This window comes from Watersipora subatra, chromosome 7 (assembly GCF_963576615.1).
Source record: "Watersipora subatra chromosome 7, tzWatSuba1.1, whole genome shotgun sequence".
Classification (NCBI taxonomy): domain Eukaryota; kingdom Metazoa; phylum Bryozoa; class Gymnolaemata; order Cheilostomatida; family Watersiporidae; genus Watersipora; species Watersipora subatra.
The window spans coordinates 23852615-23996793 of NC_088714.1; the positions used below are offsets into that span (position 1 = coordinate 23852615).

Genomic DNA, 144179 nt, shown 5'->3' on the forward strand with positions numbered 1-144179 from the left:
CAAACTATAATATAAATCAAAAGCACAAATGGCTTGTTTCAAATTAAATGCTTCTAATGTAAAGTTTAAAACATTTTTATCAAAAAGTATAGATACTTTTGTATCACTTGAGATTGGTTCGTTGTTTGAGGTGATGTTATTGCCAGGACGTTTTTTAGATTGACATTGGCAAAACTTGATCGTTGTTGAAATGCTCAAAGGAAAAGACATCTTTTTCTTTTGAGCGTTTTACCCACGATCAATTTTGCCAATTTTTCTTGAAGTTTATGCAAAGATCACCTCACTTTACCTGGGATTCGTTAAGAGCAACACTCCGAGGCAGTTCAATTTGAAGTTTTACGAGGTTTTACGGTACATTGTATATCACTCACGCTTTTTGAATGGATACTTATTGAATGTACACACGTATTCTGTGTTTAGGTCAAACGATGAATAATTTTTTTTAGCTAAGACAACGTATACGTTTAATTACAACAATTTTTAAGACGTTTTAAACATTCAACATTCCGACGTTGATTCAATCAACACGGAATCAACGTCAGAAAACTATTCATCGTTTGACCTAAACACAGAATACATCTACGTTCAATAAGTATTCATTCCAAAAGCGTGAGTGATAGAGTGATATACAATGTACCGTAAAACCTCGTAAAACTTCTAATTGAACTTTCTCGGAGTGTTGCTCTTAACGAAAACCCCTTTCCTTGCTTCCGAAGGGCGATCGTTAAGCGGATGTTTGGTATAAATCAAATTTCACCAAACCTTTAGAAAAGTCGTTGACAAAAATATTTTGCCAATGGTGGTAATAACGACGCTTATGAATTACGAAAAGTTGAGGTTTACCTCTATGGCTTGGAATAAAGTGATTTTCTAAAGCGATAACAACCGTTTCGGTAGCCGTTGGGCAAAAAACAGTTCGAGTTAACAGTGTTGAGTTCGAGTTATCTATAGCAATTTATCATTACGTGGGAACAGACCAAAGAAACCGTTCGAATTAATCATGTGTTCGAACTATCCGTGGGCGAGTTATCCATGTTTGACTGTATATATGTATACATACTGAATGAGAGTTCTCCTTGTATTCTCTGATTTATCTCCGAGTTAATCTTATGGAGGCATTTACAGTTTGTATTTTGGTACCATTAAAAGCATGCATTCAAGTTGACGCACTAGTTTTGGTTTGGCTTGTTTGCGTAGACTGCAAATAACTTAGACATTGCAGACAGGCTAACCTATCATCTATGGGCCTACTACTTTTTTCTATCAACAACTAACAAAAATCAGAACCGTCAGTTCAGCCTGCTCATAGTCGAATCACACCAGAGGGTTTGGCATGCAATAAGTGGAAATTGTAAAACTATAAATATATAATTTATAAATATATAATTTTACTCTTTAAATGTTTATTTTTATATTCTTCATTCAACTAAAAAAAGGCATTTCGCCAATGGCCATTTATTTGGACCTACTAATTAATTTAAGAATGAGAGAAGAAAAATAATTGTTAGCTATTCAGAATCGGGTGGAAACTTGTAAAGAGCACAATTGATGATACTTGCTAGTCATAGTCTAGCATTCTTGGAGTTTTTCCTCCAAAAATGGCTGATAAACAATAAAGGACATCACGGAGACGAGAAGAAAATTTTGTATGTTTTAGCTCAACAACAGCATTGGATCTACTTGTTAACTCCTGGTTGTATCATTGATAAAACATTCCAACACTTGTCTGTCAGTGAAGCACACTATTATCTCAATTCTCTGCACAGCCATAAATGTAGCCACATTAGAAAGTTTCTTATGACCTTGAAGAAGAAGCTGTTTCTCAAGCTGAATTGTTGGCTAGCTTAACCTTTTGAACCCTGACGCCGGTATTCTGACATTGCGTAGGGTGTGTCAGAAAACCCGACAGCTGGAGTACCAGCATTTACATGGATAGTAATAGCGTGAACCAATCAAATCAATTCTTGCAAAGGATATTTGACCAGAAATTTTACTTCCATCTTTAACCATTTTCAAATATTTTTATCTACTTCCTTCGTATGCTAAAGATTTTACTCGCACAATATTGCAATAAAATTAATACAACTCGTTTGTTGGTATGTCATAGATGATTGTGATGCAGGTAAAGAATCATATGACACTAATCTTAGTTTTGCATATTATTTTGAGTCATAAAACGATGATAAACGTGTGCTCGATAGATATGATGCTACTGTAAAGAGTTTTAGAAGCGTTCAAAATTGCTTGAACTTTTATGGTTTTATGAAACAAATTCTTTTATATTTGTTGACATTGGTTGTATGGTAAAACAATGGTAAACCTTTTCATCAGTGTTCTACCAAATATCATTGGATTATGAGCATATTTAGAGATATTTAATAAAAGTCTCAAAACTTCCTATCATTGTACAAATTGCCCAGAGATACTGACACACATTGACAAAGGGTGGCCAGGGTTCAAAGGGTATTATTGTATCCCTCGCATCACATGGCTATTCAAATAAAAGGGTTAAGTGAAGGCCACTTTTTCATTCCTTGTTATACACGGAATAGAAGGCCTTGCAGTCAAGTAACTTTAATTTTTGAACTAATTTCTCTCCCCAGAGTGTGGAGGTGTATATGAATCGTATAATTACATGCTGAGCTGCGAAAGGATGCATCTGTTAAGGTTCTTTAACCTTAGTTAATTAAAAGGTCAAAGCGATGAGGCAGCAATGTGGGTGTGCACTTTTCTAGGGCTCACGCTCCCACAGGTGTTTTCAGTCAGCATGATTGTTATCAAGGACAATTTAATTGTGTACTGGTAGAGTGCATCTCTGGCCAGGTTCAATAGCAGAAACCGGATTTACAAGGCTTTGATTTCTGAGGGTCTTGTTTAACTTCCTTCATATTATAAATTCACAATGAGGGTCTCTAGCTGATAAAGGGACAAGCTGGCGCCGGTTTGATATGACCTCAAAACATTCGGATGAAACCAAATGAGAGTACAGTACAGTAAACTGGGTACATCAAAAAGAAATTTTAAAACGGTGAAAACAACAGTTTTAGTTTTTAATTTCATTAATTTCTAATAATTATTACAAAGTCCCGAGTGAATCAAACTTACAAACTCAATGAAACCGGTAAAGATAAGGAAACCATGAGCACATTAACTATGGTTTCGGGTTCAGTTGGAGTAATCGGTTAGGTTTAGACTATGGTTACTGCAGATATGCATAAGCCCCAAAATAGGAACACCTTATAAAGTGCAGACCACGAACTAATTTTACTGGGCAGCTAGGACATAGAAGTAGTTTGATTGTGCATGCTTGGTAAACTGGTACTTTTGGGTCTAGGGCTTCATGGAAAAATGGCAAAATTTTATGGCAAAAGGCCACCTTTTGCCATAGGAATTTTTGGCTCAGACTTTTTAGAGCCAGACATTTTAGCACTACTATTTTTCCACCACATAAATTATTTTTGCTTATTATTATTTACAGTAAACAAACAACACGATGGTTTCAAGTTATTAACAAGAAATTCAAAAAAAGTATTTTGTTCTGGAAACTTCACACTTATCACATTACATTTTTCTTTATAATATATACAAATACATAAGCTAAAATTTTATTTCAGTTCAGCGTATTTCACTCATTCAATTTAATAATTTACTTGGCATTATATCGAACAATTAAACATGAACTTACACAAGTTCTTTTTAGATTTTATCAGAAAGTATCAGTATTTTTTCATTATTTGTTATAGTTTTTGATGTTTGAGGTGATCTGATTGCCAGGATACTCCTAAATTAACAGCAATAAAACTTGATTGCAAATGAAATGCTCAACAAAATACTTGCACGATGACGTCACTAGTTGTTATGGTTGCAATAGTTGATATGGCTATTGCGTTCAAGTCATATTGTTACGCGTCTCCATTCTGTCAGTATGTTTGTAACTATAGATATCATAATTGCACTTTCCATTGATCTGAGCATTTTAATAACGATCCAGTTTTATCAATTTTAATCTTGAAACACACCGGGAATCAGATCACCTCAAACATTAAAAACAATTGCAAATGATAGAAAACTACCGATACGTTTAATAAATTCTACAAAATTTTGTGTAAACTAACCCTTAACACGAGCATCTTCAATTGATGCAGCTGATGCCTGCGGCCATGCTGGTTTATTCCATTACCCACTTTGCCGTCTTTAGTGTAGATTCTTCTTTCACACAAATTTTTACATTCGCATCGCAAAAGTTTGATTGCAGGATCTCGTAGACTACATCGGTCAAATACGTCAAAGTAGATGTTATTATGTATGAATTTTACCTCTCGAATTTTGCTTAAAATTTGTGCCATAATTCGTAATGAAATATGGATACATTCTGAACTTGTAACCTGCCCCAAACATTAGAACGTCTGCGCCAAAACGTCCTATTTTGAGAATTTTACTATGTTTTTGCTATCTTTTTGGCCATTGAAAATTTTATTTACCAAGATTATGAACTAAAAACAGGCTTGTAGACTAACAATAATGCAGTACACTACATCAGCTTTTTCTTATATAAATATGTCTTAAGAGGAGCTAAATAGCAGATCATTCTAAAGGCAATTCTATAGAACATTTCAAGTGGTACAATTGTTGGATTTTATCAGTATGTCTCCTCCCTAAAGAATGGAATAACAGTAAAGTATCATTCATATAGGTCGGCGTTCAAGCGTAAAATATGTATGATACAGATGCAAATGTTTGGGTTGGTAGCACGTTTCTGTCAATATTACACGCCCTTTACAATTGAACAGTGACCAATGTGTACTGATCTCAATCGTTATCTGGTCATGGGAATAGGTAAATTTTAGCTTTTTCCTCAAATATCTTAATAAACAGTACAAATAAATTTTCTCTAGGATTACTGATGACAAGCAAAGGTGCCAAGACCTTCAACTTCTGTGTTTTTAGTGAATTGTACCATATGTTAGTATTAAGCCTACTGTCTTTACAGTGTTTTTATATTATGTAATCTAAAGAAAGAGGAAACAAACCTGACAGTTGTTAAGCTGGTTTAACCTGTTCTCATCTCACTGTTGTACAAGTCCGTATCAAGAGGGCGTCTTTGTTCTATTTTAAATTTATGAGTTTTATACATTGATTTTGCCATCTGTTTGTGAAAAGTAAGCTAATAATTATGAAGTTTAAAAAGAAAAAAATATACATATATACATGTATACATGTATATGTATTTGTATATATACAATGTGCATTAATACTAGCTATACTAAAATGCATGGACATTTTGAAGGATGGTCTTTTGGGGTATCAGGTTTTTAGGTTATGGCTGCTGGTAACAAAAAATTGCAGTGCTTTTGTGATAAGCCAATAATTATGTGGTTCAAATATCTATAAATTGTAGCCGGTGGACAAGGAGAACGAGAGGATTACTATAATAGATATAGCGGTACCCGATGACTACAACATAGCCAGCAAAGAAAAGGAGAAAGTGGAGAAATTCCTCCCACTCTGAGCATGCTAGCACTTAAAAGTGCTAGCATGTAAGAACTGTAATTTCAGTAGTCATTGGAACATTCAGTGCAATAACTCCTGCACACCAGATGTGGTTTCCTCAAATAGCAGCAACAGTCAACAAATGCAGTTGCAGAAAAGTGCCATATTGGAAACGGCTATAGGAGACTCAAGCTTGAGTAGACGCTACCGCCCACTAGAATTAAACGGATTGATGAAACTATTTTACACATGTTACACACCAATACATATATTTATGCCTATATGTGTAATAATTAATAGGAACTACATTGAAAAGCATCCCCTATTTTAAGAACGATTTTCGCATATGATCTTTACTATGTATCATGCACAAAAATCATTAAAAAATAAAATTAGGGCCTATTATAAATTTATAGCCAGCCACACGAAGATCTATTAAACCAACTTTTAACATAGCTTGACAACATTTCTATATTATTCAAGTTACCTGCCAGAATTGGCACCAAGAATAAACTTCCAACGTAGGTACACACCTATAAACAAGCTAAAAGAGATGGAACCATGCAATTCTCTAGACAAGCCCATCATGAAGAAATCTAATGACAGCATAACAAGGTATTTGACAGCTAATGCTTCATAGCTATTATTTGTGAACATTCGGAGTCACACGAATGTCATCTGGGAGCTGATAGATTTGAAGAGTAAAACGAGTGATCGCGACAAAGAGAGGTATTTAATAGCGAGTGATGCTCATTTAGCCTCATATACATCCATTACGGCAGCGTGCAAGCATGCGGTAAAGCCCCAGGGTACGAGTGCAATGTGTAATTGGTATAAAGCTTTCAATATTAGACATTCAGCAAATGGGAAGAAAGGCAATTTGCAGTTCCTTTGTGAAAGAAAGTTTCCTGACCTGATAGTGAGCCCCACGACGCTGGAGATTGAAAAATTGTAACTGACAGTAATATTGTCTAGATTGTGGCTATACAAACAATAATGGCTACGACCAATTCGTGTTAGCCCCATTCAGTCATGTTGTCATACAAATTGACATGTTATGACCACAAAACTATTTTTAGCGTTGAGATATGTTTAAAAGCGCCTCGACTCATTAAATAACATCCCATAATTGAAGGATGAGCAGTTATTATATTGACTATATGGAACGATATAGTGAACCCTCTACGCTCAACTTCCTCCTGACTTACAAATTCGATGCTCAGCCAAAATTCCGAGTAGGAATTGCATCTAACTTCGAACAGATTTTTGGTGCTTGAATTAGGTAAGTCAAGCCGGAGAACACCGAATTGGATCGAAAAGAACCAAGTGGAGTCAAACACACCACTCAGCCCGTTTTAATCATTTGGTAAGCATCCATTTGACTCAGATCATTAGCGATACAAGATGAACAGTTCATTCGACTATTTTGTGCCAGTTTTCTACTTTTTGTGTCATTTTAGTCATTAATACTGGGTTCAAAGACAGATACACGTTCTTTTAATTTTCATTAGTGTTTTCCTCAAAAGAGAAAATGAGTTAAAATACTTGCCATTGTTTCTTATGAAAAATGGGTTTTAGCTTTTGATCAAACTAATGCTTGACCACCAAATCCAAACGAATTATGACTGAGCACTGAGGTTACACTGTATATATAGTTTGAGCAATAAGTTAGATTGTTTCTCTAGCCATACACAACAACAGGGAAATGCATTCAATAGATTCAACAGAATCGCCAGAGCTTTACACACGCACCATGGGTAGATGGTTCAATAGTGTCCCAAGCCAGCATCCCCTTTTTTTAGTATTACTAACACTGCTAAAAAATCTTGTTACAAATACTGACAGCTTTAGTGAGACAATTTCAACAGTGGTGCTAAGTCTAGTTCTACTGACAAGTGTACATAATATAGAATTGTTTTTTATGGGTTACAAAATGTTTTTGTTTCCATTTTTCATAGTAAGCTGTTCCAGTTCATCACCTACTGTCAGGCAACAAGGGAGTGATGCAAACTCATGAACTTGAGATAAAATCGTATAGGCTTACAATAATATTACATTGTTTAAAAGTATTTGGTATTCATTTTCTATTACATTAGCTCGTGTTGCGGTATCATTCATTGACTGCTAATAAAAACCCCTGCTATGAAGACAGAATCATAGTTTGAGAGGATTGTATACTTTGTATTTAGTACTTACTAGCCTACATAGAGTGCCTACTTGTCTTATTTAGTGCCTATTTGTCTTATTTGCTTACGCAGGCCTCTGTTTCTGGTTTAAAGTGTTGATGCCAATAAAATGAAGTTCAAGACAAGCGTGGTATGATTTTAACCTGCAAGACTCCAAACTAGTGACGAAAACACCATGCTACCACATTTTGCTTCTAACTCATGTAAAAATCATGTTACTTTCAAACATAAAATGTCTGAATTAGTACAGTATAAACCATAAAATATGCTTGCTTTAAAATATCATGTATTTCACAAAGGTATAAGTGATTAATGCTATCTACACAAATCTGGAGCAACTTCACTTATTCTACTATTAAAATGTAGCTATTGCTTAATTTGCAGTTTGTAAGATCAGCTTTATTCAAGGAATTCACTCAATTCATGTAATAAATTTCCTTGTGAACTCAGCTGAGATTAAAAGGAGCGGTGATAAACCAGACAATATTTATATTTGAAAACCACCTTTGCTAGATAACTAAGCACATTACTTTCTTAATAGAAAAACTACAAGTGTTTCTATCCTACAGCATGGTTTACACTAGCCTAGCAGCAATGAAACTGATCGGCTCTAACAGCTACTGGTAGCTATTACCATCATCACAAGGAATGCTAGAAGTCCGCCAACAGGAAGATCTTTATCCGGACAACCGATCAGGAATATTTTACTTGAGGAGTGCCACTATTAAATTTTGAGCAAGCGGTAGGAATGACATAAAAGCTGTCGTTGCTGAGAATGTTAGACAAGTTTGAGTTGATACGCTTTAGCTAGTTTTTATCACAATATCATTGCATCACCGCATTAACTATCTTCTTTCTCCAAGAATTTGTCGTCTGAAGCGATGAGTGCCTGAGGGTTCCGTGTAACAATGAACAACCTTACTAAAAGAGACTGTAATATTATATTCACCCGAGTCAACTACAAATAGGGATTGTTGTCGTAGTTGCTATATGAGGACTGCTTTCTATATGGGTCAGTCTCAAAATAGTTCAATATTATACTTTTAAGTTTTTTATGTGAGAAATCCCTCGAAGACCAAGTATGTCTGCATGGCTTACTGCATACAGAGGCATCGGTATGTTTGTTTATCTTAAGAAGGATCTTAGCTGGACATGTCTGAGTCCAGTGGAAAGGGAACATGGATGACTGTATACATACTCAGTTGCAGGGAGCTACTTGAAGGTTGCATGTCATTCCTGTCACCAGCTGCGGCTTTTTGGGTATTGAACCCGACCTGTTGTTTGAGGAACAGGCGTTCTAGGGTCTCACTGCTCTCAATATAAAATAAAGGTCAATATTGGGCATTAGCAATGACACGCTGTTTAGGGAAGCCGACAGCATACAGCTGGTTATAGTCACAAGCCCTAGTTTCAATCTCATTTCAAGTCCAAAGGGCAATCAAAAGCCTTCTATTTATAGAATTGGTCTTGGCATTAGTTTTTTACTCCATTTGGGTCATCAATGATGGACCTGTACATGTATTATCACTGACAGATGATTTCTACAACCTTCCCATATATGTCCCGAGGAGATAATTCCAAAATACTGACAACATAAAGAGTGAATTCCTAGAAATAAATCTGCTAATCAGCAGATATGTAAGACGTCATGAGCTATGATATCAGGAATATCGTTGACAAAAATGTGACCAGGATAGTCTGGAGATGTGTACAAATGTCAGGATAAAAGACTTGAGATACAAGACAGGCACCCAAGTTTATTTATACACATTCTATCAGAGGGCAATCAGAAGTAGGATGCGGTATGCAAAAGATAGCTAAAAAGGCATTAAATCATTCAAAGAGCTCATTACACAGTGATAGAAGCGTGAATGTTAATTCTTTCGTATGTTTTATAGAATTTTACGGTAACTCTAGTTCGGCTGTCATCTGATCTATTAGACCGTTACAGATATGATCAAATCAAAGTCTAATAGAGTTGATCAGACAGTACGATATAGACAGTACGATATAGACAGTATGATATAGACAGTACGACATAGACAGTACAACATAGACAGTACGAGATAGACAGCACGATATAGACAGTACGAAATAGACAGTACGATATAGACAGTATGATATAGACAGCACGATATAGACAGCACGATATATACAGCACGATATAGACAGCACGATATAGACAGCACGATATAGACAGCACGACATAGATACTTTTAAGATACTATTTGTTGTTTTAGGTAATCTGACTGCCAGAATATTTCAAGATTAAAATCAACAAAACATGATAGCAGTAAAAACGCAAAGAACAAAAAGTCATGCCTAGACATCCCCAAAAATGGTTCTTTTCATTGTAAACTAGCAACTGAGAGACTGTCTGAATGCCTTGAGACTAGACACTTCACAAATACTTAGAGGTTGACTAGCAACAAAATTCACATTACAGTTATTTGGTATCAAAAGATTCACCATGTTTTACTCTGCTGTGTTGTAGGTGCAAAATATGTGGAAATGTGATTACAAGCTCTTAAAAGCTCAAAAACGAAAAGCGGCCGTAGATTGGAATCTCTTCATTTCGATGACGTAACCGCAAAATTTGGTTATCGTCTTGTCATGTTGTTCTCACATGAATTGAAAGGCCAATACAAAGCTCAATATAAAACTTATCGTAGTACTAGTTTATGACAAACACTTCGAGTTTTACCGAAGACCCCGTATCAAATATAGATGCTCGCTACTTTACAGTTTTGTTTCGGCCTGGTCTAATCGGCAAGTCGTAATCTGATCATGTGACCCAATACTTCGCAAATAATTTTTGCAGCGCTTTTCGATTATCACAGGTGACCAACAGGCTCGTCATGATTATCAGACAATGATATGTACTCCTTTGAGGTAAGGTTAAAAAGTTTAACGATTTTTTACGGTAAGTTATAAGATATCAGTGCTAAAAGTGACAGCATTACAATGACGATAAAACAGACGCGTAAGAAAAATAGACATGGTTTTATTGAATGCGTGAAGTATATTTGTGAAAATATTTCGACGAATAAGGTTGCATGAAAGTGTAAACAGAAACCATCTCTCACAAATGCGTCACATTTGAGCCGTTTTGGAAAGAGAATCCAAACTACGGCGGTCTCGGGCGGCTGCGATTAACTGTTCGTTTTTGAGCTTTTAAGAGCTTGTAAGCACATTCCCACATACATGTATTTGGCACCTACAACACAACAGAGTAAGACATGGCGATTCTTTTCATATCAAAAAACTGTAATGTGAATTTTGTTGCAAGTCAACCTTTAAGGAGTAACGAATCTTGTGATTCTGACAAACAACCTGATAGCTGGAGATGAAATTAACCATGAAGCAAAGGCAATTTAGGCTAATGAAATATATGACCTTTAAAAATTTAAGTTCAAGATTGTTTCAAATAATCTTTTTTTTTAAAATTTGCACAATATTTTTGAGCTGCTTGATAGTATTTTGGATAGTGCTGCTGATAGTTTCTGACCTTTACAGTAAAAGAGAGACCTGTCAACTGATAGAGAACTTCAGAAACTACCAATCCAATCCTGGTGTATTTGTAGGTATTTTGTAATCATTGAAGGCTATCAGAGGAGTAGAGGATGAACCTGATGCAAAAAAGTGCTGCCATATGAAATCCTAATCAATTAGCTATACTTTTTACCCTATGAATTAAAACGCCGCAATTTTGAAATTTTGAATAATCATAATAACTAGAAATTCCCGTCATACAGCCCACGACCAAAGTGATAATGGAAATAGAAAGGGTACTACTGGTTGAGAAATGCAATATTAGCAGTCAAATGGCACTGCAGTGCAATAGGAGAACTGCAAAGGTGGCTGCAATGTACTGGGTGTTATTAAGTACAACAAACAGCAATAATGAAAGGAACAGACAAAATGTTTATATATCTCCCATGCAATAGGAGAAATGCAATATTGGAAGTAAAATGGCAAGCTGCTGTGCAATATACACAGGCTGGGGGTCTGTATATCATTGGTCATAGCAACCAATATCAAGAAGTTGTGATATTTATCTAGATTTCTGTATTTATATCTAAAAAAATTTGCTGAATTTAAAAATCTAAACAGATTTTAGCTGACTGTCATAGAAATAGATGTATATCTATAAGAAAATGTAGGCCTATTACTTAATTTTCCAGATATTAAAAACGACTTGGCAGTACTTCGATATTGGGCACAGCCGCAGTATCATCAACAAAATCTTTAGAAAAATAATAACAGTAACATATTGCACACCATCGGTCACTATATACTTTGATCTTGTAAATTCGAATGATTATTCTTATAACTAAATCTCATAATCATCTTATAAAATCGAATAATTATTCCTACAACTAAATACTGTAATAATCTTATAAGAATCGTTAGAAAAATACCATCGTCATTTCCTTTACTTTTACTGCGTTGGACATCAGTTGGAATACCAAAGTACTCATAATAAGTGTCCAAAATGTCAGAGTCCGGTAAAATCACCAACAAAGAAACGATTACTTTTCAGTACTTCTACATTAATTACATAAAACCTTCGCCAATTGGACAATGTCATAGACTGGTGAAATGTGCACGCTTTTCTCGTAAGATGCGCACGACTTAATGGTTCTACTCTCTGTCGCACGGCCTTATCGGCGTTTCGCTGGCCGGTCTTAATTTTGATTAAAAAAGGCTTGTCAAGTTTTTATTGCGATTTTAGGCCAAATTAATCTGTCTATTTATGTATAATCCGATGAGATAGTTTTAGGATATTGCGCCAACTTTTCAAAGACTTGGTAACATATTTAAATGTTTATGTGTTTTGTATCATTATTATACTTAAACGACTCTACACAAAAATGGTTAAATTTTTTGATGGGATTTCGGTACAAGAGTTTGGTAACGGCCGTTGACGGATAATTTTTCGGGAGTTGTGCGCGCATATGCATTTATCATACAGCTCCCAAACAATCGCTTCGTTCGTGTTTGGTCGTGGGAATATATGTTTTAGAAACAAAGGTGTCCCTGTGTCATAAATTAAATGGGTTTCTCAACTTAAATCCAGTCAATTTAACTATTTAAGGACAGTTTTGTTTCTTATTCCTCAACATAACAACATTCTGGTGATTCAATGAAACCATTCCCGTCTCCCAATCGCACTGCTGAACCGATTAATTACTATACTATGTGAATTGTCAAGAATAACCTCCTTTAACTTTTAAACTAAAATTATAAATTCTTCAAGACTGGAGACTATTGAAGTAATTGTAAATCTTCCAAAAACCTAATAAGAATAGAAATTATGTAAGAAAGTCATAAAGTATAAGAATTTTATATAAAGAATATTAATTATGACTAGGTTTATAATAGAGTTGGTATTGAATACCAACTCTATTCTAAACTCTATTTTCAACTGAGTTCAATCAGTTAGATAAGTGTCTAAAAATTTTTATATTGCGTCTTTAATTACTCGCCCAAACCATTTCAATTTCATTTCAATTTTCAAACAACAAAACAATATATATATATATATATTTATATATGTATATAAATATATTTTCTATTTATATATTCTGAGTTATATATAGCCCTGCCAGAAATCATTCATTTAAATGCTATGGCGCTGTGTTTTTTCAACCCTTCTACTATCGTGGCATTTTATTAGACGTGACATTCAAATAAAGGGTGGCGCTGTATTTTTGTATTTTTTTGACTAGCTCATCAGAATATAGGGATAAATTTAAGCCTTTTACAAGCGAAGCTAATTTCGCTTATAATTTATATTCTCATTCTAATTATTTTTTTTACTTCTCATTATTATTATTTCAATAGTTTCGCTTTCAAGGTTTTAATATTATGAGCAATCTTCAGGAAAAAAACTGCAAAGCTCTGGAGTTAGAAAACAGACTTTGATACGCCATAATAATGGCTGCTATAACATTGTACTATGTTCCTGAAGAGTATTCTTATCATTTATCAAAACGGTTTAAAGTCTTCAGGTAAGATTGTAAGCCATATTATGGATGAATCTGAAAACAATGATTCTGATTTAGACCATAGTAGTGACTTAATCAGAGTTTAGTTCTGAGGATTGAGTCGAATGATATTCGCATGTACACTGTCACTAATGCCATGGCAACCAAAACAATAAAAAGAAATTAATTGTTATTGATATAACCGAGTCATTATTAGTACCATTTTGTGGACACTTTTCTAATGTCAGAGTGGTGGTCAAATTGAGGTGACGTTCAATTAAAGGGTACCGCTATATCTTTTAACCATTCTCTTATAGTGGCGTTCTATTAGAGATAGCATTCATGTAAAGGTGACATTTAAAGGTTATGTAGAGGTTTTACGATAAATTAACAGAAGAACATTATACAATTATGTTACATAATATATCCATATTATATTAATCATATTATATTATATATTACGTATCTGATCAATCGGCAAGACCATTTTAATTTCAGCAGATAACAAATAAAATATATGGAAACATACTCTGGAAATGTATCTAAATAGAGTAATACTGGTGATAAACGTTTATTTCTAAATTAAATCTACGTCAACTTTTGATCTAGATAATTATTTTTGATGTTTGATTTGTTTAACCTTGCTCGTACTAGTGAAAGTCAGCACCAGTAATGGGCGCTGACTTTCACCAACCAGTAATACACTGACAGCTCTCGCCACATGACTCGATTGCTTCAAAAATTCACTTTTTAATGACTACTCTCTGGTCTTATGAAAAACAGTACATTTTAGCGGCAAGTTCTGTAAAAAGCCTAGATGTAATCAGCTTCCTAAAGAGCTTGCCATACATTTGAATCGACCACTTGATGCAAATTCCGTTTGTTCGTTGATAAGTGAGCAAGCCATACAAACAAAATAAGGGTACTTCACTATCGAAATCATAGCTTGTTTGTTAAACTAACACGACCACAGGCAAATTATCATGACAGCGATGTAATACAACCACTTGGAAGCCCTGTTTTCAAGTCCTTCACTGACGCGTTACTACAAGAATAGAAGAACTCACATCAGAGCGAAGAACACCGATACAAAACCAATAGTAATGAATAAAAAAGGTCAATGCGAATAGGAAGCGGTTAGCCATGACGAGTATTGAGCGGTCATGTGATCTGATGCGTGGTCCTCTATCAAAACATCCCACTTCCATTTATTCGATACACACCGATTCACTAGAGGAAGCAAACATCCATATTCGTTGCGCGACCCATTGTGCCTTTTGAATACTTCTCCACTGAATTGTTCAAAATGAAAGAACATAGCTCAGTTTCTAGGCCGATTTATGTAGCTATGGTCCATTTGTCGAGTGACACTATTACAGTTATAAGGCCTTTTGGGATAGCTGTTTGTCATTCAAATTCGACATATCCTTTGTGATTCTAGACTTTGAACTGACAGAACAAGACATGCAATGGGAAGCATACTACAACTAAAACATAATCAAATATGAACATTGATTTTACTTTCACCTAGAATCTCATAAATGCTACACATATTCAGAACATTCTAAATACTTCAAAGAAGCATGATACTTGTGTTTATAATACAAAACTTGCTGGAACTCATACCATCATAGTTACCTATGGTAATTTCAGAGAAAAACAGGATAATTATTTCAAGAAGGTTTGACCAATTAGATAATGTTCATGAGAGTATGCAGCCATAAAGCGCTGTTGCACAGGAAATGCTTTGAACCTGGGAAGTTAAATAGTTATAGTCCATCGGGCTAGCTACTTAAAGCATTCATATGTACTTGTCAACTGATGGAGATGTTGGAGAAATGCAGAAACTACCAATTCAATAATAAAGTCTTTTGGATCCATTGAGCTGTAGGCTATTAAAGGTATAGAGGAAGTACCTGATGCCAAAAAGTGCTGCCGAGTGAAATACTAATCAATTACCTATACTCTTTACCCTATGAATTAAAGAGCAACACTTTTGAATACCCATAATTAATATCTTAATGCATGCTTACCATATCTTAATTGTATGCTTTAATACAGGCTTTATTAAAGCCTAATGTTTGAGATCTAATGGTTCGAGCCTTTGAACGGACATTAAGGAGAAATGACTAGTGACACTTTCTCTGCTATTCTGAAGTTGTGGGGTTTGAATGTCGTGTATTTGTGCCTAATGAGTAGACTTTGCAAGTCTATTCCTGGTCTAATATTGGCACGGAGTTCAATACAAACATGATGGACAAAATACATTAAAATGACACAAAAAATATTTAACTCAGAGTTTGTTAACACTGTATATAACAAAATACAAGCAGATTAGTTGTCACTAAGAAATTTTATAACACTTAGCAAATGTTATGCTAAGTGGTAGTTTCCTAGATGAGGACAGGAAACTGCTAATCCACATTTTTGGTCAGTGAACTGTCAGGAAATTCTTTCACCAACTCGCTGACCTGACAAGTCAAGCGGGGATGTTTACAGCAAAAAACGGAACTTCGCAATCATTCTGTTTGGTAAGGTGAGGCTTGTTGACAACTTCATCCTATCACAATACTCTATCGTGTGACTTTAACAGCCAATAAAACTAGAAGATGAGCTCCCTCAGTATTGTCTCTTACAAATTACAGTTAACAATGCGTGCTATTGCATCACTCCTCATAAACAGTAATTTACCTTCCATTTATGCTTAGTCATTCGTAATAAAGTTCTAATCTATACAGAGACAAACAACTCCTGTAGGTTCACCAATATGCTTGTCAAATATTACATTGCATTAGTACATACTTAAAATGAGTAAGTTTGCTTCATAATGAACACTGATATCGGAGGAGTTCACATAGGAAGTTAAAAACTGATAAGCCAATCATGTATCATTATGAGTTATTGAATCATCAACGACACGAAGCTAAGCAACAACTTGCCTACATGACAGACAAGTCAAGAATTATTTTAACCAAACAGGCTGTCGCTAAACCATTTCTCATAAAAACTTGTGCAACTCGCAATTTCACCAATAATCTCTTCACCTTATGACACTTGGAGACTGCAACTCACACCACATTTGATCAATAGTCATTTTATTTGAAAAAGGGGAAACAAATCCACACCATACGACTTTGAAAATAATTCACTGACTAGCTTTGATCGTCTAACCAAACAGCTGGCATTTCTGCTGTCCAATTAGTTATCGGCCAATTTTACCGAGTCGTTGGTCAGTTTTCGGCTCAGCGGTCACTTTTTGCACACTGACCAAAGCCTGATTTATCTTACTCTGAAGCTCTCGGAGGTTCCGTATGTGCAACAGTCTAAGTATCTTCACCGCTTCATCTGTTATATAGTCTACAAGTGAGCAACTGTGGCTAGAGAATTCTACTGACAGCTGTACATGTGAAGAGTACATGTAGGTTAGAGAATAATCTAATAACCACAGAAGTACTTGTGGTCAAGGCCTGTTTATCATACGATATTTAAGTCAAATCCTACATACACAGAACAGATCAATGCTCAAGCTAATAAAGCAATTTCAGAAGTTGTCAAGATCCAAAAACCGTAACAGAAGGAGCTTATAGTCCCATCTACAAATTGCATCGCATTATTATAGAAATTATGCACACATCGCATGAATGATCGACTGTCTACTTGGACATACTATGGAATAAATTGTGTACATACTTATTACACCAGCCAATCTTTTACGACTTAACACTTTAGATAGCTTTATGCGTGAAGCCACGCCAGAATAAAAAATATGTGCCTATACAAGAAAAAAATGCGTAAACTTACAAGGTCAACAAGACTATTACAATCAGTACAGAGCTATAGTAGGCACTGCTGCTAGTACAGTATGAATTACAAAAAAATAAACACAGTACATACAGTTCAACTTTAGCAAGAAGCTGCAGGTAAAATCTTCCGAAAATTCAATGTACAGGTGAAAATCAGCACTTTTGAATCGGCATGGCTAGCACCCATTTTTATGCGATAAACAGTGGACGCGTTTTAGGTGAACACGAGCAGCCGAGCCTAGCAACTTTTTTGCTGCGTGAGATTACCGTCGAGGTCTCAGAGCCAATATTGGAACCGTGCCTTAAGTATTAGACTAAATCACACTATATTACCAGGTTTTGCTGTCAACCACTGATCCACCATAAAACCTTAAAACTCAATAGGCCTAACATGAAATGGGTAACAAGCTGGTCTAGTCATGATTGCTGCTTGGATCTCGCAGCCAACAGGGGAACGACGCTTTAGCTGGATCTTCAACTACTACAGCCATCCATTAGGTAAAATGTAGCTGTGGATATTTGCTTGTGATACGAACAGCCTTCGAATGGTACCAAATGAGCATAAAATATCTAAAATGTGCCATGAACAGAGATTCTTCAGTGCATACAAGTTATATAATCGGCTATGAACTTAAAATATGTATTTTATGTAGATATTGAACTCTCGAGCGTAGAATAAAAGATGAACTGACAAGACTGAGTTATGCTCCCTTCCAGCAGTCTTCATTGCAACAAAATAACTGCTGAAATGCCTTATAAGGTGAATCACAACAAAATAACTGCTGAAATGCCTTATAAGGTGAATAACTACAAAATAAATGCTGAAATGCCTTATAAGGTAAATCACAACAGGTCATAAGTAACTGAAGTATCTTTCTAAGAAATAGACTGTAGAGTACAAAAAGGTTTTATGAATTGGTCAACAAGCCGCTTTAAAAAATACATCAAGATTGCATTTGGTTTGTTAATGAAGTTAACTTTCTTGCTGCTAGAAGCAGCAAGAAGATGCTGATGAACAGAAAAGCAGACCCAAATGTTCATTCTGTCTATGGATAGTCGCTGACTATCCACTAACAGTGAATGTTCACTGACTATCCCTTGTTCATAGCTCAGTCTAACTGTCCAAAAGACAATCAGTAGTTTTCTGTTTATAGAATTAGCCTTGTCATTAGTTTTTCACTCCTTTCAATACGTGTTCCTTTGTGTTATCAATGAGGAATGAATACATGCATTATTGCTGAAAGACGGTATTTACAGCTTTCACATATATGTTCAGAGCAGATAATTCCAAAATTACAAGAGATTGGCGATATAAATTTATACTGATAATATGCAAAAGTAAATCATACAACATTTCTAACTTCAGGTTTTATGCATGATGCTTTGGAATGGAATCAAAAGCCTGTAAAAATTGATAAAAATATTTCACAAATCATTTTAGAACTGATATATAAATCATTCTAACAAATTTCCGTTAAATACAAACAAATAATCATTTTATTTTATTTTAACGAAACGAGGTCACTATTAAATCAAAGGTACTAGCGTTCTTCTTAAAGCAACTCAAACACTTAAGGAAACTTTTGAGTATGTGCTTACTCTCACTGACAATAGGTTCTCAGGCTAGGTAATCATTTTCAACAGTCAATTATAAGCAGGAAAGAGCAACTTTGATTTTTATGCTGACTATTTCGATTTCCCTAAAATGATTTTCATAAAGGTAACATGCGGTTCAAATTTATATATTTTGTAAGAACAAATATCTGAGACTTATAAAGTCAATCCCTCCACATTCATAACAACTACCTTTTACTAAAAACCATTTGAATATGGCTACATATCTATTGTGCAGACAAACAAATTGTTTGTAATCACAAGGCATTTGTGTTCAAACTGTTTCTCGAGGATTCATTGTGAGTTTTAAACATAACATTTTAAGGTTGAGTTACAGCCAACTTTCTAAATTTTTAGTCATAGTAAAATACGTTTTTCAACTTGGCTCTTGGTGCTTTAATAGGCTTCGATAGAATTCACAAGTATTTTAAGATTCCCCAAGAAAGGGTATAAGCAACCAAAATGAGTAAATAGTGAGCAAACAACCCGTGAAAGCAAGATAGTTATACCATAAAAGTTCTTAGCATTGTATTCATTAGACCACAATTGCATATTTCACTACAAAACTTTTTATATTATCTCAACTAACACCACAGCCACAGGTTGTCTGCCAGTAACTGTCCTCAGGAAGTTTACATAGAAGGGAGCAAGTGTGTATGAAACGCTTGATCTAGTTATCCACCTAGCAATCAATATGGAGTAGTTAGTGTCTGCATAAACATTGATGGTGCTTTTAGATTGGGAACCCCAGGTCTTGGCACCAAATGAAATGCGATAACCCGCTACTGGTGGTATACATTATATAGATGTGCACGCTCCGAATAGGAATATTATTTTGGAGCTACTGGATTTTTCAAAATTACCTTAAAAAAGATATTGGTGATCCAATGTACAAGTATTCAAAACTAGGAAATGGTAGCTATTCAACTCTATATTGAAATTCTTTCATCTCATGAAAAGTATAATATTTTAAAGAAATTGTTTGCAGTGGTAATAAAATATGTGGCCAAATTTATGAATGCTTGCAAGTAAACTGAATTCGATGAATTAGACAATATAAACACATACCTGGCATAAAAAGATAAATTTAATAAAAATTCGTTCTTGTTTGCAACTAAAATGATAGAAGCTAAGACAGAGGTAATAAATCTGGTGTTTGATGTCAGCTGATATTATTTAAGCTATGACTTGCCAGAGCAGCTGTTTGCGTACTCTTTCTGAGGCTATTGAAATAGTTGTGAACAAGTAATTGATTTTTTTAATTCCATAACGATGTGATATCCGGTGGTATCGTCAACCATCTTTTTAAGATTTTTTCGCGGTATGCCTGGAATCCACAAGCCCTTAATTCTCACAGATAATTGCTTCAAATTTAAAACGACATACTATTTTGTACAAGTAAATATCTGTTTCATGATGCATTTTTACCAGCACATGCACTGATTTAAGTACAGACAGTTCCCAACCTACGAACGCGTTACGTTCCAAACGATTGTTCGTAAGGTGAAATTGTTCGTAAGTTGCTTCTGTTGTTTAGTGTAATTTTGTTTATATAATTACTCATACCCTGTCTACAAGTATGCTCTTTTGCCTCGTTTATTATCTACTGCCTGTACTGACTCTAGCTAATTACTTTACCAGTTATTATTGAGGCTAGATATTGCTATGTTATCATACCTATTTTTTTATGCGTGTTCAGTTCTAATAAAGTGGTTGCTGGGATAAGACAAGATTTCAACAGGTTATGGGCCCAGAGTCTTCAATACTTCGTAACTGATGGATATGGCAATGAGTGATAAATGGAGTGTAGAAAGGCTTGACAGTAGTAACTGGGTAACATGGAAGTTTCAAATGAAACACATGCTGTTATCGAAAGGAATGTGGGGCTATGCAGATGGCAGCAAGACTCTAAGTGGCAGTGCCGATCAAACAGCCAAGGATACGTTTAAAGAAGAGTCACAAAAGACATTTACTCTGATAGTTATGGCGATTAGCTCGTCTCATCTTTATCTCATAACGTCATGTGAGACACCAAACGAAGCTTGGAAAGCTCTATGTCAGCATTTCGAACGTGGAACATTGGCAAACAAACTGTTTTTAAAAAAGAAGTATTTCAGAATGCAGATGACGGAAGGAACCTCAGTATCCGACCATCTTAAAAGCATGAAAGAGATGGCTGACAAGTTGGCTGCCATAGGCTCTGCTGTAAGTGATGAGGACCAAATAGTAACTTTGCTTGGAAGCCTACCAGACAGCTATTCTACTATGGTGACTGCCTTAGAGGCACGAGTGGATGATTTAAACATGAGTTTTGTGCAACAGGCTTTGCTGAATGAAGAGTTGAAAAAGAAGGATGCCTGCAAAGAGGAAAGTAATGCTGCTTTGGTCACCACTCAAAAGTTTTACGAACAACGTAGTTTCAAACAGCGTAAATGCTTCAGTTGTGGCTCTCCGCATCATCTGCAACGTCAGTGTCCACAACGTCAGTGTCCACAACGGCGTATAGAGGACAGAAATAGTCATAGAGCTAACGTAGCTGATAAGAATGCAGAAATAAAGAGTACATCAGAGGAGACAGAGTACGTATTCACAGCCGATACAACACAATCTGGCAACAACAAGCAGTGGCTTATAGACTCGGGAGCCTCTTCACATATGACAAATCAAAGAGAACTTATGGTAAATTATACAGAGTTTAAAAAACCTGAATTGGTAAGGCTAGGTGATGGCCGAGCAGTGGAAGCTATGGGATATGGTGATGTTAGTCTGAAAATGCTGTTCAAAGTAAGTGCATCAAAGACCGCCACCTTAACGCACGTTCTTTTCGTACCAAATCTGTCATGCAACCTTTTTTCAGTTCGTGCTGCGGTCAAGAAATGTAGCACAGTCAAGTTTGCAAATGACAAATGCTGGATACGCAGTTATGATGGACAGTTGCGAGGTGTAGGATATGCAGCAAACCGACTTTTTGTGCTGAGTTGTCAACCACTTCTTGCAAACACCAATGAAAACTATACAGCTAGTGTGGCAAACATTGATCTTTGGCATCAACGATTAGGCCATGTAAATGAGCAACAACTCCAAACTATGCTGAAAGAACAATTAGTAGAAGGTGTCGAAACTGCTACAGGAAATGATAGACTGTCATTCTGTGAAAGCTGTGTAAAAGGAAAGATAACACGCAAACCATTTCCAAAGGCTAGTGGAAGCAACTCTACACGTAAGTTACAACTGATCCATAGTGATGTGTGTGGTCCTATGGAAACACAGTCAATAGGAGGAAGTAGGTATTTTGTAACTTTCATAGACGACTACTCACGGTGTTGCACAGTGTACTTTGTAAAACACAAATCTGAGGTAATGAACAAGTTTAAAGAGTTCGAAGCAGCAGCAGCTAACAGTTCCAATCAAAACATAGTAACCCTCAGAACGGACAACGGTGGTGAATATTTATCGAACGAGTTTTGTAATTATTTGAAGAGCAAAGGTATATCCCACGAATGCAGTGTTCCATACACTCCAGAGCAAAACGGTGTAGCTGAACGATTCAATAGAACATTAGTAGAATCTGCAAGAACAATGCTTAAACATTCAAACCTGCCTAACAAGTATTGGGCTGAAGCTATCTCTACTGCAGCATTTGTTCGCAACCGTGTACCTTCAGCTGCACTTAACAATAAAGTCACACCCCATGAGTTGTGGTATGGTACAAAGCCTAATGTAAAGAACTTTCGAGTGTTTGGTTGTGTTGCATATGCCCATGTAACTAGTAGCCTCAGACAAAAGTTAGATAGTAAGGCTATTAAAGCTAGGTTTTTAGGTTATAGCAAACAATCAAAAGGCTATAGACTGTTAGATGAAAATAGAAATAGATTTTTTACTAGCCGTGATGTTGTGTTCAATGAGTCTGATTTTCAATGCTCTGATGATGTGTTTTGTAGCCAACCTGTAAGCGCTTTTCAGAGACTAGATGTAGATTTGAATACAGTTGACACAAGCTCCAACACTCAAGAGTCTAACGTACAGCACCCTCGTCGTTCCTCAGCTCGTGAAAGACACCCTCCAGCTAGATACGGTATTGATGAGTTTGTCACCACAGTAGCTTCAGAAGATACCAGAACTAACTCAAACTGTGAGGCTAGTAACATTTCTGAACCAAGTAGCTTAGCAGAAGCCCTCAGTGGCGATCGATCAGCTGAATGGAAGGCAGCTACAGATAAGGAGTGTCAGTCATTAGTCGATAGCAACACATGGGACTTGGTAGACCTACCAAAAGGTAAAAAGGCAATTGGCTGCAAATGGGTGTTCAAAGTGAAACACAACAGTGATGGAACAGTTGAACGGTTTAAAGCAAGGCTGGTGGCCAAAGGTTATGCACAAAAATATGGCGTGGATTATGAGGAAACTTTCTCACCGGTAGTGCGGTACTCATCAATTCGAGCTATTCTTGCTCATGCTGTTGAAAATGACCTCCTAATACATCAAATGGACGTAGAAACCGCTTTTCTGAATGGAGAACTGAACGAAGAAGTGTATATGCTCCAACCACCAGGATTTGAACAGCCAGGCAAAGAAAACATGGTTTGCAAGCTGAAGAAATCTCTGTATGGCTTGAAACAGTCACCTCGCTGTTGGAATCATGCGTTCAACTCATTCATGGAGAAAATAGGATTCAAACAGAATGATGCAGATCCCTGTGTATACACAAATCCAGTCACAAAAACTGCAGTTGCTGTGTATGTGGATGACCTTATCTTAGTAAGTGAAAACAACGAAGATATGTCTTGGCTCAAGGAAAGTTTTAAATCTCAATTTAAAATGAAAGACATGGGTGAGATTCATTACTGCCTAGGCATATCAATCAGAAAAGGAAAGACAACTCTGGAAATGGACCAAAAGCAATACATTCAACAAATTATTAACAAGTATGGCTTGGGAGAAGCTCACACAGTTTCAACACCAGCAGACTCTAGTGTAACACTATGCAAAAATGATGGAGTCAGTCAACAAGTAGATGCCAAGCTATATCAGTCAATGACAGGAAGTCTTCTTTATGTGGCGCTGGGGACTAGACCAGACATCGCACAGGCCGTTAGTGCTGTCACCAAGTTTAATTGCAATCCAAACAGCTCACATCTGACAGCAGTAAAAAGAATACTGCGTTATCTGAAGGGTACAATGAATCATAAACTACAGTATAGTAAATTGCTTAGTGGTGAACTAGTAGGTTATGCCGACTCTGACTATGCAGGTGACATTGACAACAGACACTCTACATCTGGACAGGTATTTATGTTAGCTGGAGGGGCAATTAGTTGGATGAGTAAAAAACAGCCTGTGGTTGCTCTGTCTACCACGGAAGCAGAGTACATTGCTTTGTGTTCAGCTTCCCAGGAAGCAGTTTGGCTCAAAAGACTGCTTCAAGATATGCGACCTGACTGCAAGAAACCAGTAACAATTAATGAAGATAATCAAGGAACAATCGCTATTTCATCTAACCCTATTGCTCATGCTCGTACCAAACATATTGACGTTAAATATCACTATGTGAGAGAAGCTAAGGACAATGGTGACATTAGTATTCAGTACTGTCCAACAGAAGACATGGTAGCTGACATTATGACCAAAGTAATACCGAAATCTAAATACGAACGGCTGAGAGCGGCGATGGGTGTTGTGCCTTAGATGTATTGGATTGCTGAAATAGTTGTGTCAAAATTAAGTGGAAGTGTTGTTTAGTGTAATTTTGTTTATATAATTACTCATACCCTGTCTACAAGTATGCTCTTTTGCCTCGTTTATTATCTACTGCCTGTACTGACTCTAGCTAATTACTTTACCAGTTATTATTGAGGCTAGATATTGCTATGTTATCATACCTATTTTTTTATGCGTGTTCAGTTCTAATAAAGTGGTTGCTGGGATAAGACAAGATTTCAACAGCTTCAGTGCTATATTTTGTATTATAATTTATGTTTAAGGCCTATATAAGTATATTGAAGGTTTATATAAGTATGTTTAAGGCTTGTATAGTTAACCTGTATTGGTTTGTACTGAAAAAAATATTTAATAAAATGGAAATAATACTTTGGTGGACGCCGGGCCATGACACTGCATTTCTTATTTATTGTCCTTTCTATTATAATGTTGTTTTAATCGTTATGCTATCACTTATTGTTGTTGTCTTATTTTTTGTATGTGTTGTCCGTTTATTATATCGTTGTTTCACTCATTATGCTATTGTTATATCTGATATACCGTCATAACACCATCACTTATGGTCACTTAGATTGTTGTCATACCAACGCGCTAGCGGTCCTATTCATTCACCTTGTTAGCCGGTGTTCTTACCGTTTGCCGTTAGCCGGAACGGTTGATATTATTGTATATACAGTGCACCCTTGAGATACGATGTTAATTCGTTCCAGGGTTGGCATCGTATGGTGAAAAATTCGTATATCAGTGTATAGAGACCATTGTAATTAAACAATGCAAACACCCTCTGGTAAAAATCGTCAGCTTTTTTTTATAAAACTGTGTACATATTGACAATTAGCAACAAAATAGTATGGTAACTTTAGTAATTATAGTTACCTACAGTAACTGTATTGTATTTAGTGTAATTTAATGGTTATGATCTGCAATAAAACGCAAAATTATAATGTGTGTACCAAATGCAGTACGTACGGTAAGGAGTTCTTGCCTTCAAAAGGTACGCATAACATAAACTTTGAATTCACTTCAAGTAAGTTTAGCTTGCTAAACCTACACTTAAAACTAAGCTTTAGTATGTATCAACTTTTTATCACGAAATTTTATCATTCAGCAGTTCCTATCTTCACTTTCACTATAAACTTTAGCCTATCTGTTTGAAACCTTTTTCAACCTAAATCAATAAGGCCGAGCGATGCAGTTATAGAAAGCGGCCCCTCGCACACTTGACCATTTAATGGCTACCGAAAAGAAAAATAAAATTTTATTTTCTATATAGGACATACATACCTTTGGAGTAACGTGGCTTTAGCTGGTACATGTAGCAAGTAAAGCAGAGATGAGGCAAAAGCGTATTAATGCTAATTATGGTGCTGTACACTTGAAAATAAATTTAAAACGTAATGAATTGGAATTTTTTAGCAGGCTAAAAGAAGTTGTCCATTCCTGTCCAATTATTTTACCTTTTCTACGAAAAAATTGATGGTGCAATGCAGAAAATTGCTAGCTAGCGCTTGTAAAAGGATCCAGAGAATGTGGTACAGTAGTTTGTCTTGTATGAAATGTGCACAAGAATCAATGTAACCATACATACAAAGTTTGTGCGTATTTATACCCTATGGGGGGACAGGGCTTTAGCAAATTTCAGAAAGTAATGTGGATGCGTCAACTATCTTGAGTCGCTAGTTATATGAGTAACTTACATACATACATACGATGAATTGTATTCACGTAGAAGATAACAAGCCCATATGCAAAGACATGGTTAAACAAGAGAATAAAACATTAAATCAAAAGGAAACAAATAAAATGAATAAAATATGAAAAACATGCCACACAAGAGATAAATAATATATATTATACATGCATTGTTTTAATGTACCAGTCCACATCAGTAAATTAAACACTTGAAATATTTCTGCCAATGTGGGGTTTTTTGTATCTTCTACATCCTCGCCGTTACTAAATGGTTGCTCCTTTTGAATGCTGATCGCGTGCATGACCTAGCTCATTCAAATCTTCAGTCGGAAGCTCTTTCTTGTGCTTGCTTTAAGGGAGTTTTTGTTTTAATAATAATTGCAAATGCTGATTGGTTGCGATCATATTCCTTGACAATGTTGATAATACGGGTCCCTTCTTCTTATTTACGACATCCAACTTTGTTGACATAGAAATCAATTTTCCTTCGTTTTGTAACATTTGCATCGGTCTCAGATTCCATAGATAACGAATTAAATGTAGATACTTGTAGTTATATACGTATGCTGACTTAAAAGTTTATAGTAAAAGCTATAATAACGCTACAAATGAATATTTGCTCTCGCTTGTGCATTTTACACGAAATTTCCCACGCGGATATGAGAGAAGTCGATCATTGTGTCTCTTCTAAACATTCTAAGAGTGTTTTCGGCAAACTATATTTCGGTGTCTTTTTTATTTCGACGTGTGTAATGAGCACACCGACGGCCAAATTTTAACTCGGGCGAAACTTTTCTCAAATTCGTATGGTGAAATAAAATTCGTATAGCGAGGTGAAGATATCACAATGTTTGACTTCGTATGGTGAAAAAATCGTATATCAGGGTAATCGTATCTCGAGGGTGCACTGTAAATGAGTGCGCGCATTTAGTTGAGCAGAGCAAATAGCCGTATGCTCCTCGGCTGGTGAAATTTCCTTCGCTAATTAAAAGCTGAATGAAACTACATGCACTCTCTTATCTTTATTTATTAGTAGAGATCTTGCCAAGTAAAGGCCGGCAAATCTCTTTACAATACGTATGTAAAGTTCAAACAAAGTTCAAACAGATATTTCGAAAGTTAATCGAGTTACGAACAACGTACATGCGTTTGTATGTACCGTTGTTCGTAACTCGAATGTTCGTAAGTAGGGAACCGTCTGTAATACTTTATGCAAAACTAAAATTTGAAGTCGTCTTCCCTTTTAAATAATATAAAACAGGCCTGATAATATGGTTTGACATTTGTGTTTCTCTCATAAAGCAAGCATTGCTTACCCTAGTCAGCAGTGTGACACATAGTCTGTCAATGATGTATTTATCGAGTTATCAATTCGCACTGCCAAAATTATGCAATGTCCATTATGAAATTTAAGTATATGATAGTGCGTTTTCTGAATTTAACAATGCCCGGCAAGTTGATAACAGAGTGTAGATTTGTTGAGTATAATAACGATTCTTAACCCTTTCGCTGCCATAAACGCATTTATGCGTTTTCGTGGAACCACTGCCATAGACACATTATTGCAATTTTCCAAACAATTGAGTAGTTACCTAATTTTATTATTTGTTGACAACATAACCCACGGTCTTTAAGACTTTTATGAAATTGTTAATGTTGTCCGAAGATTTGTCTATAAAATTAGCCTAAAATAACGAAGCAATTTTAAACTTTTGTTTGAGAATTTCTAATCTAAAAACGAACATTTTTTTGTGTGAGTTCATTAATTACCGCGCGCGAGTCAGAAAACAGGTAATTAGTTATGTTGATGACATTATAGCCAATTCAGATTCAGATTTTCGTGATTATACGGATAATTAAAGCAGCAGAACTGTCTCTGATAGTGGTGAAAGTAATAGTTTTGTAAGAGTAAAGAACATTGTGGAAATCGTTTTAGCTTCGCATCGATCGTAGCTTCACATAGCTTTATCATCGCACAAAGTATAGATTCATTGAATTTTTGCATAGCAATGTTGGTTAAAATTTTGGCAAAATAAAATATCTAACAAAAATGTTATAGATTGGGATTGAAATTGAAAAAATGCTGTTTACATATCATGAAGCAATATCGGCAATTTTTGGTAAAATGGCTGGCACTTGGCAGATACCCGAATTTGTATGTGGATGGCGCTGAAAGGGCCAAAATGCTTCAAAAAAAGCAACTAAAACTCTGTTGTGTAGTTTGCTTGAAAGCAGAATATTACTAGCTTCTTAGCAAGTAGAAGGCTTTAGGAGTACTAATATGGCAGTAGATTCGATAATGATGCTATACACATATGCAAAGAATTTTTGTAGTAGCTGCCCACGTTAGTAGATGTCTAATCATCAACGGTAAACACTGATAAATGTGACAAGGAAGAATATGGATAGCGCAACGAGAAAGACTTTCTTACCTCCGGTGGCAAAGCCCATACTCAAAGTATCAAGGGATAACTTGTCTTGACTGGTAGAATTTTGCTGTTGGGAGGCTTGCAAAGCTTCTCGAGAGAGTTTCTCTTTGACAAGAGTGCAGATGGCCTGTTGAAAAAGTCAACAAACGATGATGAACTTGTGGAACACGCAAGACACTTGATAAAAAAGTTCCCTAGGTTAGATAAAATATTAATTCAAAACTTGAAAATAGATATTATTGAAATGACTGCCTTGGTCTTACCACACTTAATAGTAGAAATAGATTAATTCTTCCTCAAAGGGTAAATTTACTACTTGGTGTGCATGGAAATGGCTTTTAGAATAAAAACCTGCTACTACGACATTTTAGCGAAATATTTAACCAATAGGGAATTTAACAACTAATAATGCGAATGAAGTTTGAGATTTAGTTGCAAAACCACGACCTGCTACACATTGGATTTTCCATTTTTAAATTTTTGCTTCATTTGGCACAGAATTGCCAGTTCTAAGAGTATTTCGACAACAAGAATGATGTAGCATAAAGAGACCAGAAGTTAAAATCAACGATACTAATAAAAAGGAAAACTACATTTAAATAATATTTCTAACATGATGATGGGTGAGGACTGCGAATACATACCCTCTACACTACATTCTCAAACTAGGAAGGTTAGAGATCAAATACATACACTCTACCCTACACTCTCAAACTAGGAAGGTTAGAGATCAAATACATACCCTCTACACTACATTCTCAAACTAGGAAGGTTAGAGATCAAATACATACCCTCTATCCTACACTCTCAAACTAGGAAGGGTAGAGATCAAATGCATACCTTCTACACTACATTCTCAAACTAGGAAGGTTAGAGATCAAATGCATACCCTCTACACTACATTCTCAAACTAGGAAGGTTAGAGATCAAATACATACCCTCTACACTACACTCTCAAACTAGGAAGGTTTGAGATCAAATTCATACCCTCTACACTACACTCTCAAACTAGGAAGGTTAGAGATCAAATGCATACCCTCTACACTACATTCTCAAACTAGGAAGGTTAGAGATCAAATGCATACCCTCTACACTACATTCTCAAACTAGGAAGGTTAGAGATCAAATACATACCCTCTACACTACATTCTCAAACTAGGAAGGTTTGAGATCAAATACATACCCTCTACACTACACTCTCAAACTAGGAAGGTTAGAGATCAAATACATACCCTTTACACTACATTCTCAAACTAGGAAGGCTAGAAATCAAATACATACCCTCTACACTACATTCTCAAACTAGGAAGGTTAGAGATCAAATACATACCCTCTACCCTGCACTCTCAAACTAGGAAGGTTAGAGATCAAATACATACCCTCTACACTACACTCTCAAACTAGGAAGGTTTGAGATCAAATTCATACCCTCTACACTACACTCTCAAACTAGGAAGGTTGGAGATCAAATACATACTCTTTACACTACATTCTCAAACTAGGAAGGTTAGAGATCAAATACATACCCTCTACACTACACTCTCAAACTAGGAAGGTTAGAGATCAAATACATACCCTCTACACTACATTCTCAAACTAGGAAGGTTTGAGATCAAATACATACCCTCTACACTACATTCTCAAACTAGGAAGGTTTGAGATCAAATACATACCCTCTACACTACATTCTCAAACTAGGAAGGTTTGAGATCAAATTCATACCCTCTACACTACACTCTCAAACTAGGAAGGTTGGAGATCAAATACATACTCTTTACACTACATTCTCAAACTAGGAAGGTTAGAGATCAAATACATACCCTCTACACTACATTCTCAAACTAGGAAGGTTAGAGATCAAATACATACCCTCTACACTACATTCTCAAACTAGGAAGGTTAGAGATCAAATACATACCCTCTACACTACATTCTCAAACTAGGAAGGTTTGAGATCAAATTCATACCCTCTACACTACACTCTCAAACTAGGAAGGTTAGAGATCAAATACATACTCTATACACTACATTCTCAAACTAGGAAGGTTAGAAATCAAATACATACCCTCTACACTACATTCTCAAACTAGGAAGGTTAGAGATCAAATACATACCCTCTACACTACATTCTCAAACTAGGAAGGTTTGAGATCAAATACATACCCTCTACACTACATTCTCAAACTAGGAAGGTTTGAGATCAAATACATACCCTCTACACTACATTCTCAAACTAGGAAGGTTAGAGATCAAATACATACCCTCTACACTACATTCTCAAACTAGGAAGGTTTGAGATCAAATACATACCCTCTACACTACATTCTCAAACTAGGAAGGTTTGAGATCAAATACATACCCTCTACACTACATTCTCAAACTAGGAAGGTTTGAGATCAAATTCATACCCTCTACACTACACTCTCAAACTAGGAAGGTTAGAGATCAAATACATACTCTTTACACTACATTCTCAAACTAGGAAGGTTAGAAATCAAATACATACCCTCTACACTACATTCTCAAACTAGGAAGGTTAGAGATCAAATACATACCCTCTACACTACATTCTCAAACTAGGAAGGTTTGAGATCAAATACATACCCTCTACACTACATTCTCAAACTAGGAAGGTTAGAGATCAAATACATACCCTCTACACTACATTCTCAAACTAGGAAGGTTAGAGATCAAATACATACCCTCTACACTACATTCTCAAACTAGGAAGGTTAGAGATCAAATACATACCCTCTACACTACATTCTCAAACTAGGAAGGTTAGAGATCAAATACATACCCTCTACACTACATTCTCAAACTAGGAAGGTTTGAGATCAAATACATACCCTCTACACTACATTCTCAAACTAGGAAGGTTAGAGATCAAATACATACCCTCTACACTACATTCTCAAACTAAGAAGGTCAGAGATCAAATACATACCCTCTACCCTACATTCTCAAACTAGGAAGGTTAGAGATCAAATGCATACCCTCTAAACTACATTCTCAAACTAGGAAGGTTAGAGATCAAATACATACCCTCTACACTACATTCTCAAACTAGGAAGGTTAGAGATCAAATACATACCCTCTACACTACATTCTCAAACTAGGAAGGTTAGAGATCAAATACATACCCTCTACACTACATTCTCAAACTAGGAAGGTTAGAGATCAAATACATACCCTCTACACTACATTCTCAAACTAGGAAGGTTAGAGATCAAATGCATACCCTCTACACTACATTCTCAAACTAGGAAGGTTAGAGATCAAATACATACCCTCTAAACTACATTCTCAAACTAGGAAGGTTAGAGATCAAATACATACCCTCTACCCTACACTCTCAAACTAGGAAGGTTAGAGATCAAATACATACCCTCTACACTACATTCTCAAACTAGGAAGGTTAGAGATCAAATACATACCCTCTAAACTACATTCTCAAACTAGGAAGGTTAGAGATCAAATACATACCTTCTACACTACACTCTCAAACTAGGAAGGTTAGAGATCAAATACATACCCTCTACCCTACACTCTCAAACTAGGAAGGTTAGAGATCCCTTGGAAACCAATAGTTAAATCTTAAGTTATGATCACCTTTAAATACGTATTATTTGGAGATACAAAGTAAAATTCAAGTAAATGTTTATTTCAATATAAAAAGTAATTTCAAACATACAAAGCCCGAAACTTCTCAAAACATTACAAGCTTACCCCTAAAGGTAAAAAATATGGTAGAATTTAAAAACAAAACAAAAGTAATAAAAATATGTATACTAGGATAATTGAAACTATATGTATATCTAACGTATGTCAGTGTAAGTTACTTTATATGACTCACTCTGCCGTTGAGCCAAAGCATTGCCGAGCTTAAATTTCTGTTCATGTGTCTCTATGGTGAAGTAATAATAAAAAACACTTTCTAATGATTATTACTTTATTAAATTAATTTTAGTTTAAAATTTAGGCTGTTACATTTATTTTTATACAATACATTGGTTGTGATAGATTATGAAATTACATGAAATATTTATCATTGCTTATTGGGTACTGGAAGCAATTAAACAAAATACAACGTAATCTTATAAAAATCTCCGCTTCAACATGCAACAATTTTGACACATGAAACCAAACTCGGAATTGATTCACTTCATATGTCAATATTTGACTGTAAAGATGTTCAAACGGGCTGTGAATGACCTGTTTACCAAAAAATCAAAGTAATTGAAAATAGTGAATAAAAAATCTTACAAAGCTCATTTAACCATCCGAATTTGTTAGATTCCAGGCTTCGGCCTCATCTGAGTGAGGACTTCAGGGGGAATATATCTCATTTAAACTTTATATAGAGAATCACAGTGAGAAAACTACATTTTCTATATAGCCTGAGAATCCGAGTTGTTTGAAAATGGCTAAATGAATGTTGCCCGACCAATTCCAATGCGCGTCTCCATCATATATCTGATGCAAATCACAACTATCGACAAGTCTATGAAGCCACAATAGAAAATAGCTATTCCTAAAATAACCAAAAATAATTATGGTTTCTTTCTATTAAGTTGTTAGCCAAAATAATATATCATGTATTCATTTTATAATCTCAGCAACAGGAAGCTGGTGGGCCTCATGGGAAAAGTTCATAAGATAAAAAGCACTTGAATAGGAATAAAGCGAGTGGCGTTTACAGCGGTGCTATTATATATATTCCAATATAATTTGTTCTAATATAATTGTCTAGGGGCATAGATTAGAATATAGAGATAGATATAGATTAGAATTGGGGCATAAATTAGAATAGAGGAGGCAAAATAACAAGAAGAATAATGAGCAGCTACATAGGAATACTTAAAATAGTCTCAACAGGATAATTGCTACAAGATTCAATAGAGGCCTTAAAATATTTAATACAAGGTAAGCTATATTCCAAACTGTGCATAATCGCTGGACAACAACGCGCAATATGTCAGAATATAATTAAATATTAATTTATTTCTGTAGGAATAATTGATTTACTATCAGACGGTTATTAACAAATGTTCATGAATTGTTCTCTATTCATCCGTCTTGATGAGCAGAAAATACCGCTGTAATAGTTCTTAATGAGACTGGAAGATGCTAATCATAGTTTACTATTTGAAAGTGAAAGCTAATAAATTAAAACATTTAATCAAAAACACATTATTTTTGGCAATATGGAAACATCGATCTTTAGACTGCGCAATGTTTTAACAAATAAGGTTTGCCTCCCTTTAAGTAACCAACTCAGCATCGTTCTCAAAGGGGGACAACTTCATAACGATCAACAAAAAATGATTCAATATTGTATATGACACCCCGTTAAAGTGACACCGTGTTAAAGTTTTGCATGTAAAGCCTACAAGGTCTGATAGTGCAGACAGAGTCAAATGTATGACTCCGTCTTACATTTGACTCTGTAAGACACAAATGCATGCCTTGACTTAACGTAACTAGATGCATAACCAGATGACTACCTTGAAAACTTCAATGTGGTCATGATGAGGAGGAATACGCAAAAGGGCCGCGACAGAAGTTATTCCTGCCTTCACTGCAGGATCATCAAAGTTGAAGGAGTCGAGAGGGTTGTCAGATGGAGCAGCTCCATTTGTGGTTGGCTGATGTGTAGCTGTACATTTCCTGTAAAAAAATGGTTACGATAGAAAATGAAACCAGTTACTTATGTAAATGGTAGGAAAGCTGCTTAATATGACCAAAACATGCGCATTAAGTAACCTTTGTAACGACTAACTTCACAGAACCAAAAGGTGTTACTTTGCATTCCTGTGAGCTGAATGCCACATTTTGTCCACATCTATGTTATGAACTGAGGTGTTATAAAGCCTTCCTTTATGTTATGAACTGAGGTGTTATAAAGCCTTCCTTTATGTTATGAACTGAGGTGTTATAAAGCGCTCCTTTATGTTATGAACTGAGGTGTTATAAAGCCTTCCTTTATGTTATGAACTGAGGTGTTATAAAGCCTTCCTTTATGTTATGAACAATAGCGACAAAAAATGAGTAGAATCAAAATAGCTGCTTCTTATTTTGATGCCAGGTATCAAATATGCGTGATAAAATTGGTGAGGTCAAAATCAACTAACATTGAATGTTGACAAGACTAATTTCATAGTTATTCAAAATCAACCAAAATAAATTTTGATTAACAAAAAACATCTCCATGAATGGACAAAACATACACATGACGGACAGCATAAAATTTTTAGGCCTTCCAATAGATAATACCATAGATATAGTAAACCCTAGATTGGCGAATAGCTATCAATACAATGGAGCAAAAGTGAGGCCTATAATTGGCTGTTGTTTTCACGACGTTACGTCGTAGTGATGTGCATCACAGCATCAAAGCCTTCAATTGAGCAATAAGTTTAGTAGTGGAAGCACGCTTGGCATGCTAGTTTTTAAGTCATAAACATAACAATAAGACCAAATTCTTAGTGAAATGTCATCAGAAGAGACCACAACACCCCAGGTATATCCTGAATTGCCCATAACAAAACAGAACTTCAGCTCAAAACAAGAAGTTCTCAACAATATCATAAGCTATCTATGCCGATTAAAGACACCAAGCTGAAAGCTGCTAGTGGAAAATAATAGGAAAATCATCATCATTTCGTCATTGGTTTTGAGTCAGCAGCCAAATCTGTACATGACATTGCTCAATATCTTTTCAGCAACTACCCTTACATCAACTACTTCCTAACCTTTAAGATCAACCAGGATCACATTGAGATTCTGTTTTCCACAATACGATTTAAGGGTGGCTATAACAATAATCCGGATGTGCAGTGCTTTAGATCTGCACTTCGAGCACTGTTCATAAAAGCAGATATCACACCATGTCCCAATGTTAACTGTATTTATCTGGATGTGAGCAGGGCTGAAAAAACTGGCCAACTCCTGCTACATTTTCTGGCTAGAAAGAAAAAGAAAGAAGAGACAAAAGCTGAGGAAGGTGAAGATGAGGAGTTCGGTGATGAGGATTTTTTTCTAACTCAAATGTGATGAGCGTATCAAGTTCTTGACCGATGTCGAAGTAGTGGGAAGTAGAAATAGTGATGACATAACCCTAATCTCAGTTAAAAACAGAGGAGGATTGGTGACCAGATTGATAGGCCGAATATGAATTGCTGCAGAAAAGTGCCTACGTTCACACATGGAGAGCTGTGGTATCACACAGAGAGCTTTTAAACAAATAACATCACAGACAGTAACATATATGTCTTATTACATAACCTCCATCAAGGTTTTACATGTACAGTGCATGCCCACAGTCTACTCAAAACTAAAGTAAATCGCTATACTAAAATCAGAAAACACTATGCCGCTTCAAAGCAGGAATCTAGTTCAACCAACCTTAGACAAAAACTATCTCGTCTAGTTATTTTCAGTCATGTCTAATGGGTGTTTAATACAGTGGTCCAGCGTAACTGCTTCTAAACCTCATTTGATTCATTAGTTTGTTATTAGTTTAATTTCTATTTGGTCACTCTTTGTATTATTAATAATATAGAAGCTTTTAAATCATTGGTATTATTCATTACCATATGTGTAAGATTCTTGCCTTTCTCATCCAAAGTCATTACAGTCATACTTTGACTTACGAGCTTAATGCGTTCAGAGACTGAGCTCGTATGTCAATTTACTCGCATGTTGGTGCAATTTATTTATATATAGAACAATTAAATACATATTGATAGGTTTTCATGCTCTGAAAATGCATATAAAACACTCAAAACAGTGTATTGTAACAGAAAGAACATGTTGGTTATTGTCCTAACTTACCACATGCTTTCAAAAAACAACAAATAAAAATAATGCAAGGAAATGTGATTAATTAAAATGTAAAATTAAATACATAAAATAGCGGCTAACGCTAGCATTTGTCAGAGAGGGAGAGATAAGTTATCCTTCATTACAACAGTTGACTTTGATAAATTTAGATTTTATCCAATTCGTAAAAGACAAACTTAAAAGCAAACCTAAAAGCAAACTTTAATCTTTAACTTAACGTAATTAAAGTTTCTTCGGCGTTCATAGTTTTAAGTTTCTCGCTGGTTTGCTAATTTTTCTTTTGTTTTGCTCTCACGACCAGCCGGCCGTTTTAAGAGAAACCTATCTAAAGACGTTTGCCTTTGTCGCCCTTTCAACTTGTTGCGATCAGGACGAACACAGGTGTTGTCACCAAGGGTTAATGCATGACCGCTAGGCAACTTGTCCGAATGTCTATTTTTTATAGTCTTGATAGATAGCACCGGCCATTTTACGTAGCATCGTTTCAGTTACGCAGTCACCGGCCAATTGTTTGTCTTTTATCCAAAACCTTAGCAGTCTCTCCATCAGTGGTCGTGAAGATCGCTGCATCATTTAGAAACTATGGTTAGTCCTTTTGCTGACTAAATGCCTTGAATATAATCCTTGTGTTTGATAATTGTGGATGTATTTCTATCATATTGTTGAGCAAGCTCAATCACGCATACGTCTTTTGCATATTTTTCAATAATTTTCCATTTAATACCAATTGTTATCATTCGCTTTTTCTTTGCATTATCTATCCTTTTGCTGGCAAACTTTCGGTCTACGCACGGTACTTTTAATTCATATAATTCTGCACTGAAAATCGCGCACAAAAAACATGGTACAAAAGTATAATCTGAGCAGTTGAAAATACAGAGTGATGCTGTTCTCATAAAACACCTCCGACATACTTGGCAACTGTCTCATGTGCTCGTATTTCAAACATGGCTCGTATTTTAGTGCTAAAACTTGCTTAAAAGCTGGCTCGTACCTCAAGTTTCTCGTACGTTAGGGCACTTGTAAGTTGAAGTATTACTGCATATAAGTTTTACATATTTTCAATAAAATATGCAGTCTCAGATGCACAAACTATGGAAAAATTGAGCAGTTTTTAGTGCAAGTTGATAGGAGTTAATAGATCAGCTGATTGGCTTTGCACATCACCATGACGTTGCGTCATGCTAATTATAGGCCTCACTTGTTTTGATTATTCGCATATCTAGGGTTTACTATATCTATGGATAATACACTAAGCTGGTCCAGACACATCAAACTATTGAGAAAACAACTGCGACAAAGCTTGGGACTTATTTACCAGGCCTCATTGATCTTACCCGAAATGCCTCTTCTGCTTTTATATAATACTCTAATTAACAGTAAAATAGTTCATTGCTTGGAAGCATGGGGAAACGCTCCAATGAGCTACTTTTAAACAAAATTTTGGTCATCCAGAAGAGGATGCTTAGAATAACATATCATAAAAACTCTTATTTTCCATCAACTCCTTTGTTTAAAAGGTCTCGTGTTTTGCCTATACAACAACTTTACCAACTAAGAATATGTCTTGTAGCCTTCACACAATTTAAATCTCAAACTAACTTGTCAACACATTACAAGACTCGTCATTCCTTATTTTCATTACCTCTTCCACCCTCCTCTTCCACTGGTGGCCATAAACGGGTTTGCCTATCGTGTGTCATCAGCATGGAATTCCTTGCCAATTTGGCTAAGGAGAATTGATAGTTATGGTGGTTTTAGGGCTGCTTTGAAGCAGTACTTGCTGGACTCTCTGGAATAGATTTGTTCTGATTTCTTTTGCTTAAACTATTGATGTTTTTTTATTAACAATCTCATCTGTTAACCCGGGCTCTGCGCCTCGAATAGCCAGGCCACTGCGCATATAGGCCCTCATTGCGCCTTACTTTTTCTATCATCTTGTTATGATTTAATGTAAAATAAAACAAACAACAAATATACACAAACAGAAAACTACTCAGAGTCAGGATTCAAGTCATGCACATCTAAACCAGTTCGCAGCGCAATAAGTGCAAAAAGTAAAAAATATCACCAATAGATTAAAAGAAATACAACTTCACTAAAATTTTAGCAAAGCAAATGATATCTGATTCGTCGGCGGTTACATTGATTAAAACCATCACTGAATGAACCCCGAATAATAAATCCATTCTCAGTTTATTCCTTTATCAGTATTAAAGTATCAAGTTTTACCATATACCGAGTATGCTCAAATCTATCGACAGAAACAAAACATTGACTTGGAATGAGCATATATTAACCTTATATCAATACATAAAAACCAAAATTAAGTTGACAGTAGCTTTGCTTTATGTTTTTTAGTGCGAATACCGAGTTCCTTTACTAATGTTTTGAGTGTGGATAAATAATAATTAGCCAGACCAACTATAGGAAGCCATTTCTTTCAGAGAAAATTTAACAGAATGCTATGTTCATTCTAAAAATCAGCATAACATCCAATTTACATTTTAATATATCCGTTCAAAGTCAGCCGTGACAATATTTCGAGGTGTTTGGATTAAGTGTGTCAGAAATTTGGAGAGTATAATTTCACAAAGGGCTTATAATAAACATTTGTGCTATGTACATAGATACTTGTTGCTGGTTCATTAGGAAGTAAACCATATTGACACTAATAATGGCAATATGCAATGCTGTCATACAGTAAAATCATCATAGACATCTGCTCAGTGTGATCATAAGAATACACAAATGTAGATTGTAACACACTTCAATGGTGAACGAGAGAGTGAGGAGTTTCTGGCAAGTCCCAAATGGTCACTAGTATTACTACTGACAAGAATGTATGATAATGACTACACTGGGGAAGTAGACAAAGTACACAGATCATCAAAGGTATTCACGATATTTTCAAGCCAGCTCTGACATGTTACAAAGAGAATGATTATAAAATGGTCGTGCATTTATGTAAGCGACATTACTACTAGTTAATCTATTGTACTACTTTGTTAACCTATTAGCAAGCTGCTGCTAATACTCAGCTGCTCCCATATGATGTACACGTGTTTCGAGCCAGAGTGATTATCTCTGAGAGTTGTACAACTGTCTTGATTCAATATAGCGAACAAGAATTGCAGGCTTCTGAAAACTAATTGAAACGCATCCATCACATCAGTGCTTGATCACTCATTTAAAAGGTTGCCTACCCTTACTACAGAATGGTAAGATGACTCCAAGCACATAGATTAGCATACCTGTATTTGTTCGGGCTCTCACCATAGGTGAGTCTGACAGCAAGTCCAAGAAGCCAGTCGATCAACACTGCCCGATCCTCCTGAGCTGAATAAGGGCAGAGGAGATCCTTTAGATACTGTAGCACAAATAGCATATACAGATGATATGTTTTTGCAATACTTGTGATAATTTTAATAAGATTAAGGGTCATAGAACTGTGATCAACCGATGATGTTCCTGACATCATTCCAACTATTGCTGTGTGTATAAAAGAGCTTTTGCTGTACGCATGAAAGAAAACAATTGAAATATCTAGTTGTAAATAGGTTCCAAAAAAGCCACTCGGATGTCATCTAAATGCAAACCTAGCATGTGATATGTTATGACAGCCATGAAAAAGAAAAGTACTATAAGACATTCTATTTTACAATAACATTGTTATAGAAAAATGATTTATAACATTCAGTGTCATTTGCTACTATCCCAATTTAAAAAATGAAATGTTTGGCGCCGTGCAGCTTACGCTTTTCCTATTATTGTTCAACTAGCTGTGCTACTCAACGCTACCTGGGTATTAAAAATCAGCTTATATACAATAATAAGAGGTAATGAGAGTTGCCGGCCACTTGCTATTAACCTGGCACATTGCCAATAAATAATTTGGGTAAGCTTATTAATAAGAGCTACCGCTTCTTATGACGTTACGCCATAACTTTGCATCGTCACGGAAAGCGGTAGCGTATTTGCTCCCATATAGCGACATATATTGTCTAGCAAATCTATCAAGCGCATGTGGCTTAATTAGTCAGGTGCCAAACTGGTGAACGGGAGGCTTCGAGATAAAATCTTCTGTGATACGGATTCGTTATTCTAAGATTTTAGTAGCTATAACCGGAATGACACACATACCAACTTTGAGAAATATATATATAGATTAACTAATACACTTACTGCACCCTACACAAATACGCCTCGAGAACATAACTAACAGACCGGGATAAGTTAAAAAAATGCATCTCATCAACTCTTGAGAATAGCAAACCGCCATATATAAGTAATATAATGTCTTAATAAGCCTTAATATATGTTAAGGTAAAGAAAAATCTTTGGTCTAAACTGACGCAGTGATATAATAAGTCAATAGCAATGATGAGAGGTAACTGATACCTTCTGAAAAGTCTGACTCCATCGCGTAATATCATCAGTTTGCCGCAACTCTTTTCTCCCTTCTATTTTATAGTGCCGAATTTTCTTATCCTCTAACCATATGACCAAATTCTGGAACTGCTTGGTGTCTAACAGAATATCCAATAAAATCAGGTCACAGAGAGACCACCAAAGGCAGACTATAACAATACCAATAGACTAACGGTATCCAGTTTTGCAGGTTCTCGAAAATCAACCTCAAAGATTTTCATCGACAGTCTGATATCGACAAGCGAAAGATGGCAATATCTTATCTATAGACCGAATTTACACATAATAGCAATGAACGCTTTGAATATAAATATGCTAACATGTGGCATATGTTAACAGAAATTGAATGTTAGTGAATTGTGGTTAGATTTGGATAGACAACGCAATTCTTACCATTATGCAATTTCTACATCTTGTCAATATGTACCCAATGTGACAATGCCTGATGCTTGTCAGTTTATCCAGTATTAAAATACTATCCATCTAATTATTGACTGGCATTTCAATATTATACTATTCTATGCTGCATGTACTACATGTATATAATACTTTTTTCAGTGTGGTACAGTTTAGCTGATGCTAGGTTTCTGTCAGAACTCTTGCTGTTCTTGCAATATTTATAATGACAATAGTTTGACCCAAGGCTGAATTGTATTGCAGTATAAAATGCAGGCTGCTATTAATCTTCTGGCAAAGCCTTCAGCACAAATTATACTTACATAGTCACGGCCTTATTGCCTATGCTGTATTATAACCAGAATTCAGCCTGAGGAATACAAGTGAATGCATGCAAGTTAGGAGTTGAAAATGTAAAAAGTATTCAATAAAAATAGTTCGCATTTGTTAATTACATGCCCCAATTCATATGTATGGGCTTACTCATCTTAATGTAATACATTTTGACCTTTTAGTTTATAAAATTATATGTTAACTAGCTGAATGCCCGGCATTGCCCGGGTTATAACAAAGTCTTTAGACAGAAAATTGATTTGTATTCAACATATGACAAAATTTGCGATTCTAATTTTTAAACTACATATCATGAGAGAAATTGTTTGTGTAGTTGAAATTAACTAAGAGAAAAAATTAAAGCAACTGTAAAGGTTTTCAAACTTTGTCAAACAACTGTAACTTTCAAACTTCATATTATGAAGAAAAGGTTTTGCGCAGGACAACTAAATTAAAAATAAATAAAACAACTGTAAAAGTTTTCAAACTGTAATTTTAAAATTTCATAACTTGAAAGAAGTGTTTCGTTGAAATAAATTAGAAGGAAAAATAAAAATGTAAAGGTGTTTGAATGTAAATGTGAACTCATTAAAGAGTAATGGCTAAATATGTTTATTTCGCTACGATTACAATCAAAGGCTATTTGGTATACAAGTATATGATTTAAATTCGTTTCAGTGTTGGCATGCGAAAATTGGCATGCAAAAATTGGCATGCGAAAATATCATAGGCTATAAACGTACATAGAGTGGTATAGAAACCCATAGTCATTATTTAATGCAATCACGTCCTGGTGAGAATCCTCATCATTAAAAATAGTACCAAAATACTATGTCAACCTTGGTAACTGTAGGTACTTACGATGACTTTAGTGCACTTTGTGGTTATGATCTGCAAGATGTAACATTACAATACATGTACTACCTGGAGAGTTCTTACCTTCGAGACAGACGTGCAACCTAAACGCTGAATTTAACTTGAAATGAATTTAATTTACTAAACACATACTTGAGGAAAGTTTTAGTATGTATTTTAGTAAACTTCAAACTTTTAACAGAAATTTTATCATTTATGTTAGCGAATGGTGTTTATTATAACGAACACCAAATATACCAGATAACTCGTCATGATGAGTTCAGTGACATGTATCTTTTAGTAATGTATATAATCGGTACACTAATCGCCAAATTTCAGGTTTGAGATAAATTATTGTTGATTTTGTGGGCCGAACAAATTTGCCGTAACGAAAAAAACGAAGAAGCATCGTGTTGCATATACTTAGGTCCAAAAATATTTATATATTAATATTTATAGGTCACAAAAGTAGAATTTGCCTTGACCCCAGATATAGTAATTGAACCTTATGAAAAATATTTTTTACAGGGGCATCGTAACGCGTGGCCGCATTGGTAAAATAATCAGCGTGCGCTATAGCTGGATGCACCTTTACACCAACAATGAGAAATATATATATATATATATATATATATATATATATATAGATAGAATTAATTAATTGACCTCTCAAATCGCAGTTTTTATTAACTCAAGCCAAACTATTTAGCTGCTTGTACAAAGGCATTCTGCACTAATTCAAAACAAGGTAAACTACTTGAAACAAGCCTTTGAAATATTTTCAAAATACTTATAAGCAACATGAGTAATAACACTCATTTACTGTATTAATTTGATGAAAATTTTCGATCCATAAATAGTTTTAGATTATAGCATCAAAGTTTAGCCATTGCTAGGATGATTTATGTTTTTCGCCAATTATTTTTCGCCATTTATGTTTTTCGATTTAGGTTTTGCTTGCTAGCAAATGAACTCACAGTGCTTCGCCCCAATCCTATCCTACAATAACTGTCTATCAGCTAAATGGCAAAAAACTAACAATCACTTAGTTGTGAACAGTCAATTTAAAGGTGGTGCAAAAATCTCTCTCACGCAGATTCGACTGAACAACTGAGTTTACATCTGTACTACTTCAACTGATTTGAAACTTGACAAAGCCAATTTCACAAAATCAATATCGACCAATTGCCAAAAGGAGATAAAAATGGAGAAGAGGTGGGAGTGAGAAGTGGGAAAGGATAACATAAAAAACCTTCAACAGCAAAAACGTGATAAACCAATTACTAAATAATAGAACATTAGAAATTAGATAAATTAATCATGAAGCACATTAGAATAAAGAGAATATTATTAAACAAGAGGAAAACCAGGAAAAAAATGATCCAAATTAGCAGATACAATTGAAAAGATAAATAGCAAGCACAAATTCATCGTTATTTTGAGTTACTTCCACTAAACACAATTTTGATCTGAAGTACATTTGAAAATGAGCAAAAATAAAAACACGCAAGTGACTATACTCAGTTACTTTACCTTAACATTGACTGAGTATATAAACATCAAAGAGCAGAAGATCAGGTCAAAGCCATCACGAAAAAGCCTGCTAACAGGCACGTCATAGCAGCATGGCATTGTTTAAAAATGAGTAAAAGATAAACACCATTCAAAATATAATGCATTTGATTTCTTCTGCACAACTTTAAACGACCAATAAAGCTCGCATTGAACCAATAACATAAAACTTATTTTTTACTTCGTTGCTTTACAAACAAATTACTTAGGCAAAAACAAAGATAACTGAGGTGATTATTTACATAGGTAAAGTAAGCTTTGTTCGACTGACGACCACACGTGTAAACCAGTTCTATTTTGAAATACCTCAATCAGTATAAAACTTACCATTAATATTAATATTACCTGCATTAGGAAACCCTAATGCATTAAATTTCCGAACGAACGCAGCCATGCGGCGAACAAAAAGGTATCTGGTTTATACAGTTACTAGTACCTAGGTAATTTAGGCATGTGGACGGACTGGACTGCCGATTTGTCGAAGAAATGGACAAGTTTTTTAACATTACTCTTAGTATGTATATATTTTAGCGCATACCTGAACTACCCCGTACTTAAATTCAAGGCATGACGCGAGAACTTTGGATATGTCACGAACACATAGTTAGCGGTTCATCTTTAGGTCTTTATATTTTGGATACTGTACTATGAAATATACGAAGCTTCAAACGTCTTGAAAAGTATTATTTCATGATATCCTAAACTACTCATTGTCCGGTTGAAGCAAAGTTGCGTAGAGATCTAAGAAATTGCGCAATGCACTCGGGCCGTTATTATCGCTAGTAGTTATTACCTCTTTGTGAACGGAATTTAAAGTTTCGGAAATTTAATTTAGAAGGTTCAATGGTTGAAGCCTTTATATGTTTACTGTCAAATCAAGGTTCTCAATTCTAGAAGGTGAGTCAGAGCACAATCAATGGCTCTAACAGGTGGTTAGATGTGCAACATTCGCCTGGCATTACGCTGAACAAAATTGCCAGTGTTTTGTTGTATAAGAGGTATTCCATCCGTTTGGCTACTGAATTGAAACGTATTACGAATATTGAAGATTGCTTATTAATACACCGACTGCGAGAGTGTTTATAGCAAGTTGTGCTGTGCTATTCTCTACTCGATTTAAGCCTACAAGCCATTTTTGTTAAACATTTGGGGATAGCTTTGACATCATCCATTATAATTTGCAGTATTTTGTTTATGTCAAGACTTGGCAAATAATGTTTGTCAGTTTGACAGACTAATGGGTTCAAAATCACAAATTTAGGTAGTATTGAAAACAAGCCTGAAAAGGTTGCCCAGATCTTGTTTGGCCTTTTTCTCAATACAGGCTGATCGATGTAATTAACCGTGTTTAATTTGTCGATTTGTAAGAGTTAATTCAAATTTTTTATTGTATTAACTGTGGAACCATCAAAGTGCTAATCACGTTGTCCATCGCGTACACTCATTATATTCATTCATATTCAATATTATTATATTCGCTGTAAAGTTGATGACTGATCTAACCTTTAGCTATTTATTCTAGTAACCTGATCAAAGATGGCAATCTTATTGGGCAGTGTAATTTAAACAAGTTTCATGTATTAATATTTTTTGTTTGTAGTATTAGTGGTGTAGTTAATTGGGTAATGTGTGAAATAAGCATATTTTAGTCTAATGCCGACAATTGTTGATTTCATTATTTGCACGAATTGTCACCAGATGAGCTCGATATGCATTGCATTCAGACTTTTGCACGCGTAATTATTAAAATCCAGGGTTTAAGTCAAACCATCTAATACCAGAGAATGGCTTCAACGCTTCATCAGTAACCGATATTTTCAATACTGCAGTATATAAGCATTTCAAGACATTTTATGAGCTAACGACATATTTGTGGCCTATTTCTTCTAGCGTTAAGCCATAGCATCTAATTTTTTTACCTCTGCAGCTGTGGTCATTTTGACGTAATCGCATTGCTGCTGTTTATTTTTCAACATAGTCGTCTACCTTTATCTTACTGTTACAATTAAGTGGTGGGCCATTAAGCTCTATCACCTATGCATACTTTCGGTGGTTTTTGTATATTGCAATAATCTGGCTGACTGCACGAGTATGTTGCCAAGGCTGTTAGCTCCAAGATAAATGGTTTAAGGGGACAGGTCAGTTGACATGTTTATACATAATCGAATTCCTTCAGCAATGTTTGGCTGTAACTGCATGACCCACAGCTATAATGGCTTGCATGCGTTGCTAGATATTGGATAACACTAGCACACTCTCTTTAGTCCTTTAGATAAGCGAGTTATGCTAGCTTTACTGCTAAAAGGCAATGATTGCTACTTGGTATAACATACACTGTAAGATTGCTAAGTAATTCTATAAAACATACTTAAGCATTAAACGTCAATTTTAAGCTGACTTATGTTAGGGAAATAAAGCAAAGTTTTTTTATCAAAGCCTGGTTTTAAAATTGACTTGGATTGTTAAATATGTGTTTTAGTTGGCATGGCTAGTAAGTTCACTCATTTGCTTGGGAGTAGTTGTTTTATAAATTGATGCTAAGAGAAATGTGATGCAAGCAACATGACATTAGTTAGATTATCGGCTAGTGATAGAGCTCATTGGCAACTAGGTATAAAGTTTTAAAAACTACAGATTTTGTTGCAGGGACCGCAGGAGATACAGCAGCTGTGAGCCACTGATGCGACAACTTCTCTAAAGTTCTGTTTAAACTCTGTAGGTTCTTTTCATAAAATTTGTCATCATACAAATTTAATTATTGATTTAGCGATTCGGTTTATGGCGACTCAATAATTTATTTTGCAATGAGCAGCTGTTTTAGTGAAAAATATTTTTTATACATTTTGAATGCAAGCTTTACCTACGACTATTCTGTTGCTCATATGGATGAAATGACTGGACTTTAAAATGTAATCGCTGGGCTCTATCCCTTTATTAATGCCATGAAATTGTCAGGTTTCCTTTAAATCTCCTTTTTATTTGGAATTGAATAGCAGAATTGCTATTTGCCACATGATTTTCTGAAACTACGCATGTAGACACACAAATATAATTATTATCTCCAGTTTCGGCCGACAGTTTTATATATCAGAAACCTTTTAGATATTGAAATTCTTAATAAAGATCAGTTGAAAGACAACTGGCTTATGGAATCTTTGGGAGATGTAAATCTTCTCTATTATCTTTCATACTAATGATTTATGATTGATTGCCAACTTTTATTACCAGCCAGTTTTAGTGTTTGACCACCCTTATCTAAGTGTGTATATGTGTGTAGATCAGCGTGGACCGCAGGAGATATACTGTACTTTTTGATGAGCTAGGATGCTGCGGTCATTTGATATTTATCACTTTGTCTACAACTGCTGTCTTTGTTAACTCGTTCTACTATAACTGCTAAACTACATGTGTTTGTTTTAGCAAAGATCAAGTCAACTTATGGATTAATATTTGCTGCCTTATCATATGCCCATTGAAAGCCCAAGAGATTGGCAGTTCTTTAAGTCAATATGGAAGAAGAGGTCACGCCCCGTATACAACTGAAGCTCCTCAGTTCACCCCTAGTCGCTTGGGTAAGCCTTGCCTTTACATTGATAGGAATCTCATTTATTCTGCGGCCGATATTACGTATTTTATTGATTCGTATTAGCTTTTTGTGAAACTGAGCCGTGCCAGACTGCAAAGGAATGTGAAACGTATTTGCGGTGTTGTTTACAATTTCATTTTTTAGGATCGATCACTAATAGCTTTATCTTGCAAAGTAATGCTTTGCGTAATCGCTTGTCGGGTTTGCATAGCTGGCAACAATTCGAGACAGAGGAGAGGATGGTTTAGATTACTGAAAGTCTAGCATAAAACTCTGCTCAATTAGGCCTACTTATTGGTATTTTAGAATTTTAGTTTTTAATAAAATTTTGTTAACTGATATCTGAATTTTTCGCAAGCTTGCCATTGTTCTTCCATACAACTCCAAGGAAGATGCAGCATGAATGAATACGTATGATTATTTCTGCCAGCAGACACGGAGGTGGAATGCTAAATTCGTGATTAAGGTGGAGCATTTGATTTCATCTGGTTCCATTTTGTTCTAGTAGATTGTATGTCTATGCAAAGTATTCGCGTTGCACTCGTCTACTGTACTGCTTGTTTATCCTACAGGTGAGTCTGTTCAAGGATGATAGTGAAGATGCACCTACAAGCGAGGAGGATAGTGCATTAACCTACCGAGATCTCTACCAGGGCAACTTCCTGCGCAATGTGCTCAAACAAATGTAAGCATTGGACACCCACTGTCATTTTTGTCTAGACTGCCACTGCAGCATACACGCCAGGGATTCGAATATGGTGCTGCATTCTTTTGATTTCTAGCAGAATTTTTGGACTTTCTGTTGGAGTTCTACCGTTTATGTATGATCTGGATATTTCAAGACTTCTATAGCATTCTAATCAGAATTGGTACTGTCCCAGGCTGATGCTTGTCTTCAGTGTGTTTTTCAATGTACTCATGTGCTCTAGTACATGTTTTCATCTGGTTAACACCAGCTCCAGTATAACAGTACTTATCTAAAGGATTTCGCGTTGCTAGCTTCCTTTTGGCTAACTGTGTTATGGGAACCCTACCTTTTTACATTCTAGTAATTGGTCTGTTTATCACAAGAACTTTTTTGGGATATATAAAAGTAGAAACTGCTCATTGAAAATAGTCTTAAAAGTATTATTTTTAGGAGTAATGATTACATAAAACTTACATAGGCATTGTCGAGAACTATTGAGTACATGGAAAGCATCACGCAAAAAGGGTATGCACTCTCAGTTTAAAAATTTGCATGATGTAATCTGCCAAACATAGCGACTCCAAAACATTGATTCTTTGTAGCTGGGGTTTTGCTATTTGTATCATGTGCTTGACAGTTTAGGGATAACCATTATAAGCAACGTGTGGGCACCATCTCTCCTGAGCATCTGTTCCCCATCATTTTTTCTTTACATCCGTACTTATCCTAATGTATGCTCCTGACACAACTACTAACTGCTGACAGAACTAGCGGATATCAGCTTTGATTAAACTTCAAATGATACCCCCAGCATATATTGCTAATTCTCCTGTCTGTATTTCGTCTCCCTGTCCTTTATTCTCCATAATTAGTTTTCCAATGTCAGCCTTATTGAGCTCACTAGAATGAATTAGACGAGGTATGTATTGCTAACTGGATATTACATTAGAGCAAAAGAATGCGTCTGTTGTGATTCTCTATTCAATGAAGACAATCTATAGTAAACTTTGGCTGAGAAAAATGGACGGTTAGGTGTGTTAATAATTCTATTCTTAACCTAACGTATTCATTTACGTAACCGTGAACGGAGTAGTAGTAGTGAGCCTGTGTTCTTAACTATCCATGCGAAAGCACTGGCTGACCCGTTGCTCTAACTCGCTGTTGCTGGATTTGGCAGCGCCCTAGTGTTTCATGAAGCCACTTCCGTAGTATTTCTCAACTTTGCATTTGACCAAATTTGATCTTATAAATTCTTTCAAGTTTTGATCATGGACACTGGCTAATAGTCTGCTAAGACATTGTCAGCATAGGGTAGAGTGAGATCCAAAGGAGTCGGAGCTTAGCTTGTATGCCATGACCCCTTGTCCTATCGCTACGCTACTTGGGCTTTTCTGCTCCTTCCAAGTTGTAATGGCCGGTAATGATATCTTCCCTAGACATCGGTTTCAATTTCCTATGTTTATTATTTGCTTAGTAACTTCATGTGTACATATATAATGTACTACTGGTTGATTGATTCGCAAATGCTTATACGGTTTGTTAGTTTAACTGGCCTTGAATATGATTATGGGGAACTGCTAACTGTTGTCCTTTTAGTCCCTGAAGCGCTTGAAATCTCAACATTGTTCATCTCATCGCTACATTGTTGTACCGACAATACATGACAAGTGCTCGCATCCCTCCAAACTCACAGATGGTTAGCTTTCTACATCGTTGTATTGGCAATGCGTGACAAGTACTCCCATCCCTTCCAAACTCACCGATTGGTTGGCTCTCTACATTGTTGTACTGACAATACATGACAAGTACTCCCGATTCCTTCCAAACTGACATATCGGTTAGCTTTCTACATGGTTGTGCTGACAATACATGACAAGTACTCCCATCCCTTCCAAACTGACGTATTGGTTAGCTTTCTACATCGTTGTACTGACAATACATGACAAGTACTCCCATCCCTTCCAAACTGACGTATTGGTTAGCTTTCTACATTGTTGTACTGACAATACATGACAAGTACTCCCATCTCTATCGATCTTGTCATTTTTGTTATCTTCATTTTGCTTTAGTATGATTTTTGTTCTTCAGTTACTGCAGTACTTCTACCTCCCCCCCTCTTTCTCTGTCCATGCAGTTGACTTTATTTACCTTCTTATGCACCTATATGTACAATGTATATGTCTATTACTTGTAGGGTTTTTTCTCTCATGTACAGTGGCTAGCAACTCCCCTTTCACCTCTGCCATACGCTAATCAATCGTAGCCTTATTGAGACTTATTGAACCCAACAAGATATAACCAGAGCCACGCTTGGCTAATAACTGCCTCTGGCTAGACTCTGTAATGCAGATGCTCCAGACGTTATTCAGTAGATTTGTAACAGCTATTGTTCTCTTGGTCAATCAATTCTATTGGAGATTATCTCATCACAGTAAGATACTAGGGTATTAGCTCCTCGCTAGTTTTGACTAGCCCCTAAGGAGTGCACTATCAAGAGGAGTAAAACCGTTATGGCTATGAAAACGAATATTGAACCGACCAAGTTGTAATCTCCACAATTGCATTGTTTTCCCCTTTTCTTATATTCTATATAATATATTCATGTATCATTCAGATTCTGTATTCAGAAATTGTAATGCAGTATGTAATGCAGTATGTTTGCTGTCATTGTTTTATTCTCATTGAATAATGGAATGTGTTTTTGGCAGCGTATCATGCTGTGTGACATGCAGTGTTATGCCCTCTCCGGTACTTATATCCAGTGTTTCTATGTCTAGCATTGAACGGCATACCCTTCTGTCTTCACGGAAAATTCATTAGGGCAGGGCCTTGCTCTTTCATCTATGCTGCTAACTGGCCCAAGAGTCACTCCAAGCTGCCTATGACTCACCGCACTAGTTACTAGTTATATTTCCAATCATAAAGAGCTGCAAATCAGTTCAGCCTATGTCATGGCTCCTTTCAAGTATGCGGTGGTCACTTTTGCCTCAGCCGTATCAATTTGTGGTGACCAGGCTTTGTGGTCTTTCTACTCTCCCCTGTTTATGCTCTCAAAGCTTTTGATATTTATTAGCACTCTGTATTAGCTATACGATTGGTTCGTTACAAAACCTGAGTGAGTTACAGATAACGTGGAACTACAGCTACCGTGGCGCTGGTTCTATCCATTGCTTTCATGGTTTATGTGTTGAGTAGGTTTCAGTCTCACGTGTAACATCGAGTTGGCTTGACATGAAAGTAACTGAACCAATAGTAAATCAACTTAACTATTCTGTGTGCCTAATTGCTTTAGGGAATTTGATCGCGCTTCTGTCTAACTGAAAGTTTATTAAACAGATCGACTAGAGGCAATATTTGTGCTGTTATTTAACAGCCGGTTCTTTTATAGACCGAGCCGATCCTTTTGCAAATCAATCCTAGGCAAACTTTGAATAATCGCCGAGCATGAGCTCTCCTATTTTTGTCATTCAAAGAAGATTTATGCTGCATTACTTGGGACTTGCGGTTTCTATAATGGCTTACTATGGTAGCAGTAATCTCTCTATTGGCATGTTAGGTCTGTCGAACACACACCTCTCCGCAATCCTTCGCAGCCCTGGTTCATCTCTGCTACAAGACATGGTTTGTTGAAACACTCGAGACAGAAAATTGGAAATCGCAACGTTTTTTACTTCACTGCAACTTAGTAAAATGGTTTAAATTGTAAATAAGCATGGTAAGATGCTTCTTAAGGCATCATTTAATGATGACGTTGCTTGTTATACTTTCAAATGCCACCAAATTTATCAGCTCTGATAAATGCATTTGTATGAATTGGAGGTCAAAAAGTTTGTAGGAACATTTACAATCATTCATGGGATGGATAGCTCTCTCTACTTGACTAATATGATTGGTTGTGCTTAATCTGGGTGGCAACGTATTGCGTAATCTGTATTAACTTTACATGTCCTGTTTTAGGCTTTGTGTAGTCGATATACAACTAGACTAATCCGTGTGTACGCCTTACCTTATAAAGATACACATTTAGTTAATTCTTCCTTTACATCCTTGCCAATCCTCTTTTTGCACCCATAATTTGCATAGTTGAAAGCTCTGAAGGCGTTAACACACTAGTGAGTTTTTTTAGCATTTCTGAGGGTGATGTCATCCAGGTAAGCCTGAGTGAGTCTTGATACCCCAAGTCACTCTGCTCTCAGCAGGCGAGTCTACCTTGATAATTAGTTGGTTCAATTTATATCGAAGAAAAGCTTTTCTAAAGGGTGAGAAGCCAACCAGTGTTGCTCAATCTAACCGATTTTAACTGCAAAATTACTTTTGTAGTAAAGTTTAACAACTGGACATAGTTTGTTGAAATACGCAAATCAGAAAATTGAAAATCTCTACATTTCTCTGTGCTGCAATTTCGTAACTTGGTAGAATTAAGCAAAAATAATCATAATTTATTTTATTTGTTATTCCAGTTTGAAATATGTTATGGCTTAATTTTGCAAATGCTCATTTGCAATTTTTATATTTCATTTTTTCTTTCTTGAACCATCTCGCAAAGCAATGAGTAAAATTGCTGATGTATTTCTTCGCTTTGAGCAAAGGTAGATGAGGACTCAGTTATTCCTTATTTGAGTGATTTCTATGTACTGATGTGTCCTAGGCCATTTCCTATTCATATTTTGACACTCCGTAGTTTTTTTCATTAGTTTTGCTGCTCAAACAAGATAAGCTGAACATAATACAAAATATTGATAAAACCGCTTGATATTCTTTGTGGTTTAAGGTAAATTTAATTTGTTCAGCATTAGCTGTGTTCTCAGTTGATCCATTTATTTGTCTTACATCGGCTCTGAAGGGTTTTTGTATTTCCTATGTGTATGGATTATACGTATTGGTTACGTATAATCTATACACAAAGGAAATATGCATGTGTTTGGAAATACACTTGGGTGTTTGTGTTCCAATTCCGTACAGAACAAACTAGAAGAATTAGGCTGGTTTTCACCTGAGCTGGGCAGGGTTCAATGACAACTGTAGGCGAGAATATGCCTCTCGAGCCATCATTAAAAATTGTGGACTCAGACATTGATAAATAGTTAGCTGTGACAGCTAACTGCCTGCCGTATAACAGACTTAGTTGGTGAATGTTAGAAATGTAATTATTGCATCCAACCACCTACTATCGTAGCATTACTAGAGTATTTAGTGCGGTAAAAGCAGTGTGTGGGGGATAAGTCCGAGTTTATTCTGGGTATGCACTGGCTCCAGCTATTCTCACAGTATCCTTTGTCGGTAAAGTTATTTTTTCCTGCATGCCTCAGAGGGTTGTAGGGTCTACGTCTAGGGTCATAAGTTGAAGTCGCGTAAGTCGAAAGTTTCCTTAGTCAACTCTCGATCAGATTTCACCTTGCATTGAGCTATTTACATGTATATTTCTTAGATATGTCCGCCATATTGATGACAATATCATTACAAGAGGAGCGAAGCTCGAGGAGGCCATGGAACGGCTCACTAACTGGAACGTTATTATGAAGACAATAAAAGTGTTCTATAGGGTAGGTTATTATCAGCTGAATGGTTGAACAAGGGTATAAGCTCCACTGGCTATGGTGATTGCTCATTGGTGGGTTGGATAGTGTTATCTCCACATGGTTCTGCTAATTATCTAAGCAGATAAATTTACTTCAAATGAGAGAATTTTAAGAATGTAACCATTAATGTCGCTGTTAGCTAGTAATATTTATGGTATGCAAGTAGTAGTTTTGCATGAAGCAAACAGTGTAATGATTTACCTACCATACTTTTATTTGCCCATCTCACCTCTGATGAATAATTCTACCCTCTTGTTTCATGACACGTGCGCAGTCGTGACGCAGTCATGTTTATTAAGCAGACATGTCTTTTGATTCATGACTCTGTTGAACTTGTCTGACTGGTTCGTGGACTCGTCCGTAACGATTCATAAATCTCATTTACCAACTATCTTTTCTTTTGCTACAGGATGAGTTGCAACAGGTGGTTACAATGAAGTTACCAGATATTCTGAGAATTTCCCGAGATCCTGAAGATGGTAAGGATTAAGGATCAGGATTGGCTATTCCTAAGTCATACCTAAGATGCCCTGACAGTTATAAGGCTGTTTCTAAGTCATACTTGAAATGTCCTGACAGTTATAAGGCTATTCCCAAGTCATACCTACAATATCCTGACAGTGTTAAGGCTATTCCCAAGTCATACCTAAAATATCCTGACAGTTATAAGGCTATTCCTAAGTTATACCTAACATGCCCTGACAGTTATAAGGCTATTCCCAAGTCATACTTAAAATGCCCTGACAGTTATAAGGCTATTCCCAAGTCATACTTGAAATATCCTGACAGTTATAAGGCTATTCCCAAGTCATACCTAAAATATCCTGACAGTTATAAGGCTATTCCCAAGTCATACCTAAAATGTCCTGACAGTGTTAAGGCTATTCCCAAGTAATACTTAAATGTCCTGACAGTTATAAGGCTATTCCCAAGTCACACTTAAAATGTCCTGACAGTTATAAGGCTATTCCCAAGTCATACCTAAAATATCCTGACAGTTATAAGGCTATTCCCAAGTCATACCTAACATGCCCTGACAGTTATAAGGCTATTCCCAAGTCATACCTAAAATATCCTGACAGTTATAAGGCTATTTCTAAGTCATACCAACATGCCCTGACAATTAAAAGGTTACTCCCAAGTCATACTTGAAATACCCTGACAGTTATAAGTATCATCCCTTGTATAGTTGTGTTTCCAGTGGAAGGTATTATTTAAATCGAGTGGGTCAAGGCTCAACCGTATTTTCGTCTCATGTGTATTTGCTCAAGCTTTCTTTGTGTTTGAGTTTTGTCTTGAAGTTATCTCTCACTCTTTGTATCAGTTTTTAATCTGTAATATCTACAATATGGTGACTGATTATGACAGACTACAATACAGAATTTCCTCTGATGTACTCCTTACCATTCCAACACAACTCCTATTCAAACACGCTTCAACAAAGGAGAACCCTTATAAAAGTTTAAATGTTTGCTATTTTCTAATATATTGAGTTATTTGATATTCCTGAAAACGTTAGTCATGTTTGACGTGTTAGTTCCTTGATATAAAGCCTGTATGTATGCATATGATGAATAAAGGCTACTACGAGTTACCACATATCTATGCTATTGTATTCTGCTACTCCTTCAGAGTCATCATGCGCTGACGTTAGAACAACCATCCTTCTGCTGCTTGGCTGCGCCATACAGTGTGAGCGCAAGGAGTTTTTCATACAGCAAATACTGAGCAAGCTAAACAGCGAGCAACAGCATGCCATCAAAGACTGCATAACCGAGGTCAGCCCTCTCTCTTCTGTTTATTGGCCATCAAGTGTATTTTGACTTGTAAAGTTACCCTTGACACGTCACTAGCAACCCATTTAGTATTTAATATATTGCTTTTATTTAAGACCTTATTTCCTTCTTTTGTTTGAAAATTCTTTTTCATTATTATAATTTTGCCACGTGTGCTATTAAATTTAATAGATAATACTGATTTGGCCTATAACTCTTCAAGGGCTTATTTTAAGTTTTATTTGAATCCGTGAGTTATTCATCTTTTGGTCGACGCTGCTGTCGATGCTTCTAAATAATGGACTAAAGATTTGAAGTAAATTTTATAAATTGTCATGAAATTCGTGAGAGTGTTGTTGGTTAAAGGCATGTCTGGCTGTCTCTCTTAGCTCAAGGACAAAACTCTCGAGTTTACCGGTACAACGAATTCAGAAAATGTGAGTATGGATGGCTGTCACACATTGTCACAGTGTGTTTTTGGCCACATGATAGGTGTGTTTTGTTATAACACATGTTTAGAGGTGATAACATGGAGAGACCTGTTCCATACGGCTTTTGTTGGCTTCATTTGACCTAGCCACTCTTGTCCCCTTTCCTCAGGTTCCCTTCTCTAAACTTATGATCGAAACTTTCACCACTATTTTATAGGATTGTATGTAGTATTCTGTCACATTATGTCTTCTTCCCTGAGATTATTATTATTAGAGATCTTTGAGATCACTATAATTATTCTCCATAGAAGTTAAATAATGCTTAGCAAATACGTTCTGCTGGAGTGAATCAAAACCGTTCCGTTCCTACTGAACCACAACTGGCTTTACTCATCCTATAACAGTTTTGGTGATGCATTCAAGACTGCTGTGTGGTTTTCTAACTCCATTTACGATTAGATGAAACTCTGGAGGCCTGTGTTTGGTGGATTGCTTGTACCACTTGCACCTCAGTGCGGATGCCGACAGGTGGAATGCAGTCAAATGACTTTGAAATGGCCTCAAATTATCTTAACGAGCGCCAGCAGTTTATCTCCATGGTATTTCGTTGCTATTGGTTACCAGTATTATGCAGCGTGAATGATATGATAACCATCATATTGAGATCTGATCGATAGCGCTTTGCAATGCAGGCCTTTACCAGGGCACTTGCAAGCACTTGTCTAGCAGTTGCTACATCACACTGTGTGACGCTCCGCTCAAGGTTTGAACAAATACACTCCGTGTTTGACACTCCTTAACGGTCTAATTACATTTGGCTTGTGGATGTCAAGGTCATGGGGTAATCAGAGTTCATGAAACGGATATACGTTTTCAATGTGGCTGCCTGCTGAGCATTTTCAAATGAGGTATCAGGCTAGCCGTCTCTACAATTCTTTCTTGTAGCATTCTGTTACCTATTGTTCGTCTTATCAGTGCTGTAACTCGAGATGTTTTCAACTGTTTTTACTCAAAAGCCATCGGGTTGGGAGGTTATCGGAAATGTCCTACCCGAATACCTCAACACTCTGCTAGTCCTTTGCTAATTGTCTATACGCTAAATGATCTATATTTGCTTTATTTTTGTTTGGTAACAAGCCTTGCGCTTAATCAAACCGAATATAATTATTACATAGTATCGTATTCTCTTCCAAGTGTCAGCGCCGTTCTAAGAACTGAATATTCAGACTGTCTTCAAGGAAAACCTGTGCAATGTGAAAGGTTTGAGTCATCGAAAAAGTATTTATGAAAAGACTGACTCATAACTGACTCTTCCTCTGTAGATTACTGACGCAGAGCAGATGGAGCATGTTATATCCCTGGAGACACAGGTTGAGTCACTCGGCATCACTGGGAAGGCTCTTTACTATCACTTGAATCGGGTGCTTGAGGAAAGGGATGTATATATCGAGGTACACACTTTACTGCCTTTCAACTAGGGAAATTTTGTCTAGCTCTTACTTCAAGGCTATTTCTTCAGTACATTTCATGTTAAGGATTAACTTGCAGAAAATTTTAGTAGATTTTATTAGAAATTATCGGTGTTTTTCTATCATTTGCATTTATTTTTATGCTCGAAGTGATCTGACTGCCAGGATGTTTCAAGAATAAAATTGACAAAATTTCATTGCAGTTAAAATGCTCAGATCAAGCGAAAGGGCGATTATGACATCTATAGTTGCAAAAAGACCGAGAGAATAGAGACATGTAATGCTGCAACTGGAATGCAATAGCCGATGTCAACTATAGCAATGATAGCAACGATCAAGTTTTGTCAATTTTAATCTTGAAACATCCTGACAGTCAGATTCCCTCAAACATAAGAAACAGTCGCAAATGATAGAAAAATACCAATACTTTCTGATAAAATTTTATGCAATTAATCTTTAATCATCTGACAACTTGTGCATAGCTAGTAGGTCAGCCGACGGCTAGTAGGCCGGCCGACGAGTATGGGGGCTTGCAAGTAGCCCTACTACTATCTACTAGGTAATGAGCTAATGGTCCTCAGGTGATGTGCTACCCCATCACTCACAACCTCCACTGACAGTAATGACTTATGTTCATTGAAGTTCTATAAAAATTAATACCATATATGGCAATAGCCATTAACATTGTTTCACGGAACCATTGAAGGCGCACCAGCCTGGCATATGCTACTGGGTTGCTCTTAGTGCACTGGATCTAACTGGTAAGCCGTTAGTGCCATATTAGATATAAAACTGCCTGAATGACATTCTTTTCCGCTAAATTCTTTTCACAAGAATGCATTTAGAGTTCCCAATAAAATAACAAAAATAATAATAATATAAAATTACTAGAAAACAAGTTGAGACTCACATCTACTAACAGCCAAAAGCATTACAATTAAAGAGTGCTATGTAAGATGTATGTAACTGATGCCGTGGTCAGGGACCCACTAGCAAGCACATTTCTTAATGTTACATATATAACAAGCATACACATGAGTTTTATTAAATTAGATTAGTTACTCCTCGCTTGTCTTCTCATAGTTTTCCATGATTGCAGTTACCAATTTGTAGTCAGGGGCAAATGCTTGACATTTCAAACTAAGGTGTAGCCACGCTTACGAACTGGCTTACTTGGCAGCGGAGGGAGGGGGGGTGACGGCTTATCCATTTCTTAGGCTGCCTAATGCGCTTTTTTGGACTCGGAGTCGGCAACCTTTTGGCAACTTTTCAATTTTTTTAATCCAAGCTCAACTGTTATCAGCTCAGTTTGAGATGCCCATCATGGCAACCTTGGCCTTAATGGAGAAGGTGTACCAAACATGAAATCCTTTACAAAGAAGTAATTGCATGGTTAAAAGCATGATATGATACAAAATTTTAAATTACTGTGATTACTCTTGTTCACATTCTGCCGTGCTAGTTTTACTAGCTCATCTATGAAATGTAGTTGCAGAGGGAAAGTAAAACCATTGTGCACAAGCTTTCATCTTTACACATACTGGCTTTCAGTATCCGATAAGAGAAACTTTCTGCATTCATGTTTTTACTTCTGTAGTACGTCACCTACTTCATAATAAAACTACACAGAGATAAATCTTACAACAAGCTTTGTGAAGGTCTTAGGATAGATGTTTGGCTATCAGTTGTGCGCAGTTCTTCCTAGAGATATCTGTATATCAAATGTGTACAGTTCTTAGGAGAGACATCAAGCTATCAGCTAAATTCAGCTCTTTTAGGATAAATTAAAGGGAATTCTCAGATTTTGTGTGATTGTCTGTTAGATGCAGCTTTGCTTGGTATGATGTATTCATTAGTTTTGACTCAACAACTGATGGTTTCCAGAAAGGCAGAAGAGCAGTATCAAAGCTCAGCTCAAACAACTCATTTCAGGAAGAGCTGGGTTAAAGTGGTTAGCGCAGCTGATCGTTATGCCTTTTGTATTATTACCTGTCTAACTTTGTATCTTTGACTCTCTAGAATGGCTTCAGATAGCTCACAATTAGGTAGTTGACTGGTGAAACTGTTGGGGATTTTAATGGTGCCTGCAACTTGTGAGTGCAACTTCATTAGATTTCATTCTAGAAACTTCATTTCAGAACCATCTAATCGATTTAACCATTTAGGACTCACTAGAGCATTTTTTTTAGAGATCCAAGATGTCTTTTATTAGGTATTGCTGGAGAACGGAATCCAGGGTCACAAATACTTGCCTCTCTCAAAGTTCATCCGATTTCATCGTTTAAATTTTGTCACTTGCCTAAGTTCTCCGCAATAGAAACCAAAAATTTTATAACGTATTACTATAGAGTAGTTTGTAACACATACGCGCCAGAGTCAACAAAAGGTGAATGGTTTAACACGCTTTGCAAATAGTAAATGCTCACTTTCATATTATTCTTTCGGCAAGAATTTCATTTGATATAATTAACAATATTTTATTTTTATTCAAACGCTCACCATTGTTATTAAATATGACTTGTCGATTTTTGACCCCGTGTGGCAAACTTGACATATCTGCATATTTCTTTAATACACTGGTAGGATCTTGCTTATCTGGTTTGCTCATACACATGCTGACTCTGTTGATGTTATTAGCTTGATTTAGTAGGTCATAATGACTGCATGATGGTATAATTTCATTGCTGGCAAGATTAGTATCTGCAGAACTACGAATTTTTTGCATGGTTATTCGGTCAATATTTTCATCAATGCTCCCGGTTTTATTAGCAATTCAATCAGTCATTTATTTACTGTAGGCAGTTGTTTTCATTTTATTTTTTTTATAAAAAAATATAATATAAATAACATAGACAAAATAAATATAAATAATAAATTTTTCATTTTGTCATTTTTACAAAAATCCGTATATTGGCACTGCTACATGTATTTTGGATCTTTTCCAGTTTGCCTATTAACCAAGGTTGTTAGTAATAAACTTACCTTTCTGTATACACCTACACAATATGCTGCTACACTTGGTAAAAACATGTAAGTATGAGGGAATTTCCAAGAATTAATAAAAGAGACAATATTTATGCATGTGGAGCTTTTACCCTCTATAACTGAGAAATGTGACCCCGGCCGTCAGAATGTACATTCGTGCGGTAAATGCATTGTTGACAATAGCGCGCTACGCGTGCTATACGCTATTATATGACTCACCGTCACTATTTTAGTAAACAGTAAACAGTCTATAGCAATAGAACATTCAACCCTGCTCGTTCACATGGTCTTGTTTATTTTTGTGTCTGACCAATCATAAAGCCAGAATTGCCATTCAACTTTACCCATATCGGTGGTTGCTATGGAATTTTTCATAACCCAAGATCGTAAGTATAGGCTCTAATTGCGGATGCGCGCGTGTATGTGGCTATTTCCTGTTTTACTGCCTCAAGCTAAAACCAAATCGAACCACCGCAAAAATTACCGCTAGTTCATGCTAATAATTTAGATGATTATTTCTACTTAGAATCTGAGTCGGCTGCCTCAGATCATAGTGAAAGTGATGATGAAGATTGTTAGAATAGAGGAATCTTAGAAATACAGCTGCTTACACAATATGTGGCTGCTAACGATAATGAAAGTAATAACGATCATGCTAATGAATTAAATCAAATTACAGAGAATAACAATTAGCCTATCACTGCTGATAACATTCCCATTCTAGTTGTTGACATCAAACTAATAAGTGGATGCAAATGTAGGGAATTCTGCATGAGTATATCCCATCTGAACAAATAAGCCTCATGAGAACTGTGTATCAAGGATTACTGAAGGAAACATTAGATATGGTTGTGTTGGGACAAATTGCCACTAACATAAGAAGCGAACCCCTTTAATGTGCTACAATAAATCTCTGTAGTGTACTCTGTGCTACACTCTGTGAGTGTTAAAATACATAAAAATAGCTCTAGATTGGATGGTCACTTGATGAGTTGGGTTGATATTTCCGCATTCTGATGCCCTTATGCGGTCACCTTTCGTTGACCTTACCATGACCTTCTGTATAGGTAGACAATTCTGAATACACTTCCAACACTTTGATAAGTCGTTGGACTGTCATTATATGCAGTCATAGCAATATAGCTTGATGAAAAGTGCCCAGTTTGAAACATACCCTTTCAATGAAAATCTTCAAAATGGTGAGCTTTTAGCGACATATACTGTTAACCTTACCACGAACTTTGGGAGGTCAAATGTCAATCGGATTCGAATAAAAATCTGACCATCATTTTTTTCATGGCTTTAATGTGAAGAATGTCAGGTTTCATCAATATAGGTTGATATTAAGTGATCGGTTGCTAATGCATTTTGATTTGCAAACAAATACCATGATGTACGATTCATGAACCGTCAACTTTATCTTGCTTAAACTCAAAACAAAAATTTGAGTTCATTGCGAGACCTTCTCTACTAAATCTTGCATAACCTGGGCATAAATAATCCAATTTAAAAAATTTAAAATGCATTAAAATCCTCAGAATTTGCTGATTTTAAAGCTTTAAATAACTCAAAAATGTAGTTTTAGCACGATTGTACATTTTGACTGCCTGGGTCACAAATATTATCACTGTGTTATTGTCAGTTTAGCTTTAACTCGTCATATATGTTAGTTAGTCTCTCTTCTTTGCTTCCTACCCTTTCTCTTTCTTGTAGGAAGCAGCACGGGCGACAGTAGACAGCGAGATATACCTAGCGCAGTTGGAAGAGCTACGAGGCCAGTCAGTTGCATCCCCGACCTCTCCAGAAAAGCATCACATAGTTGTAGAATTAGCTGAAGAGAAAGCTAAAGTGAGACGACTCCGTATGGAGATGTAAGTGCTTTCTAAATGATCATTTAACAATGTCCATCTTTAGCTCCTAAGTGTTAACTATAGTTTAAAAATAGGGCTATGGTACTCACTCAGTTCTCAAACAGCAATTCATTTGAACCGATCGGGGTGTTGACTATTTAAAATATTACAAAAGGAAAGATTAGAAATATTTTTAAATTTCCAACCAATATTTTAGTCTGCTCTGTTGCGGAATACTTGACAGGTTGTAGGTGTGATTGGTGACGAGGTATCATTTGAGATTTTTTTGAATTTGTTATCCGGAACATTTGTTCTCACAAAATTTATCTTTTTTTAGTTACGGATTTCTTTTTAACAGATTTTTGTGTTTCTCTTTAATCATCTCTATCATTAATGATCATAAGTTTCTATCAGACCTGGTTCACATTGATCACCATTCAATTCAAAAACTGATCATGTTGACCTTGGTGCAAAAGACTTGTGGTGCAAACTGCAATCTTTGACCAATAGGAAAGGTGACGGCGTTTTTGTGAGTTGCAAGGTGTTCCGTGTCAACCAGGTTTTACAGATAAAATACAAACAATTTGCCTTCAAATCGATTTTCCCTAGTTGTATGTAGCTGATGCTTTCAGGTTGTTTGTACCTTTCTGCCATTGTATTAGTTTGTTTTCTGGAATTACTTTGTCATTTTTTGTACAAAACAGCTTGAATGTTCATTGCTCTCCTTCATCACTTTACGTTGTTAAATAAAATGCTCTCCCCTCTCTCTATACAAAAAGTGTATTCAGTTGGTCATAACCTGCTTGTTATGGGAAGCACTCATCAGTGTTAAGATTTCATCTTTATTATTTTATAAAATTTGGAATTTGTGATTTGGTATTCAGAATTGTTGGACCACAAACCAGTGTCCATTTTTTTAGCCTTCCCTTCCTGCTGTACCAGTGCTATGAGCTTAGCCCAGTCTATAGCTAACCGCATTAAGTCTTGTCTGCCTGTCACTGCATAGCTAGTCTCCGGTTGTAGCCTGTGTACTGTTTACTCGCTCAAATGTGTCTTCATCTTCCGTCTAGTTGGCATGGTTAGAGGCTGATGCATGATTCAATCTATGTGCGTGTGTAACCTGAGTTTCCCTTCTGGAACTTTTAGCGAAAAAGAAAGGTAATTGTATATATGTTCAACTGTACCTCTCTCTCTGTTAAACATCCTGCCAACCTGATTGCATTAAGGGGCAGGTTAGCAACCACCCTTACCGCAGCCTTGCTCGTTTGCCTAAGTTTGTTTTAGAAATCATTATGCTTTTGTTGATTGCTCTGTATAATTTCTGACTGCCAACTTGCTTTACCTTATGTTGTTTGATTTTGCGAGTATGAAAACCTGATCTCTGTCGTACCTTGTTACCTATAACACTGCATGCACGGTAATACACCAATTAATAACGTGATATGACTCTCAGAGGTCATGGCCAATCACTTTCTGCCTAGATGTATTTTGGGGACTATATTTAGGCAGTTAATGAGAAAGTGAAGAGGTGCACACAAAAGCTTTTTATTTGAAAGGTCGTGCCGTAGTGTTTTCCTCGTAACCATGCCTCTTGGCTATGAATCTCGTGGGAAGGTTGCATGTAAAGAAGGAATGTGTTAAGACTGACTACACGCTGTCAAATCACGGTCTAATGACCAATCGGCAGTGATTAAATATAGTACAGCTGCCGCTTGGTGATTCAAGGCACCAGTGATATCATAGCTGACTGCCCCTTTAATTACAGCCGACTTTAACAATGTTCTATAACAACTAATTAAAGCAATTATCGCCTATGAGTAAATTACTTTTCACAGTTAAACAAGTTGAAATCGATAGATAGGCTGGTGAGGCTGTCCTAAGTTTGTCTACGCTTGCGTTTGTGGACTCATTCCAGGTGTGTCTGAGCTTAGATATTAATTGGCTACAAGCATTCTTTTAAAATTTAATCTCAACGCTGCTGTAATGTATGATCTCATCGCTGCTGTAATGTATGAACAAACACTGACTTTGCTTTTCATGGACTGCTAAAAGCATCTATAGGTAAAATGCATGTAATGGTTGATCTAGCACCTGTCTCTCGCCCCCTGTCTTTTTCTTTCTCCATTTTTCATCACGCTCTGTTTGCACTTCCTCATAAGCTGTCCATCTCAAATTCTCAAATGTGCATGCCTGTATATATATTACTGGTTATTGTTCTTAATGCAAATATTGTAATTATAGGTTGTTTTTCTCATAGTTTGGTAGCCGCATCTCTCACCTGTCACTGCATTATAATGCTTGTATTACTTATTCGAATGAGTTTATGGTGAAAGCATGGTTACAATGGTGTCGCTCTCTTATTCATCTCTGTTTTTTCAGAGAAGAACGAACTGACCAAACTGAAGATCTGCGGGCAGAGAGCGCAGAACAGAAGAATATTATCGTTAAATTACGCGAGGAGGTAGGAAAATTACTGGTGTTGCTAATAATTTGTTTATAGGTGTTTGATATGGAGCCATACTGGAGTCATGTTATTTCACCGGTTGGTCTTTGATTTGTTGTAGTATAAAGATTATTGCCATTGTTACATGGACATGTTATTATGGTTACATGGACATGTTATTATGGGGTGATTCTGATTGGAGCGCTAAATGGGAAAAATATTTCTGGAACAATCTATAAGTGCGCTACCACCTCGATCGTCTCGAGGCTCAAGACGATCGAGGTGGTGGCGCAGAGATGTAGGGCTACTGCTTGGCACCCGAGCAGTAGCCCTACGACTGGGTTACCTCACGTGGGAAAATAAAAGCAGAGCCGCTGCTGTTCAGTTTACATGGCAACTTTTTTGAGATTTTCAGGCAGTTCAAGATTTCCAATAGACCAGAGCCGTATAGTTTCACAGAGTCCCGCGACCAACAGAAGCGTATACGGGAGCTCGCTTGATTCCAAACAAACAGGCCACGCCTACTATTTTTATATAAGTTATAATGGAGAGGCCGCAACATTAATCAACAAAAACTACTCCCATTAGCAGTCGCTTTAAAATTGATTGTTGTATCATGAACCATTTGAAAGAAAACAAAATTTCCTACAAAAAGCTGCTAATAACGTTTTTGTAAAAACGTAAAGTAAATGCAAAAAAGAGCGGTATTGAGAGCGAGGTATGAATATTCCATTAGAGATCAGTATGTCGATCAGGTTTGTTTGGAATCGGCGGTTTTTGTTTCCGGTTTTGGTCGCAAGACCTTTTAAAGCTATATGACTCTGCCAGTACAGAGCTGTATAGCTTCACCGAGTTTCGCTGCTAACGGATGCGCATATCGGAGCTCGTACGGCTCCCAACAAATAAGCCGCGCCCACTATTGTTTTATATAAGTTATAATGGAGAGGCCGCAACACTAACCAACAAAAATTACTCCCATTGGCAGTCGCTTTGAAAATGAATGTTGTATTATACACCATTTGAAAAAGAACAAAATTTCCTACAAGAAACTACAGATGATTTTTTGTAAAAAAATAAAGTAAATGCAAAAGAGTGAGATGTTGAGAGCGAGGTAAGAATATTCCATTAGAGATCAGTATGTTGATCGGGTTTGTTTGGAATCAAGCGTTTTTGTTTCCGGCTTTTGGTCACGGGACTCTGTGAAACTATACGACACTGCAATAGACTATTTCATTCGGCTGCTGTCGTTCCACATTATTGGCAATGGCTTACATTTAACTTTAGTAAAAACTTGCTAGGATCAGCTTTTGCATTATGATAATTTAATTTGTTATAATTCATTATAATGGTGGAATACAAAATTAATTAGCTCGAGGAAATCCCACCCATATAGCTTTAAAAACTTTATTCTCAGCAAACTTGGCCAGCAGATCACATAAATTTTACTGTAAAATTCAGACAAAACACTACAATTTTTGTCAGTTTGAAAACCAATTAAAGAAATATGCATGTAGCAATAAAACAATTAAATAACTCATTGAAGATTTTCTCATCCAACTATAAATGTGATCAAGTGTTTGTCTGCCGTCGTCTGCCCAGTTATTAGTGAGACATCAAGGTTTGTAATGATTATATACACAATTAATCTGAGGTGGGGCAAAGTGCCTGCATGGTTTAGTAGTAGTGAGCTTGGCTTCACATCCGTGCATCTGAATGTACTGATTCGGTTCGTGTGCGGTGCCATCTTTTTTCCTGATGCTCTTAGCTGGCTTTGGAAAGACACTTTTATTACGGTAAAGCTTAAAATATTAGCTTATATTACAAGCTTAAGTTACTCAAATTCATTGGTTAAATAAATTTAGCCAATGGCGGCCACTGTTACCTGCCATTGTTTATAAGCTATTTTAAATCTCAAGCGAATGTGTACCATATGAAGTAGGAAATGTTTTTTATCAATCTGTTTTAGCTGTACCTCAAGCTTTCAAATATTTAAATTATGCATTGGTTGGACACACAGGAATAAACAAATACCTTCATTTAAAAGTAGAATGATAAATGTTGTATATGTTGATTAAAAATAAATGTTCTATATTAAAATATATTTTGTCATCTGTGTAATGCCGAAAATTCAACTAGTCTAACAATATCTGAATTAATTTATAGCCAGGTATAAAAATCTACAAGTAGCACATAGGTCTACCAAACATTAGAATAAAAAATCATTAATTTGGAGCAAAACTACTCGTGTAATTGTAAAATTATATTTCTCTTTTTTCGATACTTAGAGAAACTTCAGGGTAAATTTCACCATTAAATTTTGGCACTAAAGATTAACAGTTTTAATAAATTTCAAAAAGCTCATGGCTGTGCAGTGAATAACAAATTGCAGAAAGTTCCAAGCTGCTGGAATACTTTTTCATATTCAGAAATCAGTCCAAACCATACTGACTTGCAACATTCAATGTATTTTGCGGTATATATAGTTTTATTACTAATTGAATGGACAACTCCCGTGATTTGTGTAGGCTACTCTATGTAAGATTGTACCAGATTTGTTGAGCATCTGACATCTGTTGTTTGGGGTTTCCTTGAGCAATCACTATAGGGTATTAATTATTCATAGGTAATTTGGTTATTAATCTACAGTTATGGCTTGAGTTACATAATGAAGCTGTTTTTGACTGAACTTCATGCTAGGGTAGCACTGACTTAGATTGTTGTTAAGCTGTCACTGCTTGACTCAGTTCATTTGCCTTTGTGATGTTTCTGCAAAGAAGTTCTATCATTGTCTTGTCCAGGCTCTGGCTAGGAGCTAGTTAAGTTGAAACTGAAGATGTAGCGGTAGGTTAGCCGTTTATGTTCGTTTCTTTCCTTGCCAGAACAAGCTGTTGATACAAGATGCACGCTCAGCGAGGTCATACAGGGACGAGCTTGACATTGTCAAGGAGAAGGCACTTAAGGTCGACAAGCTAGAGAGGCAACTCCAAACGTATAAAGACAGGATGCACGAGCTTGACTTTTACAAGGCCAGGGTCGATGTAGGTCTTCATTGTTTATCAACAACTTGGTCCTTAACGTTTGTGTCTACTCAATTTTTCTAGTCGGCCATTCCTGAGTATTGTGTGAAATACATATGAGCGGGGATACATTGCTACAGGCAGCAGGCTTGTAGGTGATTATCATCAACATATTACCGCTGTCTTTGCTCTGTGAAACGATGAGCAGTTGCATTCTTTTTTTGAATTTGTCTCCTCACTATTGTGCAGTATTTTGGCACTTTGCCAAAAGTCAATCGAAATTTTCAAAACTGCACCTAATTTTCACACTCCTTGCATAATTTAAACTGTTGTTTAATTCCTGTATTCCAGTAATTTTAACTGTCACACAAGTGATTTCACATACCTATCCTATTTGTTGGAACAGTGTCATATTTCCAATTACATGGAATATTTTAAACTAACAACATAATCATATTTGAATGGTCTAGGTATTTACCATCGAGATGAAAATTAAATTGCTAACTGTACTGGTTTTATCAAAGTTTTTTCTTATCTTTCTAAATTTGCTGTTTGGGCTTCTTTGCCCGCTCAACCGTCATGTACTCGATGACTGCAGCGCTCTTCGCTGCTTGGCTACCGAGTCAACAAAGAGGGCTGCCAACGTAAGAGATAGTACAGTCTGTTAAGGGATATGGCACTTGAGCGCTTATCAACTACTCGAGTTTAGTGTTTAATCTCATGAATAGACAGATAAAGCTGACTCGCATTCCTCCCTTTTTTCACCCTTTCCAGTCACTGACTACCACTTTCCTTCTATTCACTGTTTATTTGTATTATGTTGTTCTTCTCACCTCGGGATATTGTTTATTGTCACATTTGCTTAACCACAGTTAAAAGTATTTGTGCATATCTAGTGATATTGTGCGCAGCTGTTGTATTTTTCGAGCATCTCCAGTGAACTCTTGATTGTCTGATGTAAGCCTATACAATTTAGTTAATGACATCGCAACTTTTCCTTTTCTATTTCATACAGGAAATCGATTTCTGAATGTGGCCATTGTATGTAACAGATTTTTATTGTGTGACTCTGTGTCATTGAAACCTCATGAGATTGATTACACTGCATATCATTAGAATATTATAACTCTACCTACATATGAATGCAATATGCAATTACTTCATAAAAATCTAGTGCTTTTACTTTAATATTTGTAGTTATTGTTTTTGATTTATGTTTTAGTCTTACCTTTGTCTAATTTATTGTTGCGGATATATCTATGTAGTATTCCTGTTGCAGGAGCTAAGAGAAGACAACAAAATACTCATAGAAACAAAGGTTATGGTAGAGGACCAACTTGCCACTAGCCAACAGAGAGTTGACACAATCATAGAGTTAGGTTGGTGTTGATTTTGATATTATAAAGACTAGGTTAGAGGACAAAAACATATCAACCAGTTTCAGTTTACGTGCTTTGGTCTGACTGTATAAGTTTTCATGCTGAATCTCTTTGCTGAAAGACAGACAGACACGCGTAAGTGCCCTTTTTAACATCGTCAGCTGCCCAACTAACATTTCTGTGTCACGCAGTGATGAGTATGAATCTCTACGACTATAAGGTGGCAGTATTTTTTTTCTTCACTTTTTCCGTGACTGTGCAAGCTCTCATTTTAGTGTTTTGAATTTAAGGAATGTTATTTTAATCGAAATTATCTTGGAACAATAGTAAACTGAATATCTGAAACAAATTAAAAGTCGGTATGATGAGTCTCAGTATCAGTTAAAAGTCGGTATGGTGAGGCTCGGTATCAGTTGAAAGATGTGCTGTGATTCCTCTGCTGCACTGTGTTTACTTCCATATTTGTCTTGCATTTTTCACATACTGGCATGAGTCAGTCATGTGAGTATGTCACGCTTGCGTATTTTAGGTGCTATATTTCATCTTGTTTCAGTCCAAAGGTCCCTCCAGTTCTAACTACATACCACAATTATTTATATGCAATACAGTCGAGGCTAATAAATAAATAACACTCATGCAGGTCGATCAGTCACTAGGGAACTAGTGCATTCTAGTTGACTTCATCTGAAAGTTAACTGTAGGAATGCGATAGAGGAACGACTAACGAGTGCTTCTTGATTGCCAGCCCATGCTGCAGTTTGTGATTATCAGTTTGCCTTTTCCATGTACAGTTTAGTTGGGAATTTGTCATCCGTAATATACAGCTTGTTCATTATGTATCAGACCTGGGTAATCTATTGTGTTATGCACAATAGTTGTAGATACGATAACAGTCAAGTCATTTGTGTGTATTCCGTGGATATCACCCGCCAATCGTGGTCATACACTCATATCTCTTTGATTACCATTTACATATGATAGCAATGACCATATATGGTAAATGAACACGCATACTAGCTTTTGTTTGTCAATGATAGCTTATTTTATCACTGTTCATATACTGGTCTAATAATTATTTTTCCTCGCTTTGTCTTCTGGTATTGCTCAGTCAGCCTTTTCCATTAGCAGAAAAAAAGTATTACATTGGAATTCATCGACTCAATATATTCAATATTAGTTGATTATTACTAGTAGGATAAGTACTAGACATCACTAATAGCTGTCTTCTGATATTCAATCTCACAATATTTTAGTTTTAGCGGTTAGTCCGTGGTGACTTGTTTCACAGGTGTTAAGGTATTTATAGAATGTGCAACTAGTCTGATGACTCTAGGTAACTAACTGGTGATCATCTCCTGCTGTGTCAACCTACCCACTTACACCTTCCACTATGTTTAGAGTATATCAAGCTTACCCATTGCTTCTACTCCTAGCGAGAAATGTCAGTGACATGGCTTGGCTATCTTACCATTATCGTGACTTACATTTTCTCTAAAACCAGAAAACGAACTGATGAGACGAAAAAAGGAGGCTGAAGAATTCAACCACCAGAGGGAGTTGGATCTCAAGACCATCCAGGAAATGCATGAGTGCATAAGCAAGCTGCAATGTGAAAAAAACTCTACTCTCAATGAAAGTGCCAATCTCGAGGAGGAACTTGCCCTGGCCAGGGTAGGTCACCAATTTCACACACTTATATGTACATAGACATAGTGTTTTCTGTAAAGCAGTGGCGCATGACATTTGTATTTTTGGAGTTATGCGCTCTGTTTCTCTATCTTATTTTAATAGCAGTGATGAGTCATCACTGTACTGATGTGGAAATCTTTGAGAATGTTGAAGATGCATCCTTGCCATGTGAAGCAGAGATAGGTACATGTAGAAGTGGTTCACTCAGAGCAGTCTAAGTGATTGGCATGTCAAGTTGTTTAATATCATCATTTTGATATCTCATACATTCGAAAGAAAACAAAATGCGTATGCTGAGTTTCTAGATTTTGATGAGTTCTAAATGAGTATAAAATATACGTGAGTGTAGTTATTAAAAATATTATTTATTTAGCTACATGTATATTAGTTCAAGTATGATTCAATTCTCTTCCATGCTTGCTATTTGCAAGCTATTAGAGTTGGTGAGTGAATAATCTGCCCACTGCTCTCTTTTAGGCTCTCCGATGTTTCAGACCTGTGACCTATTTGGATTTTTCTTGATCATTTGTCTCATATTATCTATTGTGTTGTAACCTCGTTGTACATAACAAACTGTGTGTGGCAGGCCGTAAAAGGAACATTAGGTGTAAATGTAAGTACGCTAGCGCCTACCTTTCATTAACTCATTGCATCTCTACATTACTCAAGGCTTGGCGCGGGTCAGACATGCTGGGCTTGTTATAATCTGCTTGCTCTCTTATGGATTAGCCGTAAGATTGAATGTAACCTTCATTGTTCGTTCAGCTGTGAAATAAGGGGAGGCAACTTCAAGTTTATTTTCAGTCAAAAAGTCCTTTTAAAGTTTCAGTCCTTCTAAAGTTTAAAACTTTCCAATGAAATGAAGTAAAACTTAGTTTTTGTAAATTGCAACACAAAAATACAAGTTTATATTCTGTTAGTAGCACTACTAGACCTACTCGGCACTCTTTACTTAAACTGCAGACTATCACTTAGACTTGGTTTTTAATGGCCCAGAATTCTTTACTGGGGGCCATTAAATGCAATCGGGAATTAGATGTTACTTTTTTAATTTTTCCAATCTTAAGAAACTAAGCTTGTTACAATAACATGTAACCTAAACTAACCACATTTATGCTTATCAACGCACCTGCTAGGTACCTGTTCTGTCTCATGCCTGGGGTCTGGTTCTTAACACCTAATACCTATTGCGGGTGTAGTTTATGTACATACCGGATTACCTCAGGGCCTTATAAAGCCTCTGAGAAGCCTTACAGCTCACATTCAGTAAAATAAAATTGGTGAGCCTTGACTTACTCAAGCTGGCTGATTTTGGGCCCCTTTCTGTCACACCCTTTAAGGCTTGCACTCTCAGCATGTTAGTTCACAAGGCTAACTAGCACTGTAGCAAAGGTAGCGGGTGAAGGAGAATGAAAGTACAAGCTAAATCTGGGTGTTTCAGGTCCGTTTGCTTGTCTGTATAACAGTGTATGACTGTTTTTGTTTTACAAAACAGGTTTCTCGGGCAAACTGTTCAGGTACTTGATTATACATCTTGGAACAGAAGCATTTCTTTTCAACTTTCAGGTTTTCATGGTCTGGTTATAGGAAAGATAACTGATACATGGAATTGATTCTTTTTTACTTCTACTGCTTTGGGATCATCTGAATCATGTAACATTTTCAGCTTGTTTACCGTTCAGCGCAGTTATAGAATGAATAATTCAGCCGTGAAATGCTTGTAAAATTTTCTATATTTCCTTCTTTTCATTGCATGTAAATACAGTATTGTATTTCTGTTTTGTGTCATTACCGTGCCATTAATATTTGATATTGATACGGTTACTGAGGTCTTCGGAGACCTTTTCTTGAAATACTTTCTCTAAAAGAGTCTTCTGTTGATATGTAACCTTGTTGGTCCTATTTCGATATGTCCACCCAGTATCGCTTATAAAATTACTCGTGGCCTCATTCAGCTCCTCAAGTCAAACTTCAAGTTCATAACATCGCAATCCATGTTATAAACTCTAAAATTTTCATTTCATAGGGTCTTACTGGCTCGGAGTTGTCCCAGTCATTACGGGAGCAGCTCAGTAACTCGACCAATGCTGATATTCTGAGATTAGAACTTGAGAACCAGAGGCTACAGAAGTTGATGGCAGAGCAGAGGGAGCAGCTCACATTGGAGAACAGCTCACACATTCTAGAGTTGGAAAAGGAGAACAAGCGTCTCGCCTCAAAGGTTTGCTTCTATCTGCCTTCTCACTCTTTGGTTGTTACACTGTGATTTGGTACTAGTAAGGAGAGGTTTCGTTGCTGGAGATATTCTCAGTTTAATATCTCAGTTTGACAGCTGTCAAGTATAAACTTACACAAAATTTTAGTAGATTTTGTCAGAAGTTATCGGTATTTTTCTATCAGTTGCGATTGTTTTTGATGTTTGAGGTGATCTGACTGCTAGGATGTTTCAAGTTTAAAACCAACAAAATTTGCCTATAATTAAAATGCTGTAGACCATTTCTAAACACAGTTCTCATTGGCAATTCATTGATAGCAGAGCTAGTCAATAACGGGTCACTCCTTGAGATGTTAATCAATTCTTAAGATGCCCTTTCCTTCCATCTTCCTACTATCTGTATGGTTCTGTCTAGTCTGCTAGGTGATGAGCATTTTTGATTCTAATATTTGTTGAAGTAGAAAAAGGGCACCCCCATTTTGCTTGTATGCGCCCTGACACTTTCGAAATTTTTATTTTATATGAAGTTCCAATCGTTACCATCTGTACAGCTAACTCACAACTAACCGCAGACGTTATTTTGAAGGTTCAAAGATTGCAAGACTCGAGTGATAAGTCAAGCAAAGACTTCATGGAGCTTGACAATGAAAAACAAGAGTACCACCGGCAAGTCACTGAGCTCAAGTGCGCCATGGACACGGTTAAAGAAAGCTCTGAGAGACAGGTAACCTCTCCGCTACATAGCGCTTAGTTATAATTTCTTCTGTCACACGATTACAACTCGTGACTTTCTCATCACTTGATGTTTTTAAAGAGATCAATTTCTTCGTTGACAGATTTAGCATGTGATGACGGTTTTATGCGCCTGATTTTGACATTCACTTTGGCTATATTTTTTAGAGATATTTTTATTGCGCGCTTTGGCAAGCATTGTTAGTATACAATTGACTCGCTCCAATTGCTGAGTTTTTAGCTCCGATAATATCCCAAATATAACATTGGTGTGTCGTCACAGTCTGTAGACCTTGTATGCATCCAATATGGCTGACTGTCTCAGGTGCAAGAGTTGGAGAGAGAGAATGAACAGCTGGCCAGCACCATAGAAACGTTGCGACAGCGTAATGAGGAGAACAAGGATCTGAGAGTGAAGGATGTGGAGCGAGAGAACAAGAGGATGGCCGAAACAGTTAAGGAGGTCTCACAGCAGCTCAGCAAGCTCGATTATGAGTACAGGAGTCTGCAGAAAACCCATAGCAGGTTACGAGAGCAGGTCGACAAGGTTGAGCAAGTGAGTTTGTTATGGGCCTGCTGAGGTTATTGTTGGTTTATCCCATTGGTTTTGACTGTATCTTTCTTTCTCTTCTGTCATTGTGCATACATGTTCACACCTGCTGGTCTTATCTTCACTATCAATATCTCCTAAATCGTGAAGCATGTTTATACCCAATATCAACCAACAAGTCTTTACCTAATGCAGGTCATTTAAGATATTGAACGTGTTGTAATATTTCTGCTCTGCTATGTGGCAGGCTGAAGAGCAGAATGATAAACTGGAGAAAGAGAATGCAGATCTGACTAAGCAGATAACTACTCTCCAACTCATGGCTGAGAAGCACGAAGAGGTCGAGCAGGAGTTGTTAGACAAAGAGGTCGAGGCGCAGAAGTTACAGAAGCAGCTTGAAAACCTCCGGAGCAAATTTGAGCTCAGCCAGCAGCAGAGCAAGGACAACATCAGCCTGACGGTTGAGAACCAGAAACTGAGTAAAGCTTTGGTCAGCGGACAGAAGGCTCTCTCCAGGGTGGCCGAGCTTGAGAGCGAACTCGAGGATAAGGTTGGTACCTAGTGAGAAACGTTGATTCCGTAGAAGTAATGAGTCAGTTGGAGTTACTAGTCCCTGTAGAAATAATGAGTCAGTTGGAGTTACTTGACCCTGTAAAAATAATGAGTCAGAGTTACTTGACTCTGTAGAAATAATGAGTCAGTTGGAGTTACTGGACCCCGTATAAGTAATGAGTCAGTTGGAGATACTTGACCCTTTAGAAATAATGAGTCAGAGTTACTTGACTCTTTGGAATTAACAAGTCTGTTACGGTTGCTTGATCCTGTAGCAGTCATGAGAGAAGCCAGTTGGAATTGTTTGTACTTCAAAATAAGGAGAAAGGTCAGATCCAAACTTAGCTTTACAAGTTAAACTAGTTGATGAAATTTAAGTAATATCTAAGGCTTGTGTGAAACTTTCTGTAAATTATAATTTTTTGTGTGTCGAGTTCGTTTTTTAGCAGTTCTGTATATATTCATTAATATATCCTACAACCTAGATTCTCAGGTTACATTTGGAAAGGAGCTAGAGTATCTTTCCTACTATGCTCTTTACTACAGCGTGACAGAATCTTTCATCACACTACCATCCAAACTTATTACTTTCACTCATACTAATTAGATAAACAACATGAGTAGACATAAAAGTCAGACGATACACCCTCACATATAAAACTACAGGAATGTCAAGATTGCTTCTTAAAGGTTGACTTGCAACAAAATTCACATTACAGTTATTTGATATCAAAAGATTCACCATGTCTTACTCTGTTGTGTTGTAGGTGCAAAATATGTGGGAATGTGATTACAAGCTCTTAAAAGCTAAAAAAAACAAACAGTTAATCGCAGCCACACGAGACCGCCGTAGTTTGGATTCTCTTTCCAAAATGGCTCAATTGGGACGTAGTTGTAACAGGATGGTTTCTGTTTACACTTTCATGCAACCTCATTCGTCGAAATAGTTTCACAAATATACTTCACGCATTCAATGGAACCATGTCTATTGTTCTTACGCATCTATTTTATCGTTATTGTAATGCTGTCACTTTTAGCACCGATATCTTATAACTTGTCGTAAAAATTCGTTAAACTTTTTAACCTTAGCTCGAAGGAGTGCATATCATTGTCTGATAATCATGACAAGCCTGTTGGTCACCTGTGATAATCGAAAAGTGCTGCAGAAATTATTTGCGAAGTATTGGGTCACGTTATCAGATTACGACTTGACGATTAGACCAAGCCGAAACAAAACTGTTAAGTAGCGAGCAGCTATATTTGATACGGGGTCTTCGGTAAAACCCGAAGTGTTTGTCATAAACTAGTACTACGATAAGTTTATATTGAGCTTTTTATTGGTCTTTCAATTCACGTGAGAACATCACGTGACAAGACAATAAACAAACTGTCATGACTATGTCAGAGAAATAAACAGATTACAATCTACGACGGCTTTTCGTTTTTGAGCTTTTAAGAGCTTGTAATCACTTTTCCACATATTTGGCACCTACAACACAACAGAGTAAGACATGGTGAATCTTTTGATACCAAATATCTGTAATGTGAATTTTGCTGCAAGTCAACCTTTAAGATTACGTATCAGGGTCATGTTTCTCATGATTCTTTGCATATTTTATGCGGCCATATGTTTGCAGTCAATATAGCGTGGTGAGTCCCTGACATTGATGTTTTAATTGGATAGTTTGGATAAATATTTTAAAAACATGCCATAATAGACCTGTCATATAGCGGATACTTTCTATAAACAGTCACCAAAATTTGACTGTACGTATTCGATTGGTTAGTTTTGTGCTTTGTCTCAAAACAGCAAATGTTATTCAAAAGTTGTAAGACCAAACAAGAAATTAATAAATGTTTTACTGAAGAGAACTTCTAAGATTATTTTTGCACTCGTAGGTTAGAGTGTGTGTCGAATGATGTTTGGGTGTTTAGCTAGCTGTCTTATTTATTATTTGTCTATAGGAAAAAGAAATAGCCCAGGTGCACAACTCCATACAACAGTACGAGATGGACCGGGTCAAACTTAATGAGCTTGAGATCAAACAGTACAACTCGGACAGTGAGGTTCATAAGCTCAATAAAAGCCTTGAGCTCTACACAAAGAAGGTTTGTTTATGAGTTCTATTGTCCTTGACATTGAGAATCTGTCTGTTTACTTATTATAATTGGTTATGATCATTTCAATCTTGTCAAAAGAGTTGAAGCTCAGTGTCAGGTTTAAATAGATGTAACAAGTGGATTGATTAGGATGAAAATCGTGATGGCTCTATGGCAAGCATTAGAGGCTCTATGGCAAGCGTGATGGCTCTATGGCAAGCCATAGTAATTCTTTGTATTTTATTTATATTAGTAGGACAAGTTTTATAGTCATCCTTGTTTGTCCTTTACTAGCACTACTCTCGGTCTATGGGCATCACTAGCTGATAGCTATTATGTTGCACATCCGTGACTCTTCAGTCTGGGTCTTTGCAATTCTATAATATCTATTAAAGATGAACTTACAAATAATCTATGTAGATTTTCTCAGAAAGTATCAGTATTTTTCTATCATTTGTGATTGTTTCTGATGTTTGAGGTGATCTGATTACCAGGATGTTTCAAGATTAAAATCAATAAACCTTGATTGCTATTAAAACACTCAGAAATAGAAATACATGCGAAATGACATCACTACTTGCTATCATTACTATAGTTGATATCAGCTATTGTGTTTAAGTTGCAGCATTACACGTCTCTATTCTGTCAGTCTCTTTCCAACTATAGACACCATAATCACACTTTTGCCTGATCTGAGTGTTTTAATGTCAATCAAGTTTTATCGATTTTAATCTTGAGACATCCTGGTAATCTGATCACCCTAAACATAAAAACAATCGCAAATGATAAAAAAATACCAACACTTCTTGAATAAATTTACTAAAACTTTTGTGCAAGTTCACTTTTAAACAAAAATAATGCTTATATGCTTGGCTGGCTATTCTGGTTTTTCAAAGCTTTTATAAGTTAAGTTCAGCAGACTGTGATGGCAGCAGAGAGACTCTGGTGGGAAGTCAAATGACTGTCTCTTGTAGTTTGATTCTAAGTGCGCTGACTATGATGAGCTACAAAAGGAGAACAAGGAGCTAGAAGCTATGATCCAGACGCTGAGATTATCTATTCGAAATCTGGAGAGAGTGTCAGAGGATAACCAGGTGCTAGAAGAGTCCAACTCAGCTCTCACGCAGGAAAAGGAAGGGAAGGAAAAAGAGATTAAAAAGCTCAAGCAATCCCTCGAGTTGAAGGAGTCTACAATCGATGAATATAAGTGAGTCTATACGTATCAGTCAATCTTTCTTCAAAGTTTTTAGCGCGGGCAGACAATTCTGAAAGTAGACTTGTATTGTATAGTAGCTTTCTTAGCTCAGGGGTGGTTTTTCTCTTAAATCTGCAGGTGAGTTTCGTAGTATCTTCCCTGGTAAATGTCTGCCTAGTCTGAGTATAAATGTGCTTAAAGGTTACCCTACAGCACACAATATTAATACCGTACTTTTTGGACTATAAACCGCACCCCTATATAAGCCGCATCTGCTTTATTTTCCAAAAAAATAATAATAAACAATACATAGGCTGCACCTTTGTATAGGCCGCAGAACTCAGGATGGTGCTTTTTAACGCGGCAACAACTTTGCTGTTTAAAACGGAACAGTGCCGTTAGGCACTGTTCCGTTTAACTAGTGTCAGATTAAAAGCGTCGGATAAAAAGCGATGGGTTAATACAAAACAGTGCCGTTATATTAACGAAACAGTGCCTAACGGCACTGTTTTGTATTAACCGACGCTTTTTAACCTAGTGCCTAACGGAACCTTACCGTTAGGCATTGTTTCGTATTTCGTACACTAACCAGAGATTCTGGTTAATGCACCCTAGCGGTGAAAGAAAAAGCCACAGAATAGCCGCACTCTTGTATAAGCCGCATGGCTCAAATCGTCAGAAAAAAAGTAGTGGCTAATAGTCTGAAAAGTATGGTACATCAGTTGCAGATAACATAACAAATTGGAGTTTCAATAATATGTTTGTGTAATTTTGACCAAATATTAGGTTTTATCAACGTTTTCAAGTCGCAAAAATGGGCAGTGAGATTTACAATATTTGCATAATTTCGTCTAGAAACAGGCTGCGACACTATATATTGATATTAGAATCGCTGGATTATTTCTATATTGCATCCATATATCTATTCATGAAAACATTTCCTGCGTTAACAAGTTTCTAAAAGATGACTTTTCAGAATAGCTAATTTTTATTGACAATATCTAAGTTTCCAGTTTGTGTTAAGGAGTACTTTGTTGCTAGCACAATGGACAACATCAGAAACGCAAGCTGATTGTTGTACACGCTTAACAACCATTTGTAAACTAGCGTGAGACTGCTATATCAACTGGTATAGAGTGATTTGATGCAGTGTGCAGAAACTAATCACAATACTCACAACTGTATACTGATAAAATTTAAGTCTTCAGTGGGTATGGCTAGTGATCATCTTATTTCTACTGCAAATTTTTAATACTTGGTCTATTTATAAGCTTATGAAATGCCTGGTACGGTGCATTATAAGTGATGGTGACAGTAATGGCCAGCATTAGCTTAATATGCTTTGTCTTCATGCATTGGCTAGTCAGCGGCATCGACATCGGCGATTCACGCATCTGTATCGGCGATTCACGCATCTGTTTGGCCAAAAATGACCTTTATATGTCTCAGCCAAGAGCTTGCTTTTCTTCAAGCTGTTTTTGTCCCCAAACTGTTTTTTGTGCTACTATTATCAAAATCATTGATAAAATGCGAATTATCATGATAATATTGTTATTAATAAATGTAATTATAAAATTCTGCCAATTAACCTCTAAGTTGGCCATATCATTGAGGTTTGTACACCAGTGGTCCATAAGATGTTCGACAAAGAGTTGTTGAGCTGTCTATTCCTTCACAGTGAGAAACTGGCAAACCTGGAGCGAGACCAGAAGACATTGAGAAGGTCAGAAGGGAAGTGGAGGCAGGCTAGCATGAGGTTAAGGGAACATGAGAAGGAGACGACAGATCTCACGCAGAAGGCCATGACGGACAAAAAGACTATTGCAACTCTTAGAGAGGTAGTCTTTACTCTTCCTTGGTTTATACGGTTTTTCAATTTGTAAAACATAAAATGAGTAATTTGCTGTGGCGTCAATATGTACTTTAATGAAAACATGTTAAATTTTTAAATGGTGTCATTTTCTCTCAATGACCATTTTATCTTAAAAGTACAGTTTACGAACATCTCTTGGACATTCTTTATCAGATGGTGCTCTTGGGAACACATTTACACAGCTGCTTATAGACGACAGTGCATCTCGGGATATGATGTCCCTGTTCTACGATTCTTGCGCCTTACGATGTAGAAAACAATGTTTTTGTGTCCACCATACGACATTTTGTTCCCGTTTGACATCAACAAAAATTTCTCTCGAAATTCAAATTTGGCAGTTGATGTGCTGAATATGTCGAAATAACGAAGACACAGATATGCTATTCGTCGAAATCCCCTCACAAAGCCTGAATGAGATACGATGCTCGCTCTCTCTCTCTCTCTCTCAGTTGATCGCTAATCGTTATAAGTTATAGTGAAAACGAAACCAGAAACATATCGGTAAAAAATTTTTAGATGATGACTAAGTTGAAATTTAATTTAGTAAAATATAATTTAACTTGAAGTGTGTGTTTAGTAAGCTAAATTCACTCAAATCAAATTCAAAGTTTATGTTATACATCTGTCTCAAAGGTAAGAACTCCCGCCCTAAGAATGTATGTACTGCGCGTAGTACATTGGAATGTTACATTTTATTGCTGATCAAATCCACTAAATACATTAAAGTTACTGTAGGTAACTATAGTTACTAAGGTTAACACACTATTTTGTGATCAATTTTTAATATGTACGGTATGTATATAAAATCTGATGTTTTTACTAGGGTTTGTTTGCATGAGATATTTACTGTTGGTTTCTATATCCCTCTATACGACGTTTTCGCCTTACGATGTCAACACCGAAACAAATTAGTATCATATGGCAGGGGTTCGCTGTAGTTGGTACATTACCATATATACTAAAAATATGCAAATCTTGGCAAGCTTTTGTATTTTCAGATGAGCTAAACTAGCAGATGCTGCATTTTTCTATTGGGTCATATCATTGTTGTAAAAAACCTATTGAGCAGTTTTTATCATTTTCATAATTTGTTACTAATTACGATAACAAAACACAATTGACCTTACTTGTTTAAGGAGGATGAAGTAAGAAAATTTGATGATGTAAGATAACTTCCAAGTTTTAGCTATCATTGGCAGTGTTGCATCATTTTTAAGCATTAACACAGTGATATGCAAAAATGGCATTGCGTTTGCCAGATGTTAGCGCATTTGTATGTCAAAAATGAATTTAGTAATATGTTCTTCATGAGATAATAACTCTGAATTAATCCGAAGAGAGTTTGTCAGTCCTCAATCATTTTAGCAAAATACAACGCATCTTATAATTATAATACATAGTAGTGATTGGCTGTAAGTATTCAGTATTTTAACTTTGCTCACACAAATCGAGACCTATGTTTATTGAGCGATATAAAATATTTCCAACTCGTCACTCCGTGGGTAAACATTCAAAAAAACCATTAAGTCAGGTGTTCTCTTCGTGTAAGCAATAGCTACGTATGTCTCTTCTATGTTTATTGTCTCGGTCAGAACTAGAGAATCTACTAGTTCAGACTTACAAAAATTACAAGGATACACAACTTACTATTGTACTACAGGAACTTGTGCAAGAAAAGATTCAGGCGCAGCAGGTAACGAATGAACTTGATCAACTGAAAGCTGAGCTGCACAGGTTGGAGTTGGACAAAGATAAGCTGGAAGCTGATGCCACTGCTGCCGATGACACGTATGTATTATCTGTGAAGTTGGCTCTCTTCTGTTCTTGACAAGAGAAGAATTAGGGCTACGCATTCATGCTCCGGGTGTTTGTAGACAAGCCGTACTGCGAATGCTTTAGTTTGCTGTTGTAGACGGCTAAAAGCCTTGCAGCACATTCTAGAGGATGGGCACCGTGAAGGCCTCTCGATCAAGGATGAACAGATTAAGGCTTTAGAGCAGCACCTCGAGGAGTCAAAGAATCTTAACGCTACCTTGCACAGGCAGCTGGACACCATGCAGAAGGAGTACCACACATACATAGAGAGGTACAAGCTTTTCTTCTTTTGTAGCATTGACAACTGCTCTGCTCTCTCTTTGTCTATTTTAAATTTTTTCATGAGTTTTTTTACTGTTTTATGCGAACTCAAGATTTTCTACAATAGTTCATTGTAACCTTTTAAAAAAGTGAAAATGCAATAGTTAAAACTGGAGACGAGATGCTGGCTATAAGATGTTTATTTTCTACCAAGAATTAGTTGTGAACTACTCCAGTTCTCTTATTAAGAATAAAAAAGCTCTGCCCAATCAACTGTATCGACCCATGGGGTTGTCATAGGTTTGTTTATATCTGTTTTTTTAACAGGAAGCAGCAAGGGCCAGTCAACAACACAACCACGATCAACGTACAGCCGAGTCCCGGCAAGCAAGCCTCCAGCATCAGTCAGCTTGTCATTAAGAAAACTCCTGTGCCTCTGGTATCCTATCAAAATATTTCCTTGTTGTGTCTTTACTGTGTCATACTGACCTCATTCTTCGAGTTCCTCTTTCCCACCTTCATATCTCGACTTCGTGTTAATGTCATGAAATCTTCTTTGGCTCTGTTTTTCTTGTTTTTAGAGTTGTCTTATTTTTTCCCTCCATCTTCCATCATAACTTCCTACATTCTCAACCACCTGTCTGTAGCTGCCTCATTAAAAACCCAGTAAATTTATCTCCCACGGCTTATGCAAATGCTTGCTCACTGTGTCTCATAACTTCTTTATTCTTAATGTTTTTTTTTCATTTTATTATATATATATATATCTATCTCCCTCGCTTCCTCTGAATGTGTTCCTATTTTCTGTCACTTCTTGTGTAAGCAAGAGGAAGCAAGTTTAACCATTGTTGTCAACTGGTTGCCAAAAGCCCCAGATGATGTTCAGGTGTTATATAATGACAGGTGCCTGGCCAGATGGTCGAGGGTGAGCAATACCTGGCTGTGCAAAAGGAGCTCAGCAAGGGCCAAAAACAGATAGCGACTTTACAGTCTGAGAATGCTGGCCTCAAGTCCATGTCAGCTTATTCGGAGCAGCGATCTAAAAAACTCGAGTCTCAGGTCAGTCCCTCGTTCTACCCGTTTTTGTTAGCGTATTGTGTCTTTCTCTAATCAGCTTAACCCTTTTTTCTCCATCTCTCACACTGTCAAGCAAAAGTGCTTCTATGCCAAGATGTTCCATGGACATTCCAGCATGGCGCTGTGCTATGAAAATCATGTCGTTGAAGTTGATAAGATTGTTACGCCTGCTAACAGCTTTAAACCTACATTTCGTATATGGCAGCATTATAAACAGTAACTCAGCATAGAAATCAAATTACTTAATAAACATGGTCAACTTTGAGGAGAGAAGAATGAGCAAGTTTTCAAATGACATAAATAATTGCGCAATGGTTTTATCGGCAAGGTTTGCACAAATATATAAATCAACACTGCTTTTTGAAAGAGGTTATTTGCCAGATGGACAGCCTTGTACTCGGTAAAAAACGGAATTGAGGTTCTTAATCTAGTTTCTGGCAATTACTCTCTATTGCGCTGTCGCTTGCAGAGGTCACTATTTATATGAAGGTGGCAGGTTTGACTTGATGGGTGTTGAGCACAAAAGAATTGTCTTCTCTTGAAGATATATAACTGTGGTTGATGTTGCAGCTTGACTCCAATCATGTCGCAGTTGTAAGAGATATATCTTGATATATTTAATCAGTAACCTTTTGGCCTTTGTAGATGGCAGTCATGAAAGGCGAGAAGAACTCACTACAGACCCAAAATGCTCAATTGCAAGTTGAGAACACAACTCTCAAATCACAGCTTACAAGTTTACGTAACCAAAATTCTCGATTGCAACAACAGCTAACTAAGCTACAGACAGACTTTGAAGAAACGGCTATCAGTCACCAGGAGTTGAATGAAACTTATGAGAACTTGGTCGCAGACCACGAGCAGCTTCAACAACTCAACGAGCAGGTATGGCAGCAGTCAGCACAGGTTGCTAAGTTTCTGGGATGACTCCTGTTAGTAAGTGGTTGATGCTAGCTATCTCCTGTAACTGAGATAGCTAGCATCAACGGCTAGCCTCTACAGCTAGCAGATACGCTACACGTATATCTCGAGTCTGTCATGTGTTCTTATAATCATTTGTACATGCTGTATTAACTAAATAGTTTCACTTTACCAATTGGTCAGGATTTTTGCTCCTTTATCACACCTCTCAGCATCGCGCAGTGCTTCAACGCTTCCCTTTTTCAGTTTGTTAACAATGTCTAGAATCTTGGTTTAGGTGGAATGGTGTGGAACTACATGCATTGTGAAGGGCTTGCACTAAGTTATATATCACCTTTTTCTTTTAACAGCAACTTAAGTATCATTGATCCATAGAGTTAATTATCACTAAGCTCACTCTATCGATCCATAGAGTTAATTATCACTAAGCTCGCTCTTACCATCAGCCTAGCCAATGAAAGTTAGCACTAATACTTGCCAGTCTTGAGACAAATGCTGTTAGTCTGTCACGCAGTCACACCTAAATCGCTTAACAAGTTACTTGGTGACAGGGCACTTTTGTGTAACTGTTTGCTGTGCGCAGTGTTTATGTAATGCCAACTTACGCCCACCCACCTGTCGGCAGCTGTCCACTGAGTATGAAGCACTCATATCTGAGCACGGCATGCTTAAGTCACAGCACAAGCAACTCAAAGACCAGACGGTAGACATGAGCAGGTCTAAAGACAACATTGCCAAGGAGAAGGCGGCTATAGAGGAGATGAGGCAGTCGATGCACAAGGAGCGTCTCAGTCTCCAGTTCGATGACAGCTTTAACATACAGGATGGGAAGAGGGCAACAGAGGAAAATCAACTCCTGCAGAAACAGAATGAAAAGGTAGACACGGCTCCTAAGTTGTTGTTTTAGTTTGAAGTAATTCTTTGAACATGAGTACACTTGAGCTGACTAGTGATGTTTTGAGCTTAAAAATAGCTCTTTAAATCGAGAATCATAAAAAACTGTTTACGGTATTTATTAGAGTTATAATACGCAACATCAATTAAGACCTATTTCTGTCATTATCCGCGTAAGGTGCTCCAGTTTATAAGGCCTAATAAGTGGAACAAAAGGTATGACGATTAAGTCGAGGTTTTAATCCGGTTAATTCACAATAACTCTCAAGGATGTTCCGTTGTTGACTAACAAAAAATAATTGTTGTTCAGTTGGAACACAAAAGTACAACATAAGCTGCAATCACTTTTTCGGCGGCATGCCCGGATCCTTCCTTTAACCTAAAAATACAAAACCGTTATGCATTCCTTGTCAACATATCCTTCAAACTTCATCTTTAGTGTCTGAGTTAGGCAGGTGATTTCCAAATCACGTTAGCCCTTTCGTCACTATCAGAGTCGGTCTCAGTGTTTTCAGAGTCACCGGTTTGTTCAGCGATTATTCCGGCCTTCGTAAATACGCAAGGGAAACTAGAGACTGATACCTTATCTCAGGCATCTACGATTCATTAGCAGATTCAATTCAAGGCTATCAAGCAGAATCGCTAGTCATATATCAGGCGCTGGACTGAAAAGCGCAGTGTGGATTTTTACAAATAAAAATACAGTGGTTTGCTTATAGAATGTTTCATCCATACTCGCCATGGCAGTTGTAAAATTTTTGTTACATGTAGCATCTCTATGTATCTCTTAAATAATTCTTTTTAGAAAATTGTAAATTAAATAATAATTTTCTGGTTTTGATCTAGCAAAGTTTATGGGAATGCTTGTTCAATGGAGCTTGCAATCCTATCTGCTATTTTTTTTAGATTCGCGGAGAGTACAGGGACCTCCTGTCAGAGTACAGAAACGTTAAGACTGAGTACAACCAACTGAAGCTCAAGCATACTGAGCTGAAGGGAGACATGGCTGACTGCAGAGATCAGCTCAACAAGCTTGATATCCAGAATGCCAAGCTCTCCAACAAGTGTGAGGTACACAGGCTAAGCTGCTTTAAAATAGTAGCATTTTCTTGTCAGGGTAACTTAATTTCTGCTTTGCGAAGGTAGGAGGACCTCAGACGCATCACGCCTTCAACTACCTTTTCTGGGTTTTCTTCTTGTGTGATCTAACAAAGTAATAGAAGCATTTAATGAAAGTTTTTTATTCCATTTGTCATTCTGGTTAGATATGCTGAACAAATTGTGTTAGATAGTGTGACTAGCTGGCAGACGAGGTAGAGCAGCATGTTTGAGGTTCTCTATCACCAGCTACAGCAAAGGATGAGTTGTAAACAATTGGTTGGTGCTACAGGTAGTGACAGTGTTAAAACTCGGAATTGATCAAAAACCATTCTATATGGAAATGGTCACTAATAATAATGCTGGCTGAAAATATGAACTAGATTTCTTCTGATTTTGCTTCTGGAAGATCATAGATATTAGGGAACAATGGCCAACACATAGAACAATAGACATAATGACATAATGACAATAAAGAATTATATTGCAGTTTCATTCAGTTGTAGAATTCATAATCAAATAAAATTGTTCGAAAGTATTTACATAAGCCTTGCATTTTATCATAATTCTTTCCTTCGACAGCTTTTAAAATAGCTACCTATATTTATGGTCTCTATTAATCACAAAGGATTTACTTGAAATACTTGTCATCTCCGAAGTTTCAGCTTTAGTATCTATTCAAGGAGTCGAAAGTTGAGACTTGACAAATTATTTCTGGACTTTCCAATTACTTTTCAGTTAGCGCTGGTGTTAGTGTTCTAGTCAGTTGTAGTTTGTTGTCATTGTTGATCTGTGCTTGCAGTCACTGGAGAGGCTCAGCGCCAACCTACATGATGAGAACAAACACCTACTCTTCCAGCTGCAAGCACTGCTCCAGCAAAACCAGGAGCTTCTAAGTCAGACCCTCGAGTCTTCAGAGCATTTTCGTGAGGAGGAGAATCTTTACCGGGAGCAGCTAGACAACCTCCGGCGTACCAAGGAGAAACTTGAGGAAAAGATCATGGACCAGTACAAGTCATATGACAAACCTGGCAGTAAAAAGTAAGTGGGATTAGTGGGGATAGTGATGGTTTCCAAACCACTGACCTAATCATGGAGTTATGTTATATATTTCAATCCTTCAACTGATCATTTCATAGTGCACTTGCATCTTGCTTATGCTAGATCAGCCACTGTTTGTGGTATCAATACCAACTTTGTTATGCTCAACTCAGTAATGTTTGCTATAGCACCTGTGACACTCATGCGAGTGTGCTATAGCACCTGCGACACTCATGCGAGTGTGCTATGGTACCTGTGACACCAACTCATGCGAGTGGGCTAGGGCACCTGTGACACTAACTCATGCTAGTGGGCTATGGCACCTGTGACACCAACTCATGCGAGTGGGCTAGGGCACCTGTGACATCAACTTATACATATGTGCCATGTCACCTGTGAAACCATATCATTCATCTGTGTTATTGCACCTCTGACAACACGTCATGCGATTGAGTTGTTTTTGGTTACATCAACTCACACAAGTCTGTTTTGGTTTTTGTTACACTATATCATACATGTGTGTTGTGGTTTTTGTGACACCATATCATGCAACTGTGGTAAAAACCTGTGATACCAATTCATATGCATATCCTGTGGCATTTGCATCACCTAATGATTTGTTTCCAGAATTAAATACATTTTTTAAACTGTTCAGGAAACTTCAATTGTTGTCATAGCTGAAGCGAGTAAGTCTAAGTGCAGTTTTAGATCTAGTTGTTTTTTGTAGGAAGGGTCTGGGGTCTGTGCTAGTAAAGAAAGCTAAGGGCTTCATCAACAAGGTAATATTGCGAGTCATTCGCTGATTCTCTTGCTGCAAGTTTCACTTCACTATCGTACATAGCAAGGCACGTTGTAACCCTAGACAAGGCTATGCAATAACACTTTTGGTGCAATATATTAATCAGTTGCTTTTAGGCATTCGAAATGTGTGCATAGCTGATGCACGCAAATCTAACTGTTCATTTTAATCTGGTCTCCTAGATATTGCCCTACATCCACTTAGATATTGATGTTGAAAACTAGGAATATTTTTATCTCAATCTATGTGTATGATCATTCTCGGTGCTATGTTTAGCGCTCTAGGGATCCAGCTAGGCGACAAACTATAGCCGGTATCAGCTATGGCCCCGGCCAGTTCCTTTGCTCTCAGGCTATTACTACTCATAACTGTGGCCATTGTTCGAGGCACATGGCTGGGCCCCCTCAGGTATAACAGCTGCATAGCGAGCATGAAAATCGACCATCGCTTGGCCTGGTCTGACTGTCCTAACAACACGCATCACCCGCGGTCTAATCTAGTCACTTGGGAGTTATCTTTCTCTGTTTGGTCAGTCATTAGGAAAATAACTCTGAAAAGGCTGTCATGATTGCAAGGAATTGTAGACAATGAAGGAAAATCTTTGAAATGAATTGGGTAATAGTGAGATTTATAACTGTATGTTGGCCGCAAATCTATGGAAATCCTTTGTTGAATGTTTGCCCGTAATTTGGAGTTGTTTTTCTAGTGACCTAGCTTTTCATGGTCAGATAACTCCCAGAATATTAACATTCATAGTTTTAAAAGCACTACGTCATATTGCAAAATGGTATTTGCTATATGTTTTTTCACAAGTCGTAAATATATTGGTTGCTAGGGGCGTGTTTTTTGCTAAGTATGTATTGATTGCCAAGGATATGCATGGTGCTTGAATATATTGTTATACCTGTGTGTACAGATCGCTCTTCACTCGTCCACCATATTATTTGTACTAACCTACACATACATGTATGTATAAGATTTTTAAGGCACATCATATTAGACTCGTACTACTAGACCCAGAAAATAAAATAACTAACACGCTGGCTCTGTTAAGTTGCCCTTTGAACATGACATGCAATATTTGTACATTACATTGGTAGCATCGTCAATGATTTATTTGATACTAGTTTGTTTAACAAATGAGACGATGTGTTGTCTGGAAAAATTAGTTTTAGGTATTTTTTGTATTATGGAGTTTGTGTTTTGCTAGGATACATGCACTGTAATGTCTCATAATTTGTTAGGATGAACTGCTAGAGCAGTCGGCTTCTCAGTTCCGTCCTGTCAGCGCTGACCCTACGGTAATATTTATCCTTTCTAGTCACTATTTAGCTTTAAACTTTGACCTTAGCTTGTCGCTATTACTTCGGTAACACCGGCTTATCACGAGCACTTCTCGCTGTTACGTGATAACACCAGCTTACTGCAAGCAGAACACAATGCGAGTGATGCTAGACTAGTCTGTAGGTTACTAGCTTTCTTATTAGAGTGCCAACTGCTGGTCAATCACAAGCAACCAGGTGGTAGTTTCTACTGCTTCAGCAACTGTTTTCTATAAAGCTCTTTTCTTATAACTCTTAGTACTAAGTGTTCAGTACCATGTTGTATTAGTGATAGTTAATGTTTTTACCATAAGGTTGGAGCGGCGTACCATAATAGAAAGTTCAGTCTTTGATTCCTTAGGAAGTTCAGTCTTTGATTACAGCCAACTGTTAGATTGATTCGTACTCTCCGCATCTGTTTGTCTCGCTAGCCTCTCTCTCTCTCTTGTATTGGATAGAAAAGCACTTCAAACGCATATATGATTTCTATATGTGTATGATTTTGTTTGCTTCTATTTTAGTTGTATAGCTTATAGTAACTCGTTTGGCTTGCTAATGCTATATAGCCGACTGCTGTCTGCACCGCAGTATTAGCTTGCGTGCCAATTGTTTTGCGATGTGTGTTTGCTGACGCTGATGTATGTTGTGTGTACCGAACATTTGAGTCGTACCTAATTGCAGGTGTGTGTGTGTGTGCGTGTGTGCAGGCAACACTTGTTCACATTATGTTCATTTCTCTTTGGAGACTGAGGCAGCCTTACACATACTTGATAGTGGCATGTTTAAATGATCGGCCAGAACATTTGTGTCAACGTTTAACGTTCTCCCAAGTATAGGTAACCGTCGACATACAAAATGAACTCGCTCTATATTTTTTTGTATATCCAAACATTTCTGTTGGAACATATATTCTTAGAGTAATGCAGTGTTTTGTTAATTTTATTGCTCAAAACCTATGATGATTACCTACAGCGATGACTTTTAACATTAAAACAAATGCATTATATAAAACTACATAGAAAACTATGCTACTAAAATAATAATCAGTAAAAGTAGTTTTTCATTTTTGTATTGTTTTATTGACAATATTACTTCATCATTACTTCACCTTAGAAAGGGAAATGTTGGCTTGGAAATATGCAAGTTCAGGGATAAAGAGAGTGATAAAATTAATTACGCAGCGTAACTCACTCTATATATAGTTAACTTGAACTAATCTTTTTTCCAATTTTTTGTGTATTTTTCAATTTCTACCATATTTTTACCAGTGCATAAAAATTAATGTTTCGAGTAATTTTTAATACTCCGATGTTGAGGCAATTAGTTTATGAAAAAATTTGACATTAGACATGGAAAATATTTATGTGGAACTGATCGAAAGTTGACTATTCAGTTTATAAATCGCTTTCTATCTTTCAGCACCTATCATAATTTTTATAGTGTCATAAAATTTGCTTTTTCGTTTACTTGGATGCATCTGCTTGTCACTTTTAGAAAACTCCGGAAGGCAAGACGTCTTTCAAGAAAGACTTGTCTCATAGCCAGATGGATTTAGTCTACGGAGTCGACAACATAGAGGAAACTCGTAGCCTCGGGGGACTCAGTATTGGAAGCAAAGGCAGCAGTCGGGGGAGTGAAGAGACGCCCACTGATGTCACCATGTCTAAAAATAATAAAGGTAAGGGAGAGGTCATACGACGCTCTGCCAGTTGGACCGACAGGTCACATGAACTTGGCCATTCATCCGATCTGTTGCCAGTACATGTATGCTAAAAGTTTACAATCACATTATTTGTTTTGCATTTGAGTAATTGTCTTCTTTTAAGGGTTTGTAATTGTCTGCCCATGCTGGACATTTGTGACCAGTTACTCTATGATACAGCCTAATCAAACAAATCGACGGTGAAATATGCTAGAACTCCAAATACCTGTTTATGGTCTAATCTGGAGGGAAGCATTTCAAGCTTTGTCGAATGAGAGAGTTTAAAATCGATTTTGCAAGCATGGGTTTGTGGTAATTGGGAATTTCCTTACACTGCTCTTGTTACTTTAACCTGGCTTTTGGGTGTTGGCTGATATTTTCATATGGCTTTGGTGCTCTCTATCTTATCTGCTGCGATGTATTGGTGTTCCTTTGTTGGCTGAGGTGCGGTGACTATCTGTTGACAGGAAGCATGCTGTGTGTCTGCACTGCCAGCAATAAAATGTGGACAATAGAACTGTTGTCTATTTTAGATTGGTGCATGCCTAGTAATTCATGTGCTTTCATCTAGTGTTTATTCCAGTTCTTCAACTATGATTTTCGTTCAGACCAAATTGATGGAGTTTTCTCAAAGGAGTCTGACTGATAACTTGGTCCGAATGGCAATACACCTTTTTCCCGCGTACCATTGTAATAGTATCCTTATAGTGTAATGAGACATTTCTAAAATAAACACGTTAACTGCTGTCGGGTATTCAAAATCCTACCCGTACTTAAGTCAGTCAAGTCTAAGATGTCACAGGCAGATGTTAGTCTCGTCCGTTTCTTTACCTGTGGTGGTATTGCTGTAAAGTCTGTTGAAACAAGAACTATAGGCCGAAACCAATAGTTCAATTTGTCCACATTTTATAGCAAGGTATGGAAAGGCATTTTCTGTCTAACTATAAGTTTAACATTTTCTTGTTTCCCTTGCTCTCAGGCTATGTGCATGCTTACAGTGAGACTACGTAAAACTCGAAAAAGGGCTCAGAGCATAGAGAACTTGTTTGACTCGAGTCTCGAGTCAGGCAATACATTTATGTACGAAGAGCGGGTTTCAGCTTTTCACCCTCTGAGAGAATCGCGGTTGCCTCCCACTTCAGATATCCGTCCAGATACTAGGCAGCCCCCTTCTTATAACACCACCATAAACCATAGGCTTTCGACAGATTATAGACCTATCGCTGTCTCATCGACAGGTGTAAACATTCCCGTTTCTGTTGGGCCACAAAAAGGTGAGCGTCCGATGGTATATTAGAGTTGTCGGCTCACCAGGTGCAACTGCTCTCACTCACTTTATCATGTAAATAAAGTCTAGGTACAATCGCTTTGTGATTGTACCCTCTTCTTTTTTTGTACTTCTCCAAGTTTGTTCATCACTGTATCTTGTGTCACTAATAGTTACTATGTTTGACCTTTCCATCACACGCCATCTCTGTCTCTTGTCTATCATCTTCTATCTCTGAAAGCCTTTTAGCACTTTTAATATCTCACAGTTATCAGAGCATCTAAGAAAAATACTTCTAGCTCCTGTAAAGCACAGGATTTGTCTTCCATTGTTGCTTTCAGCCTTCATACCTCAGCGTGTAGTTTCATGAAGCACCTTAAACCTGTACATGTAAGTCTATGTACCTGGTGAAGTGGCTAATGACCGGTGCTGGTACCTTTTTATTCCTATTGTATAGTTTCTTTACATACTCTCTGGCTAACAACACATGAAGAACACCTTCTCTATGTTAACGTTATACTCATTGCAATGCATGATGTTGGGTTAAACCAAGCAATGCAGTATCAAGAACCTGATATTTAATACATTATCCCCATCAGAGCATACGTTGTCTTTCACTGTTGACTGTAGAAGTGTCACTCACTATACCAATAGATGAGTTGACAAACAGTGCAGGTGCTTCCACAGGTAAAATGTTGTGTTTGTTTATATACTTTTTCATATTTCAAGCTGCCTCGTTGTCCCTTCTCAGTATTGCTTGTGTGCGCCTTACACTTACACTGAGACCTGTTGTAGGATGCAGATCGTCTTCCCAGCTTTAGTCTCGCTTGTAAATATTAGATGTCTAAACCGCTTGGTGGATGTTTTATACTCGCTATGACTGTCCTAAATCATTGTACTCAGCAATCAATCGCACGCATGACAAATACAAATGTCTCCAAATTAATCCAAATGATGGGAATATTTCTCAATAATCAGAGTTTTTTTTTTTTTCGTTGTAGCTATTTAGCTTTCAATCTGCATTTGTTATTTATATTTTATATTCATCTCATGTGGTTCACCTGTGATTGGGACAGTGTGTGTTGGAAAGTCAAAGGTTATTAAAATTGCAAGCAATGTTCGTATGTACGTATATATAGTACTTTATTAACGATAAGTTTATTTTAAACAAATGTTTTTCAAATTCTGTCATACAATAATCATAAAACAAAAAAGGCAACAAAAGTTGGCCGATAAAATCAAATGAATGGTTTGACATAGAGCGTTTAAAATACCTTTCATTGTTAAGAGAGCAAATATTAGGTGAAAGATTGGTATGTAACGGAGATTTCAATTAATTTATGGCTCTTAAATAGCATTTCAGTACGAAAATGAAATGGCTAATCCTTAGCTCTGAATAGCCTTGTTAATCCTTAGCTCTGAATAGTGTTGTTAATCCTTAGCTCTGAATAGTCTTGTTAATCCTTAGCTCTGAATAGTCTTGTTAATCCTTAGCTCTGAATAGTGTTGTTACTTGAGGCAATCTTTTGTCCGCCAATCTATCCCTGTTTAGTCAGTTGGGTCTCAGCCTCTAGTTACACAGTCAGTGTTGCATGTTGTATATTCACCTGTTTTCTTTTTTTCTTTTGCCTCGCACAAAAGTGTTTGAGTAGAGCTGAACGTGGGCAATTTGTTTACATGTAAAGGTTGTGGTTAGCTAGAGTTCATTATTGTTGGCTGACCAAAAAAACATTTGTGACATATTCCAAATGTAATGGCTATTTGCCCATTCTTCCCATGCAAACACAGGCGCCTTAGCACTTTCTGTTACAGCGTTGATTGAATTAAGTCTGTGTTCCCAGCGTTTTGCTAGTTATCCAATTGTTAATGTCATTCTTAGGTGGAAGATCTGACGAGCTGCAAAGTCCACAGGCCAACTCCAATAATTTCTCTCCTCATTCCTCCATTAAATCTGATAGCGGTAGCTCCTACGGCAAGTTTCACTCCCAGCAGAGTAAGGCTCTTTTACTAGTTAGTGTTTATCCTTTTTTCAGTAGTTTTTATGAGATTTCTGGAAAGTTCTGCAGCCCGAATAGTTCTGTATTATTCGGGAAGCAGAACTTTCTAGAAATCTAGTCATGCTTCACTCGAGGTTTCAAGTGTGCTGCAGATATATAGCTGCTGTTACTCGTAATGGTAGAGTAACCGTAATCAACCATCAACCTCTCCTTCCCACTTCGTGTTTGCTTATTTTCCTCACCCTTTCGACTATCTGCATTTGTATGCGTTTGTGTATGGTGCTTTACTCCATGTCATTCATCGGTTGCACAGAGAACCGAGAAAAAAGATCGTCTGCCGGAGAAACCAAAAGGCAAATGTGGATGATTGGCTCTACCGGCGATTCTGATGACGGTATAGTCTTCGCTCAGCTTTTCGCTTGGCTTGCGGCGCACAACCATGCTTGCATTATGTCCTTGTTTCGTTTCAGTTGGGTTTGAGGAGATACTCTGACATAGGTGCAGGAAATGCTTGTGTATGATCATATAAAAGTTATATGTAGTTGACAGTTCTATCAGCGGGCTACCAACTTGTCGTCTTTATACCATCAAGGTGTTGCGATTAGTAAAATCTTAGCCAGCATTATTTCAGTCAAATAAAATAATCTGAAGCGCTCTTCCAGCAATGTAAGTTTTTTCAGCAGCTATCGCAGTTGCAGGTATAACCAGAGCTACTCATAACATGTGGTCGACCAGTGTTGGTTGTGTCATGCCTACATAGCAAAGTCCGCGTTTAATATACCATCGCTTTGGGAGACACCGGACATAGTATACCAGAAAATCACAAGTATTGCTCGTACCATGACACAGCATGTCAGCTTCCCAATCACAGCGTGTCTGATATCACTGTCTCCACCCCAGTAATAGTATATGTTCGTACCCTATTACCTTGTACATTGTCCTTTACTAATGCTCACGCTCCAACGAGTGGTAAAAGTTGAAATTGACCAATTTCTGTTATAATCAAATCTTGGTGGGGATACAACGGGTGAAACTCACTAAAACAGAAGTGTTGCATGAAGTCACCAGGAGGATCTGAAATATGGTGGCTGATAACAAACGTCTAGCAGTTACTGACAACAAGAGAATGTCTTGCTACTTATTCTACACCAGATGCTGTCTGAGTTTACATCTTTATTGTATGTCACAGATTCACATTCGATGTCGAACCGAGGCAGCGAGGATCTCCCCACCAAAGACTGTGATGATAATCTTCCTACCAAAGATACAGGCTTAAAAAGCTCAGATTCTCTTAGATCTAGCGGCAGCAGTAACAGGTACATTGTACGCTGAGGTTTCTCCCTCAGGTCTAGAGGTTTCTTCCTCAGGTCTAGAGGTTTCTTCCTTATTGATGAGCTGATCGTTCAACCCATATTAATAAGCTATTGGCTCCCGATGGCCAATATATGTTTTATTGGCCACCAGTTCCGAGATAAGCATTAACTAGTCAACCTTCTCATCAACTACGTGACTCTGTTGTACATGCCCGATTTACTTATACAAATATTCAGAGATAGCAATAGAGTTACTTGATAGTAATGTCTTTGAATATGCTCTATTTATTATTATTGTAGGCAATTCTCTGTGTTTATCCTGATAAGAACTTGTATGAAGTTCTTTAGGATATTTAACAATATCAACACTTTGTAACAAGAAATATGTGTGGTATTCCAGTTGATTAAACGATTCATTGTTCACTATACCGCATGACTAGAATTCGTGTCAGGAAAAACGTGATCGCTATGTATAATAAGTTGAGGTTGGATTTTAAGCTTGAAATTTTATGTCAAGTTTTTGACTTAGGCGCCGGAATATACGGTAATAGGTTTAGAGGTTATATTAGTTCTCTGATGAATACGCTTACCTCAATGGTATAACTTTGCATTTTCAAATATTTCTTATTGTGGAGTACATCAGTCATGGTTCATAGTCTGTAAGAGAGCTTTATTCTGGTAACCAAGTTTACATGTTACACAGCAGCGTACCTTCAGCTAGCTTTACTTGTTGAGTCTACAAAGTTTCCACAAATAGTACCATTGTGATTGGCTAAATAGTCAGCTTATAAAAGTTGGAGGATTGTGATTGGCCAAATAATCAGCTTTAAAAAGGACAATTGTGATTGGCTGAATAGTCAGCTTAGAAAAATAGGAAGGCCAGTTTTATTTCACACGCTGATGGCTGCAGTGTCAACATGTCAATACAAATTGATTAGAATAGACCACATAGATCAGTCTGTCTGATGTCAATCAACGATCATCAATCATTTTTAAAGACTTAGATCCTGTGTCGTATATTATAGCCTCTTCTACACTCCCCCCAATAGACGAACAACTGGTGGTAACATTTCGGAAGAGAGGGTAGAGGAGTATGTGGAACAACAACAGCAGGTTCACAACTCTGGGCCAAGGGTAAAATACAGCTTCATAATATAGTCGTTATCATCATTGTTATCTTAGTATAACAACACAGGCTTTCTATGTAACACAGGCTATGGACCAGTATTAGCTTTCTATGTAACAAGTGATAACCGCAAGCTGCCATCTTCTGCATTTTTTGGGAGTTTCCATCGACCTCGCTATGTCGGTCAGTTCTTACAAATCATATAAGTTTATGCTTGTGTTTTAGGTTCTCTTCCCTCTCAAGAGTTCTCTGTGTTAGCGTTGCTTCACTGTGTGATTTGTTCTCACATCAAACTCATCCGAGCATCATTCGCTTTGCTGCACACGCCTTCTCATGCTTCTCCAGAACATTGCCCTCTCCGCTTAAGTCAATTTATGGGCACTGTTATTTCTTGTTTGTTGTAGAATGAGTACACTCAGAGGGTTACCAGGGCAGATTACAACAACGCTTCACCCAAGCCCGACTTAGTCATGGGAACTGAGGGCTCACCTCGAGGTTTAGTTTACTACGACCATCATACTCCGACAAGGACAGTTTCTAATGGTTGGTTTTCTTGGTCTCCTGTCCCCTCACTTAGTATTCCTCACTGAATTTGTTTTATCTTTGTTTTATCATTCCTTGTTAGGGATGATGGTAGAATTTGTCAACCGTAGTGGACAGGAGAGTACCGAAGCTGCTATGGCTGTTATGTTCACGTCACACCTAAAAAACAAACTTAGACAAGATTTTATCAAAAAGTATCAATACTTTTATATCATTTGCGATGGTTTTGGATGTTTAAGGTGATCTGTCTGCCAGGATGTTTCTATAATAAAATCTACACAACTTGATCGCGGTTTAAACGTTCAGAAAAAAAATACCTGCTGAAATGATGTCACGAGTCGGACGACTTCCTGTCTCTCGTTATTGATATTGGCTATTATGCTCAAGTTGCAGCATTACGTGTCTCTATTCTGTCAGTCTCTCTATAACTAAAGACAGCATAATCACACATTCACTTGATCTGAGCGTTTGAATCGCAATCAAGTTTGGTCGGTTTCAATCTTGAAACATCCTGGCAATCAGATGACCTCAAACGTCAAAACAATCACAACTGATCAAAAATATCAATACTTGCTAATAAATTTGACTAAAATGTTGTGTAAGTTTGTCAATAGGGTTGAGAATCAGTATGCTACCGCAGCATGCTGAGGTAGCATACTGATCCAGTATCAGCTAGTCCAGCTAATCCATTTACATTAGTCATTTAGCTATCTCGGGAACACCAGACCAGTTAGATGTGTTGCTCAGCCATGTACATTGTATGAACATCAGGATTGTTCTCACGTTTCTTGTAGCTACGAATTCGTCAAGGTCCATGCCCAAATATGGTAATGAGCATCCCCCTCACATGGCATCATCCAAGAGTCACCCGACCAATATCTACGCTTCACTAGACAGGTAAGATCTGGCTTAGCCTTTGCCCAACCCTTGCTCAGCGTATCTCTAGAGTTCACCGTATATTGCTTTGCTGTTACCTGGCAACAGTTTGGTTGTTCACAGTTTACCCTCTACGCTTAGCTGGTTTCACCTTCGACCCCGATGCCACTGCGTTCGTCTGTCGTCACTCCTGTCGCTCTATTTCTGGTGTATTATAGTTGTTGAGTGCATGATATAGCAAAATTCGTCCTTGCTGCTTGTATGTGCACCGCGTTTACGGTTCCATGCCGTGTCGCCTCTTCAGTCGTTGTATATAAAACATATTAGCCTCTGTTCCACGTGTGAGCATTCTGTATTTCTGCAGACATGCATGTTTTTGTCCTTTGTGCACTCTAAAGGCTGCTTGCACAGACCTGCATGTATTCTTTATATCAATATAAATGATTGTGTGTTGGACACGTGCTTCCACTTGCATGAACACGAATTCAGCTTGTTTGAAAATGCCTGTTGCTCGGACCCCATTGGACATGTCTCTTAACTCATTGACACCCGACTAATTTTTAGGAGATCAGCCCCGGATACCGGCTAATTTTTTAGAAAGTTGCCGTAATTCAAATTACTACTACAGGAGACAGACTTGAGATAATTTACCCATTCAAATTTCACAAGAACCAGCCAAGTCTCCTTTTTCAAATTATATTACACTCATATAGACAACTCATATTCTTTTTATGTAGATCTGTGCCTCAAAGAAGGTAGTTTCAGGAAATTTCCAATTTTGAAAAAATTGTCATTTGCTGAAACAAAGTTAGATTTGCACCATAAAAATATCAAAATATACAAAGTTTGACTGAAATTACTTATTTATTACATACAATACATAGTTATGAATATTATTTATACATATGCAGTTAGTCATGAACATGAAAATCATGAAACTCTAACTTCGAACTTTTCCTCTCGAGTATCATCCTTCAAACAGAAGCATAGCAAATCTATATGCCAATAAAACTCAAATAAAAAGTCATGGAAAGGTTTCAAATAATAAAAATATTTTCATCAACTCGGTTTTTGACTTTTCAGACTTCATAGTCAGCTCTAAGAATTAATATGATCCTATCGAAGGTGAATGATAACGTTAGTCTGGCTACGGCTGACAGCCCTGAAGAGTGCATTTTTATTCGAGCATAACGATTCAAATTGGCAAAATTACAAGTTAATGAAAACTTTGAAACATTAAAAATAATGTTTTAATTTGATTTATGCAGTCTTTCAATGTCTTACCACGTCTGAATCTGCATATTCACTTTTGAAATTGAAACTAATCAAAAATTATCTTTTATATTTCAAAAATAACGATGCAAGGAGTCGGTAAATTTCAGACGCGAGTTAACTCGCGTTGGTGCCTTGCAACGTTATAAATACGCGAGTTAACTCACGCCTGGGTGCGAATGAGTTAACAATTGAAGACCTTAGTAGCATTTGAGAACTCTACCGATAAAATTGAGACTGTTGCCATTGCTTAAACTTGTGTCAATATTGGCTAGAATATTGTGTGAAACATAATAAAGGAAACATTTATTCAGAGGCCCGACCTGTGTAGGCCTTTATGGATCAACATGACTTTCTGTTCTGATCATTAGTGCCCTCAAGCATTGGCCTGTGTGAAAGCCCTTACCTCAATGTCTGTACTATATTGGTTGTCTAGTGTAGAGCATGGCTTAGTATGATAGTTCTTACTATGTCTGTATGCAGAGCTGTACAGAGAAAAAGGTAAGCTATACTTATTGCCGTTTGTCTCCTCCGCTCTATCACCGCATGTGGAGAGCATTTTACTACTCCCCCTGTACTAAATACAACTTTTTACTCATATTAATCCGTGTTAGCTTTGTATCACTCTATTGAGTTGCATGGGTAGGCAACTCTAGCTAGTGATGTAAGTCTCAACCGCTTACATTTCCTATAGACAAGTTATCTTGTACATGTTCGATGAACTTACAACTAACACTGCAGAACTTCTATAATCACTCCCTTCAAGTCAGGGTTAACTGTCCCATTCATAACAATCACATTCTCTCACCCCAATGTGTTCCTCTTCCTGATCATTTTCTGCGCATGTGTTCGATGCGCTTTATGCTAGAACTTATCACCAGAAGGAGCAGACGTACTGGTAGCTGAGATTTACCAATCGAATCAAATATTGTGCATTTTGGTGATTTTATGGAAAGAGTTTCCTGATCTACGTCAGGAGGTTGTAAGCGTTTAGTTAGTCTAGGCATCTACCATGTTCTGTTCTTTCTCCATTACTTCCTGTACTCCAGTCATGGGCAAACGTGTACAATTATTTATATTTTCCTATGAGTAAAAGAATATGATCCTTTATATTGTGAAATTTTATCTTGTTTTTATAAATATTAATTTTAAGAATATTTATAAAAATAGCTCTGGGCTACATGAGAAGTCATCATGTCTGATGGACACACATATGAATGAATGTAATTGTCTTTTCTTGATTGCATCAGCATATAAGGCGCTGTCTCCTACTAAATCTTTAGCACTCTATGTACTCTGTTCTAAGTCTAGTATTTGTAGAGCTCTGCTCTCAGCGCAGATATTTAGATCTAGCCTACGCCTGTATAGTTGTAAATTGTATACTCTTCTGGGATCGTTGTAAATTGTATACTCTTCTGGGATAGCTGTACATTGTACTGTACACTTTTCTGTGTTAGTTGTACATTATACTGTGCACTCTTCTGCGATAGACTCTCAGACATTTAGATATAGTCTGTGCCTGTATAGTTGTACATTGTACTGTACACTCTTCTATGATAGACGCGAGACTAGGCACAAGCTTCCCAGTCAGGGCGAAAGTGAGATGCTTTGAGCTAGAAGGTAATATCGCATAAAGCTTTATGCATGTGACCCGCGTATGCTGCTTTCCAAGGCTGCCTGCTAACTTAACACGCGAATGTAATATTTGACAGCATGCTAAGGACTGGAAGCATGTACTTGGCGGTTGCGGTTGACCGTCTTACATTTATATTTATGGGATAAAGAGAGATTGGTAGCCGGCTAACTTCTGGGTCATCTGGTACCTATTGTCTATCCAGTTGGTTTGCTAATGACCAGCTTGTTCTCTTGGGTTTCCAAATCTCCAATAGCTATGATGTCACCACAAGTTATATATGCAGAATATACTGCATCAATTTATATATGTAAATTGGTCACAGGTTCATGTTCTCTTCGGGTAATCTCTGTTGCACCATTCCTATTGCTTCATCTGAGTAGCTTCTAATGGTGGTTGGTTCTTCCCTTAGCACTTTGGTGCCTTGGCTCGGCTACCGAACAATCCAGTTTATCACGATGCTCTCCGTATTTCTTTATCATATTTATTAATTTTATTTATTTAAAGCAGGCTGTGTTTATATATTGCAGTACAATTAGTAGCTTCTGAACAGATGTAACAGCTAAATATACTTTCTTGGTGGTCTTCTTACACGCCACCTTGAATTCCAAACTGTCAAACCAAATAAAAATATAGATGACATTGACCTCTTGCACGATGGGTCTCGAGTTAATCGGGTCTCCAGTTAATCGGGTCTTGAGTTAATCGGTGTAGTTAATCAGTATAGTTAACTGGTATAGTTAATTGGTATACCAGTAAAGCTATCATTCAGTTACAATAAAACCACTGCTACTTAAGCTGATTAGAAACTAGAGTGAATGTAAAACAGGAAATGATGTACTATAAGGATTGCTTCTGTCATGCATTCAAATAGCACCTCAAATGGAAACTTGCTGAATTGTAGCTGTTCGCAGCGGGAATGCACTTGTGTGTAGCGCATGTATGAATTGCCTTCTGTCACTACTCAGTGAGGTTTTTCTTTGTCTATCTATTAAGTCATCTACGCTTGGACCGCATGTCTCGAGTGATCAGTGCTCCCATTTTATATTTAAATGTTCCCTTGGTTGGCTTTTCGTTTAAAAAATACCCATTTACCGTTAAACAAATTTTATTTAACTGCATGATTCATTTTTAAATTAGCAGATCTGCAGTTTGTACGTCTTTATGATGCGCATGAATAATTTCTTACGCTGCAGGTAGATTTTCAAAGATTCAAAAAATATTTGCATCCGAGGTTATACAACCTTGAGTTTTAATAACATTATAGCCCATGTCGTATCCGGTGTAGACATGGCAAGTGGTCAGCGCGTTCTGACTGACCAGTTCATGCCTTGGGAGCTCCTGCTCAGGCATTAGCCTTCGTTTGTGTGAAAAGGGTCCTCTTCGCTGGATTACGGTAGATTTTGTTTGTCGGTTTTTGTGTCTTGTCTACATCTGTCTAGTACTGATCCATTCAGTAACGAGATTTGTGACACAAACCCTCAGGTGGCTGTGAGAGTCGTTAAATATGCATTTTATTGATTACTAGTAAAGAGTTTGCTTGTTTGTTAGACTAATCTCATCATAATTTTCATCATAGCATGACCTTCATGTTTTAGCTGCATTTTATGCGTTTGTTGTAGTCATTTAAACAACCCGACAAGAGGTGAGGATTTCCGACGACTCCCGCCTACCTACTCAAGGCCTCATGTTCCTAAATCTGTTAGTGTGCCTTCAGGAATGTATGGTCGAGACCCTTCAAGACGGCCACCTCCACCGCCCCCACCAGTCACCAGCACCCCTAGGTTAAGTCTTCCGCGCGGAGGCCCTAGAGACAGTATGGGTCGGGGTCCACCCCCTTCCAAGACCAATCAAGATTCGTGGTATGAGTTCGGCTGTGTATGACAGGAGGAAGGCAGCGACTCTGTCTTTGTTTAACCTTTGAACTTTCAAGAGTCGTTGTCAGTTCCTCTCGCTGCCTCTTGCTCACTGTCAGTGATCTTTTGATCTTATCTACTGTACTATAGTATTTTCTTTGTCTTTTCGTTTTGGTAGTAATTGTCACATTACACGGATCTCTATTTTCTTTTTGATGCAAGTCTAGAGGGCAATGGCTTACTTCTCATGCCTGCTTCATTCGTCCAATCTCTTGTATTCCTCGCTTTGATAGCGGCGTAGCTTATTGACAGACTGTTCTTTGGTTCGCTGACACTTTGGCGCACTTTAACTCACTGCCGCTCTCATCGGGCGCCCTTTAGATGGCCTTCACATTCAGACCAAAGCATGACTACTACATAGTATTAGACCACAAGCCATGCAGATGTCTTAGTGTACGTAATAAACATCCTCGCAGGTTACGCACGCTTTTGTACTAAATTATTTATCTATTTTATCCTTTTTTTGTCTTTTTTTACTTCAAACAACAAACTATTTTGAATACTGTTATAACCAGTATTTCTTGTGGCCCATCGTTCCAAATGCTACACTTTCAACCTTTTAGGTATCATTCATTTTGTTGATAGCCAATTATTTACTTGGCTTTGCTAAAAGGGTAGATGGAACTTGCCCGCAGCAAAGCTTAAGATTGTAATAAAATTTGACAAGACTGCTCCAAATGTCCTGTTGAATATGAAAATAAACCATTTTTCTTCCCATAACTCAGATATGAATCACTCATTTTGTAGTTTGTTCAGCAATCACTACACAAACATTGTGAGTTAGCTGCGTTGAAAATGGTTAATCCTTTGCTTGACTTGTTACTGCAAAGTCACAAGTCAGCATGCCTTTCAAAAACTGTTTTGCTGCTGATGCAGAAGGCAACACGATTAATTAATCAGCCTTTCTAGTAGGGGGCTTTTGTATTCACTATGCATAAGGATTGCAAGATAGAGGTGTACTTGATGTACTCGACGTGTTAAAATGCCATTCGTGTGCTCATAACAGTTTAAAAAAAATGGTATTCTTCCTTATTGTTGGGTAGTTGACAAGGGCCAAGTGGCCATGTATGATTAATGGTGATGTATGTTTTAGGCTAATATAAGCGAATGGCTGCATTATAACAAATAGGTTTGGTATATGTTATTGTATATACCTGATGAAGTATAGCTCAAAGCATCATGTAGACAGCAACTCCAAGTTTTTGGATGAATAAACACTTACCATTTCTAACTGATTCTAACTGGTTTGGTAACGATTTTGGCTAATATCTCACATGTCTGCTGGAAAATGCAACTCGTCATTTCGGGAATTGTTGAATTTTGTTGTTTCCATGCTCTTTCAAGTTTTGGTACAAATGCTCAAAAAAAAGATCTATAAGAATTGGAAGCAGTTTTATTTGCTGTCAGTCATAAAGTTTTGGTTTCAGGTGAGGTTTCAGACTAAGGTTTCAGTGTGTAACTTGTTTAGTTTAAACTTATAAATGGTTGATTATATCCAATCACTCCATTGAAAGCTGTCAGTATATTTAATGACTGAACATTTCAGTTTACAATTTTTTTCAATGTTCGAACTGGTAGCAGTAGCTGAAGTTTTTTTAAACAAAACCGACCACAACCCACTATCTCATTACGAAGCACTAGATGGTGTTGCAGATGTGGTAAGTACCTGCAAACATTCTGCATTTGTGACGCTAACAAGGTCAAGGAGTACTGTGTAGTAATAAGTGTAATGTCAGTGCATACGATGTTCAGTTTCATAGAGGTAATTTTGTGGGGTGGGGAGGAATGGGGTTCGATTTTATATCAGATGCGTTGCTCTCCGTTTATTTGCTGTTGACTGCAGGTCATCACATTCAGCTTAGAGGGACGATCTGTATTGGTTTTATCCATCATTATATAACTCATTCTCAAGTTAGACCCTCTAGCTCATACATTGTTTTGGGAAAATTCCTACAAGAGTCACAAAACTTTTTGGGGAGCTTAAAACTCAACATAATTGAGGAATAACTTAAACAAACTCTCAGCTATGAGTTGAAATAACAGCTCTAAATTATTTTTAGTCAATCCAAATAGTGTAAGTTTATATCAATGCTTTAGAACATCACATATACATGCAAATGTAATACGTAATGCATTGTCTTCATAATTTCTATATTTATAGTTTGTTCTGGTCAAAGGCTTGAGATCTCATTTAATCTGTGTCCAGTATTCCATGAAAACAAAATTTACCCACAGTGTGTTATGCATTACAGACTCAATTATTGCTAATGGTGGGTTTGAAGTACTTCTAGAATTGAAGGTACATTAAGTATGAAACCAGAGGGTTGAGTAACAGTTATAAAACTAATGTAGCCTCAAATCTCTCAGGCGCTGAACATAGTAACCACCACAAACCCATATTTTTCCCGCTGAAACCAAAGATGGCCACTGTCACTTATATGGTCAAGGCACTATAGTTCAGTTGCAAGCAAGTTGCCTCAGGTTTCTAAATCAGTTTTGACTCACTTAAGCAAATCCTTAGGTACAAATTCATATACCTAAATCAAACCCAGATCAAGCTGATCTCTGACAATATAGATCTGGTGTAATATTAACAAGTCAAGTTAAATGTATCGTTTAATTGTAAGACCTCTAGAGTATTTGTTAACTGGTTTTATATAGTGTCCAAAGAATCTGTTTCCAGTGAAAAACAATCTAACTCGGTCATTTGATTTTTATTAATAACTTCCCATTCAGTATGTGAATTAATCTAATCGAAATTAATCTAAAAACTCTACATACAGTCTGTCGCTAAACTAGCATTAGTTTGCTTGAATGTCATGTTCAAACTTAAAACTATCTTGTTTAAGTGGTGACAGTATGTCATGTTCATCTACAGTTAAAGGTTGACTTGCAACAAAATTCACATTACAGTCATTTGGTATCAAAAGATTCACCATGTCTTACTCAAAAGCTCCAAAATGAAAAGCTGCCGTAGATTGGAATCTATTTCTCTGACGTAGTCATGAAATTTATTTATTGTCTTGTCACGTGATGTTCTCACGTGAATTGAAAGATTAATAAAAAGCTCAATATAAAACTTATCATAGCACTAGTTTATGACAAACACTTCGGGTTTTACCGAAGACCCCGTATCAAATATAGATGCTCGCTACTTTACAGTTTTGTTTCGGTTTGGTCTAATCGGCAAGTCGTAATCTGATCATGTGACCCAATACTTCGCAAATAATTTCTGCAGCACTTTTCGATTATCAAAAGTGACCAACAGGCTCGTCATGATTATCAGACAATGATATGTACTCCTTCAAGCTAAGGCTAAAAAATTAAATGAATTTTTACGGTAAGTTGTAAGATATCAGTGCTAAAAGTGAAAGCATTACAATGACATTAAAATAGACGCGTAAGAACAATAGACATGGTTTTATTGAATGCGCGAAGTATATTTGTGAAAATATTTCGACGAATAAGGTTGCATGAAAATGTAAACAGAAACCATCTACAACAGCTATGTCACATTTGAGCCATTTTGGTTTGGAAAGAGAATCCAAACTACGGTGGTCTCGTGTGACTGTGATAAACTGTTCATTTAAGCTTTTAAGAGCTTGTAATCACATTTCCACATATTTTGCACCTACAACTTACACAACAGAGTAAGACATGGTGAATCTTTTCATATCAAATAACTAATGTGAATTTTGTTGCAAGCCGACCTTTAACAAGATGAATATTAGCCTAGCCAACAAGTTTTTTTATAAACTGATGATAAAAAATTATGGTTTCCCTCATCTTTTTACGTTGTTATGTCTTCAAGCCATTTGCACATGCGCTCATTCACGAAAAAGCCGCCATAGTTGTAGAAAGCGATCATCATTCTCTTATTTAATAGTATTTTTGGTGTTGTTTTGATACTATATGTTGTGTTCTCACTGTAATGTTCTTTATTCCAGTACTGAGTTTACAATGAATTGGTTAGAGACATCCCAAGTATATATATATATATATATATATATATATATATATATATATATATATATATATATATATATATATATATGTGTGTGGTGTGTGTGTGTGTGTGTGTAGAGAGCTGTTATAGCAAAAATTTTATCCTGGAATTATACATTATGCAAGTAAAAGTAATTTGTAATTATTCCATAAATAACCAGCTATGTATAAAATGACATAGCCAATATCATTCACCATGTAATGCACTGGCTATCCATTGTAATGTTCCAATACTATAATAAAAAAATTGCAAACAAAAGCATCATTTTCAAAAATTCATTGCAGAAGCTTTGTGTTTTTAACGATAAAAGTTGTCTACAAAGATGGCCGACAACAATAGAATAACGTTGAAAGAAAAAACGAATGAATCCTTTGTTTGCACATACTGTAATCGCATACTGAATTCCACTGTTAGTAGCATATTGTTAATAAACGCTGATTTATTGGGTCTTCCATAATCAGCTCCTAAAGTCAACCTTCAGTTCCACGCAATCACCGAAGACCATGTTATATACATTTAGCTATTCTAGTGTTTTAATGTCGGCAAGACAATAATAATGGCCAATAATTTGTTAATTGAAAAAATTAACAAACTATCGGGCATTATTGTTACAGACTTACTAACTTGAAAATTACTACTATTGCCATCATTTTTGCTAGACATACCTGCTTGTATACTCCCTTTCATTGGCAGCAGCAAAAGTATAGTTAGCATCCTTAATGCTATGCTAAGCTAGATCGAGAAGGAGGGTTTAAAAATTAAGTTAAACTCTAATCAGATGCTGAAAAGTTTTTCCTTATTATGACTTGCACAATTTTCACGCAATACTGATATTTCTAAAAATATTCAGAGCATAAGTTTGTTTTTTGACAAAAGCTGGATTTAAAATCCTGTTTATTGAAAATTGTTTTCATGAATACTCAGTAACTGTCACAGGCTACACACATGGAATTGAAACTCATCTGATCAACCGGTTGTGTTTTGGCTCAAACCTGTCATCGGTTTCCAATGAAGAAAGAATCCAGATAGATTTGAATTTAGTTTTGCGCAGTAGAAAATGTTTTGATGAAATGAGTTGCAATCGGCTGATTTAGATAGATTACTTTGTCTCCTGAATTTAGCATCAGAAAGCCATAAATGTATCTACTCATTTTATTAATTTATATCTTTCTAAAAAAGTGGCAATGTATGAGGGTGTCTATCGGCAGTATGATACAATATAAAGACAAGAGTACAGAGTTCAGTAAACATGAAGTCAGGTCAAGGCATCATTCACCAACTCTGACAAAACCACTTTTGCAGTACTTTAAGAATGATCTTGAGAAAGGATAGAATAACTCTGTCTCAAGTCTAAATAAAGGTAACTGGGTGGTATATTATCAAGGATTATGTGTTTTATAAACTAATATCGGTATAAGGATGTTAACATCATCAGGTTACCAAATTAGAATGTTGAATAAAAAAGATATTTTTTGAGTTTTTTAATAATTTCCGTTTACAACTCCAAAAAATACAGAATCAACAGTTTTGCAGCCAGAAACAACAATATTAAGTGAACTGGTGATGTGCATATTGCGCATGTTTCGAAAGTCATAAAGCCAACAGATCTAGGAACTATTGAAGCAAACTGACTGCTTGGAAAAGTTCCAAGTTCCAACCTTGACCTTAGAGACTATCCACTTGGTAGAGTCGGTCAGTAGCCTTACAGCACATTACTATAAAAAGGATTCACTCAGTGATTAATTTTGGAATACGTTTAAGTTGATACACATGTGCATGGACTCGCTTACATAGAGTGCAGAGAGCGTGCTATGCCTTCAGATGAGTTTTAAACAGTGAATTTTCTCATCTGAATAGGATTTTGATTACTTAAGAACATATCATTTTATTCTTTGCTAAAAAATCCTTAATCATACACTTAAACCAAAATATGTTATGTAAGCTTACATACATTTGTTATACTGTCCTCGAGGTATCTATTTTGTGTTAAAGATCTATGTAAGTGCTGGTTAAACTTGAGGTATTGTGTGAGGGTAACTTGAATCTACTGATACATGTTCTTTTGTTGGGCTTCTTAGGAATGCTTGAGGAAGTGGTATCTGTGTCAAGGTCACTAGATGGTACCTGACGACTTATACTCCCACGTCTTTTATATCTTTTCAATTTAGATACAGATGCGGGCTTACTGGGGTGCTTATAATTAGCAAACGTGTCTGAAGCACGATTGGTAGGGTTTGTTTTTTCGTAACAGTTTAGTCTACACGACACCCTTTTATTTTTCAACGTGTTACAGCAGCAGCCGACATGTTCTATATTGCACCAACTATCACTGCCTGTCAACGTGTGGTAACTAGTACTACTGGCAGTATGACAGCATTTGTCACAGGTGTCTTGTTGTTGGCTGCTGTAGCATCCTTCTTTATCTGAAACCTCGCAAGACCTTGTACATGTGCAACTATCTGGCTGTCGAAAATGGCTGCATGAGTCGAGAGATTTTGTTGACTTGCTGCATGAACCCTGATTGGCATACATAGTACAAGATGGATTCCTACAGATATCGCTTGACCTCTCATTTCTCTTAAGGCAAGATGCTGTAAAATTAATGCAAAATACATTATATTAGCTAAGTAAGAGGTCAGAAGTATTGATAGCTGGTGTCCTACTTCTAAAAATTACTAAGAGTTTTCTAAAAGCCTGCTATAATTTAAATGCTTTGCAGATTATACAATCAACTAAAAAGCTGTACCATAAAACGATTTAAGTAAGCTACTCTCTATAACATACTCTAAAGAGAAGTGTAGCAATGAAGACATAACAATTAGATATCGTAAATACAAGTTACTACTTCAATTCTGTTTTATGAGTACTTTTTAATGATAGTATATTGACTTAATTTATTATAGTTCAATGTCTGATGCTAGATATGTTTTACTGTTAAAGATTACCTGTGATAAGGAATCTTCATGAATTGATCAGGTTCAACCAGTTATTACAATCTTGAATTTAAAATTGTTCTGCGCTGAATAAAGGTGTGAGAGAAAAACAGATAAACCATATACCATACATGCTGAGATATATTGATTTATAGATATTTATCTATATATAATTAATTTATATATAAAAATGGTTATGATTAATTGAATAAATTGTTCATATCTGATTGGATAGGTTGTTCATATCTGATTGGATAGGTTGTTTCTAACTGATTGGATAAGTTGCTCATAACTGATTGGATAGGTTGTTCGTAACTGATTGGATAAGTTGCTCATAGATGATTGGATAAAATGTTCATTGCTGTTTGACTAATTGACAGAACTATCGACCAGCCTAGTAGAGATGTTATTTACTGATTAAATGGTTGGATGCTGTAGCCAACTTGCTATGAAATATCATTAGATAAAGTATTATCATCCGATCGATGGATTGAATAGCGCAATAGCTGCAAAAATTATTTACAAAATGTTGCATTTATTTCCGAAAAACTGGTTACTAGTAAAAAAAATGGATATGTAGTAAAATAGATTTTTTAGAATTCAAAAATGTCATTTGTCATGTGGCAAAACTTAATATAAGTGCACATTTTGTATTATAGTAATTATAAAAAAGTTTTAAATAATATTCTCTCAGGTTCAATCAACATTATGTTTGTTAATCAACCATACTTGTTTTCATGGAAGATAAATGGTATTACAAAATTTGGTTTAAAAATGGAATATGGTTTACTTATCACAAGATTTTTTAAACTGTTGCTAGTTATAACTACAATAAAAATACTTTAAATACATTCTAAAGGCTTTTCCAAAATATTCCCATCACCATTTGAGGCATTTTAACAAAAGCTTTTACTTTCAGATAAAAGAACTGAACTAAAATCCTATCAACACTCAAATAATGCAATTTGGTTGCAAGGTTATGCAGGTCATCGGGAAAGCTAGCAAAAGGGCTCAGAAAGGTTGCCGAGGTTTTCACAGATTATTAAATCTAGAGCAATTAGCAGTATAGACTTGTGTCAAAATAGTTTCCCAAAAGAATAAGTCATGCATAGCAAGAAACAATTGACTTTCAGTTAAGGCTAAGCAACAGTTTTTTATTGTAAAACTAGTCCAAAAGAGTTCAGAATAATTTCCCGAGAAAGTCTCTTTCTCATTTCACGGCAAGTATGATAAGAAATTTATTACAAATTATCATCGCATTCTCTTACGCCATATCCTAGAGAAAAGAAGAATAAAACACTTAGAAACGGCTCTTAAAATTATTTTCAAGGCTATAGTACGCTTTCAGTAATTTTGTTGTAAAAGGTGAAAAGTTCAAGTAGTGCAGAAGATTAACTTTGATATGTCCAAGCAGGTGTTTGTGTTTTATAACTACATGCTTTCAAGAGTAGGTCACATACACTCTTAATACTGTGCTCTTTATTTTCAACTTTTTGTTGCAGTTCGACTATCACATTTACAATTATTGGTTCCCATCATTTTCCTTCTACGACACTCGAACTTGGTTTTTGGTTTTTGGTTTTAATTATACTTTATCCTTTTGTTTTGTTGTTTCTTGTTTTAGTGCCGTCGTGTGTAGTTGGTCTACACTGTAGCCCTTTTATGACTTTATAAAGCTGCCTTTTCTGCTTGACCAATTTGACTTATGATAGCTTTTGAGCAGAGAGTTTGGTTTTAAGTTTTTCAATCTGTATACTATATCTTTCTAGTCACTAGAGGATGCTACAAAAGTTAGAATAGAGCATATACTTCTTAGCGGTGAATTACAAAGTCTCCTAATCCCAAGTGTTGAATAAAAGTTTAAAAATTGTGGAAATTAGACTAAAATTTTAAATTTTTTATGAGGAAGCTTGGAAAGAGTAGTTTTTACTTACCTGACCTAGTCTGAAATGCAAGGTCATTAGAATCTGCACAGGATTGGTTCCGGTTTTGCTTGGCCTAAAAAATTCTGAGTCTAGATAATGGTACAGTAGATTCCTGATTTTGTGATGTTTGTTGACTCAGCTTAAGCTCGCAAAAGTTAAAACATTATCACTTACGTTAAAACTTGACAGGCGAACTTTTTTCTTCATTTTATTGTGCATATTTGCCTTTTTCTTGCTATTCCAAATATTCCCTTTTTGATAGATGTAATCGTCATAGTCCGCCTCATCCAACGCATACAAAGGTCGGTTCATTCCACCTGCTCCAGCCTCCCTTTCATGCTGTTCTATAACCCTGTAGTTAATCCACAGCTAATACCGAAATCTATTTACAGACAAAACAAATTTTGAGAACGAAAACCAATGCTGTACTAAAAGCTAAAGCTAGGAGCTAACCAGCTATTGTATCCCAACATTTCGCCACCTTTAAAGTACTGAGTAATGCTTAAAATATAGTTAAGACAATTTTCATAATTTTTAAACTGCCTCGCTCGCAACGCTACTTTCTAAATATATAAAAAAAATTAATTGCCCATGACCATACTCAAATGAGTAGTAGAACCAAAGCAAGTCTTACTCTTTTTTTGAAGTGTCGGTAAAATAATATTTTCAAAATTGACAAAACTTTCTTGTTTATAACTTTATAGCCTGGTTGGCGCTGTAATGTAACATCATCATACCTTTTTTGGTCACTTTGTAGTTTTTATCTTAACTGTCCGTAAAAGGACAAATATGTTTTTGCTAAGACACCCTATGTCGCTAGTAAGTGCTAGAAATATAATGATGAGAATGACACAAAACGATGAATTGTCTCTTGTCAGAGTTAGTTGTCCAATAGAAAACATGGCAAGACTTTGGTACATGAAAAACTGGAATTATGCTGGTTTTAAAACCACTTAACAGATTGGCCTTTTTTAGCTTTATTCTCATCTATTTGAAGCGTATAAATCGCAGTCTATCACGTATATGTAGATTTATTATTTTTCAGCTTTGCTTTTGTTTCTGATATTTTAATTGCTCGTAGTTAGCATTCTGCGTTTTTGTGGATAAATAACATAATTTGCTGTGACTACTGCACGTTGCTTTGATTATGCGCTGCGCATGTCTACTGCATGACTCATCAAGCATTTCTCATGATTACACAACTGGTCTGAAGTGTGCATGTTTATTCAGAAATTGTCTAGTAGTTTTGTAATTGTTTTCAAGCAAGCGATGCTCTTCAGTAAAAGTCAATCCTACTTGAGAAGTTCTTAAATCAGGTTACTTGGTATTTTACAGAAACGCTATACTATGATAAATTTAGTAATATTTCAATGACAGAACGACCTTGTTCATCTTATCGAACAGTTTCCGGTACTTTTCAACAGTTCTGCCCTCCACTCCATCCTCACCTCATCCACGAAAATGCAAAGTAATATCAGCTACTAGTACATACACTATAGTAAAACTTGCAGATTGCAAAAGTGGTCTGTCTGTAAATGACGATGTCTTAAGATAAATTGGTTATGGACAAAAACAAGTTGTACGAAAGGAAATTTAATTGATAAATATTGTTTAGATCTAAAGCGAACCAAACATCTGAAACCTGCTACGCTCAAAAGCTGGTTGAATTTTATGAATATCTCATGCAATTGTTTGCATGGAAGATTCACAGCCACTATTTTAAACCATAACTACTTCCTGTCACATCACGCAATGATACAAAAACTGTAACTTACGGCAACAAAAGACTTACATTGCATACGCTTCGTTCTGTCTTTGTCTGATGTAGCACAAAGCGAAATTGATTATTGCCAAGACAGCACCTATGCCTGTCAGCATTAGTATCCAGTACGTAATTGGATGAGAGAATAGTAATAACATTGTGTCCTTCTCATCATCCATTATATCTATTAAGTTCAAAATATGGTAAGTTATTGCAATAAATTCTGTTATCACTTTCGGACAATGCTTATAATTGCATGGATATATGATTATAAACTTTGTAACAAGCCTTGAGACTTGTATAGATTGATATATTGCCCAAGAAAATACAGGTACCTACAGCACTGGAGCTTCATAAATAAATTTGGGTAGCTCCAATTGGTATGTTTTAGCCCTAACAAGATTATTACCCATGTGCCTAGTTTACCTTATGTGGAGTTATCTGCTCATTATTACATTTATTTCTGCATTACTCCTATGTGACATATTACCAGCAGTTTTGTGCAGTTGCCCAACTATAAATGTTTGAGAAAGTAAAAGACTTTTACTTAGACAAGAAAGAGTAATTTTTTATATACACACTGATACCAAATTTAATTGGGTTACAACAAATCATGTGACCTGGAGGCCATTTATATTTAGTTCTCTCAAAATTTCAAGTAACTCGTTAAGCACACCAAAACTATTAAGTTGGAAACATTACATGTCAATATATTTCACTTAATATATTGACATGTGATTAGCTTGTGATTAGCTTATATTAGCTTGTGTTGTAATATAAACATTCAATTTTTGTTTTTATATGGTAAAACATTGGTGCAAGTTGAAGTAAATTGAAATGGAACATTGAATATCCTACCTAGTTTTTACAGTCTGGGTACCGCAGGGTCAAGTCTTAGTGAGTGTAGGTATAACATGGTTACTGTTATCTACTGGTCACTTGGATGCCTCTCAACGATGTACAATAAAAAAATTTTTAAACTAGAGGCGCAATTTACATGAAAGGGATGTAGTTGCATAGTGGTAGTCTAGCAGGACAATTTCAATCTGAGTGACTGCTATTCAATATGACCCACAGAAACACATAGAATTTTGCTAAATTGGCACCAGAATACAACTACATAAGCTGACAAATATGATGTGTACTTGGCAAATATCTCAAGTTTTATGTCAAAGTATCAGTTAATAGCATAACATTGTAATTTATATTGCTGCCATTTGTGTTAGCGAGAGTCACTTTGACTACAATTGTTATAGCAACAGTAGCTCTCGCCAATGCCATTTGTTCCGACAGATATATTATATTAGTTATGTATATTTTTAGTGATTCTGTTAAATATGAAATTACACTAAATTGTAATGGATTTCATATAAAAGTATCAGTATTTTTATCAATTTCTATGGCTTTTGATTTTTGAGGTAATCTGACTGCCAGGATGTTTCAAAATTAAAATTGAAAAAACTTCATGACCATTAAAACGCACAAAATTATTTTCTCAATACAAGATGGTATTGAGAGGTATCTGTATTTGGTTCTAACTATATCTGTCCTTTCTTACTCAAACAAGTGAGAAACTTTTGTAAATTCTAAACCTTGCAAATATTCTTGTAAATACTATTTTTATACTTGTAAATACTACACCTTTTACCAGCACTACTTTATAGCATGCCAATAGTTTTGCTTGTGGAATAAAAGAGATGCAATAACAGTTTTCTACTACAGTCTAGCTTGTGTCAAATAGCAGAGATACAAGTATGCAAAGATAATAAATTATACACGCATAAGCAGATAAATAAACAGAACCCTGAGATGTTGTGCGTTAAACTTTTAGGAAATGTAGAATCAAATAAATCTAACCGTGTTTTATCGACTTGATTAAAAGTAAACATCGTGATTAAAGCTTTTACCACAATGCTTTTTTACAGTGTAAATTTTATGGTTCTTATTTTTTCTTGTTTTCCTTGATAAAACCTGCTTTTGTGCCCAAATTTTTTCCAATCAACTTTAAAGATGAACCTACATTTAGTAGATTTTGTCAGAAAGTATCAGTATTTTTCTATCATTTGTAATTTTTTTGTATGAGATAATCTAGCCGCCTGGATGTTTCTAGATTAAAATTGACAAAACTTGATCCCGATTAAAATGTTCCAAAAAAAATTATGTGTGACATCACTACTTGCTATCATTACTATAGTTGATATCAGCTATTGCTTTCAAGTTGCAGCATTACACGTCTCTATTCTGTCAGTCTCTTTGCAACTATAGATGCCATAATCACACTTTCACTTAATCGCAATCAGGTTGAGCGTTTGAATCAAAATCCAGTTTTATCGATTTCAATCTTTAAACGTCCTGACAGTCAAACATAAAAAACGATTGCAAATGATAGAAAAATACTGATAATTTTGGATATAATCGTTTGAATTTTTGTGAAAATTCACCTTTAACCGCTCATAACAAAAAAGATGTCAGCTGTAAAATATTTGATTAAGCAACCACCTGCATGCAATATCAGGAAGCCGAAGAAACTAAAAAATCAGAGCTTAGTAGATCCCAGTCATTGCAAAACTCTTGAAGCCGCAGAAGTGGTTTGTGTTAGTTAATTATGTTACTTTGAATGACCCCAATTAACCAAATTCATCTATTAACACTGTGTTGTGCCAGAGTTTCCTAATCAAAATCAATAAATATTACGCTATTTGCTGAATTAATTTTCTGATAGTTTCATAAAATGTATGTAAAACATTTTTGATTTCAAGCAATCATTTCAAGGTAATTGCACGATCTTACATGTTTGCTATAAAAAGCTACATGTACTTTAAAATTATAGATGCTCAAACCAATCACTATTTATTTTTAGTACACTTACTTACTATACTTGCACTTACTTACTCCTAATAAAACAAAAACAGCATCAAATAATTTACAAAACAAACATTAGATGTCAAACATTATTTTTTGAAAGTTTACAAGTTCATTGAAAGACAAACACTATTTGATAATAGGACTCGGGCAGTCCTGTGTACTGTAGAGATCGTCAGGTATGCCGGTAAAGCACAGAGTATAGCTATGTGCACAATTATTCGGAAATGTCAGAACATGGGCGATTAGCTCAGGTGTTAGTGTAGAGCTTCTAAGTGCAAACTTATGAGTTCAAATCTAGAATGGATGAACACAGCTTCTATTATAGTAAAGAAAAATATCGAAGAGAGCGAACTTACACCCTCGTTTACAATGATTTTGTTTTCTTCTCAGGCACAACTGAGAATTGTAACCATCAATTATATATGATTGTTTCAGATCAAAGATTGTATTGCTGCCAATTCATTGTCTTAAACAGTCACACGTGGGACTGATTCGTTGTCGTCAGATAACTGTTCGAGACAACAGAAGTTCTCAATGTTGATGCTAAGTTTACCAAGTTTACCTGTGCATCAAGTTTGATGTCAAAGATTCCAATACGTAACACAGTGTTGAGGATTGTTTTACATTAATAGGATTTGTTGATAACAAAACGTGACATTAATTTTTTTGTGTATCGCCAACAGAAGTTGATTCCCAACAAGTCAATTTCCCAGTAATTCAACTACATTGCTGTAATTCAGCCACTACTTTTAGATGTTTTTATATAAAACCAGCCTAGTTCCATCAATTTTCATACAGCTTTTGAATTTCGCATTATAAATAAGTTTTGCTACATTTCTCATAACACTTTTGGGTTGTCATCTATGTAAATCAGGGGTTCCAACTTTTTTCATTCAAGTCCTCCCTTTTGCTTTTTCATAAATTGATTCCCCTCCCTCGCACTTTTTACTCACATGACTAAAAACTACCGATACAAATTATACTCCGATTTTATTGTACCTATCTAAACATATAACAACATAATATGAATTTTATACAGCACGCATACAACACACAACAAAACATGACCTTCGGCATGACGGTGAATTGTTTTATGACTAGCTTAACTTACTATCTAATCAAAATTTGAATGGATGTGTTCACATATATCTGGGTTCTGACTAGTAGCTCATTATTAGCAACTATAGTGTTATAGATAAAACCAAAATGTTAAATGATGAAACCCAAACTCACACGGCACTGCAGGACATAAATTAAAAATTTATCAAATCAGACACCTCTCGGTTCTCCCTTGTATATTCTAAATTCCCCCTAGGGAAGAATTCCTCCCTGGTTGGAAACCCCTGATGTAAATAATTTTCTTCAATTTTTTTGAACTTTTCTTCTAAGCAATAGACATAGTCAAACTGTGATGAAAACTTTGCCAAACCATAGCAGGACTCCACATACAGGAGGAGGAATTCTAAGTAATTTAAGTAACCAACAGTACATCCAATCAATATTTTCTAATCAGCTATGCCCACTTACTTCGAGCTTACTAAGGTAGTTAACTTTACATGGAGTTATCTGCTCATTACTACATTCAGTCCACCACCGTAGCCGGTGTGACATGTGTATATTTAACAACAGTTTTGTAAAGCTGCCCCACTGAAATACACATTTAAGTGGAAACTTAAATGTTCTTTTCTTACTGAACATACTCAGAAGAGAACATTTAAGTTTCCACTTGAATGTTCTTTTCTGAGTGAACACACTCAAGTGTGTACTGAATATGTTCACTGAGTACATACTTGAGTCAACTGACTTTGCGAAAAGATGTTTAGATTTGCTAGATAAGATTACCTTAGAGATAAGTGAAGCCATTTGTTAGATTTTCACATGCAAAGTGCTAAATTAGTGGAAGTTAGTAGAAAAACCTAAATGTTAGTCAACCAATAAAACGGTATGTAGAATAAGTAGTGTTGAGACAACACTGTACTAAGATACATAATCACTTACTTAATGATGGTGATGAAGCAGTAGTGCTTGGTTTTGTCGCAGTTCTTTCTTCAGACTACAAATGCCGCAATATTTTAGCGATACGTTGTATCTCTACCCTATCTTTAAACAGTTTACAAAAAACTGCACACCCATCAGTATTTCTAATTTGTTTGCTTAAAAAGAATTGTAACATAACTAGAAATATCAATCAACACAGCTTTTTTAGGCAATAGACTCATCATAAGCAGAATTGACCGCTGTCAGTAAAATGAACTATAAACTTATATAATGAAACTAGAATATTTGTATGACTATTAAAAAAATGTTGGTCTACTGCGCATACGGAATATCATGAGACATGGCGTCAGAATTGTTACACAATTGTAGAAGTTACCTGACTAGTGGTGATTGAGCCAAGAGATGAAAGCTGTCGAAGCCAGTCTGGGAGGCCTGTCACTGTTCCTACTCAACATAGATATACATTTGATACATTGGCTAGGGTCAAATGGACTACCATTGACAGCTTGATCATTTCTTTTATAAAAAACCTGTTTGATATTTAATGTTTAATTTGTGAATCTCTAGAAAAAATGATAGCAAAAGGAAAATAAGAGCTAGGGATTACAGAAAGGAGACTGTAAAATACTTCATAGCAAAAAAGTCTACTCTAAAAATAAAGTAGAGTAGCACTTGATATCATGTTTTAACATTGGAAAGATTTCCAATTAGCCTTTAAAGGTTGACTTGCAACAAAATTCACATTACAGTTATTTGATATCAAAAGATTCACCATGTCTTACTCTGTTGTGTTGTAGGTGCAAAATATGTGGGAATGTGATTACAAGCTCTTAAAAGCTAAAAAACAAACAGTTAATCGCAGCCACACGAGACCGCCGTAGTTTGGATTCTCTTTCCATAACGGCTCAATTGGGACGTAGTTGTAACAGGATGGTTTCTGTTTACACTTTCATGCAACCTCATTCGTCGAAATATTTTCACAAATATACTTCACGCATTCAATAGAACCATGTCTATTGTTCTTACGCGTTTATTTTATCGTCATTGTAATGCTGTCACTTTCAGCACTGATATCTTATAACTTACTGTAAAAATTCATTTAATTTTTTAACCTTACCTTGAAGGAGTACATATCATTGTCTGATAATCAAGACGAGCCTATTAGTCACCTGTGATAATTGAAAAGTATTGCAAAAATTATTTGTGAAGTATTGGGTCACATGATCAGATTACGATTTGACAATTGGATCAAGCCGAAACAAATCTGTAAAGTAGCGAGCATCTATATTTGATACGGGGTCTTTGGTAAAACTCGAAGTGTTTGTCATAAACTAGTGCTACAAGAAGTTCTAAATTGAGCTTTTTATTGGCCTTTCAATTCACGTGAGAACATCACGTGATAAGACAATAACTAAACTGTAATGACTACGTCATCGAAATAAAGAGATTCCAATCTACGGCGGCTTTTTGTTTTTGAGCTTTTAAGAGCTTGCAATCACATTTCCACATATTTGACACCTACAACACAACAGAGTAAGACATGGTGAATCTTTTGATACCAAATAACTGTAATGTGAATTTTGTTGCAAGTCAACCTTTAAGAAAAATGCCGCTTAAATTAAATTGAAAGGTAAAAGTAATCAGAAGCTTCGCAAAGAGCAGAAAGAAAAAGACAAAAAACATTAGTCTGTGGTGTCATAATTATTATTACAATATGACTTAGTCTGTGGTGTCGTAATTATTATTACAATATGACTTAGTCTGTGGTGTCGTAATTATTATTACAATATGACTTAGTCTGTGGTGTCGTAATTATTATTACAATATGACTTAGTCTGTGGTGTCATAATTATTATTACAATATGACTTAGTCTGTGGTGTCGTAATTATTATTACAATATGACTGAAGAGACAGGCTAAAAAAGCTGAAGTATGCAAAACACCAAAACAGAGTACTATATATAATTATTCTAAAGTTAGTAAAGGTAGGTTGTTAGTCATGCTGCAGTACCGAGTTCATTCATGTTTTATGACTATCATGTTCTCCTTTTGTCTTTATAATTTATTTGCATTGATTTGAAGTCTAATGAAATTTCACAAAATCGTCCATATATCATGAAAAAATAGGCAGCTTTAAAATTTTTTTAAACTTTTGAGAAAATGTGCTATATTATGACATACTAAAATTTGAAAAACTATGACAATTTTCTAGATTTTGTGCCAGATTCTTATAACAAAAAAATCTTAGTCACATATTGCTTTGAAAATACTACAGGAACGATTAAGTTTTGCATACGGATGTACTCATTCACTCAACAGGAAATAGTACATAATTCACATGTTCAATGCATACTGACTTAAGAGTTGTCTGATCTCTTGAATTAAGTCATAAATAAGTAGAGAGTAGTTTAAAAACCAGCGATGAATTCTTTACTAACTACTACTGATGTCACCAAAATGATATGAATAAGTTACAATTCATGTCTAATAGAGCGGTTCGAAAAAGGTATTGTATTCTAAGAATGTTTAACCCTTTCGCTGGGAAAATGACATTAATGTGTTATTGTTTCCATGGGCAAACAACCATTATGTCATTTTTAGCTGAACTTGAAAAAGCTATCGCTTAGAAAACAGGAAAATGTGTCAATGGGATAAAGTCCTAAACACTGTTAGCAATGTATTTATCTATGAGCTACAATGTAAAAGGATTATTTGACAGTGCATCGTAATATGCCAATAAGAAATACAAAAACAGGATCTATACTAAAATGGATGGACAAGAAACAAAATAGTCTGCAACTTGACGTTCTAAACACAAATCGAAAAGTTTTTTTTGTCAGTGGTAGTAATTGATTTTTAACTAATCAATATGATAATAATTTAGATGATGATAGCAATATAAACGCTGAAGGCTTCTAATACAACGAGAAAAGTTATGGTTATAGGAACTTGGATGATGGTAAAGGAACGTGGTGCAACATGGTGCAAGGACTGCAGGAGTGGTCTATGTCAAAAAGAATGTTTTAAAGCATACCATACATAGACAGTCGTTAATACATTTGTGAATGAATTTTTAGGTACAACATAACCAGCTACATATAATAAATACAAGACAAATACCGGCAAATTTGAGTTGAAGCTTTGTATGCTTTGTATGCAAAAAATTACACAGGTTTCAATTGTTATTTAGAGATTTTAAACATGAAATAAAATTAATTCATTTAAAGAAGCACATCGCATATCTATCTTACTCATAACACCAAATGTCTCCAAGTTTTTTAATAAAACCAACTCTAAAAAGATTCAGGTTAAAGGCTAATGAAAATATCATATATTTTTACTCTGTTTATTGGAAGATGACAAACTTTATTCAGGTTTTGCTTTTGCAACTCAGGCAAATAAAATGCACAGCGCTAAGTCGAATTGATCTCTTGATAACTATAGAGTCACTATGCAAAAACCCTGGCTCTATAATTGAAAGTTGCATATATAAATAACTGCCACTCGAGGTAAAGCCGATTTTTATTTGTTTATTTTGCTGTGATAACAAATGATAGATTAATAACTATGGAAATACCTGGAAGACGAGCTTGCACAAAAATTTAGTAGATTTCGTCAGAAAGTATTGGTATTTTTCCATTATTTGTGTGCGCATGCGTGCGTGTAGGTATATTATTTCATCAATTAGTATAAATATGACATTAAGCAAAATAAAGATATAGTTATAATATTGATTAGGTTAAACAAAATAAATGAAAGCTTAGTTCCTACTTGTTAAGGCATGATGAGGCCCACAGGCGCAATAGCACTGCAGCTAGTAGAGGCGCTGGGCCTACAGAAATTGGCTCACTCAAACAGCAGGTCTTTATCAACTCTTTCGTTACCGAATTAATTTCTAGCTCTGCCCGAATTTATTTTTCCTATTCACACAAATATTGAAATAACGTGACTAATTTTGTAATAACTTGAGAAAGAATGAATATATCCACTTAATTTATAAGACAGTTTGTTGAAAAGAAGATACTTTATTAGGAAATATATAAAAATCTTAAATTAATTTCATTAAAAAGTTTTACAAACATTAATAACTGTATTTTGCCAGCAATTTCAACAGTCATGTTTTGACTGTCGCCTTGATATTCAGTTACAATTACAATTTTTCACATGAGATTCATGCTCTAGAAAACTCAGTCACTCGATATAAAGTTATTGGAGTCCCTATGGCTAAAAATGTTAGAAGCTTCTACAGCTGTAGACAATCGCGGTGTTCTTTTTTGTCCATGATTTATAGAAGGTGAACTTTCTGTTTGATAATCAGTGAGTCGTTAGTACGAGGCCTGCTGATTAGTTTATATCGTTACCAACAAGGTTGTTTTCATGGAGACCAAATCTTATTAGTCTATCTGAAGTGAAAACTGAGCAATTGTAAATAAACTGAGGCACTGTCTAAAAGCCGATGTATCGGCTTCTGGCCACAAAGAGAAGGTAATCCGAGCCGATACATCAGCTTGCGGTAGTGAAAGAGTTAATTAGGCTTAAAAAATGGTTTTTAACATTAGCTCTAAAACTAGTAAATGCAGAGGTTTTGCGTAAGTCTATTGAAAGACTGTTCGATTGTGATGGTACTCTGTATTCCATTTCTTTTTGATCTGAAGCAGTATAAAATAATGGTACAGGTAAATTGGTTTCTAGAAATCTAGTGTTATAATGTGAGACTTTTTTTGTTTTGTCATCACTTGAATAAAATTTTGAATGAGCTATCAAGAGAATTTTATACTGATAAAGTTTGTCAACAGACAACACAGACAGCTGAACAAACAGGGACCGAGATGAAGTTAGTCGTGATTTATTAAATATTATGCGCATTAGACGCTTTTGTGATATTAATTTTTTTAAACAACAAAGTGGAGCATTTCCCTATGACTTCAGACAGTAACTAATTTTAGAGTTAATAAACATGCTATATTTTAGTTTCATAATACTTGTGGGTAAAAATTTAGAGCATCTACTAGTCAGGCCTGGCATTGATCCTATTTACTTATTTATCTGATTGATGTGTGTATCCCATACCAGGTGACTGTCCAAATGAACTCCCAACAATTTGATCCAATTCTCCTTCAACTCCAAATCAAATGATTTTATTGCTTTTACTAATTTAATTTTCTTTAGAGAATTTTTCGTTACAATGTACATTGTTTTGTCCATGTTTACTGTTAATTTATTTGTATTACACCATTGTTCAATTTTTTGAGGTTCATTATTAACTGAGAATTATTTGAGATTGTTTGAGATTGTTTTTGATGTTTGGGGTGATCAGCGGTTTCAGCGGTATGCTGCTGATTAGGTAATTACATGGTGCTACTCTGTTTGGCTAATCGAGTTATTTACTTTTGTAGTCAACAATTTACTAAAAATGATGAAAACCAATTTAATTAAGTAAATAGCGTCAACTTGAATATTTCTTGTTTTTCTATCTTTTCAAATAATATAACAGTAAACTCATGTAGCAAACATTATTTATTTATAATATGTTCCATATATTGAGAAAGAAGTTTTTGATAAGGTAAGTTAAAGCAAATTGATATGGTTGTTATACTTCCATCTTACAGCTAGTACTTTTAGCTACTTTTAAAAAGTTACTTCTACCTGCGGTACTCATGGGTGGTCTTGTAGAGGGCTGTACCTTCTTCTTACAAGCAAATGCATCAAAGGTAGTCTCATCTATGAGTTTCCAAGCACCATCATCTTGACAAACTGCAACTGGAGCCTTCTCAAATCTTGGCTTATAGCTATCTAAAGTACACTACAACCAACATGACCAGAACTTGAGTTGAAGAGAAAAAACAGGTAAGTAATTTCTTGATCTTAACTGAACAGATATTATCAGTGTATAATATATAATAAATATATGACATTTGTATATTCCTAACCAACAACTTTATATTCCCAGAACGTTCTAGGAATGTTTCAAAAAATGCCAAAGACATTTCCTTGTAATGTTGTCACCATATTATTTGTAGACACTTTTTAACGTTCCAGCGAAATTGTTTGTGCATGCGCTGCTAAAATGTATTTCCACAATGTTCAGCAACATTGTGAAAAAATTGTTGCTGGAATGTTAAGCAAATGACTTTGCACAACATTCCCACAATATTGGGAGAATGTTAAGTAATATTCCACAAACATTCCTTCCATGGTGTTGCCTTAAAGATATGAGCTTTAGCATTAGCATTAAAGATAATAGCTAACATCCCAGGAACTTTATGCACAGAACAACAATGGAATGTCAGGGTGAAGACATTTTTAAGCATTTCAATAACATTTCACAAAATCTTCCTTTAATCTTGTAATAATTTAATGAGCATTCCCTTCCCACAGAATTTCTTCTTTGCTATAATGCATATTTTGGGTGTAAGGACAAATGCGCAAACAATAGCATATTCTACTGCGTGTGAATACCATTCACGAGTTATTTATGTAACAATATTTGGTCTATGCTATTTTATCACTAGTATATGATACAAAATCAAATCATCTAAATAACTGCTTACATCTATTGATACTTGTGTGGAAAACTCTTATTCAATGCTAAAAACGTCTTTGCAAAACTTGTCAACATGCCAAAAATGTTGTTTTGGTAATTCTCAAGCTCTAAGTATTGCATATGTTGAGCAATAGATAGATTTAAAGTTATTGTTTTTCAAAACCAGCACGTTAGAGTTAACAATCTATTGATAGCAAGAGCTTAAAAGAGCCTTAGTACAAAAACACTGATACTGTTATCTTAAGCTAAATCTTGTCCCCTTCATCTGAGGGGAGTAAGAAGAATTTGCTATTTTTAAATTTTCCTGTTGAAGAAGAGATTTTATATAAAGTTATTCCGGCGTAAACCTCATAGATCAGACAAAGGATTATATATTCGCTTATCTTTAAGTAACACAATTTTTTGCTTATCAAGTTTAAAGAATTTCAAATACAACATCTCATTTTCTAGCTTAATATTCTATACTTCAATCAATAGTGAATCGATAATAAATAAATAATAAGTAAATAGTAAGTAAATCGATAATAGTGAATCGATAATGAATAGTTAGGGAAGAAGCAACCATGGTTCAATGCTGGCTTATAATCAACAGGTCAGAGGTTCGAGTCTCATAAGGACCATTGGCCGTGTTAAGAAAGGCATCTAACTACAATCGCTCTTGTGACTAATCTGGTTGGGTCATCGGCGACTCAACAGGCTCCCCGTATATGCTCCAGTGTAAATGAGGAGGGTGGCTAGCAACCCTGCAGGTCTAAACATAAAACCTGTCAGAGGGCAAAGGAGCTTCTCTGTGAACCAACAGCCAGCTAGCTAGAGATGGTGTCTGAATAAAAACAAACACCTAACAGAAGGCAATGACAAACCACTGTTAAAGCCTGCCAAGACCGGTCATGGTTATAGGAAGTGAGAGAGAACCATGATCACCTACATCCTTATTAGACACGGTACATAGTGATAGGGAATCCGCTACACCAACTGTGACTATAGGAATGATACCTTCTTTTTTATACATATTTTTACACATTGCAATGTGTTAGCACTTACGTGGCAAAAATGCTCTGCATACAATAGCAGCAGTGGGATATTTATGAGAAAAGAAAATTTTACTTAACAACAAACATTGATTGGTTAATTTTATCAATGATATTTTATTGGTTGGCAGTCAAAATCAAATTGTGTCTAAACTTTCAGAGTCCAATGGTTGATGGTTTGTTTAACATTTTAAGGTACGTAAACACAACATTTAGGTTTTACGTGTTGCTAATTGGTTTGTTTTTTGGAGCACATTTAAATCAACATAAAAATTTACTGAACAAAATTGAATTATCTGAAATCAAATATGGCTGATACCTGTACAGTAAATTTGGTGAATGTTGATAAAACTTAGATGCATAATATAGTGTTGAAAGTGGTTTCCCATTAGCATCATTTTCTGACAGCAACAACTATTTTTGGTGATCCAAGTTGTATATCCCAAATAGATTAATTTTTTAGTAATTTGCTTTTATTGTCATATTTCAGCCCTTGTGGAGATCTTACATGGACCGAAATCAGTTTAAAAAATTGTCATTGATAAAAATGTTAAGCTCTGGGTGTTAGCAACAGATCTATCAGAACATTGGTGGTTACCAAAACAAGTTTATTGTTATTTTTACATTAGAAAAGCTTTACACTTAAATTTGCTAAGCAAACATTAAATTGTAATTTGATCATTTGTAAGTACTAATAACTAGATCAGAAAAACTCAACTATGTTTGTCCATATTTTTAAAAGGCACCTTACACAAGAACTGTGAATTTCCTGTTTTAGCTGTTTTAAACTTGGACATTCTAAAATTATTTAACATTTTCAATTGATTAAAATAATAAAGCAATAGCAAAAGCTCCAAAAATCTTAGCGATAGCCGAAAATGTAGCGCAAAAACAGTTTTAACCCGCAATACTTAGACTTTAAAAACTAGGTAAGACATTCAAGTTTTTGCTTTAATAGACATCAATTTTCATCTACATGTATACTATTATTATTTTATACTATAAAACAAAATTGGCATTGGTTACAACATGGCGCCGTAACCAGAGTCGGCGAGACTGACCTCGCCATCACCGGCATGGCCAGCCGAGCCTACCTATTATAGGAGGAAGCTCAGTCGCCGGTGAGCTGGCTCAGCAGACCAAGAAAGAACAAATAAAAAATGACAGTGCCTATTGTAAAGTATTGGTATAAAAGGGGTCCCGCTGCAATCATTACAGCAGAGTTGTACAGTGCATACGCTTTTTGCATGAATGCTCATTTGCTATACAGTGACATACATTTATATTTATATATATCGCTCCAATATATATTCTGGTTTCTAACACTCAACGCGTTTACTGATTGACTGTTTTGTAAAGAGTAAAGGAATGGGCAGTTCCCTTACACATTTTTATATTTATACAGTAGTTTACACTATAACGTTATTACACTACATATTATAATGCTTTCAGTTTGATAGTTCTGGTATGCTTTACAAATTATGTACTTCGAATTTAAAGAAAAATAAAAAGTGCCCAGGTCATATGATTGTTGTAAACTACATAATTATAATTAATTAATTAATTAATTAATTAATTAATTAATTATAATACTTTCAAATGCATTCTGAGAATTAGTATTTTTCCTTTTAATTTGAAATTAGTTTTGCTTTTGATACTTTCTAGATTTCACGATTTGATGGTTATTAAATTTCATCAAAAATCAATGCATCGAACACCATCCTATCTACTCACCAACTTTGAACCTAGCAGGAAACCGCTATAGCTAGCAAAACTCACTTTCTTTTGGACTCAGTTGAGACGGACAATGATTATGACCTGTGTAAGATGACAGATCTCCAACTAGCTCAATTACAAGCATTCTTCCGGCACAAGTTTGTATAGATCTGCTTCTATTTTAAACTCCTCTTAGCTACATTTTATAGCAGAGTCTAGAGCTTCCTTGATTTTGTTTACCATCACATAGTTACAAAGTTACAAGTATAGTAGTTGTCATGAGAGCTGGTCTCGTTCCATTCTGTGTACACAGCACAGTCATCTCAGACTTCTTTTAAATAAAGATGTCAGCCATTGATGATGGTAGCTTACCCATTTTAAGACTACCATATTTGTGAACTTGTGTTGCTACTTAAATGCTCATGGTGTCCCTTGTTTGTCTAATCATGCATGTAGTTTTTTTTGCTTGAGCTTGACCAACCGTCCAGGTCTCTGCACCACATAAGAGCATTGACAGAAATACTGCTAGGTGCTTTTTAGACTTTACCCTGACTGACACATGATTGTTGTTTTGCAGCCCCTGCTGGAGCTTACCTAAGGCAGCGCCAGCTTTGCTGATTTTTGCTTATAGCTCTTTATCGATCCCAGAAGTATTAGATACAGTGCTTTCAAGGTAGGTAAAGTGTGTTGCTTTAAATAGTATTTTTTGGTTGATGAAAATGTCCATAAAAGAAAAAGAGAGAGTTTGATTGGTTGATACATATACTTTGTCTTATTAATCTTTAAGTTAACAGAGATGCATCCCTAGCAAAGTTGTCCAGGTGTAGCTGCGTGACAGAGGCAGTATGAGCAACCATTGCACTGTCAGCAGCAAATAGCATCTCTCTCCGATCAGGTGACGGATGGTACAGGATTTAGCTTTTAAATGGGAAACGTTGAAGAAATCTGTGCTACGTCTTTTTTGCATGTACATCATCTGATGTACATCCTTGAAGGCTACATGACGCTTAGCAGCCAGATAGAGAGAGAACAATGTGGAAGGTAAGACGCAACTCTGTTTGACCCATTTTTTTGCAAACTCATATGATGAGTAGTTACCTTGAGCTAATTGTGGCAGCATTTTTTTCATGCACTGCTCTGATTACTTCCATTATACATTCTGATTTTTGCGCTAAACTATAGAGGCCATCTTGTGAAATAGTATCAAAGGTTTTTGTAAAATCTATAAATACTGTGTAAAGCTCCAGATTTTGTTCGGTATATTTTTTCTGGATTCTACAAAAATTGAAGACCATGTTTATGTGTGTACAATTTCTTGGAACCCTCTTTGAGTCTCTAGTAATACTTGATGATATATCATATCTAACCGATTGATGGTGACATGGTATAAGATCTTCTTCACAATAAACAGAAGGGAGGTTGCTTTGTAGTTCCCAAATTTCTTTTTGCTGCTTTTTTTAAGATGAAGACTATGTTTGCATCTTTTCAGTTTGAGAATACTTGCTCAGATTTCTAGATTTGTACAATTATATTATTGAGTTTCTTTTACAGTCATAGTTAACCATGCTCTCAAACATCTGCAGAAAGTTTGAAAGCCACAGCTTTCTTGTTTTCCATGGACTGGATTGCCAATTGAAGTTTCTCTAAACTAAGGATATGGTTCAGTCCTTAGCTCCAATGATCAAGGAGAGTTGTTCAAGTGCACCTGTCAAAGTGCTGGGCAAAAAGTGCCAATGTCTTGTCTTTGTTTTTCAACACTGTGGTCTTAAACTGAGGAGGAAATTGATATGCTCCTTTCCTCTGGAGTTTGTATACTTTCCTCAGTCTATTGTAGAAAGCCTCCATGTGATTTGTGTCGGCGAGATGGAGTTCTTTTGATTTTCCTCATTCCATTGAGATTTCATTTTACTTTTTCTTTGTAGTAACTGTTGCATTTGACTTCTAGCTTCTACAACAAGCATGATATTGGCACAAGTTTTACATTGTAGTTTGTGGCCTCTAACCTTGTTTCATTTGTCAATCAGAGTGTTAAGTTTACCATTATTTTTACCAAACTAATCTTGAAACATAGGTGACTGTCTTCAGCATCTCTCTTCTATGTTGATTTTTTCACTGAAAGTTGAATCTATAGCAAAGGAAACCGGAAATGCTCCTTAACGGAGCACCAGACCAATCTCGGTCAACAGCAAAGTTGTAGCCAAGAATAGTATATATGTATTGACATGTGGTAATAAATACAGCAAAGCTGTATGTATGAGCTGTATATATGAGCTGTATATATATTTGAATATATAAATCTCAAAGCCTGTCTATGGATCAGTTCGTCCAGCTATAGTTATTAAAATGTTGGAGTGAAGAATCTATATTGCAGATGATTTGAACTGGGAATCTCCCATTCGCCAGTCCAATTCGTTAACAATTAAGCCAGGCGAGCTTGATGGGTTCATTGGGCGATATGTCGCTATTTGGGTAAAAATACGCTACTGCTCTCCGCTACGGCGCAACGTCATTCTATGTATTAGTAAGAGCTTAAATTAGCCATTGGCAATGTGCCAAGCTAATGGCAAGTGGCATTGTTTATAAGCTGAGTTTTAACATTTGGCATTGCTATCACTGCTTATAAGCCGGTTTTTGTTACCCGTGCAATGCTGGGAATTCTGTTAGTGAGGTGTATATAACGGTGTTGTGCTTGATTTGTACTTTCGGTCTTTTTATATAGATGTCTTCGTTAGGTAAGCTCTGCCCATTTTGCGTCTGGTTATTTGTTGATAGCTTGGCTGAGCCGAGTTGAGCTGATTTGGGCTGAGCAGATGGGCGAGAGTGAACACAGGGCCAGCTGGCGTCTACCACACCATGGTCTCATACATCTTCTTCCTAAACTCCTGGCAATACTCATGTCTTTTCAACTTGTTCATGTTTAATATAAGTGTTGGCTTTCCTGTGTTTTTTCAAGGTATTACATTGAACACACGCCTTGCATGCACCATGTTCTAATCTGCGGCACAATCAGCAACACTTATGGCTCTGGTGTCAAACACGCCAACCAGATCTGGTTGTCTGGTAATGGTGTAGCCTAAGGGGTACCAGTGCTTTAACCATTGATACCTCCAAAAAGTTTGGTGATATTTTCTATGCTTAAAAACCATGTTGGAGATGATCAGCTCATATTCTGAGCAGAAAATCAAGCTGTTTGAGTTAAGTTTGTCTGTACCCTGTGCTTGCAAGACACTAGGCCAATTTTTCGACTCCGACCTTACTCTAGAACTCGTGTCTCAAGCAATAATTAACTTTCCTGTAATTGGGCCATTCAATTTAATAGTATCTCTTAAGCCATTGAACACTTCCTTTCCCTAACACATCCTTTTTTAGAATGGCATCTCATTGTCTTGATTCAATTATATATGAACACTTTACCTAAATTCACCTTCTGGTCAATAAATTATATCCTAAGCTTTATATCTATGTTCCTGTTGCAGCTAAGTTTTCTCTGAAAAAAAACTTGAAAAGTAGCTTTTTCGGATAAAAATTACTGACCATGATACTTGTTTTTTACAAAATATTCCATAATTATTACCAAATTCTAACAGTATTTTTCCCTTTGATTAGTAGTCTTCACGACAAGCTGAAAAAGGAAGAGTAAACAAATACCGAAAATAAGCAGTAGATGCCATTGGTGACAATTGGGTCATTACATCTGTCTGGATATAGGCTGCGGTACATTCTTTCTGCTCTATCTCTCTCGTCTAAAATGGCAACGCTCAGTAAGGCTGTGGTACTGCAACCTCTATTACCGCCTCTCCCTAAAATTAAAAATGTATAAGAGCTGTAGTCATTTAGCTGCACCGTGGTAAAGGGTTCACAGGTGTTGTAACAAATTAGTCATGAATAGACAATACTTTAAAAAGTTAAAAAAGTGTAGAATAGTGTGAAAAATATTTATAGACATTTCAACAGTTTTTAATTTAAATGAAGTGTATTTGAATGTTTCTATGATAAAATAGTGAAAACTATACATAAGAAAACTACTATTCTTACATGGCTTATCAAAGACCAGACACACTCATAGACAGATACTAAAGAGAAGCAATGTTTACCCATAGGTGATACAAAGTTGTGATGGAAGATTTGTAGGAAATGTCGTAGATTTTAGCTCAACTACTTGCCAACAAGATTCAAAAGTTTGGGTTGTGTTGACAGTGCTTTGAAACATCATAAAATCTTTAATTATCAAAATTCTCGAGAATATACTCTACTTGACGCATGCAGAAAAAGTCACAAACTTAGGCACTTTTTGACAAGTAAAAATGAAAGAAATGTTGACTGAAACCACAACACGAACTATAAATCTCACAAAATTGTTATTTAGTTATATAGTATTTATACCATTTTTTTATTTGAAAACCCTGCAGTAGTAATAGTAATTATGGGACCGCTTAAACTAAGCAAATCATTTGTTATTAATTCATAGTTTATTAAGTACTTATTAAATAGATTATGGAAATATGCTCATCAATTGACAACTAAAGATGGTCTACACATAGCTATAATTAAATACTACTGATATTTGCCTTTTTATTCTGGTTTTGGTATAACATAGCGGTATCTGCACATTATGATAAAAATTCAATAATAATTAAGTTCATTTTTGTTGACAAAATTTGCCAGATTTAACATGGTTTCTGAATGTGCAAGTAAATTTAATTATATAATAGTAAATTGGCGGCTTTTGAAGTATAAGTACCCTCTTGATATTTAGTTGGCCAGCACTTATTGTCAATCATAAGATAGGACATGTGGGTGCTCAATAAATAGATTATATTTTATGATAATACTTTTGGTGACAAACAAAGTATACACAAAACTTCCTTCTCAAATATATATAGTACGTATGGTCTGAGATAATAAAGAAGGTTAGTTTATGCTGTAAATGACACAAAAACAAAATTACTAGGTGGTCCCACAGTTATGATCATCACTGTAAGACAATATCTTCATAATATCAATTACTAAAACATGTAAAACTGTTAAATAGAAAATGTCATGCTCACTTTTTGTATTGTGGAGATATCACAGCACAACAGTGGTTCATAAAATAGCACCTGCTGTACAAAAACAAGAGATTTTTATTGTTCAACTACATAAAATAAGCATTAAACTGAGCAGAAATAACTCAACAATACTACTATTTCTCAACATAGTCTTTCTATTGACCAAAGATGCTGTCCAGCTTTGTATAAGAGCTCATATTGATTCTAGTCCCGTAAAAGGAAGATGGTGGCAAAAGAACTCAATATCGTACAGATGTTTTGATTTCTTCATCAGTAAAGTATACTTGACTAAACATTGCTTTCTTCATCCGTACAAACAAAATGGAAATCTTGTGGTGTCAAGTCAAGGTTGTTTCATGGATAGGATAGAGCGGCCCACCCAAGATAAATGATTTTTGTATTGATCTCAAATGTGTGTGGGAATGGGCATAATCATATTGAGGAAAAACTTTATCCGTATTGAGATTGCGTCTGCAACACTAAAGTTTCCCCTTTATTTTGTTTAGAGTCATAATGTATGTATTTTTATTATAGTGCCCATCTATTTATCTTATATGTTTATGTATTTAAAACTCATTTTGGTTTAACAAATCTTTATAACTATTGTCCAAGACTTGAGTTAATCATATATTTTTAGTGTTTTAATTGGGCTTTGTATTTGTTAATTAATGGTCAGTAAATGACATAACTCATATTTTGTAATCCCTAATATCAGCTAAATCAGCCAAATAGGTCGGCATCTGTCATTTTACTATATAGTCAGGTAGGAAATTGAGTCTGAACTCAAGATCAGATATATATGCAATTATATGATTGTACTCCATGGTTTGGTAACTATCATATTTTATATGAGCAATAAATGAACTTTTTAAGTGCACAGTTGAATATAAAAGTCAAGCAATGTTGTCTTCAATATGAATATAGACAAGTACCAGTAACCTTTCACTATAACATTTATGGTTGTGCATGTACCTTAAAGCTAGCACTCTAAGCTCCCAAAAAATATTGGTTATCACTTTGCAAGCAAATGGTTGGGACTTGAATTGTTTTCTGTAGTGCCGAGTTTAATCGTTGAAATTGCATTGACCAAATTTTACTTTCTGGCTCACAATGATGCACTCAAGTTTAATGCCCAGCGATTACCCTATACAAATATGTTTATTGCTTGTATGAAACTTCAGAAGCCCAGGCACTGCCTCAATCTTATTTCACTTTATTTTGTCTGTCACCTGTCATAGAACCTATTTTGCACAGACTTGCACACAGTTGCTAAGTCTACTAACCGTAGTGTCTGCACTATCTCTATTAATGTGTAGTGCCTTATTGATCTCAGTAATTCCAATCCTACTGCTTCATTTGAAAATTTCATCATTAAATTTTAAGTAGTTGTTTCACACCACATGAGCGAACGTTCCACTTTCACTTCTTGACTGATCAGAACAAAACTTCACCTTTGACAGCTTCACCATCATTAATCTTGCTAGTCGGTTTTCAATCATTGCTGTTATCAAAAGTGTTTACCCTATACATATTTTTCATATTCTGTGTGAATGACAGTATGTAGCACTTAGCCCTTTCAAAACCAATAACTCAACATTGCTTTTTATTTTTTAACACGCATCAGCAAGGGTAGACATCTTAGAAACTTAATTGTGGAAGTGTACATAGGACGCAGCTTTTAATTTTTGGTCACAGTAAAGTAAACCCATGCATAATTATGTTCTTCAAATAAGAAAAAGATCGATTAGGCTGTTCATATGTTACCAAGCCTTACTTTTTAAACTACCCTCGTAGAAACAATATTTGGCAGGTAATCTCTTATAAAGATTAAATAGCCAGAATTGTTGAGAAAAGGCCACAACTCACATATTGTAACGTGTAAGCGTTTAGGCATAACCTAACTGGTTAGCAACAGCAACTAACATGAACACAAGAGCCTTCTACTATCGTAACAAATGCAGATACTGTTGCAGATATCCAGTACTTGTTGGAGATATCCGATACAGATACATGTTACTGTTAATAGAGCCTATTACATATCCTAGATGGCTGTTGTCAATGTAGATACCAGTTGCAGATACTAGATGAAAATACCTGCCACAGATATCAGATACCTGTCACAGATACCAGATACAGGTACTTGTTACTGTTTACAAATATATATTGTTTTAGCAGCACTTACTTGACCTAGTGCAATATAGTGGAAGAGCAGTAAGGTGCTTGTAAGATATAAACTCTGTTCCATTATATGCTAGAAACACATCAGATATAACACATTCCACTCGTGCTACACCAGATTTCCATATATATCCATTTTTACAGCGACCTTCACATGCCTCCCCAGTTGCAGCAAACCGTTGTTCAGAAAATCTCTACAAGCAAATAGCATGATTTTTTTGTGTTTAGGCTCAAAGATGGTGCCTAAAACATGCCAGCTCATTGCGGTATATAGTGGAGGGCCATTTACCTGTTATTAATCAGCACCAATACAGTTTAGCTTTACAGTTTTTGTCACTCATCGAACTACAGCGATATTGTTTTCAATAAATGCTCATCTTTCATAAAATACTTTACGAAAATCAATCAAAACATTTTTTGAAGATGCTTATAGACGTCAATAGATGAAAAATAATTAGTCTGTCGTTTCTTTGATTGCTTCAAACTTGGAAGCTGCTTTGAAATAAATTTGCCTACAAGTAAAGTCACAATGCTCTTATAGAATTCAACACATTCCTGCTGAAACAAACTAATTTTACTTTGGAAACTGTCTAAACACAGTTTAACCAGTTTTTGCACGCCAAAATCATCCAAACATCTGACTTAGAACATTATGTTTGAAACTTTTTGTTTCAGAGAGCAAACTAAAATTTAAAGTCAAGAACCTCTCATGAATTTATATATATGAATCTCAGTGTTTGTCTTTGCGTCTTTTTGTTAAACCCTATGTCCAGTTCTAGCAATTGAAATTTAGCAATGATAAATCCACACAGCACTAGATTTGACCTTGGGGCCTCCTGATATACTTAAGATACCTGAACTTAACCGTTAAGCCACACAGAATACAATGGATTCATTGGGCAAATTGTAATTACATTGGTTAAGATACTCTTGAAGCACTTGCTTGGGATTAATAACTAACACTGTTGACTGTTACACGCAATGATGGTTAAGCTGGCCCAAAAAATTGGTATTATTTTAGTAAAGTACTTTAGTATTTTAGTAAATATCTAGCTTTCCAGGTAAGTTACTCAAATTCATTAAGTAATTATTCTATTACCCGTGCAGTTCTCCACATTTGGCTAGTAAGCTAATAAAATGAAATGTCTTATTATATTTAGTAGTCAAAAACTGCATGCAGACATGTGTGTTGTGGGTTACGAAATGCTGATTGTATTTGGTGTTATGTTTATGCTCTTTTATTTTCACTTTTTACTAGTATCCTGACTATCGATTGTGCCATGGGATAGTGTCAAGTTTATAAAGTTAAATCCCAAATTACCAGATTGAAAGAGGGGGTGTAATGTTGGTATACCGAGTAAAAAGTTGAGAGTTTGAATCTTGTAGAAAGTGTTTTTTCCTAACCTCTAAGTGTGACGTTGGACAAACCAAAGGATGGATAGACAGACAAATTTCTTATTGTAGTAAAGATATAAAAAACATCTAGTTATTTCTACCCATATTTATCTTACAAAAGGTTATGCGAGAAAGGAAGCTTGTTGCAAATATTTTCAGACATGACAATTCATTGCTCAGCCTAGCCTTCTATATTAATAAAGTATTTAAAAGAGTTTAGTATACTTTATATATTACTTGTTCTATTAGTATACAGCTTATGACATAAAAAAGTGACAAATGCTTGAAAAAATATTTTCCACTCTGGTTGGAACAGATAACAACTTTGTATTATTCATAACAGAAAAAACTGTTTTGGCATTCAAACAAATTGCCATCCGACAACCTCAGCTCATGGATCAACATGACCATATTCACCACCTATTTGGCCACCGAGTGTGACATGCCTCTGTATGCTCTCATTAGCTAGGAAAGGATCAGTTCTCACTTGTCTTGGCCACTTGTGAGAAGCAAGGCCATGAGTTTGTCTCTTAGCCATCGATTGTTCCTCTCCACCATCTCATTGGCTTGGAAGTGGTGTAGTGTAGTGTGTGTTTTGTTGATTTGCCAGAGCTAGCAGAGTTTGATCATCAGCTGGCTTTAAAATTAGTCCTTCAGGTCTGTATGTATCTGCTTAGGCAGTCTTATGTTACTGAGCAGTTTCTTCTTGAGCGCATTGGCTACTACCAGTGCCGTAGCATCGAGTGAAATTGTTCGTAATCACAAATACAAAAATGTACTTATCTGGTGCCCTCAGAGTGGCAAGAAGCGGGCCGATTCAGTCAGTGGTCATTTTTTGTTACGGCTGGCTAGCAAAAAGTCTTTGCTTTCCAATATTTTCTTTCTACTAGTTCTTTTGGTTTTACAGTTCCTAGCAGCCTGGCACACCTCACAACTTTTGTCTAGTTTTCAGACAGTTGACACCAGGCTGAACCACTATCACAAAAATTGAGGGAGGCTCGCCGTACTTTTCACCCCAGAGTGAGCCAGGGTGTCTTTCGGCTATCATTGGGCTACCCTCCGGTCCATGGCCCGAAAGATAGCAAGGGTACACGTCAGCTGAAGTAGCATGACCTTCCATTTTCAAAAACCGGAGTGCGTGAAAAATCTCGACTTTTTTGGTGGTCAGCATCCTGGACCCCTACCAGCATTCACTGAACAAATCAAGCATGCTGAAGAACCAGCAGTCAAATAGTGCATCTAGGCTGTCATCTATCTGTGAGAGGGGTAGGCGTCCTGTTCAGTAACAATGTGTACCGCCGGAATCACCGCCCCGCTACAGAATCACCACTTCCCATCATTTTTCTGAACTAGAACCATCGGCGAGCTCCAAGCTCCACCACCAAGCTTGATAAAGAACTTCTTCAAGAGATATTGCAACTGCTTTTCTGCCACTATTTTTTTATGGCCCGAGCCACTGAAAAGGTTTCTGGATAAGTCATGTTCTTTTTTTGGGCAAAATAGTGTTCCATCTTGAAGGCTCGTTCAACATTCCTGTTGTGCGTTCTGAAAACCATAATTTAATGAGCCAGTATGTCAGCTAACCTCTCTGTCTGACTCTTCGCTATTTGGTCAAGCAGTTTCGAGTAAGACTACTAGGTGGGCGGGCATTCCACTCTTCAATATCAATCCTTCTGTAGCTCTTCTCTGCAAAGCCCTCTTCTTATCTACCTGCTAGCTCTTCATCCCTGTATAAGTGCCAATGGTAGCACAAAATTTGAAGGTGAGGGAATGACCCTCGAGGTTGAGACACCTTGCACCCACCTGACCATTTCGTCGGGTAGGTGCAAGGTGTCTTAACCTTGAGGGTCATTCCCTCAAGGTTGAGACACCTACCCGACCATTTGGTACTGAACGATTTGGCCTGGTCACAAAAAGCGGTCTGTCTGAGCGGTCTTATATCAGCATAGAAAACCTTAATTAGGGATAGTAGCATGGTAGCAGATAACCATTTTTGTCTGAGCCAGTATTACTGCCTTTTGAATCACTTGGATTTTGCTTTGAAGCAGGGGAATGTGTCTATTAGTGCAAGCAAGCAGTTTTCCATTCATTCAGACTAAAGACTGCTCAAACTCCAAGGAGTACTAGTGAGATACTAAGAATGGCATTCTCAAGATTGTGTCTCATCTGCCAAGCCAACAGCTGGTGCCTGCTGCTTTTCCTGAGCCAGTTTTGTACATTTTCTGGCAATCAGTTAAAGACTTGTTTACTCAAAAACTTGTTAGTGCAAACAGTGTCCAACAAGAACTGGTTGGGTCGCACCTCCAACCTTCCAGAAAGAAAGTAACTTGTGGAGTAAGGCTAGTGTAGAACCTGCACTATGGATGGGTCTTCTTTGATGCACCCAAAAAGATTTGGCAACTTGTAGTGTTGCAGTCGAGCCGAATCACACAGCCGCAGGACTTTAGGCCTCATAGGTGCCTGACTTCTCTGTTAGTCACCTTTTCAGTGCTGAGTGGGATTGATCTTGTCATTTTTAAGGCAGGCTTCTAACCTTCCTGTTTAAGATAAGCCCAATCAAACTTCCCTAGATAGTCTCCCTAATATGGACTCGGATCACTTTTGTAGCTGAAGCCCGACCGACCTGGTGAGTGGAACGCTTTGTCTGAATCTAGGCCGGCCTTGCCGCTTTCAATCCTGGCGTCTGGCCCTGTCTTTTAGCTATACTTTGTTGAGGTGAGGTTAAAAGGGTCATCTAGCTTTTCTCTTTTGCTGCCTGTTTTGACCAGTGAGCTTACAAATAAATTTGGAAGCATTTTGTTTGTCTGGTTTTAAGGTCAGACTGAGTCAGGTTCATTCAAAGACTGGTAATATTTGGAATGCTCTTTGACTTGATCTCTCTTCATTCAGCCTTTTTAGGATAGACTCATTCATTTGCCCTTGCCTATTGGTTCTGGGTCACCTCTGCAGTTTTTTGTTTAATGTAGTCCTTCGCTCAATCAACTGTAAGCGCTGCTATTGCAGCACTCCGTTGTTTCCTTGAATTGGCTTCCTCCGGCTTAGCAGTCTCTACACATGTCTCACTGTCGAGTTTGTGAGTGAGTTCTTGTCTGGTTGAGTGAGGTCAGGCAGGTCTCAAGTGGACAGTGCACTGCAAAGACGTTTTCAAATCTTTTTTCACGGGCAATGGCTCGCACCAATTTAGCTTGGTTCTGAACAACCCAAATAACATCAGTATGTCCATGTGCTTGAAGTTAAAAACCATTGAATGTGACATTTGCACCAGTCACTGTAACATAATTTTTTATTTCAGTTATTGCTCAAATATAGCTGTTGTCTCTGCTTCATCAGCCATCAATACTAGCCATAGCATCAATTTATTTGACAGAAAAAATATGTACTCATTGTAAGCAATATATAAAGAGTACATGCTTCTTTTTTTCTCTCTTTGTGCAATGAAACCTACTAAACTATCTGTTAGATGATAATAACAATATATTGACTTTAGAAGCTAATGTTCCACTTACTAGAACAACATATTGCAGAAAAATGTTCTTCAACAAATGTATTTAACACTAGGGTACCTGGTAAAATATTATGTATTATTTTATTACTATTTAAAAAATTTGTAATGATATCAGTCCAGTTGGTGTTTACTTTAAACTGCTCAGAACTATTTCAAACTTCTCAATAAAAAATAGGTCTAGCTATAATTAGTATAGAAGAATCAAAAGTTATACCTATGCCTAGTACTAATATAGCTCAGCAAATTCCCTTCAAATAGTTTGGATCACTTCTGCAATGGCTTGTACTGACTAAGAATTAAATACAAAACCTTACCTTTTAAAATCATCGAAACTAGAAGTTCATAAATGCTGAAATGTTTTGCATCGAAATAAAAACTTTCTTAACAACTCTGTGAATACCATGAGCCCAAGACACTAAACAAGGTAAAAGTATAGGTATAGGCAAATAACTCACATTTGGGTCTGGTGAACCTTTAGGCAGACAACTCCAAATAGTATTACCTCCTAATCCGAGATCACAGCCATTACGATAATAGTCTGTTAAATGAGGAGAAGCAATAGGTGATGGCCGAATCATGAATAGAGTTGATTCACATATTGACTTTTTAAAAACTTCATATGAAAAGTTTAGTCTTTCAGAGATGAGAAGCACTCAAGTGTGACAATTTTTAGTACTCCAAGTCTATTACTAGGTTTCCATAGAGTGATATCATAGTGACACACCTCTATATAGTACCCCGGTATGATGCTGCAATGCCATCATGTCATTCTGTCATGATTTAGTGTTGATGTTTACAAGCGCAACACTGGTGCAATAAGTATACCTAACAAGTACAATATAGATATCTATAAGTACACAATAGATACCTATAAGTACACTATAGATACCTAATAAGTACAATATAGATACCTATAAGTACACAATAGATACCTATAAGTACATTATAGATACCTATAAGTACATATAGATATCTATAAATACACTATAGACACCTAAAATATGCTATTGATACTTATAAGTACAATAAATAACCATATGCACATGATAAAAACTTATAAGTACACTATAGATATTCATAAGTACACTATAGATACTTATAAGCACACTATAGATATCTATAAGCACATTATTGGTTTTTATAATTGCACTATAGATATATACCTACACCTATAAATACATATAGATACCTATAAGTATGCCATAGATTTATATAAGTGCACTATAGACACCTATAAGCGCACTATAGATACTTATAAGTATACTATAGATACCTATAAGTACACCTCAGATTTCTATAAGTACACTAGAATAGATACCTATAAGTAGACTAGGGCCTATAGATACCTATAAGTACACTATAGATACCTACAAGTACACTATAGATTTCTGTAAGTTCCATGGAAATGGCCTTACCGGCCAATGTCACGCATGTATCATAGCTTATGAAAGCTACCACATTGACAACCATCGCTCTACTATAGCACCCTATGGAAACATGATCTGTTTGTCAGCCCCACACAGCACTTCAGCACTGGTGCACCAAGATGTAGCTACACTATCGCTGAATGGAAACTTAGTATACGAAGGACTAGCAGACTTTAAAAACCTCTGCTCTTCAGTAGGTTTTGACATACATAGTAGGCCAAAGCCAGCGCCTTAGTTTGAGTTAAACAACAATTAGGGTTTCTACAAGAGTGTTCTGAATGCCTTTGAAGGAATCTGCAAAAGTAGCCACACAACTCAGGGTTACTTGGAGCAATGAACTCCGAGCTCCCGTCCCACATGATTAGCAATTGTCACAATAAATACTTTTGTGTGTTAGATGATGAGAAACAGAGAAAAATACACCAATTATATGGCTTACAAAGAGCGAATATTGACAATGTTTAGACTATAGTTTTCAATACTATAGTCCATGGAGCCATATGAAGACTTACTCCTCTATGATTTAATTCTACGATAATTTTTTTACAGTCATTATGGATACTATACTGAAGTCTGAATGGCATACGCAAATCTCACCTACATACATACATACCTGGGAGAGAGTCTGGAAGGCCTCTAACTAACATTGGTATAGTAATCTTGCTAATATGAGTCATTCCTTTTTGGTTTCTATATGAAAGTCTAAAGCAGCATGCCTTCACTCACCAGTAGTCCACCAGCATCCCCTCACTCATCAGTAGTCTATCAGGATAACCTCACTCACCAGTAGTCCACCAGCATCCCCTCACTCACCAGTAGTCCACCAGCATAACCTCACTCACCAGTAGCCCACAAGAATCTCTTCATTCACCAGTAGTCTACCAGCATACCCTCACTCACCAGTAGTCCACCAGCATCCTCTCACTGATCAGTAGTCTACCAGCATCCCCTCACTCACCAGTAGTCCACCAGCATCCTCTCACTGATCAGTAGTCTACCAGCATCCCCTTACTCACCAGTAGTCTACCAGCATCCTTTCACTGATCAGTAGTCCACCAGCATCCCCTCACTCACCAGTAGTCCACCAGCATCCTCTCACTGATCAGTAGTCTACCAGCATACCCTCACTCACCAGAGGTCCACCAGCATTCCCTCACTCACCAGTAGTCCACCAGTATCCTCTCACTGATCAGTAGTCTACCAGCATACCCTAACTCTCTGGTAGTTGAGTGAGGGTATGCTAGTGGACCAGCATTTGTAATGTCTTGCCAACACATGAAATTTTGCCAGCTTTTTTTAAAACGCTGACAACACTTGGTACTGCTTTAAATGTTATTAAAGCACATCAATTACATAAGTACAGTTTCAGCTTATTCAGGTTCTTCAATATCTTGGCTTTCAAATGAGCCATTGTCTGACATGGTGAGACAAACATTGGTTGGTGTTTATAGGATTTCCCCAGAGCTCTGCCACAGAAATGTTCAATGGCATAGGCTTGGAAATTATGATGTCACAACTTTCATATTCGGTGCTGTGTGCTCACGCACCGCTTATCTTTATTGCTTACCGCTTATATTATTAACTACGATAATGACGCTAGTAGCAGGCGAAGGTAGGACAACTCCAGAGGACCAATGAAGAAGACAAAGGAATCAGTGTCAATAGCTCGCCATGTACAGATTATTTTACAATAAATAACTAAGATTCTAAGCACCATATTATATTTTCCCGATAATATTATTCACTAGCGCTCTTATTATTGTGATGTTGAGGGGCACGTCTGAGGCTAATTAATTTCAAGCGTTGCGTGATCTCGCAAGAGTGCAATCTACATATAGTCCTAGGGCCACTCCACTGCAGGTCACAATTTAATCGATGTGATTTCCTTACCTTTACCATCATGGGTGGTTAACAACCAGGTACGTTGCTAGTAGTCATTTCTGTTTTTGTTTAATTTTTTTGTAGAAGTCAATCGAATTAAATCAATAGTGGGGTTGACTCACTGCACTCCGAGATTGTTCAAAATAGAGAAGCCTACTGTAAATAACTTAATCGAACCATAAGCTAGTATCATACACAAAATGATTAATTTAACTGTCTAATACACCTGTTTTCTATTTTCTATATACTGTAATTTATTCGAATATAATATAAATATTTTAATTTTTCTATTTTATTTTATATTTAATTACTAATTAGTTATTAATCAAGTTATTAATCATTTCTGTATAAGACAAACAATGCCATCATATAAAAAATTTGATAATAATTACTATAAATGTTTAAAATGAACGAAAGGATGGAAAAAGTAAACTCTAACAATCACCCAAAATCTATTAACCCAAAACACGTCTTTGTATTCGTCTGGCATTAGCACGATCCCCGGGCATTGTTGATTATCTAGAATAATAGTTTATTATTAGCGCTCTCTGGGTTTAAGAGCACCGATTGTCACAAAAAAGCGCAGCCTCAATGGCTGCAAAAGGGATCAACGACCTAAGGCTAAATGAT

At 36.3% G+C, this 144179-nt stretch overlaps 2 protein-coding genes across 6 annotated transcripts; one reads left to right on the plus strand and one right to left on the minus strand.

Moving 5' to 3' along the window:
• Positions 1 to 16173: 16173 nt before the first annotated feature.
• Positions 16174 to 44839, minus strand: LOC137399811 (RNA transcription, translation and transport factor protein-like). Of its 2 annotated transcripts, none has more exons than XM_068086041.1 (6): positions 44682 to 44839; positions 41169 to 41296; positions 40022 to 40137; positions 34430 to 34592; positions 28926 to 29049; positions 16174 to 17023 (listed from the first exon to the last, which is right to left on the minus strand). In XM_068086041.1, the coding sequence occupies exons 1-6, from the start codon at positions 44746 to 44748 to the stop codon at positions 16869 to 16871; spliced, it is 753 nt and encodes a 250-aa protein (XP_067942142.1). In that variant the 5' UTR covers positions 44749 to 44839; the 3' UTR covers positions 16174 to 16868. The 2 variants fall into 2 exon arrangements, with proteins under 2 accessions (XP_067942142.1, XP_067942143.1); XM_068086042.1 differs by having other exon boundaries at positions 44700 to 44836.
• Positions 44840 to 45146: 307 nt separating this feature from the next.
• On the plus strand, positions 45147 to 104006 carry LOC137401202 (girdin-like). 4 transcript variants are annotated; one of them, XM_068087595.1, is made up of 41 exons: positions 45147 to 45251; positions 47001 to 47069; positions 47775 to 47926; positions 48513 to 48625; positions 54057 to 54171; positions 54617 to 54686; positions 55840 to 55985; positions 57736 to 57864; positions 62581 to 62738; positions 65097 to 65178; positions 68040 to 68198; positions 69457 to 69556; positions 71058 to 71227; positions 71832 to 71858; positions 73272 to 73466; positions 74047 to 74184; positions 74518 to 74748; positions 74990 to 75292; positions 77260 to 77403; positions 78369 to 78601; positions 80268 to 80427; positions 82123 to 82250; positions 82375 to 82548; positions 82866 to 82977; positions 83442 to 83597; positions 84261 to 84500; positions 85162 to 85413; positions 86337 to 86501; positions 87331 to 87569; positions 88297 to 88348; positions 89613 to 89669; positions 91185 to 91368; positions 92391 to 92666; positions 93290 to 93346; positions 94539 to 94652; positions 94970 to 95050; positions 95846 to 95972; positions 96995 to 97103; positions 97500 to 97638; positions 98433 to 98535; positions 103042 to 104006. In XM_068087595.1, the coding sequence occupies exons 3-41, from the start codon at positions 47864 to 47866 to the stop codon at positions 103301 to 103303; spliced, it is 5763 nt and encodes a 1920-aa protein (XP_067943696.1). In that variant the 5' UTR covers positions 45147 to 45251; positions 47001 to 47069; positions 47775 to 47863; the 3' UTR covers positions 103304 to 104006. The 4 variants fall into 4 exon arrangements, with proteins under 4 accessions (XP_067943696.1, XP_067943697.1, XP_067943698.1 ...); XM_068087596.1 differs by lacking the exons at positions 92391 to 92666; positions 93290 to 93346; XM_068087597.1 differs by lacking the exons at positions 92391 to 92666; positions 93290 to 93346; positions 94970 to 95050.
• Positions 104007 to 144179: the final 40173 nt, after the last annotated feature.

Excerpts from the sequence above, each read along its gene's own strand:
- LOC137399811 (XM_068086041.1), bottom strand. The coding sequence starts at position 44,748 with ATGGCTGCGTTCGTTCGGAAATTTAATGCATTAGGGTTTCCTAATGCA. Across the intron at positions 41,297-44,681 it reads AGGTAATATTAATATTAATG|ACACCAAGCAGTTCCAGAAT; the intron begins GTAAGTTTTATA and ends ATATTCTGTTAG. Across the intron at positions 17,024-28,925 it reads TATGGGCTTTGCCACCGGAG|ACTATATAACAGATGAAGCG; the intron begins GTAAGAAAGTCT and ends GCTCACTTGTAG.
- LOC137401202 (XM_068087595.1), top strand. The coding sequence starts at position 47,864 with ATGGAAGAAGAGGTCACGCCCCGTATACAACTGAAGCTCCTCAGTTCA. Across the intron at positions 54,172-54,616 it reads CAATAAAAGTGTTCTATAGG|GATGAGTTGCAACAGGTGGT; the intron begins GTAGGTTATTAT and ends CTTTTGCTACAG. Across the intron at positions 92,667-93,289 it reads TTCTGTTGGGCCACAAAAAG|AAGTGTCACTCACTATACCA; the intron begins GTGAGCGTCCGA and ends TGTTGACTGTAG.